This window comes from Phoenix dactylifera, chromosome 1 (assembly GCF_051530095.1).
Source record: "Phoenix dactylifera cultivar Ajwa chromosome 1, Ajwa_hap1_PhDact_Kaust_v1.1, whole genome shotgun sequence".
NCBI classification, from domain to species: domain Eukaryota; kingdom Viridiplantae; phylum Streptophyta; class Magnoliopsida; order Arecales; family Arecaceae; genus Phoenix; species Phoenix dactylifera.
In genome coordinates this window covers 60,426,488-60,546,441 of record NC_143190.1, presented here as the reverse complement: position 1 = coordinate 60,546,441, position 119,954 = coordinate 60,426,488, and the positions used below count along the sequence as shown (strand labels likewise).

The 119,954-nt window shown below is 41.2% G+C and overlaps 6 protein-coding genes, 4 long non-coding RNA genes and 1 pseudogene across 25 annotated transcripts in view; 7 read left to right on the top strand and 4 right to left on the bottom strand.

The window, feature by feature from the left end:
- The first annotated feature begins 9,432 nt into the window (after positions 1-9,432).
- Positions 9,433-10,730, top strand: LOC103715997 (putative membrane-associated kinase regulator 6). Its single transcript, XM_008803814.6, has 2 exons — positions 9,433-10,364; positions 10,502-10,730. The coding sequence occupies exons 1-2, from the start codon at positions 9,518-9,520 to the stop codon at positions 10,555-10,557; spliced, it is 903 nt and encodes a 300-aa protein (XP_008802036.4). The 5' UTR covers positions 9,433-9,517; the 3' UTR covers positions 10,558-10,730.
- A 3,117-nt stretch (positions 10,731-13,847) lies between these two features.
- Positions 13,848-17,535, top strand: LOC120106622 (uncharacterized). Of its 3 annotated transcripts, none has more exons than XR_016397833.1 (5): positions 13,848-14,001; positions 14,126-14,203; positions 14,312-14,374; positions 15,589-15,666; positions 17,152-17,242. It is a non-coding gene; the product is annotated as an uncharacterized LOC120106622 (long non-coding RNA). The 3 variants fall into 3 exon arrangements; XR_016397832.1 differs by lacking the exon at positions 13,848-14,001 and adding an exon at positions 17,404-17,535 and having other exon boundaries at positions 14,112-14,203; positions 17,152-17,229; XR_016397831.1 differs by lacking the exon at positions 13,848-14,001 and having other exon boundaries at positions 14,112-14,203.
- Positions 17,536-18,499: 964 nt separating this feature from the next.
- LOC149768805 (uncharacterized) lies at positions 18,500-20,423 on the top strand. The gene is made up of 3 exons (XM_089928060.1): positions 18,500-19,240; positions 19,271-20,227; positions 20,403-20,423. Exons 1-3 carry the CDS (start codon positions 18,521-18,523, stop codon positions 20,421-20,423), a joined length of 1,698 nt encoding a protein of 565 aa, XP_089784186.1. The 5' UTR covers positions 18,500-18,520.
- On the top strand, positions 19,750-23,001 carry LOC149768803 (kinesin-like protein KIN-14N). 2 transcript variants are annotated; one of them, XM_089926214.1, is made up of 6 exons: positions 19,750-20,859; positions 20,949-20,995; positions 22,028-22,109; positions 22,187-22,291; positions 22,376-22,480; positions 22,602-23,001. In XM_089926214.1, the coding sequence occupies exons 1-6, from the start codon at positions 20,857-20,859 to the stop codon at positions 22,740-22,742; spliced, it is 483 nt and encodes a 160-aa protein (XP_089782340.1). In that variant the 5' UTR covers positions 19,750-20,856; the 3' UTR covers positions 22,743-23,001. The 2 variants fall into 2 exon arrangements, with proteins under 2 accessions (XP_089782340.1, XP_089782341.1); XM_089926215.1 differs by lacking the exons at positions 19,750-20,859; positions 20,949-20,995 and adding an exon at positions 21,297-21,417 and having other exon boundaries at positions 21,539-22,109.
- Positions 21,180-21,394, top strand: LOC149768804 (uncharacterized). The gene is made up of 2 exons (XR_016397834.1): positions 21,180-21,230; positions 21,335-21,394. It is a non-coding gene; the product is annotated as an uncharacterized LOC149768804 (long non-coding RNA).
- A 618-nt stretch (positions 23,002-23,619) lies between the features above and the next one.
- Positions 23,620-33,524, bottom strand: LOC103715998 (S-type anion channel SLAH2-like). 8 transcript variants are annotated; one of them, XM_088708375.2, is made up of 7 exons: positions 30,608-30,784; positions 27,715-27,918; positions 26,905-26,945; positions 26,238-26,792; positions 24,836-25,606; positions 24,405-24,436; positions 23,620-24,293 (listed from the first exon to the last, which is right to left on the bottom strand). In XM_088708375.2, the coding sequence occupies exons 4-7, from the start codon at positions 26,679-26,681 to the stop codon at positions 23,963-23,965; spliced, it is 1,578 nt and encodes a 525-aa protein (XP_088564501.2). In that variant the 5' UTR covers positions 26,682-26,792; positions 26,905-26,945; positions 27,715-27,918; positions 30,608-30,784; the 3' UTR covers positions 23,620-23,962. The 8 variants fall into 8 exon arrangements, with proteins under 8 accessions (XP_088564501.2, XP_088564502.2, XP_017700413.4 ...); XM_088708376.2 differs by lacking the exon at positions 30,608-30,784 and adding an exon at positions 28,763-29,081; XM_017844924.5 differs by lacking the exons at positions 26,905-26,945; positions 30,608-30,784 and adding an exon at positions 33,230-33,524.
- Positions 33,525-38,725: 5,201 nt separating this feature from the next.
- Positions 38,726-39,760, bottom strand: LOC149768802 (uncharacterized). The gene is made up of 2 exons (XR_016397830.1): positions 39,621-39,760; positions 38,726-39,528 (listed from the first exon to the last, which is right to left on the bottom strand). It is a non-coding gene; the product is annotated as an uncharacterized LOC149768802 (long non-coding RNA).
- A 1,318-nt stretch (positions 39,761-41,078) lies between these two features.
- Positions 41,079-45,479, bottom strand: LOC103716030 (S-type anion channel SLAH3-like). Of its 2 annotated transcripts, XM_088708395.2 has the most exons (4): positions 45,338-45,479; positions 41,906-42,676; positions 41,488-41,691; positions 41,079-41,406 (listed from the first exon to the last, which is right to left on the bottom strand). In XM_088708395.2, exons 2-3 carry the CDS (start codon positions 42,599-42,601, stop codon positions 41,623-41,625), a joined length of 765 nt encoding a protein of 254 aa, XP_088564521.1. In that variant the 5' UTR covers positions 42,602-42,676; positions 45,338-45,479; the 3' UTR covers positions 41,079-41,406; positions 41,488-41,622. The 2 variants fall into 2 exon arrangements, with proteins under 2 accessions (XP_088564521.1, XP_088564515.1); XM_088708389.1 differs by lacking the exons at positions 41,079-41,406; positions 41,488-41,691 and having other exon boundaries at positions 41,709-42,676.
- On the bottom strand, positions 45,343-49,148 carry LOC148715453 (uncharacterized; annotated as a pseudogene). The gene is made up of 3 exons (XR_016397829.1): positions 47,800-49,148; positions 45,718-47,260; positions 45,343-45,481 (listed from the first exon to the last, which is right to left on the bottom strand). The product of XR_016397829.1 is annotated as an uncharacterized LOC148715453 (transcript).
- A 17,294-nt stretch (positions 49,149-66,442) lies between these two features.
- Positions 66,443-108,899, top strand: LOC113463754 (uncharacterized). Of its 3 annotated transcripts, XR_016397823.1 has the most exons (7): positions 66,443-66,862; positions 101,037-101,176; positions 101,287-101,649; positions 102,261-102,354; positions 104,281-104,323; positions 104,417-104,517; positions 108,577-108,899. It is a non-coding gene; the product is annotated as an uncharacterized LOC113463754 (long non-coding RNA). The 3 variants fall into 3 exon arrangements; XR_016397822.1 differs by having other exon boundaries at positions 101,037-101,649; XR_005507204.2 differs by lacking the exons at positions 101,037-101,176; positions 101,287-101,649.
- A 10,625-nt stretch (positions 108,900-119,524) lies between these two features.
- Positions 119,525-119,954, top strand: part of LOC103722235 (uncharacterized) — a 13,958-nt gene continuing 13,528 nt past the window's right edge. For both annotated transcript variants that reach the window (XM_008812711.5, XM_008812710.5), the window contains exon 1: positions 119,525-119,954. This exon is cut by the window's right edge and continues 229 nt beyond it. The gene's annotated coding sequence lies outside the window, so the exon portion shown is untranslated.

The following is a 119,954-nucleotide window of genomic DNA, read 5'->3' as shown; positions in this document are numbered from 1 at the left end:
TGGACGGTGGGAGTGTCGCCACGTGGCAGAATGGACGCCATATATTTTTTCTTTTTTACATAGACATCATATGGACCACAACTATGGACAGCAAAAGCTTCGACATCTGTGAAGAGATGTTGGCTTCCCCCCGAGGAGAGTTGCAGGGGTGGATCGGCTGGGCGATGCTGAAGAAAAACTACTTGGATGAGAATCGCCGCGTCCGCCGTCCACGGAATTGACAGATTGGAAAAAGGATCTATTGGGACACGTGTCATAACATGGTTCGTACGAAAGTGTCTTGAGGCAACGAGGTGTTCAGCTGATCGGAGACTAGGTCTTGGGGCCGGAGGGACAGGTTGGCGCCGAGGGCATTGTCGTGCCTTCTGAGCTGGAGCAGAGGTGTCTCTGGCTCTCGAAATCATCAAACCCACTAAGAAACCCTCACACATCGGTCGCATGAGTGGGGTCCGCCGTTGAGTGCGGAATCGGGTGTCTCGACGGGCAGGTCAATGCCCAGGTTAGAACATCTGCTCACGGCCGGATACGCTTGAAGCCTGGGATTCCCCTGATGCTTTGGTACCCACTTGACGTGTGCATAGTAATATTTATGCGGATTCATATCAACCGTTGGATTATCCTTCGGAAACATCTTACTGTCGGTAAGTACGCTGGATTGGAGGGAGAGTCGCAGTGGAATTATTGCCGTAGATTGCGACATCCTTGATGGGCGCGGAGAGAGGAGGAACATGGCAGATATTTTTCTGACCCATATGCGGAACCTACAAAAAAAAAAAAAAAAAACATTTAAACTTTATCAGAAAAGGCACGAATCATTTAAAAAAGCCACTCAGCTGTCCTGCACCGTTCATCATGGAACACATTTTACGGATGCCAATTAAAAAGGAAGCAATAAACTCCACACGCTGAGTGACTTTTTTGAATTATATTTTTGAAATGCTAGAGTTTTTTTTTTTTTTTGAAATGAGAAAGCTTAACTGTAGTTCTTAAAATATAATTAGTTAGATAACCTGCCAATATTTGCTCTGGGGGGTCAATAACTAGTGTGAAACACATGTAATGTGCGTCAAAAAATATAAATTATTATGATCATAAGAGTAATAGCTATAAATCTATAATTTTCCATCACAGTGTCTCAAGTAGAAGTAGGTGCTATAGTTCATCAAGCTAAAATTAGACCTGTGCTCGATATATATAAGAATTGCTTTAAAATCTACTCTTAATGTAAAAGCCAATGAGATGAATGGCAAAGCCATCAACCATATATTTTTTTTTATTTTGCAGCTAAAGGGGTTTCATTTTCGAGAGCTCCTCTGATGGCATTTAGAGTGCCCCTAGTTACCAAATTATGGATTATCTTATTTATAAAGATTTACAATCCATTTATCAAATATTTTTAGAGGTAATTTTCTTCTCACATAATGGCAACTGCATCTGCAGGCAGCACGGGTCCCACGCATTTATAATGAAAGTAATCAAAATGCAAGTTGGTTTTAGCTAGGAAAGGAGCAAGAAATTTTGTTGGTATTTTTGCTTGGACCACCATAAATGTTTCTCACCTCTATAAATTGGTAGGACAGAGTGCCGCCGGATATGGTTAGGAATGCAGATGGATTGGATTATGAATGACCCGACTCAACTTGATTCTTTATTTGGATTCTAATTTTGGACCCAAACCTAATTCAATAGAAGATCGGAATGGTTTAGATCAGATCTACCGCTACAATTTTTGATCCAACAGGTCATTCGGGTCGGATAGGGTCAAGTCCATTTGTAAATCAGACCCAACCCAAAAAAATTCAGATCCGATTCGGATCCGGGTTGGATCGAGTTCGGGGCAACCTATCTATAGTTTTAGAATTTGTTTGCACCCTGCGGGTTGCGGCCCATGAGACCAAATAATTTTACAGATTCGGGTCAGATGGGGTTGGAGCGGGTCGTAGAATTAAAAATCAAAAATTACCTAAATTTCAAATGGATCTAGTTGGATTGGGATCTGCATTCAATAAACCCAAATCTGACCCAAAAAATGAAGCGGGTCCAATTTCAGTACTCGACCCAGCTCCACAGGTCCTCCAAAATGGGTTGGGTGGGTCGGGTTGGCTCGGGTCATGAGTTCATCCGACCCATTTTTAGCCTTAGATAATTTCCACCAAACGTCTTAGTGAAGCATTTATTTTTTCCAAATAGCAAATAAATATGTAATTATCCATCTATATCATCTGCTCGGTGCCGACCACCATTGATGATCTCTTAATGACAATCAGTAGGAAAACAATAGCTTCTTCCACCTTAACAAAATCCCAAAAAACAAAACCGATGGTTGATAACATAAAATTTTGTCTTTGTAATAATAGATATTTGTATGCCTCAGAAACTCATAGGATTTAAATGCTAATCTTGCTTAGACAGTGATCAGCTAGATCAAGAAGCTGCCCTAACCTTACTTAGATGTTTGCTCATTACTTTTCGACATTCGGTATTTGTCTTGTTAGCTAATCACACTCTTATGCATCTCAAACATTCAAAGAGAGGAAAAGGCCTGCTGATTGAGTAGCTTTGAATGGGGCTCATTATACTTCTGCCTGCCACTGGACTTCAACTAGTCATCAGCTACTGATTCCATTGGATGAATTTATACCCGTCTTATATGAGTTGTAAGTTTATTTGTAAGTCCAAAAAAAAATGCTAAAAATCTTTTTTAAACAAGCAATTTTGTTTGAGCATATCTTAGAAGTAGCTTTTTTCATGGAAGATATAGGAGAATACACATGGATGTCAGCATACATAAAAACATGGATGCACCATGCTCAAATAGAGTGAATTGCAACTGAAATAAGTATGATAGATGGGAACAATTCAAAAAATTAATATGCAGTGATTCCTATAAGATTGTATAAAGGAGCTTGCAATAAGGAATTTGTTTTATTTATGATATTTGATCCAATAAAAAAGCCTTTTTGAAAGCACATCAGTTACCAAATTTGGAATTATTATTTACCTACCCACTATGTAATCACATTTAAAATAATTTTGACAAAAATATAATAAATATTTAGTTATTGCCGTTCAATATTTACGAGCACATATATTTAAAATTAACAATTAATTAACTAAAATTTCTTCTTCTAAAAAAATTAACTAGAGATTGTATCCATGAGTCAAGCTCCTGCAGTTTGTGGACATCATATAATTGGTCTACAGCATCTGGCAGACAAAGCTGGGCCAGAGGGGGTCTGGGATTCGGCCCATATTGAAGCAGGCTTGCTGCAAAACTAGTAGTTCTCACCCATGGGCCAACATACCTCTTGCAGTCTTTTTGAAGTCCAAAACAGCCCCCAAAATAGTCCAATCCATTAGATTTTATTTAGAGACATCGAAGAAATCAACGTAGTACTTATTTCTTGCTAAAAAAATTCATTTGCGGTGCTTCAACGTGGTGTTTTTTATCGCCACATACAAATTATCACAATTACTACGTTAACTATGATATTGAGCTCACGAATCTACTATCTTACAAAGTTATGGTTTGATTTGGTCTGACCCGGGATTAAATCATAGCACAATATGTTACCCTAACGTGATACCCATAACTCGGTTCGACCCCCTCAAATATGCGAAACCATACCCTACATGTGGTGCACCACAGGAAAGGAGGGCGATAATCCAAGATGAGCCGCATGATGAATGGAGCTTATAGGAGCGAGAAATCTGAATGGCATGGAGTACTGTTAACGTGGTGCATCTGGTGTAGGATATAATTTCGTCTCAAATATTGTAGCATAAAAACTAAATGGACCTCTCTTGCCATGGCATCTGTTGCTGGAAATTGGACCCGGGGGCGGCCGTCGGCTGAGGAGGAGGAGCTCCGGCGCGAGAATGGCGGGTGGTGGTCCGTCGGCGGGCGGCGTCCTCCAGGAGACCTGCAAAATGCCGGTGGCCGGGGTTTCCGGCGCCAGCCCGCCGATGCTTAAGTCAGAGGGGGGCTTAATTTTGGAGAAGGAGAGGGACTGTATGTAGAAGTCCCAAGCCTCCCCTGGGAGGAAGAAGCTTCCCTTTTTATAGGGAGAGTGGCAGGGTTACCTGTGATGTGACTGGGCGAATTAATGGGTTACCGTCACGATTGGACGTGGGCGTGTGAAGTAATGAGTTGCCGTGAATGGCCCGTTCCCATCATGGGAGGAGATGGCACGTAGCCGGAGCTTGCTTATGACGCGTAGTGCAGTACATTCTTGGGAATGGTGAGGCGTTGACAGTCGTAGCAGGGTATGGTTCCTGATTGATATGTCGTGGCGTGGCCGGCAAGTAAAGCATGGTGCGGTGAGGCTGCTGCAGGGCATGGCCGCAGCATATAGACGACGAGATCGACCTTCTGAGCTCGGCTCGGCCTATGAGCTCGGCTCGGCCTTTTGTGCTCGGCCTTCTGAGCTCGGCAGCCTTCTGTGCTCGGCCTTCTGGTCTCGACCTTCTGAGCTCAGCAGCCTTCTGTGCTCGGCAGCCTTTTGGTCTCGGCCTGCTGTGCTCGGCCTTCTGAGCTCGGCCTTTTGTGCTTGGCCTTCTGAGCTCGGCTCGGCCTTCTGTGCTCGGCAGCCTTCTGGTCTCGGCCTGTTGTGCTCGGCCTTCTGAGCTCGGCCTTCTGTGCTTGGCCTTCTAAGCTCGGCTCGGCCTTCTGAGCTCGGCTCGGCCTATGAGCTCGGCAGCCTTCTGTGCTCGGCCTTCTGAGCTCGGCAGCCTTCTGTGCTTGGCCCTCTGAGCTCGGCTCGGCCTTCTGTCGGATTTGAGTGCTTTAATTGTATTTGTGGGGTGGTCCATTTTTTCCCCCAACAGCATCACAGCACAACATGCTCATTCCTAACCCTCGGAAGAAAGGAGGAAGCTTTGAGACCCCCCCTGTCCACAGCTGAAATCAACGATTACTTTCTAACTCTGCAGCAAGGTTCATGGAATCTCAGGTAAGCCATTTGATTCCTTCTTTTTTTTTCCCTCGTCGTTTTCATTTACCTGTTAATGTTGGAGAGCCGGCTATATTTAAATTTTTGAGTGGAAATTGTTTAAGCTTTCATATACTTTTCTAGTTGAGCTAAGTTATTATACTCTCCTAAGCGACAGGATTCAAAGTTGACGTGGTATGGGCACCATGGTCGCGTTTAAGCATGATAAATTTCCCACAAGCGGTCGAGCCCAGCAGGATATACAACACGGCCAAATGGGCAATTGCGGCAAGATCTAGAGATGGCAGGAACATGTCTCTATCTTCAAAGGCAGTCACACGGATTCAAGTGGTTATCCTAGTCGGCAAGCATTTGTACTGCTCTCCATAGTGGTAATCTTCTTCTCAAAATAATAATAATAAAAAAAAGATAACTTGTTTTAATTGTCATTTGGGGTAAAAATAGAGATGGTTGGCTTGGTTTTCAAGGGTATTTTTGCATCTTGATTAGCGTCATCAAAGATAGGAAAGGAATTTGTCTAACTCCCCGTTCCTCTAATTGGTTATCTACGAAGAAGAACGAAAAAAGAAAAAAAGTTATAGAAATAAAAGATAATTTTATCGACCGTCGTGTTCATCCTCATCCAAATTGAAGCACATCCTCATCCAAATAAAAATCCACATCCCATCAAATCAAATCATATTAGACTTGTAGACTATGGATGGGTATATAGTTTGTAAAGATTCGAGATCTAATCTAAAGAGACTAGCTAGATATTATTTGAATTTTTTGATTGTGTATAAATATGCAATATCTTCATAGGACACAATCTATGTGGGATTAAATGCACGCTCACACACACCTTTTTTTTTTTTTTCCCCCCTCTTTTGCATTCATTTCTTTTGATGTGCTTCTCCATGCAATATTTTATAGTAAAGATAGGAAGCTTAATTCTAAGCCAAAATGCGCAACTATTTGTATGTCAAAAGGATGATTCTTCATCCAATATTACATCCAACCTCGGATATTTGAGATGCAAATTTTTTAGTATGAACTTGTCTAATACTAAAGTAAAAAGAAAGAGGCAGCGAATCAAGGTGGCTGCCGTCCTTCTCTTTACAACCAAATGAAAATCAACAGAAACTTTTTTTTTTAAATTTTTTGCTACAAACAGAAACTCCTTGGAGGGCCCACTTAAAGCTATCTATATGATATCTCATGTTGCTTCTTGACACATCCATATCTCATATAATATTTCCTTTTAATATTATTTTAATAAGGAGAAGCAAGTGTAAGAGCATAGCTCGCATATAATATGGAGAGGTTTTTTGTTTTTCTTCTCTCCTTTTGAGTCATCAAAAGTTTTCTAAACTTAAGATTAGGATATAGTGGTATTTTTAAGGTGCAATCGGAATAAAATATCAAAATACATCTGTTTTGTACTGAGCCTTTCGTGCTAGTGGTTAAGACATTAGCATCAACAATGAGACCATGGGTATAGATTAACTCTATTCTACCCACCAAAATCATTGATATAAATAAATCTAAGCTCTGCTGCTTAGTTTAAGCATATCTCAAGAATCTTGTCCAAAGAAGGTTGTATTTTAAAACAAGCTTTCAATAGACTTATGTGGGAGGCGATGATAGACCTAACATTCCCTTCTTTGTTTCTTTTGATCAATCCAAATAAGCATATCAAGGGCAAACCTTGAATGAATCTTAATAGTTGGAGATGGTTATTGATCTTCCATCATTGATTATTTTTATCCCATCAGAGTGTTTTGGACCTTTATTTTCTTTTTCTTCTTTTTTTTTTTTGGTACGGTGGCTCCTCACACAACATGCATACAAGTACAACCAATAAGTCAAGAAAAAGAAGCCGGCGTAGTGAGTAGGGAATATCCGCATGATTCACCCAGAGGAAACCCCTAAAGTGATGCGCTGCAAAAGAGGCCATCTAGCCAGCTGCAATGTTCATCTCCCAATAAACATGGATGGCCTTGAAGGAGCCACAATCCCTCACAATCCTTTGGATATCATGGAGTAGAAACTGCCTGTCCGTCGCATTGCGTCGGCCTCAAATATCCTCGATCACAGTAGCCAAATCCTCCTCGAGGTGGATCCAATCCACACTCAGAATGTGCCTCGCATAGGAAAAGCCCTCCCACACCGCCCTTAGCTCGGCTCCGATGACAGAGGTGTCATAGATCCGCCGTCCACCGGTCACCACAAGCCTGAAGTGGTGGTCTATGATAATAAAGCCCACTCCCCCCTACTCTCCTCTCTCAACAACACTACCATCAAAATTCACTTTAAGAAAGCTGGGGAGTCGGGGCTCTCAAGAAACAGAGACAAACTTGGTCGACTTTTATTTTCTTTAAGTGAGTATTTCTAAATAAATTCCGGCATTGGCGGTGTGTGTTATTAAGTAAGACAGTATGCGATTTATGACCATTTCACTTATTCATGAAAATTGACCTGCATTTTATAACACACAGAAGCTACATGTCTTGATCATCCTCATTTTTAATTTTATGAGTGAAATGAAGGATTTTTCACATCTTTTTCTTGTTGTCGCTTTCTACGTCCTTCTAAATTAAAAGAATCATCTTATACAATTCCTATATCAAAAGCTTGTTAAAAGTTAGTCTTGTTCATAGAAAAATGCACAGGACACATATTCCATAATGAAAAAAAAATCCTCCTTCCTTTAACCCAAAAATATCTCCTCTAGCATATATTTCTGGAGTCCTTTGATCAATTATTGCCATAGTTCATAAAATGAAACAGGGCAGACTGGTTCCATCTTTTCTTTTCCAGAAAAAAAAAATTGCTATAATGCTGTTATAGCCACCATCTTTGTCACAGTTTATTATCATCCTCATCGTAATAGTAAAAGACCTGCAGCGAATGGTTTAAGATTTTTCAATGGTTTAAATAAACTAAAATATTTAAACGAACAAAAAAGAACATGAAAAAGCAATATAAATAGTTTTCTCAAAGAAAAAGAAAAGAAAAGCAATATAAATAGGATAAGGGAAGCAATAAGTGCACCGCTAAAAATTAAAGCCAAAAGATAATCAACTCAGGGAAATCTAGATTATTAATGACTATTAGATTAGCCGCTGAATATTTGAGTAGTCCAGAATTTTCATTTTTTTTCCGGTGTGCGTATATTTGCATACATAGGATTGGTACTGCAACAATCCAAGATCTTACTAAAAAAAGCTAGTCGGAAGGTATTATTGGGTTCATTATCCCTGTATAAGTACCCAAGATCTATCTATTGCATAGCCGATGTAGGACTAAACACACAGCTACATGGATCTCATATACTCTTCTTATTTAAGCCCTAGCATCCTTGCTAGGCTAAAGACCTAAATCTATGTAAATCCATTCACAAATATCACAAATTCAATTACAAACACCACGATCGGCCCATGGTCAACACCAATGAGCTCGTGCTGCAGTATCTCTTTGTTCATATTAGGGGTGGTAATCGTAGCTGACTTACTAGATACCCGACCTAATCGATCCGAATTGAGCGGGTTTTATCCGACCCGTTGAAACCCCAGGGCGAATATGGGTTCTAAATAAAATACCTAAAAACAGGTTCGGGTCGGGTGTAGGTAATGGGATGCACCATCCCAAACCCGTCTTGATATAAAGATAATGGGTTAGATAGGTAGATAGGAGTATGATGTGAGTGAATTTTATATTCTATAAATTAACAGAATATGAAATGAGGAAATCTTAGTATACCTTGCAAGTTTCATGTTTTGTTAATTCCCAATGTATCTAAGGTATACTAAGGTATATTAATTAAACTATGAAAGGGGGCTAGACCGCTGAGGTATACTAAGTTATACCTTTAGACAGCATAGCTATATTAGGTTCGACTCACATGCTATTTGGATTGCTATGAAAGAGGATATATAAAAAAGTTTCCTTCCACATTTATGCATTTTTATAATATAAAAAAAATACTTGATTTATATAACTTTGTGCTGTGGATTTGTAAGGATGGTCTTGTGTTTAGGTTGAGGAAGAATTCGCTTACAGGTTATTTTTAGAATGTTTGCATGATGTGGAGCAGATATGAGCAAGGGTTTTTAATTGCGGGATGGATAATTGCCCGACTCGACCCATACCCGATTTGTTATTATTTTTAGTCCATATTGGCCAAATTTGCTTTGATATATTTGTAACAACTCAGGACCTGACTCAAGTATACTAGCCAAAAAGTGCTATTAGATTTATTGGTTATGTATAAGTGTACTCAAGTTCTACTCAATACATAACCGATGTGGAACTAAATAAGCACCCATATGAATCCTCATAAATGACTGCCAAAAAGAATGAAAGATGTAGGCCTAGCAAAACAAAAACTCGATTGAATCAAATTGCGTAGATAAATCTAAATTCTAAACCTTGCCCCGAGAGGATTTTCGACATTTGTGTCTAATCATAGGGGCATCATGGTCATTAGACAGATCGACATGCCACAGGATGGCGGCATCTTTGCACCCACCCATCATAGCGTGATATTTCTTCTTTTCTCCCCTCCTATTATCATTCCCGTTCACATGGCACCTCCACCTCCGAACCTTGGAATTGTAGCTCCCATGGAGCCCTTGCAACACCAGCTCTCCATTGACAGCTTCTCCTATAGCTGGTTGCTGAACATTAACTCCTCTTTCGACTCTCTCGACGATGGCCTTCGCTTCTCCCTCGACGCCCAGGATGCCGGCTCGTTCATCGAGATGGACCCCAAGCTGATCTCCATGCGTTGGAAGGCCGACTCCCTTGACTTCGGCTTCAGTCTCCCTAGCTCCCAATCTCCACTCCTCGTTCACGCCGACCAGATCTTCTCTGATGGCCTGCTTCTCCCACGCCACCTCATCACACCACGAAGACGCGAAGTCGCCTCCAACTCCTCTATGAACTCGGTTTTAATAAGATCTTTCTCGCTAGATTCATCCAAGTCACTGCTCTCTGGGAGCAACCGGTTCGGTTCTCGCTACTTCTACGCAGTCCCAAGTAGTCCTGTTTCTTCGAATTCTTCATCACTTTTTGGTCCAGTGCAAGGAGTGCCCACTTCATCATGCTCAAGCTCATCCAAGAGCATGCTCTCGAGAGGCAGCAACAGCAAGCTACATCTCTTGGGGGGCTGCACGAAGCCTTCAAAGAAGTTCATCCAAAGGTACTTGAGTTTTCTAATGCCACTGTACAAGAAGTTCAAGGGACTGCAATTGATCAGGAGGGCAGGCTCTCGAGTGAGCTCGACTCGAGGCTGCGTGGAATCGATCGGAGCATCCCCGAGGACTAGCGAAGCTTTAGCGAGCTTCAAGTCTCGTCATGGCAGGAGAACGTTTGATATGGGAACTGAGAATGCTATAAATGATGCCGTTCTCCATTGCAAAAAATCGATCGGTGAGTCCTTGAGACTGATAGCTTGATAAGATTATGCTTACAAACTTAGAAGCAGTAGTATAATGCATATTTGTTTTTCATTATAGATGGTATTTTGTTTCTTTTTTATTATGAAGTTTGGTTTCTTGTATTGTTAGGGACAGGAGAATCAACAGGAACCATTACAGAAGAAGGCAGCCTAAGTGGATGCTGAGAAAAGAAATATTTCTGCTGAATATCATCTGCTATGTTTGTTTGTTGCTTTTGCTTCCTACCATGTTGGTTCGCTAAAGGCTTTGTAGATGATGAGCTATTGAGAGAACATAGCTTCTTGTTTTTGTTCTTAAGAACATAGTTTCTCAAGTGATGGCAACAGATATCTATCTCTCCCTGTCTCTGTGCTTGGCTATTAATATTTGTGAGTGGACCTTTATAAAAAAAATCCTTACAGAACTGAGAATCTAATGTTACAAAGAATTCCCATACAAAATTCTGTAGTACTCTATTGACAGGCTAGAGTTCAAGGGGGGCTGTAAGGTGTTTTAGATGGTTCCCAAAGGATCCATAGGATGCTCAATGTAGTGAATTCCACATTAAGTTAAGAGTATATAGCGGAAGACCGGATCACAAAACTCTAGCCAACGGTTATGAGATAAGAGACTAAGATCAATAGGATGAATGGCTTAATATGATTTATATCACTGGTGGACAAATTAAATCAGGAATATTTTATATCTATTCTGCTCTTTCTTATTGTGGTTAATGATTCACACATTTTTTTGCTTCTGTCATTTTATGATCATTCATGAGTTATGTATAATGAAGGCTCATCTCGTCGAAATTTTGTGCTTATCTCAATCTATGGTGATGACTAATATTCCTCAAAATGAATACTTTAAGCATGATGATGAGCCAGTTTCCGGTTAATTGTGGGTTGCTTGTCAAGTTTAATGGTATAACTCCATGTTATGTGGACCTTAGGAGGTAAGTCCTTTATTTTCATGTGTGTCATGTTCATGGGTTTTGGGCCCAAGCATTTGGAATGCTCTCTCTGTCTTCAACCATGCATACAGACTGGAAAAGCAGAAGATATATTGCTTCTTTAGCTATCATTGGTTTTAAACTAATCCGAGCTCCTGTCTCATTCTTCAATGTAAGAAAGCAACAAAGATGTTTGATGCCAACCCTGCAGGGCTTGCGAGAGATAACAACCAATAAAGGGAGAAGAAAGAGGCACCAGCTACCAATTCAAAGGAGAAACACAAACAAGTTCACATGCCCGGGGAGAAACATTTCAAATATTAGCTCTTTTCTTGTGAAATAACTCCTTATAGGTTCTTGATGGGATTAAGACAGTGGCTTCAAGTTGTGATGATCATCAATGAAGAAGAATGTATCAAGATATTTTGCTAATAATAATGTGATTTTGCAGAAAAAACCACTCTTTTGATTTTGCCAAAAAAAAAAAAAATCACCTTTTCAAAAAGAATGTAAGCATGCTAGCTTGCATGACAAAACAATTCGTCATAGACCTTGCTGAATTCGTATACCCCTCAATAATGCATATATTTGGTCGTAGATGCACGAGTATTCGCAGCCGAAACATGCATAATACAGTTTAATGCAAATGTTCCTATAACTGTAGCAGCCTAGGATCTCGCCCAAAAAAATTAATTAGAAAGTATTATTTGAGCTCCTCGATCTTGCATAAGTACTCAAAATTTATCCATCACACGGGTAGTCCTCACAATAACCGTCATAAGGATGGAGATAGATACATAATCTAATAAGTTCCAGTATGGATCATTAATAATATTGAGATGCTTTTTAAAAAGATAAAAATAGAGTATTTTGTTTCATAAATTTCCATATTAAAGAAAAGAGAATTCATGATATGTGAACAAAAAAGGCAGAAGGGGGTGATTGGGGAGGGTACTGAAAGGGACCCAACGACATGCGAGGTCTGGATCAGGCTGAGTAATAAGAATCAAGATGTGTGGTCACACTGTCCCAATTTTTCAAAAGAAAAAGTCATTGCCATGTTCTAAATCCAATGTCTGAAGTTGCCGGTTCATTGTCGTCGGCAAATGATGAGAACATTCATTGGGGGGCTTGGCATGAGGTCCACAAACTAGAGGCTGGTAGGAGATGTGGCTGAAGTTGGGAACAAATGGGTCACATGGGAGGGGTAGGAAAAGGGGAGCAAAGAATAAAAGATGTGTCCCTACTCTAAATTCTGCCTCCTAATTTTTCCTTCACCAGTTTGTTCCCTTCCAGCACCTATCCATATTTTCTGTCATACCTTTAAGAATGAGTGGCTTCCTCATGCTGTGAGGATCAAGAGCGCATGTTTCGCGCTCTCTGTTGGGAGTTCAGATCTCAGCATCGCATCTGGAAGTGAGTGTAGTTGTGAGTTTTTATGTCGACCGTCATCCATGTTCTACAAAAGATGGCATTGTGTCATGACATTCAGAAGATCACCAAAATTTGGTATTAATCTGGGATATACTTGAAACATTGGAAGCATGATCCATGTTTAAGACGTTCCTTGCAGATGTTTTAAGAGAACACCTTAAGATACATGCCATCTTCTACGTAATTCTCTAGAGTTGCTGATTGATCATATTAGATCAACTGAGAAGGTAAAGATAAGGTGATTCCACAGCATGTTGAAGTCCTGGTTATGCAAACAAGAAGTCACTAAAGGATCATTAGTAGACTGCGCATATCGACAGATTGCAAGCCTGTAACTAATTGGATGTTGCTCATGTTTTGCATGACAGTCATTTTCATTTTGAGCAAGAGAATAGTAAAGAGGAATTAAGCCTTTGTTGGAACAAACCAGCAAGAGGATTCCATAAATCTTTAGGTTGTCACAAGTCAACAATAAGAGGAATATGTTACATCATACCAAGTGCCGTGCAGCAGCACCCAAGCATACCTAACGTAGCATTCAAAGAAACCCTATGACAAGAATAAGGGGAATATTTTATGTCATACCAAGAGCCGTGCATCAATATCCAAGTAGACCCATTAATTTTAAGGCAATTCTACTCAATGAACGTTGTGAGAATTTTCCTCTTAATTTCAACCCAAGCCATTCATGAAGGCATCAAACAAATTTAAGATCATTCCATTATATTCATGATGGAAATACAATATAAGCCAGTTTTTTGGACAAATTAACTCTCAGAATAAACCGGAAGTCTTGAAAAGGGAATTCAACTAAAGAAGAAATAATGAATGAATTCATGTAATTCCAGCAGATGATACACACTACAGTAAAATAATAAAACGCCGACGCTTATTTGCCGACGCTAGGAAAAAGCGTCGGCAAATTCCGCTCCCGCGCCCCATGTTTCCAACGCTTTGTAGGAGCGTTGGTAATTCGAAGCAATTAACGACGCTTAAAAGCGTCGTCGCGGACCTAACAACCAAACGACGCTTATAAGCGTCGCCGAAGCCCACTTAATACCCAGCGGCCGACCCCGAGCCCGCAAAATTGCCCTAGCCCCCATTCCTCTCAAGCTCATCTTCCTCGTCTCCGGCGCTGCTTTAGCCCCCATTCCTCGTCTCCGGCGCTGCCTTAGCCCCCATTCCTCGTCTCCGGCGCTGCCTCCTCTCCGGCGCGGACCGATCCCAACCCGCTCCGCCGGAGGTATTTTTCTCCTCCTCCCTCCTCTCCCACCGTCTCGCTTGTTCTCCTTCTTCTCCTCCTCCTCTTCTTCGGGTGATCTGGGTTTGTTCTCTCTCCTTTCCGGCGTCGGCCGACCGGCCCCAAGTCCCGATCGATTCAGGCCCGCCTCCGCCCGAGGAGAAAACTTGGATCCAACCCACCGCCTATCTCGGGGTAGAGGAAGGTACGGATTGGAAGTTCGATGTCCTGTTGGAGTTTATATTTTAATTTAATTCAATCCAGCGTTCTTTTAAAGCTAAGATAGGGGCTGAAAACCCTTGGTCTGCCGCAGATCCACATCCTCTCCGTCTCAGCGATCGAAGAGAGTTCGCAGCCATTTTCGGCTCCAGCAATCGTATGCTCTCTCTCTCTCTGCCTTTCTTTTGAGCAAGTGGATATTTATCTTGTTTCATTGTTCTGTACCATTTAGGTATAGGGGTTCATACAAATTATGGGTGTAACAGAGAATGTTCTGTTAGGAAGAACAATGAACAATATCCTGATATTTTTATTAATATTTGGAGGTATAATACCACTTCTGTGCATTGAATTGCAGGGAATTTAGGTTGATTTTTAATTCCTCGGGATTAAAGCACATCTCAGACCATGAGGATTTAGTTTGAAACTTTAGAAGGTTATCAATATGACTCATTTATGTGAATAATTATGGGATTCAATAATGTTACTAGGTATATCAATGATCCTTGATATTCAACTGGTTCTTTACTCTATCATGCCACATACTGTGATATTGCAAAATAAACAAGTATAGGGTTCTGGGAAATACAAACTAGTGATAGCAAAGCTTGTCAGCATCACACTGCATGATGTGCATTACTAAATCGAAAGATGGATTTTAATAACTTTATCTTTGCTCTCCCATACCTGAGTTGCAAGCATCCCCTCTACTATTTCATATGAGCTCTTGCTTCTATTTCTCTGCTCTCTGAAGTTCATTGCATAAACAATTTATTTTGTATATTTATTTAAGCCACTTTTAAGTAAAACTAGTATTATAGCCCTTCATATTGTTGGACTGAATTTGATTGGTAATGATATTTTACTACTAAAGTATCTTTTAATATGATATGTCCGACTTTACTAACATCTTGTTCTAACAGTTCCAACATACTTTCAGGCCTTTAGTTCCCTGTTCTTGCATTTGAATTTTCACCCGTTCCCTCTTTCATTTTCATGCTGCTATTATTATATCCAGTCAACATAAAATATTGTTTCAAGTACAAGATTTTCACAGCGACCTTACTAACTAGAATATGTGTTAAGGTTCAAAATCTTTTATTAACTTTGCCAACTGTTGACTATAGTGCATGACTTCATCGCATGCTTTGGTAATTATATATTCTCTTGTTCATTTGAGTATAGTTATGTGTGCAAGGACCAAGCATCATTAACTTTGCATAAGTTCTTTTGGATCCAAAAGTCCATGCTATTGTGTAAATTGATGATTCATTATATTGGTAAATTGAAAGCTCGTCTTGTTTAAAGAATTAATGTTGCTTCCTTTGTTCAAATTGTTCTCTCTTTTGATTTTCTTTCACTGCACTGCAGGTTCTGCTTACAACACCCACAACTCCAACAGAAAGAGTGAAAGCCATCGTAGAAGCTTCAGAAGGTTTCATATATCTTGTAAGTTGTTCTGTGAAACTGGTTGAAATCATTATGTTGCCCTGTTTAATGGACATTTTTGTGTTAAATTACATAAAATCGTACACCACCAAACCACCATTCACCAAGCACAAGCACCAAACAGGAAAATCTAGAAAAGGCAAATGCAATTTCTTCTACCTTGAAGAGGTTATTTATCTTCTGATATTTCAGGTTAATTGTTGCTGCATCATTAATAGATTTTCTGTTGTTTTTTTCCTCTTTTCTTTGGCCTAATTTTGCTGCAAGGAAACCCATTAATTGTAATTTATTTTAACATTAGCTTATTTTATTGCAGTTTTGGATTGTTCAACTTATGTTTTAGTGCATCACTAGATATCTGCTATAGTGCTTTCCATGTGAAGTCCTCTCAAATCCATATAAGAGAAACTGTTACAACTTGTATGAAGTTTCTATCTGGATCGGTAGACTGGTTCCTCTCTTGACAAGATCAATTTCATGTTGTTTATTGGGCTCAGGCCTACTGACATGGTAGCTTACTTTGCATTTGATTGAAGTCAAACTAGGATTGCTTCGCTCCTTTCCAAGAGGAACTGTATCAAGACTTAGAAGCCAACACTCACAAATTCTGCGTTTGCATCACTCTCCTAACATATAATAGATCACTACTAACATATCATTAACGTAGGTTTTAGTGGATCACTGGGGGCATGCCGCCCCTCCCATAATGGCTACCTACTGGCTGTATGTCCTGCTGATTCCATGATGAACGTGCATTACATTTGGTGGCGGTTTTTTCTGACATATAGAACCACTATTCTGATGCTGTAGGATCCCGTGTAGATCATTAGTAGTCCAGTGCAATTGTGAAATATATGGACCACTCAAGTCCTTATATTTCAAATCTAACAGTCATAATAATGCTGAGGCAATTCCTGTTACAAGATCTTTTCAGCCTTAAGAAACTTTCCTCTTCCCTATTGAGGTGATGACATAGAACCTTCCATCTTCCTCATGTAAATTATTTGAAATTATATAAGCACCATGACCTATTTAATTTTGCCTGATTGGATCATGATCATTCTCAATTTTTTGTGTAATTATTGCTTAGTCATTTGCGCACTGCTGAAGCTTTCAGTCTTTAACTTGCCACCCATGAGACTTCCTCCATGGAAACATTAATTACTTAAAATTTATTTGTTCTATGCTGGTGCGATGCTACCACTGCTCATTAATTATCTTAGTTTAAATCTCCACTTCTTTTTTGATATTCCAAATCATGGTTTTCAGTACTGGTTTGTGTCGGTGTACTGACTCACCAGTAACGAACTGAAACTTGGTATGCCCCCGTATTGAGTGCTGGTACCAAGAACCGGATGTACCGGCAATATACCAGTTGGGCATTGATACAGTACTGAAATCGGTATTGAAAGCTTTGATTCGAATAACTACTACATTAATTTTAACTTTTTTAATTGTTGGATTTGTTATATATTTTTTATATAGGTGAGCTCTGTTGGAGTTACAGGTGCCCGTTCATCAGTTAGTTCACGTGTTCAACATCTCCTACAGGAACTTAAAGAGGTTTGTCACCCTCCTTTCCGTTTCCTTCATTATTGCAAAGCAAACCATCAGTCACTGAAGTGGTCAAATTTAACATTGACATTATTAAATATAGTGTGTGATGTCGAGTACTCTGAGCATGTAACTCAGTATTATTAGCAAATGTTAGTACTAACATGAGTACATATTTTTTAGGTTGGGAAGGATCACGATTTTGTTGTTTGCAAATTTTACTTGACTTGTGTACCAACAGTTATTTCATGGATTCTTCTGGTAAAGCCACATGAATGATTTATGGTTGTCTGGTCAGCCAGCAACTATCCTGTCTGTTAACTGAGGACTCTGTGATAAGATATAGTGGAGTTGAACAGTTGATGACAGGTCTCTGATTGAAGAGGAAAGTTCAATATGTTTGTTTTATCATATTCTAGTGGAAGGTTAATTGCCCTATTACCCTAGGCCAAATTAGTTTTGTTTTAAAACAGTGACCTCTGTGTATAGAATTCTTATGACCTATTCAATCACTCATTTTCTTATTATGCATTAGCCACTCTTTTGTAATGCATGGTACTTGCTTCATAAGTTATTTTACAGTATTGAAATGGGATCCAACTCTGTCCTAGTAAGTCTTCTTTTTTTGTTAAAGATTTGTTTAAAGGTTTTATTGTTTTAGTGTGTCAATGCCCCTTGAGGTTATATTGTGGCTGTTCTCACAGTTTATGGTCTCAAAAAGTTATATACATGTTCATCTTATACTTCAGGATGATGCATCTTATATGCTAATTTTTTAGGACCTACTTGCATGCCTGGCTCCCATGTTTGTGTATTATACTCCACATGGGTGAGAAGGCCCGAATAGAGTGTGCATAGAGGGAGAAGAGCATGGGATCAAGGCCCGCCACCAGTTTTGCAATCATGAGAATTTTGGCTAGTAGAAATCAATTTTGGCCAAAATTAACTTTTATGCATTACTTTGATATAACTTTGATGCATTATGCATTACTTGCCCTTATGCATATTAGATCTTGATTCGTAATATCTTGGATTGGTGCACTTACCCTTATGAGAAATGATAAGATCAACTTTAGGCTCCTATGAAACTACATATGTAAGGTAGGTTTCTTAACAAGCTATGGTTTTGTTTTGAGAATGATTACAGCGCATTATTTTGGTATTTTGAATGTCAGGCAATATATTGTGAGGTTATAGTAAGTGTCACATGCTTTTCTTCATGCAATTTATATGTAGTCCATCCTTCTAATAGTGTTTATCTTTTTTATATGAACTGCAGTTCAATCGGTATTCTAATAGAATGGACAAAAGTTGGATAAATAAGTTAAGATCTAGTGCCGAATATTTGGATGGAGTTCAGAATTTCATTAAGTTTGCCTTTGAGAAATCTAATATGAACGGGAAAATTTTATGTCCATGTCAAAAATGTGTAAACGGTTCTGCTCTTGATCCAAAAATTGTTGAAGAACATTTGATATGGAATGGTTTTCTAAAGGGTTATACTGAATGGGTACTCCATGGAGAGTTCATACCTTCATGTAACCAACCCTCCGATCTAGAAGACACCTTCAATTTTGGATGTAGTGACACGGAACAAAATTCTGTAGAAGAAGATGATATAAGGGGCCTACTTAGAGATGCTCTTGGACATAATATCAGAACTGTAGGAGAAGATGAGCGTGCAGTTATTGATCAGTCCATGCATGTTGAGGAATCTATACATGCTGATGACACAGCTCATTATGATAACTTGGTGAAAGATTGTGATCAAGAACTGTATCCGGGTTGTAAGAATTTTACGAAGATTTCTTTTCTTCTGCATTTATTACATTTGAAATATTTGAATGGGTGGTCCAGCAAGTCTTTTACCATGCTTCTTCAATTATTAAAGGATGCATTTCCGGAAGGTGTTACTCTGCCATCATCTTCATATGAAGCCAAAAAACTGATAAAAAAGTTGGACCTTGGATATGAGAAGATACACAGTTGTCCGAATGACTGCATTTTATATCGTGATGAAAATAGGAACTAAGAGTCGTGCCGAATATGTGGAACTTCACGATGGGGAAAACATAAAGATGACGAGAATGATTCGTTGACTGAAGTGGATGCTGCACCGACTAAGAAAAAACCGGCTAAAATTTTGAGGTATTTTTCTCTTATACCAAGATTGAAAAGGATGTTTGCATCACCGAAGACGGCTTCCTCGATGAGATGGCATGACGAAGGCCGTACAAAGGATGGAATGTTACGACACCCAGCGGATAGTCCCGCATGGAAAGCATTTGATGATAGGCATCCCGAATTTGCTTCTGATGCTCGCAGTGTCAGACTGGGTTTGGCTACTGATGGGTTTAATCCCTTTCGAACTATGAGTTCTACATACAGCACTTGGCCGGTTGTTTTGGTTCCATATAATTTACCACCATGGATGTGTATGAAACAGTCTTCACTCATTTTGTCAATGGTTATTCCAGGTGATAAGGGCCCAGGTAATGATATTGATGTTTTTTTGCAGCCTTTAATAGAGGAATTGAAACAGTTATGGGAGGGTATTGATGCATTTGATGCTTTTGCTGGCCAAAATTTCAAATTGCGTGCAGCTCTTATTTGGACTATCAATGATTTTCCTGCATATGCTAATTTATCTGGTTGGAGCACTAAGGGGCGTACTGCATGTCCTTCTTGTGGAGATTCAACCCATTCGTATTGGTTAAAAAATGGAGGAAAGTTCTATTATATGGGCCATCGTCGGTGGTTAGAAGCAAACCATCCATTTCGATTTCAGAAAGACTTGTTTGATTGTACCATAGAGTTGCGATCTGCCCCTGTTCCACCAACTGGAACTGAAGTCTTCAGACAAATGCATGACACCAATTATATACCGGGTAAGGTCGCCAAATGTTCAAAGAAGAGGGGGAGGGAGCATGTTGGCAGCACAATGAATGAAGGATTAATAGCAGAGGTTGAAGAGGATGCTGACAACTTTTTTGAGGATGAAGACAACGTATATGGTCAGGAAACAATGGCAGCATCTACACAAAAACAACTATGGAAAAAAAAGAGCATTTTCTTTGATTTACCTTATTGGGAGTATAATCTTCTTCGACATAACCTTGATGTGATGCATATAGAGAAGAACGTTTGTGATAACCTGATTGGAACATTGTTAAATCTTGAAGGGAAGACCAAAGATAACTTGAAAGCGCGTCTTGATTTGAAAGATATGGGCATAAGACAAGAGCTTCATCCGACAGAGCTTGCCAATGATAAATTTTATATACCTCCTGCATGTTATACAATGTCTACTCAAGAGAAAGATCTTTTTCTAACAGTTTTGAAAAATTTGAAGGTTCCTGATGGGTACTCAATTTATCAAAATACGATTATGCCAGAACTTTGATAAGTATAGATCTTGGAAAGGACTTTAATTAGTATGTTCTATGTTGACTTGACAGGAACATGGTTTCCAAAATCTTATGTATAACAATTAGTTTGTAGAGTTTGATCGGTTTAAGATAGATAATGCAGATTCGGTCAACCTCAGCCAAAGGAAGAAACACTATCTAGACACTCCACTCCATTTTAGGTCCTAACGGGCTCCAGGGCCAATAGACCGGTCCCATTACTGGTATAATGGTATAACCCTTGCACTATTGACAAGTCTTCTCGCTCTTTTCTCTGCAAATTAGTGACTGACATGGATCATTTGCTGCTACTTGGTACAGGTCCAGCATCCCAGTAATGCTGAGTTAATCCATAGTGGATTTGCAGGGTGAGAATTTTTAACACGTATTACTATTGCTTGATCAATTGAAGTATTGAATTGGCATCATCCAGCTAAAAAACATGCATTTGTTAGTTATAGAAATTTAAGTTGTATGCCATATTTTAGGTGATTAATTTTGTTTAATTTGCTTTATGATCACTTTCTGATTGCAATACAACTTTCTTATATGGTTTACATGGTACTGTTGTGGTAAATGAAGGTGATTCATGTAATGATCGAGGTTAGTGTATGTGCCAGTCTGTATTCAATCTTTGATTTGTAAACCTACTTCACTGATTGACTTCAGTTTTCTAGATGGCCTTTGAATCTGTATTATAGATGCAGGCTAAACTTATGTGTGATTCAAGAATGATAGAGATGTTGCTATAATGTTTGGAATTGTAACCATGGTGCTTCATAATTGAACAGTAAGATGGTCATCCTTTCTTGTGCATGATTCACTTTCCCTGCTAGTTTGACATGCTTGTTGAGTATCCAACTCTCTGATAAAGAGATGCTTATAACACAATTTTCTGGCTTGTTTTGCAGCCGAGTTATTGTTTGCATGTATTCAATGGGCACAACTCCCAGGTGACATCTCTTGATTTTCATCCAAAGAAGACAGATCTCCTCTGCTCTTGTGATGGCAATGGTGAAATTCGGTTATGGAGTGTTAGCCATGTGAACACTTTTTTTTTTGTTGAGTTTGTTTTACATTGAAACTACAATATGACAATTGAAACATATGTATTACTCTGCATGTATTACTCTGCCATTCCAAGAACATCATTAAGTTGTAGGAACTTTTTATGGAAGTTATACTCCAGCCCCTTCCATTGTTAGCCATGTGAATGATTTTTTTTTTGTTTTGTTTGTTTTACGTTGAAACTACAATATGACAATTGAAACATATGTATTACTCTGCATGTATTATACATCCATCTATTTTTGAGTATTTGATTGATCCTACATCTATCTCTTGGTTATGTAATGAAAATAAGTTGAATCCTGAATGAATGTGTTTAATTTGGTGTGCAGGCCTGTGGGTAAGACACAAATGAATGAACAATCCTCAAGTAGTCACTTTGTGTTCACTTTACGGATAACTGGAGTTAATGAGGTGGGCAGGTGTTGGTTATATCACTGATTTAATTAGTTATACCTGCCGATATGTACTGATTGACTACGTATGTCCAGAGCACAGAGCAGCAGGTTCAAGGGGTGTTGAATTTAATTGATCTTGCTGGAAGTGAGCGTCTTGCTAAAAGTGGCTCCACCGGTGACCGCCTCAAAGAAACACAGGTGCTCTTGAACTCTTTATCAATGTCCACTTCTTTCTCAGCTTGTATTTAATGTGGTATTCCTTCTTCCTCTGAGTTATTGCAGGCGATTAACAAAAGTTTATCAGCCTTGAGTGACGTGATCTTTGCTATTGCAAAGAAAGAGGATCATGTGCCTTTCAGGAACTCCAAGCTTACGTATCTTCTGCAGGTAAAGTACTATTTCCCCTGGTAACATATTTGGGATAATTAGATTTTTATCTTCAACTGAGATGTTATAATTGTATAATGACTCCCAACTGCAACTAACCTAATATCCAAATTTGTGTTAGCCTTGCCTTGGTGGAGACTCTAAAACATTAATGTTTGTCAACATCTCCCCGGAATCATCGTCTGTCGGGGAGTCAATTTGCTCTCTTCGTTTTGCTGCAACCTTCGCCAGACCCAGATGCGTCCTTCAGACTCGCGCTTGAGCTATGGTTAAGCAACCTGGCAACTACTGTGCATCCTCTTGCTCCATATGATTACCCGTTGCTGCAGCCGTTATGGCATATTTAATGACTATTAGGCTTCTAACATTGTCTGTCTGTAACCAATACCAAGGAAATGAAATCAATGTTGTGTTGTTGTTGAATTTGTAGAGGGAAGGCATTATGTTGATTGTGGTAATATTCGTATCAAAATTCCTTCTCACTGACGTTATCTCTCTTATAATTGAATCAAATTTTTACATGAACGATTCCAAAATCAATTCAGCTGGAATGGATGAACAGCTTTTCTTTTCTTTCCTTGCAGTCTTTGATCTCCAATGCAGCTATATGGAACTTAAAAAATGGGCATTTATGAACTAATGTATACAGGTTCTGAAAAAGAAGCCAAAGAAGGGCTCAAAGAATTTTGTATACAGGTTTAACATTTGTTTCTACGAATTTGTTAAAAAAAAAAAAAATGCTATTGCCGACGCTTGAAAGCGTCGGCAATAACTCTTCCGGCACAGGTATACCGAAGCACAAAAGCATCGGTAATACAAGAACTACCGACGCTTAAAAGCGTCGGTAATAAACCGACGCATAAAAGCGTCGGAAAAATTGCCTTTGCCGACGCGTTTAAAAGCGTCGGGTTATCTGCCGACGCTGACGAAACGCGTCGGAACGAAAATCTTCCACGCCCACCTGCCCGACGATTTCGTCACGCTTTTGGACGCGTGGGGAGGAAAATTTCCGACGCGTATAAGCGTCGGTAAAAGCTCTGCAAAGCGCCGAAAAAAATTACTTCTTTTGTAGTGACATCATGCGATTAAACCCACACAGCCTTGATGATATCTGATGATAAAGTTGAACTCTTCGATAATAAACAACAAATGAAGCCCATCAATTAAGGACATAGTAGAGAAAGGTTCATACATTGTCTCCATAGACTTAGAGCACATATATTGACTAATTTACCAAACTCATACAATGACTGTAGCCGACTATAAGACTTACTTGAACCAACAAATAAACACAGTTCTTTTATGAACAAATTCTATTCTGTACAGAGTGCTTATGATACTGTCTTCATCTCCACATATCTGCCCATGGTTCATACAACAAAGTAGCAGAACATTTTCTTCGGGTCTTTAATTCACTTGTGGGCCGCAGATGAGGATCTGACATACCATAATGCACCGAAAGTGTAAATAGGCCAAAAAAAGTCAAAGCTCCAGCTCCGGATTGTTTTTGGGAAGAGAGGCTTCTATGTCTTTCATGTCTGAGCTTGCTGATCTCAGATGTGCAAGCTTCTTATTGAACTTTGGTCTCTTCCGTGTGATAGCAATAGAGATGTCATTGGGAAAGAGATCATGGAGGATAAAAGCATGAATAATGGTGAACACCAGAAGAGCTGTTACTGTTAAGGTAGAGATTGCGGAGAGCCCAACAGAAAGTGACCGAGTTAATACATTTGTCACTTCCATTGAGTATCTGATGGTTGCAACTGAAGCACCGGTCATTGGAAAAGTATATGCCCACCACGCCAGTGAGAACCTAATGAAACAAAAGAATGTAAGAAACCATAAAATAGAGAATAGAAGGCCGTAATTAACCAAAGCAATTCTTAATAGCAAGATAGATAGATAGAGAGAGAGAGAGAGATACCTGAAACCTCGGAAAAAATTAATTCGCACCGCCTGCAAATACACAAGATAATAAGCAAAACAGTTAGATAACTATCTTCAAAGAAATCACTACTGATAATTTTGACAAATGCATGGGCTTTCCCATGCACACTTATTAAGAATTATTTGTCTTTTGGACCAATACAACCAAAGCATGCAGCATTGTCTGCTATATAATTCCCAAGCCATGGCCCAGAATCATGGTTAAAGACCACATATTCAGTTTTTAGATAAAGTTAAATGGACATCATTTAAATCCTTTAAAAACTAATGCTGATCTCAATCAGAAGGGATAATGGATGGTCATTCCGTATTAGGGCTTTTATTGCAAATGAACCAACATAGTTCTAAAGGAAAATAGTAATGCACTGACATGCATGAGTCGCTAGGAATGTACAAAGAGAGACTAACCAGAGAAGCATAGAGGAACATGGCGATGAAGTAAGCTATCCTCGACCCATAGTCAAAGTCCCCATTAATCTTTGCCCATGCCATGCAAGCAACACTGGGTGCTGCTACAAATAAGAAAAATACTGGATGAAGATCCTTTGGGAGAGTTTCATTGGTTGGAAGCCTCTGGTACAGGGTTACAAAAAGTACTGTATAGTGAGCTAATCCAACAGCAAAGAAGAAGATAGGCCCTTCTTTAAGTCCCATTGATGCGCCAAGCAATGCACCCACAAAGTTTCCCACGATTGATAAATGATTTGATGGATTTGCCACCTTTGAGAGCCTTCGTTGGCCCCCAGACATCCATTGACCATAAATTTTGAGCTCAAGGCAAAAGATAGGAGCCATACAAACATACCAGAGAGCAGCATGAATGTTAACTGCAACTGATGGTGGCAGACCAAGTACCAAGAAAAGACAGGCTATCCAAGGAGCAAAGAAGAAATTGACACGGATTGGGTGATGGTATTCCCTTCGAACCGTTTCAAAGTAGAAGATGATTTTCAAAGAGTAAATAAGGGATATGGTTGCCATCAGTGCAAGAGAGATGCACCAGAGTATGAAGTTGACAGTCAGGCTTACATGTAGGAAACTCATAGATGGAGATATGGCTAAGGTCTTCCACAAGATAGCTTGGCTGCTTACACCAAGGCACATACCAAAAGAAGAAATTGGGAAGCGAAGAAGAAAAGGCCACTTCTTGTCTTCAGGAAGTACCGACACCTCTGTTGCCTGCAGTAAGTGAAAAGTGATAAACAATGCTGTGATATAATGATATCTAACAACTTCAACATACTAGCATATTGCATTATCATAAAAAATGTTTAGATTTACACATTACGCAGTGCAATATGGTCTCACATAGTCTATAGCAGGGTCCTCTATGCCGGTACCGGGCACCATACCGATTGCCCTGCGGCACGGGCCAGCATCGTGCTATGACGGGTCTGTACCAACACAGAAAACCGTGGGAGAGAGAAAGAGAGAGAGAGAGGGCAAACAGGGAAGGAAGGGACAGGCCAGCGGAGGCTGGCGCTGGTGCGGGTGGCGGAGGCCGCGGCCGAACCTCCGCCGGCTTCCCTCCCCAGCTCACTCTCTTTCTTTTCTTTTCTTTCCTTCTCTTTCTTCTTCTCCGGCAACAGCGTTTCGGTTTTTTTGCTGAAACCATCCCGGTAAGCCGCTCGTACGGCTCGGGACGCTCCGAACCGGGCAATTCAGGACGGTTCCGCCAACCTTGGTCTATATTGATTGTTTTTTGGAAGATATATATTGCTAATGGTGAAATCCTTATACAGATGGAACAGACATCCAATAGAGAAACAATAGAAGCAGCGGTATATGTTATAGCCAAGAGACTGCATACCCTTAAAGTGTCTAATTCAGGCCCTTCTAAGGCATCAAAGTAGCGATCAACTGCAGGCACTGTCTCAGTTTCGGAACTATGGCAATCATTAGCTTCCAGATCTGGTTCCTGTGGCTTTCCACGTAAGTTTGATAATTGCCTTTCAAGCTTTCCAGACCATGTCTTGAAAGAATCAAACCGTTTGTCCCTCTGATTATCATTTCTGGATATCCTCAACTGACTCTCAAATGGATCACTAACTTTTCCCCCTGTTGCCTTGCCATCTGAATTCCCTGTTGGTATGGGTTGAGAATGAAACTTTTCCTGTTTTGGTTGCTGTGAGTTGACAGTATCAGAGTCAGAAGGTTGATTTGGTTGCCCATCAATGGCAGTTGGTCCAGCTTTATCAATGAATATGACTTTTGCAGCTTGTGAAATATGAAGTCCGGAAGGAGAAGCCGGCATGCTGAAAGAAATAGCATGTGGCTGATGGCAGTCAGTTGCTTCAACTGGTGAAGATGGTGGAGGCCCAAAAATAACATTAGCCTGGCCATGAAGCTTAGCAGCTTCCAATCCCTGAAACAAAAGGTATTTTAAACATGAATTGAATGATCCAACCCTTAAACAACTCTATAATTCCACAAGTAAAAGCATTTACAGTTATAAACATGCTCAAAAAAATTCCAACCTTGTATCATATCGGCGCCCATATAATTCCAATGGAAGCAACTTGAGATAAAAGATCAGACATCATGTCAAGCAATTGGTCAGAAAATTTGAGACAGATACTAGTGAACTATTCAAGCTAAACCTCTTGAGAGAGAAATATATGTTACTCTTTTTGTGACAAATCCACAATTACCATCCTTTACCTTCATCTAGACAGAGCAACATGCCTGGAATCAGCAGGTACTCAGATGAAGGCAGTTGTGGAGGTCCTCGCACAATGGCTTACATGATTACTCATCATCAATTATGCATACAGACTACATACCTTCTTATCAAACTTTTGTGTATTTGCATATGCATGTGCATCTACATAGAAAGAAGAAAATATTAAAGTGAAAAAAAAAGAACTTAATTACACAGATTATTCTTGACATGCTGCTGAAGGTCAATGATTCATGAAGCTGGGTTTGAGGATTGATCTAGAAGAATTAGAAATTCAGCAAAGCATCAGAAGGAATTCAGGAAGATGTTAGCGATCAGAAAAGAACACAAGAGAAATGGATACAAAAATAAGGGTGGATTCTATCACCACACGCGGCACGTACACATGCACACAAGGGAAAAAAAAAGGAAAAATTTAAGCCATTCCTTGAAGTATTATAAAAAGTCATGGACACCAAGTGACAATCATAACAGAAGGGAAAGCACATTTTTTCATGCTAAGGAAAAATATCTTCAATGTATTCAAGTAATGGCTTAAGTTTTTCTTTTCCTTTCTTTGGAAATAGAACCTTACGAATCAAAACGCAGAGGAAGACATATAACTTACTTTGCCAACAGTTGGATCTTCTTGAGGACTGGGAAGGGTAACCAACTGAGTTGGATAATTCATCCCACTGCACTCAACACTGTCAAAACCAGCAACTGTTTTGGAGACAATACACTTCAAAAGAGATGGAAGTTCTTCTGGCAAGCCTTGCTTGGTTGAAAGCTGGACTTGACGATCTTTGCTCTCCATTTGGTGCGACAATTCCTATATCATACACACAATTGGAGTTATATGGTGCAGCTCCAACGAGAAAAAGATTGAAACAAAATTTTTTCTTCACTTTTTTCCTTTTATATATAAATTGGAATCGATATTACTAATGATAAGAATATGCAAGAACAACAGGAAATGAACACTATCAAAAACATAATCACTTGGAATTCCGTTCAGATTCGAGTATTATAAATTAAATCAGGTGCGGTTAATTTATTGCGAGAGTTAACTATAAGGTATAAATCATAGAATCTGCACAGTATTCTCTGATTCTATTGCAAATAGGGAAGGAAAATGAAAAATATATATATAAAAAAAACAACCACCTCACATACAGACCTTTCATGATCGAAGATAAACTATGTCCCGTATACCAAACAAGCCCAGAAACATAAAACATCGAAACCACTGGAAGCTATTCATCACATTTATATAGTTTTCCTTTTTAACGCAAATATGAGCATCCATCGCCATTCCAAAAGATTTCATCATTTATTTTCATATAATTTTTTTTTCTTTGCCAGCATGATTCCTTTTTTCCAATTTATATGAAGCTTGTCTACATCTTTAGCCAAAACCAGAAATTTCCCTGCTAGCCGAAGAAGTTTAAATCCATTACCTGCCTCGAGCATGGTTACCAACCTGATTGGGTCTCTACTACCTTTTCCTCTACTGGTTATATCAACCGAACTTTCTATCACCAACACCAAATATTACTTACTAACAACAAACCATAGAAAAAAAAATCAAAACACCGACATCAGTCATTACATTCTGATCTAGGAGAAACAGAGAGATCTTACAACAAACACAAGACAGACCATTAACTAAATACCTGAAATGGTTTCCGTTGTGACGTTATGATAGACAGATAAAATCCTCTTTTGCTCGCACAGCCAAGAGAAGCACAATGAGGGCAACCCGCCTTCTCTTAGACTTAAATAGGAAATATAGCAAGAGAAGATCGAGAGCACATTCATCCCACTCCGCAGCCTAGAAAGGGAAGAAGATAAGGGACGCCAAGACTGACCGTCGTCTGCCGTCGGTCGCAATGTGGAAGGATGTGACTTCCGCGATGAACGGCGATACGGCGGTGAAATCTCCGTCGCCATCGCCGGACTTCCAACCGGTCGCCATCGCTCTACGCTTTCTTGGAGAAGCGGAACTCTTCCTTCTTTTTTTTATTATTATTATACTGGAGGGAGGAGAGCAGGGAATTAAGTATGGGGTGAGAAAAGATAAAAGCCCAGTTCTGGCGCCGTAAATTAAGCGACCTGGGGTGAGCCCTTGGGTCTAGCTCAGGCCCAAGCTCAAGCTCGGTCGGTTCACCACGTAAACAAAATGAGTTCACCCGGATCATGCCGTTCATCAGTAGCTAACATGTATGCCCTTTTTTTTTTGGGAAGAAAAACATGTATGGAGTGTTTCACTCCAACTCTATTAATAAATAAATAATTAAATACTAAATTAAATGTTGTAATATTATAATTAAAATTTATTTTTTTATTTAATTGTACTTTTCTGCATACAAAAGCAGAGGTACACTGTACTTGTCCCATTGAATAGATTCAATCTTATATTCCCCTGTCAATAGCTGAAAGCTTCATTCGACAAGTCTGACGTGATAGTTATACATGTACGTTTTTAAGGAATAAATATAGAAATTAGTTTTATTTATTTATATTTGAGTTTAACCTATGCCAAGAATTTCCCTAATCATTTACTGATCATCCGAGCTGAATTCTTTACTCAAAAATGAAAAAAAAAATATTCATGACAGCTGAATCGAAGGTTGTGTCAAACTCCGGCCGGGGACGCGTTTACAAAGGCTGCGATGTCAGAGGATAAGGGTTGTATCGATTCACCTTCCTTCCGGCGTAACCACCGTTGGATCGCCGACCGCATGGATCTCAAAGCGATCCGAACCTCCGTTTTTACCGTCTGCACAGCTCTTAATGTGCCCAACAGGTGATCCAACGATAAATCCGCGCGAAGGAACGTTGATCCTGCTTTCGCGCGAAAGATACAACCCCAAACCTTTCTGACGAGGCAACCGTGGCCTCTGACAAGACAGCTGGATTTTTTCAATTTGGTGTTTGATATTCCTGAAATTCTTAGGACCACTACGGCCACAGCGAAATTTGACTAAGAAATCTGTCGTTGCCAACCAATAACCCAACACTTTGACTTAAAAGTTAAAGCTACAAAACGATGATCTAACGCACGTGGTACGGAAAAAAGTCTCTCTCTCTCCCTCTCTCTCTTACTTTTTTACCGCGCATCCATCAGCCCCCATCCATCCCAAAACTGCACGGCTTTTGATGCAGCTGGAGAACCAGCTTACCTTCGCCCGCTGGGTGCCCGATACCAGCTTTCGCTTAGGGAGAGAATGATGAATATTACATCAGATCTGCGACGGATCCAGTGGATCAGTCGATAGTCACTCGCCGCATCACCCTTTGTATTTAAATAATTCAAGATCAAACGAAAGGTATCTGTTATCTACGGACTGATCCACCGGACCTCCTCCATGAAATAATTTCTCCGAACCAAGAGGTAGCTAGGTTAGAAGATAAAAAGAAAAAATGAAGCCTTATTCCAAACGGGAGCAGAATAGTGATTCCAAGATCTATGAAATATATCAATGAAGACTTCTGAGAATCAGATCTGCAACTCTTACCTTTTTGACGGAGAATCAGTTCTATTCTCGAATATCCAACGATGTTAGCCTCAGGAATCAGAGCCTTGTGACAAGCTTGTTATTCCTGGGTTCCTCAGGAACCAAGAGACAGAGGATAACACATGGAATGATGGAATAAACGACGAGGATGGAGCCGCCCCTTCGCCTTCGAGACACAACCTATATGCCCTCCCTTGTGTTGCATTTATAAGCAGCCTAGACCATTACGGTTCTTCCACGACGGCCGCAGCACAGGTAAGCAAAATTAATTAAAACCAAATATATGGCTTCTGCTAGATGGACTCCAGCTTATGGAACTCCAGTTGCAACTCTTTCAACGTATCTAATTGCTATTTGTCAAGGCTCAACCTTGAAAAACCTAGCAAGTGGGCCCCTGTTGAGTGTGGACGAGTTGAAGAGTGCCACATCAGTAGAGTTACATGTGAAATCACGAGCTAGAGTTCGACAAGCCTGTTCCTCGAAAAGTTGGGGAGCATGTGCTCCGTTTACTCTCTCCAATCTCCATCAAGATGAATGATATTTGAATTATTAAGATAATCGCCCGATGACATTACAAGATTTTGAACAAATCTACTGAGAGCAGTGATGTGAATGGGACATCCTTGTTTGGCAGCTTCCTTATTACCTTATATATATATGAATAGATTAAGTGGCTTGAGGAAAATATGATACTTTTAAATGAGATATGGCGAAGGTACATTAATTAGCAGTCACTCTTTTAGGGAGAATAGTATTTAATCTTCATCGAGATGAATATATTCATTGTGATTCTTATATTTCCAGAGGTAAAAAGCCAATGCCAACCGTCTGCCTACTTCAAATTCTTTTTTATCTTTTCTAGTGGCACCACCTAATTTCACACCATCTTACTAGTCTAACATGCCAGGAGGCATTGATGACACCTACAGTTTGACGTGAATGAATTTGAGAAGTCATGCACATGCATCTAAGACTTTTTTTTTGGATTGTTCTTATTTGTGAAGCGTTTAAAATTGCACAGATATTTATTCAAAAACATAAAAGGTTATAAACAATAGATGTAGTAATCTTTTTTCAGAAGAAAGTTGGACAATGCCGAAGCACATATGATCATATCAGTAGAAGGATGACGGAAGGGTTACCTAAAGAGATATAGGAAAGAATTAACAAGATATCATTTAAGGGGTTAACACACAACTATTCGTGTAGTGCGAGCTAATACTGCTGCAACAAGATTGTTGCTTTTAATTATTCTACTTGTTCTTTTAGAAATACCTTTAGGGCTCGTTTGGTTCGCGGAAAGTATTTTTCCTCCTAAGAATATGATTCTTGAGAAACAAATTTATAGGAAGAGGATGCCTAGGAAAGTACTTTTGGCATGTTTAGTTGACAATGGGAAAGTGACAAATTTTCAAAGTGCTTATGTTTGGTTGGCCATCCACTTTTCTGGGAAAGTTATGTATAATTCATATTATACCCTTAATAAAAATTAGGTCTTTAATGCCTCTTTAATGCTTATTTAATGCTGAAGGGACTTTTCGGAAAAAAATAAAAATGGAGTGATTTCCGCCTCATGAGAAAGTAACTTTCCTATATTTCTCATGGGAAAGATTTTTCCAAAAAATGTGGGAATCATATTCCCATGGAAATACAACTTTTCCGTCTTTCTCCTTTGAAAACTCCAATCAAACAAGAGACATCTCATTACTTTTCCGTTGACCACACTTTTCTCCCTTTTTTTCAGCGAACCAAACGAGCCCTTAATTTCTCCTTGAGGGTTGCGTGTCAAAACTTCTCGATCACCGCCATGATGCGTTTGCACCACTTATATCCTTTGGTTCCTTAAAGAATTGTTTCATAGACTTCACAAATTGATTTTGGAAGCATACAAGATTAGATAAGAATGGAGCAGAAATTAACTATGGCATCCCTACTTAATATGGAAGACGCAGGTTTTTTGCAAGCTTGCTGTCATCTATTATGTCTTACACTCAATAAGAAGAACATATATGGCATCTTGGAGCGCCATTTTTATAAATATTTGCAGTGTGAGTGTCGAATAGAAGTAGGAAAGCGAAATACACCTGAAAAATGTATATATTTCTTAACTATAAGACAAAGGTTATTGCGTGGGCAAAGCACAACCGTCGAACAATACTCAAGCTACAAGTAAGGATCATTCTTAAATAACTATGTTCTACATATAATATTGAACCTATACCTTCAAAGTTCAAGCACATAGATGAGTAAATTATACAAAAAGGTCACGTCTTATGGTTGGCTTTAGCAGACACATCTTGAGCCGTAGCTTCTTGGACCATCGCCACCACCTTAAACAAAATTTAATCATAAAATAATATGTTGGAGACCCCACCTAACTCAAATACAGGCCGAGGCTAGTGCCGGTCGGATTTGTAGACAGTCACCAATTTATAACCATGGACTATGGTTCTTGATGACACAACTACAGCAAGTGTTGAAGCGCTCTTAATTCAAGATGATATCAAGAAAAAATGGGCAAAACTTATTACGGTTTCAATAAAATACTAAGTTGAACAAAGCAAAAAGGAAGTTACAACGATAGCTACAATATAGTAAGACTTCAAAGGCCAATTCACGTACCATCTGACCTCAGGAAAACTGAAGTTGACCAAGGGTTGCTTCCACAAATCACAGCCTCCTTCGAAATGCCGTAATATGAAAAGAAAGAAAGAAAGAAAGAAAGAAAGAAGAGGACGACAATGGAAGAGAAGAGCGCAATATACGCAAACAGGCAAGCTTAGCTTTCCCACTTGCAGTGCTGATCCAATTGGACTTAGTAGACCCCACCACAAATCGACAAGAACGAGACAGCCTATTCCGTAGGAAAGGATGGGAGGAGATGAGACCAGGAGAAGAGCATGCATGCAAGAGAGCTGGCATCGGAGCCCAAAGACGAGGGGTTTTATAGAGGATAAAGGGAGAAACTGGGTCGAGTCAGATGCCGTATTGGCTTTTCGGTCACATAGCGCAGGCGAGCCAGAGTTGACGTCACAAAGCGAGGCGTGGGTGCGGGTCGAGTCAGATGACCGGCCTATCGACTTCCGTGGCACGGGGATCCAGCTCGGAGTGGCTTAGGTAGATAAAGGCACAGTGACAGGATATGAGTTAGTGTGTGAGATTAGGTCTGAAAACGGGTAAAGGGGACCATAGTGGGCTGCCAATTGCCAGTTGAGTGGGTACTCAATGTATGATACAAGTACAAGCACCTAACTTTCCCCTTTAGCTTTTTAGTACTACTTTTTTGTGTTTTTTACGTTCTCGATGCTTCATGAAGGTCAACGAAGATGCGTGCTTGTGATAAGACCAGCTGACGAGGTGAGATCGTCAAATAATATTTGTTTTAAGGATCTGAAAAATATGTGCTAGTTGTATGTGCTACTTTAAAAAAAAAAATTAAATGATGTGCTCCAGTTAGGTCCTCGTCTTCTTTTTTTTTTTTTTTTAAATGGTCCATCCCTTTTATGATGCTCTTGAGAGCATTGTTGGAAAGAATAGTTATTAATAACAATTTAATAATATAAAATTTTATATTGGTAAAATCACTTCGCAGCTGCATCATTTGTTTATTGCTCCACTATGTGGTATGCTATAGTACATGTCTTCTTTAAATGAGCAATCCAAAGAACTCCATGCTCGGGGGAGTAGGGTTTTTTTTATAAAAAAAAAATTCTTTAGAATTATCCTAGCACTGCTCAGATTAGTCACATTTCAAAATAAATCATCATATAGCTCATGAGCCTATTATTTATCATTAGTTACCATATTCTACTCTATAAAGCAATGCTTGTTTAGGGGATGGAGGGTAGTAATTTCAGATCACTAGCCTTTTCACAAGGGAACTTCTGTGAAGCTTATCTTAATTCTTTAGGAATGGCCGTCTACTTGTGTCTTGATTCGTCATTATTCTTTTAGTTTACTTTTTCTAGTGCCTTACAATATCACAATTTACTTATAGGATCCTACCATCTTCAAATTTGTTAAGAGCTGCAATACATGTGCAAGCAAATCGCAACGTAAATAATTACACATCCAATATAAACCGTCCTAAACTAAGAGCGCTTTCTTATGATAGGAGAAAAAAGTTGTAAAGAAGAAAATGATGATTTCTGTACTGTATGCATATAGTCTAATTAAACTAAAAATTTTGTCCAATTTTCATCACTAGTTTCATTCTACTTGCAATATCCCTAGTACTTTCTTTTTTAAAAAAGAAGGAAATGATCCTGAATAGTATTCTTTCTTTCATCTTGTCATTGAAAGCTTCATCCAGTTGCTTAGAATCATACCAAAAGTATATATTACAAAATGAATTAACCAAGGAATATGAATACAAACACTATCCTGATTATTCTATAATTAAGGTTAATATCGAAAACAAACAATATTGATTAGAGAATAAAAGTATGATATTTCTCAAATAACATTTTTTTGTTATCTAAAATTTCCTATCTCAAATACAACATGCCCAAACTTGATATCTTTATTCAATAAGATCTATTGCTATATTATTAAAAATAAGCTTTTCCTTTTTAAAAAGCTAAAGCACTGCAATGCCCTAATCTCTAAAGCCCATCTTTATCTGCATCTTAAAGTAGGATGCAAGTGGTACATGTAACAAGGGTCCAATAAATACGAATCTCATATACCGCATCAATTGCTATCAAGATGGATTGATTAGTTTGAGTGGGGAGATTAAGTGGTACTGAAAAGCATCACTCACGAGAGTGAAAGAGAGTTAGCCAGCCGTCCCTCTTGGTCCCCAAAGAAATTGAGCTAGATCTTTCGCATGAAAACTACTGTTGGATCACCCATCGAATAAATCTAAAAGCGATACACTCAAAGCGAGCCTCTGGTGACCTAATGGTAGATTCGCTCAGAGATGAAAGGAGAATTCTTCTTTCGTGCGTTGACCTTCCATTCGGAAATGCGTGGCTGAGTGAAGCAGCTCTCAGGCCACTTGTGTCTATCCAAAGACGAAGAGTGTTGCTGGTTAATTAGTTGTCTTCTATTTGGCTTATCATCTCGTAAATTTTTTTTTTTTTAGAAGGAGGTGCTTTAAAAAAAATCAGCTCCCGCATGACCAGCGGAAGTGGAAACCACGTGCCGCATCTCCCTTTCGACATCATTGGTCGTATACGGAGACTGACGGCGGTACCGTCCACTCCACTGCGCCTCGCTTCATCTCTCTCTCTCTCTCTCTCTTTCTTTATTTTTTTATTTTGAGTTTTCTTCAAGATCGCTGACAGCCTCATTGTATTTATTTTATGTATGCTGACGGCCGTCGACGCTTTGCATGCCGTGTACTTTACTCTGCCTCCCACCGCGCCCGCTCGACCGCCGTTAAAATCCAGAGCATCGCCGCAAGGCGATCCGTATAAAGAAGAGGCTGGAAGGATTTCGAAGCTGTTTGGTGATGCCGATAGAATTCCTGATCCCCATGCTTGGATACAGCCTGGAACCCAATTACGGCGAACGACGAAGTAGCCACACATAGGTCAGCAGAGTCAGTAACTAATTACACTCGTTCAATGCATACATACTATTGGCTTCGTGGGTTGACAATTGGCACCTATTAATTAATAAATAAATATTATTTTAATTAACTTAGATCTAATCTCTCCGGTCCTGTATTTGGTGTAGCTATCAAAAATTCATAAAAAAATATTCTTCTAGGCTCTTCTCAATGTATAGCGACTCTATTTGAAGTAATAAACTACAGGATCCAGTCTAATTTGGCTTGATATGCGATTTGATGAATAATTTTTAAAATGATCTCAACACTTAAATTTAGGCATTAGGCTAATTAGCTCAAACCAATAAAATACGTAATTGCTGCCTAATCTTACTTCACAATTGACTTTACTAACTTAACAAAATATACAAACCTAGTCTTTCATGATTTGACAAATAATCTAGCTAATGCAGTGCATTGATTATTATTTAACTTTAATTTAGTAAGAATATTTTCTATACGACAATAGTTGATATTTTATATCTAAGCTTTATTTTTATATTTTAGTACTATTTTTAAATATCTCTTGCATATTTGAGGGCAATATAATTCCCAATGTGGTCTACTCTAATCTTATCAACTATACTTAACAAAATACAAAAACAAATCTTATTACACTTAATCTAATTAACAAAACCAAAGTATTGCTATTATTGGTTAAGCTTTTTCTTACTTTAATTTTGCAAGAATTTCTCCTCTATATGTCAATAATTCAAAATACACCTTTGCCATCTAATTTTCTTTGTTTATATTTTAACATTTAATATTTTTTATTCATTTTGTGCTGTGGGGTTATTTTGTTTATTTATATTAAAATAATTCTTTTTGTTTAGGAATTCTAGCTAATGGAGGCTCGTCTCCTATGTCTCCATTAGGGCTGTTAATGAGCCGAGCTGCTCGGGCTCGGCTCGAGCTCGGCTTGTTTTGACTCAGCTCGGTAAAAGCTCGACTCGGGCTCGGCTCATTAGTCAAACAAGCCCGAGCCGAGCCCAATATGAGGCTTGTTTACACCCGAGCCCGAGCTCGAGCAGCTCACGAGCCCAAATGAGTTCTAGTCTCCCACTGAAAAATCTTATTTCCGCACCATAATTCATAAAAATCTGATCACATAGAGAAAAATAGCCTGTTATCGAGCCCGAGCCCAATTACGAGCCCGAGCTCGGGCTCGTTATGGAGCTCGTAATTGAAACGAGCTTTACGAGCTCAAGCCTGAGCCTTTGCTTTGCCAAGCAAGCCTGAGCTCGAGCCCAATATAGAGCTCGTTACCGAGCCCGAGCCCGAGCCCGAGCTTCTGTGAAACGAGCCGAGCCGAGCTCTTTCAGGCTCGAGCTCGGCTCGGCTCATTAACAGCCCTAGTCTCCATTGTTTTCTCCATAGGGCTCGGGCTCGGGTCGGCTCATTAACAGCCCTAGTCTCCATTGTTTTCTCCATAGGGCCTATCTTTGTCACGAAAGTAGCTATCTTTGTTAAAAAATACCACATATATCAACCATCAGGGATCAAGGTCAATGATCTTACAAAATAGAAAAAAACCTCTCAAAAATTGCAGCTACCTCTTCATTAAGTATCATTTCTAATTTCGTGTTTAATTACTCAAGTATAATAAACCATGTGCTTATTAACATTATTGATCTGTAACCAATTTTTTTGTCAAATGCCTTGAAGATTGATGGTAATAGTTAGTGCTTTCCCCCCTTACCATATCCCTTTACATCTTGATTCTTCTCCACCTAGGCACATGATCTTGCTTCATTCCTTAGAACTGAAAGGGAATCTATAGTGTAATTACCCAAGAAAAGACATATATAGTGCACCATTTTTTTAAAAAGATTTTTAAGAATCATGGTAAGAGCGAAACTAAAACTTCCAAGATCAAAAGATTGATACAAATAGATAACAAATTCTTACCAGTAAGCTATATATTCCGGGAACAAAAGTGAAAACTAATAATTATGTAAAACTATTGATACAGCTGAAAAAAATAGAAGTATCAGCTAGCTACTTAGATTAGTAATTAATATCAAAAGTGGGATCTGGACCAAAGTCATTTACCGAAGACCAAAACTTGAGTCGGGTTTCTTGCCTTATTAGAGCACTCGGCATGGAAGCAATCAGTGTCAGAAGTGATATGTAAATCCACACCTTCTCTCGAAGGCCAAGGCGCGTTAGACCAATGTGCAAGAATGAATTAAGGATTGAAGGTACGTCCATGAGATCAGAGAAAAGGCAGTGCTCCAGCAAAGAAAGAATTCCCGAGTTTGGAAGCATTTGATCTTTAGATTGGAAACTGCTTTAGACGTTGGAACCTTCAGCAACCTAGCTAGGTCAGGCACTTGTCTGCAATGATCTCATGCGCATGTTTTGGAATTCCCACTCTTATAATCGGAGTATGCACATAAATGATCTGATCTAAGAGTTCACTCTTTGGTCTCAGGTCGTTTAGGCATATAGAGTGGGGAAGAGTATCTAAACATCAGAAATCATCGTCGAACTTTATCCTACTGTCACTCTCTCAGTTTACCAACCAAACATAAATCAGAAATGCAGTTTCAATGGATTCATGATTTAAAGACAATAAAGGGCAATTTTTTTTTAATCAATTTACATCTCTGGAGTGGACTGAATATCTAAGGGAATTTCAGGTAATGAACAAACATTGAATAAATTGTTGACTACCCTTGATGATGCATCACTTCCTCAACCAACAAAGCAAAATCTAATGGCTAAGTTGAATTATTCAAAAACAAAAGACAACAAACTCCCACCAAGCAGAGGCATATGGCCGGAATGGGTTCATAAATTTGAACCCGGGAGTAAACTGCGCATAAATTGACTTATGAATCTCATAACCAAATGCTGTACACAACACCTGAACCAACAAAGTGGCATGAGGTACCACATAGAGTGCTTTTTTGCAATCGGTCTTCATCTCCTAATTATCAGCAAATGCTATGGCGAAAGATTGCATGCCACTTTATGATAACCATCCTTCATTGAGCGGAGAACAAGATCTGAACATAGCATGCAAATAGTATATATATATATATATATTGACTCAAACGTTGCGGAGTGTTTCTTGAGATAGCAGCCTCAGTGTCTCTCATATCTGAGCTCACAACTCTCAGGTTTGCCAGATTCTGCTCTTCTGGACGACGGCAATTGAGATGTCATTCATGAATAGGTCATGGAGGACCAAAGCATAAATGATGGTGGAGACGAGCAATTCTGTTGATACGAAGGTAGAGATTCCAGAGGAGTCCAACAGAAATGTCTGGGCTAACACAATGGTTACTTCCACCAAGTAATCAATGATTACAACCGAAGCACCAGTCACTGGGAGAGAATATGCCCATTATGCTCGTGATACCTGCTGAAATAATTAAAAGTAAGAAGCCATAAACAACAGAAAAGAAATAAAAGCAAACAAGAAAAATCATGGAGAAGGAAAGTTATGTAAACCTGAAGCCTTGGAAAAAATTAATCCGCACAGCCTGCAAATACACAGAAAAATGGATGGCAGAGTGAGATGACCTGTTTGAAGAAATGAAAATCCCTCCTGATAATTTGAACAAATGAAACTGAAATTTCCATGCAACCTCCAAAAAAACAATTCGTGACTTGAAAACAAATGGACCAAGGTAAAAGAACAATGTCTGCTAAAAAATTACCAAGCATTTGCTCTCAAATAAATAAATAAATAAATAAAAGCCATTCTTCAGATAAGGGTTAAAAACTCTGAAAATTTGACTTTAATATTCAGATGATCATAATTGATTCGAGTATAACAATGATATCGATCAGTCAGGATAATCTGACGATCAATTTCCTATTTAGTGTAACCATGGAGCTTTAAATAATGAACAAGCCAGAGTGAAAGTTTTATTATAATGCGCCAACTTGCATTAGACACTGGGATGCGGAAAAGAGAGACTTACAAGAGGGACACAGAGGAACAGAGCATTATAGTAAGCCCTCCTTGACGCGTTATAAAGTCCCCAACAAATCCTTGGCCATGCCATGCAAGAAACACTGGGTGCTCCTACTAATAAGAACAATACTGGATGAAGATCCCTAGGAAGTTTCATTTGTAGGAAGTCTTTAGTAAGGTTACAAATAGTACGATAGCCTAACAGCAAAGAAGACATTAGGCCCCTCTTTTAAGTCCCATTGATGCGCTGAGCAATGCATCCCTAAAGTTGGCCATGACGAACAATGGTTTGAAAGATATGCTACCTTTGAAAACCTTCTTTGGCCCCCAGACAACCATCGGCCATAAATTTTGAGCTCAAGGCAAAAAATTAGAGAATAAGGTCATACCAAAGGGCAGCATCAAGGTTTACTGCAACTGATGGTGGCACGCCATCTGCTAAGAAAATGTATGCTATCCAAGGAGCAAACACCATCTGCACACCAACTGATGGTTTCTTTCTTACCTCCTCTGCCCTCCCTTTTTGTGTATGTCCGATGGAGGAGCCTATCTACTACCAGAGAATTAGGGCGTATGGGTTGACTAGAAGTGACTGGCTTGAGTACAGCCTGAACATCGAACGTAAATGCTTCGCACCCGGATAACGTCCTACCTGTCACATCGGTGGGATTTCGATGATCACTAGATCTCTCGATTAGGATGCGACTAACTATGGGGAGCTCCTGATATGCAAGCTTGGCGATTGGCATTCGGCCCGCCTAGTGGCCAGTCCCGATCCACTACGTACTGGTGCCACGGGTTGAACACAGGTTTCCCTCTCTCTCTCTCTCTCTCTCTTAAAATTGCGATACTGATGATAATAATAGTTACAATAGTAATAATAGTAATAACAATAGCAGTAATAATAGTAATAGTAAATCTAATAATACTAGTAAATAATAATAAAGAAGGATGGCTGTGACCAAGACTTGGCATTGTCATGAAAGGAATAAAAAAAAACCTATGGTTTCATTGAAGATATTAATATATATAACCAAAACATGGACTGGAATCCTTTATTATCAAATTAACAAGCATAACCAAAATATCAGGAAGGTATATAAACCCATCGGAAGTTCAGCTGGCACTCGTGGAATTAAGAAGTGTGCTTTCAGAGAAACCGGTTCAGATACTCATCAACAGTAGTGTATTTGACATCAGGATAGAGCTCTGTGGCCTCCACACCAAATGATGGCTCAATCTGAAAGTTTGTCAGGTCCCCCTTGATGAAGACACAGTGGCAGATAGACAGCAAGACATTCAACGGAACAGGAGATTCTGAAAGACGGTAAGCACCTGCGTTAATAGATAAGTTATATAATGATCTTAAACTTAAACCTAGATTAAGTTCCTATGCACCTTGGATCTGCTTCAGAACCACTTCTTCAGGAACATATACCCTCTCAAAGGTCTTGCCAACCTTCTTCTCCCACAGGGAGACTATCTCATTGTGAGATAAGGTGTTGGCAGGCGGTCTAAGATACAGAATCTTGTTCAGTGTTCTTGGGTCATCCACGGCTCTAATGGTGAATGTGCCAATGTCAACTTCATCGACAAAGATTCCTGAAACAAGGGAAATAATGCCAGATATTGCAAATAAAGTTAAATGGACATCATTTAAATCCTTTAAAAACTAATGCTGATCTCAATCAGAAGGGATAATGTATGGTCATTCCGTATTGAGGCTTTTATTGCAAATGAACCAACATGGTTCTAAAGGAAAATAGTAATGCACCGACATGCATGAGTCACTAGGAATGTACAAAGAGAGACTAACCAGAGAAGCATAGAGGAACATGGCGATGAAGTAAGCTATCCTCGACCCATAGTCAAAGTCCCCATGAACATTTGCCCATGCCATGCAAGCAACACTGGGTGCTGCTACAAATAAGAAAAATACTGGATGAAGATCCTTTGGGAGAGTTTCATTGGTTGGAAGCCTCTGGTACACGGTTACTAAAAGTACTGTATAGTGAGCTAATCCAATAGCAAAGAAGAAGATAGGCCCTTCTTTAAGTCCCATTGATGCACCAAGCAATGCACCCACAAAGTTTCCCACGATTGATAAATGATTTGATGGATTTGCCACCTTTGAGAGCCTTCGTTGGCCCCTAGACATCCATCGACCATAAATTTTGAGCTCAAGGCAAAAGATAGGAGCCATAAAAACATACCAGAGAGCAGCATGAATGTTAACTGCAACCGATGGTGGCAGACCAAGTACCAAGAAAAGACAGGCTATCCAAGGAGCAAAGAAGAAATTGACACGGATTGGGCGATGGTATTCCCTTCGAACCGCTTCAAAGTAGAAGATGATTTTCAAAGCGTAAATAAGGGATATGGTTGCCATCAGTGCAAGAGAGATGCACCAGAGTACGAGGTTGACAGTCAGGCTTACATGTAGGAAACTCATAGATGGAGATAGAGCTAAGGTCTTCCACAAGATAGCTTGGCTGCTTACACCAAGGCACATACCAAAACAAGAAATTGGGAAACGAAGAAGGAAAGGCCACTTCTTGTCTTCAGGAAGAACCGACACCTCTGTCGCCTGCGGTAAGTGAAAAGTGATAAATAATGCCGTGATATAATGATAGCTAACAACTTCAACATACTAGCATATTACATTATCTTGAAAAATGTTTAGATTTACACATTATGCGATACAAGATGGTCTCACATAGTCTATAGCAGGGTCTTCTGTGCCAGTACCGGGCACCATACCGATTGCCCGACGGCACGAGACAGTATAGGCTAGCATCGTGCCATGCCGGGCCTGTACCGTCGCAAAGGACTGTGGGAGAGAGAAAAAGAAAGAGAGAGAGATAGCAAATAGGGGAGGAAGGGATAGGCCGGCGGAGGCTGGCGCTGGTGCGGGTGGCGGAGGCTGCGGCCGAACCTCCGCCGGCCTCCCTCCCTCTCCCTCCCCCGCTCACTCTCTTTTTTTTCTTTTCTTTCCTTCTCTTTCTCTTTCTCCAGCAACGGCGTTTTGGTTTTTTTGCCAGAACCGTCCCGGTAAGCCGCCCGTACGGCTCGGGACGCTCCGAACCGGGCGGTTCAGGACGGTTTCTCCGACATTGGTCTATATTGATTGTTTTTTGGAAGATATATATTGCTAATGGTGAAATCCTTATACAGATGGAACAGACATCCAATAGAGAAACAATAGAAGCAGCAGTATATGTTATAGCCAAGAGACTGCATACCCTTAAAGTGTCTAATTCGCCCTTCTAAGGCATCAAAGTAGCGATCACTAGGAAGAGTTTCATTTGTAGGAAGTCTTTAGTAAGGTTACAAATAGTACGATAGCCTAACAGCAAAGAAGACAATAGGCCCCTTTTTAAGTCCCAGATGCACTGAGCAATGCATCCATAAAGTTGGCCATGAAGAACAGTGCTTTGAAAGATTTGCTACCTTTGAAAACCTTCTTTGGCCCCCAGACAACCATCAGCCATAAATTTTGAGCTCAAGGCAAAAAACTGGAGAATAAGGTCATACCAAAGAGCAGCATCAAGGTTTACTGCAACTGATGGTGGCACACCATCTGCTAAGAAAAGGTATGCTATCCAAGGAGCAAACACCATCTGCACACCAACTGATGGTTTCTTTCTTACCTCCTCTGCCCCCCCCCACCTTTTATGTATGTCCGATCGAGGAGCCTATCTACCATCAGAGAATTAGGGCATATGGGTTGACCAGAAATGACTGGCTTGAGTACAGCTTGGACATCGAACGTGAATACTTTACACACGAATAACGTCCTACCTGTCACATCGGTCAGATCTCGATGATCACTAGATCTTCTGATTAGGATGCGACCAACTATGGGGAGCTCCTGATATGCAAGCTCAGCGATATGGTGTTGGGCCCGCCTAGTGGCCAGTCCCGATCCACCACGTATTGGTGTCATGGCGTGTTTTAATTGGTTGGACCTTCTGGTGAGTTGTAATCGGTTTGGAGGCATATCATGTGAAAGTCCACAACAAAAGATCCCATGATTGTAGAGTGTAGAATAATAGAAATGGGTCCCAATGATTATTGAGAGATGAGAGCACATGTGCTTGACTAGGTTGCCCAATACAAATATGAAAAAAGGATCCCATAATTGTATGAGCACATGCATAAAAATTGATTCCAATGATTGTGGAGAGATGACAATGCACATGCTTGACTTAGTTGCCTAATAGGTTAGAAACAATGACTTGATCTTCTTTATTTTATTCCTTAATAAAATATAGTCTCATACAATACAAATTTCATAACTTCTAGGACAGTTAGAAATACAAATCTTATAATCTTAGGAATAGCTATAATATATGTATAATAATGAGAGTCAACAGTAAAAAAATTTCATGATCATAAGAGAGCACAAATATGAAAATGGATCTCAATGATTGTTCATAGTTGTGAAGTGCACAAATATGAAAATAAATCCCAATGATTATGGAGAGATGAGAGTGCACTTACTTGATTAGGTTGCCTAATAAAGATATGGAAAAGAATCCCATAATTGTAAAAAGAACAAGAATTGAAATGGATCCCAATAATTGTAGAGAGATGATAGTGCATATGCTTGACTTGGTCAAATAATATCCCCACTATTTCAAGAACATGGTATATCTATAGTCATGAAAACTATAGAGAAGACCAATACCATAACATGCACATTTGAAGCACATAAAATATCTATTTGTCTACAAAGGTGATGAAAATATGTTTTTCAATCATCAAAACAAACCACCTTCTAATCTATAGCTTCCTCTATATAGCTCTCTTTAAACCATGCTCCTGTATTTAATTTGTCCCATGATATGACCCACACGAACTCTTTAGAATATCTGATGCCCAGCTAATTACGGTTATGCAACTTGATGCACAAAGTAGAACAACATCCTTCAACCTTTGGTGACAAGCCTGCTCCACCAAGATGCCTTTGAAGTACTTGATGCTTATATAGTTAGTTATTGCAACCATAACCTTATCTAGATCGCTACCAAGTAATCTACTTGCACATTTTTATTCTTTAATGGCAATCCTTACAGAAAACCATAATACAATTTTACTTGAAGTTTTGAGCCTCATCCCTACAAGTGCAAAATATAAGGTTATATCAATTTGTCATTTGTGTTTTTAAAAGTTATACTATCTAAAAGGATGCAACTATGTATTGTTTAAGCTTCAGGATAGCAAATGTAGTATAAGAACATAATACCTTTATCGAAAAATTGATGGAATACTTGGCGAATGACGATCCATAAAGCCGATCCCAAATAGTTGGAAAAGGTTGGAGGTTATGGTTATGGTAAATAATTGGTGCAATTCATCAACTCCTGCCAAAGATCCATATCTGCAACACCTGAAGGCCATTTTGAAAAAATATATATGATTTTCCTATCAGAATAAAAGATAAATGTTGAAACATTAGAATGGCACAGCAGAAAAGGAAAAAAGTTGTAAGGTTCCAAATGTACATATACAATATTTACAATGATAACTTCTATAACTACTAGACACTCCCAAAACTATAAGGGGGTCAAATAATTCTCTTAAATACCAAAAACATTAATGATAGATATACATAATCTTTAATACCTGGTGACTGAAGGACTCTCCTTTTTGGCATTCCTTCTGAGAATAAACTTGTAATGTAAGCAACAACACATTGTCATGTGTCATCCCAACTAAGTTTGCAACAAAACAAGAAGTCAAGAGATCACTGAGCTAACTTGGGAATTTTGGATGAAGAACAGAAATCTTGATATGGTTTGTAATTTTCCTGCCACTTTGAAAGCTCTCTTTAAGCACTCGTAAATTTTCTGCTCAGCTGACTGAAACACCATGTTGAATGGCTCAAAATCCAACCTTATGGGGCTTAGATCAAGCATTTGAGGCCCAGATGAAACATGTCCAGAATTTGGATTGCACTTTTTTTCTATAATTCCACAAATGAATGTGTCAAATTTTTCAACTTTATTACGCAGTTTGCAGTTTCGCATCATGTGACCCGTTTGTGCTAGCTCTTCTTTTATGGCATGTGTAGCAATACCACTGGTTCCTCCATTGCAAGTTGATTTATTACCAACTTCTGCAGGTTCATACACGAAAAAAGGCTTCTCACCTTGCTGCTCTTGTGAAGCTCCCCATCCATTTCAATTACCAATATCAACAACAAACATTTCAGGGCAAACATGTTCAAGAATTGATCTGCACTGAAGGGTCAATGGGTCATCATCTTGCTCATCTATTGCATCAGGCCTGTCAATCTGTTGAAGTGCAAGAAGCACTGAAAGCGGTAGCACCGGGCCAACAAGAACCTCCCCAGGAGATGCTTTGCTTGACCACTTCTCACTTCTTATTGAAGGTTTCCCCACAAAAAAAGGTAGCAACCTATTGTGAGGCAAACAGCTAGGAACTTCTAAGAATTCAAAGGAGGAATCACGCTGATTTCCAAATAAATCTGAGTATTTTTTAAAGACCAAAGGTAAAAGATCTGCCCGAACACATGATAATACTCTTCGAGATGCAATTTCAAATATGCTGGTTGGTATGCTGGCATCACTTACAAAATCAGAAATTGAGACATTAGAGAACTTCAAACTGTTGCTAATAAGTTCCTCTATATCATGACTGAGGGAAACTTTGTTAGTTTCCTTATGATTTGAAAGAGAATTCTGCATAACCAAAGCATTAAAAAGATTGCTCTTTATATAGTCATAAAGATAAAATATCTTAAAGAAATTATATCTGTTAAATACTGCATCATCCTCACTCATCCAATATACAATCGAATCCTTGAACTCCAAAGTTTCTGGCTTTTCACCAGATAAGTTCCATGAAGAATCATATCTTTGAATCTCCAACCTACCAGGCAATGTAAGTCTAATTAAAGAAAAGCCTGCAGACTTTGAATGTCTATTCAAGAGATGACTCAGGACAACACAAAAGCCCACAACCACGTCCTTCCTCTGTTGCCATTCAGCACTTTTGGAACCATTCGCCTTATAAAATCTCTCTCTTACAATGTTGTCACCAGAACTAAACGGCCTAGCCGACAGAAAGACGTGAACGAAGATCCCAAGCATAAAGCAAAGAATTACTGAGAGTTCCTTTCTCCTTGAGCCCATAGCAAAACAGATTAAATGTGAAGCCCAATAATCCCACATCGGAAAGACTCGTTTCAGAGCCTGAGCATATAAGGCGGGTGTCTCCAAATCCTGCAGACGCGTTTTAGGAGGAAAACAAAACCGGAGAGGGGTGAAGGACGCTTGCGTGAAGTTCTGAAACCGGACAATATATGGCAGGGGAGCTCCGTGTTCCTCCCTCATGTGGCCCCCACGTGGGCACTAGGTGCCTCACATGCCCCGTGCAGGCGGGGGCGTAACATTTTGGTATTAGAGCCGATGACGGCTCTTGTCCGATGGTGGAAAGGGTGTGAAGCCCAATAATCCCACATCGGAAAGACTCGTTCCAGAACCTGGGCGTATGAGGCGGGTGTCTCCAAATCCTGCAGACGCGTTTTGGGAGGAAAACAAAATCGGGGAGGGGTGAAAGATGCTTGCGTGAAGCCTCAGAACCGGACAATATCTGGCAGAGGAGCCTCGTATTTCCCCCCTCATGTGGCCCTCACGTGGGTACTAGGTGCCTCACGTGCCCCGCGGAGGCGGGGGCGTGACACTAAACTCATTACTCAATAATAAACCTGCCAAGATGGCATATCCCGAGTTCGAGGCCCACTTATACTCATCCTCAGACGGCCTCAATTCTGACAATTTAAACATTGCAACATAAGAAGGGTGCTCGAGACTGTGATCCCATGGCAAGATGGGAAACAATGGTTGCCGTGCATCAAAAAGAAACAACTGGCGTTCAGTCACTACTGATATATGGAAATCATTGAATCCAGCCCAGCAAAAAGCAAGGATTCTGTCATTCTTTTCCAATAAAGGTGCAAGAGAGTAGGAACCAAGCATCTCAATTTTAACCAGCACTTTGTGTTCAGTCTCTTTCTTGAACCTCAGATCAACCATAACAACAGCAGTAGAACAAGCAATAATCAAAATCTCAGGCTGCCCACCATACCCGCAGCTCAACCACTTCCCTGGATCAACGCCTAATGTAACCCTAACCATGCGGCCACGCTTAGAATTAAGATTAAACCAATAAAGATCACCACTTTCTAACAAAGCGACGCTCTCCTCCGGGATATGAGGGCTCCAGCAAGCATGCACCACTGAACTCTTAAACCCTTGCTTCGCCAGAGGAACCAAGAACGGCCTCTCCCGACCAGAATCCGAATTCCTAGTTTCAACCCTAAACCAATTCACGGAGTACAAAGTGGTGGCAATCAAGAAACCCTCGGTAAGGGGTTTACCTGTGGATGCCGAATCGGCCGCCGGCGACCAGGACGACGATGGCGCGGCCGACGCCGAAATCTTCAAGATCCGATGGCAGGGATGCTTGAACCCTTTCTTCTGTCTGAAGACATCCCCATCTCGATCAACCCTAATCTCCGGCGTCGGTCCTTTAAAAGAAAGACCTACGTAACCAATCAAGTCGGCGTTTTTCCCGGTTGGGAAGAAGAGAACCATGGAGGAGCCGTCGCGGCAGCGGAGGGCGTGGAGGTTGTTGGAGGGGATGGGGTCGCCGCCGCCGCAGCCGGACGGGGAGGAGAGGAGGTCGGCGACGAGGGAGTCCTGGGCGGCAGAGGGGAGGAAGCCGGCGGTGGCGGTGCGCCCGAAGAAGGAGCGGACGCCGTCGACGAGGGCAGAGGGGGGAAGAGGGGGAGGGATTTGGAGGGCGAGGGAGCGGGAGGAAAGGAGGAGGAGAGGGGGAGAAGAGGGAAAGAAGAGGAGGGGACGGAGAGGCTTGGAGAAAGCGCCGGAGAGGAGGGTTGGGGCGGCGAAGACGGTGGCGATGGGCCAGAAGGACCGCCAGCCGTCGGAGAAGTCCATGGCCGACCGCCGGTCGTCGGAGAAGTCCACAGCGGAGAGGAGGGTAAAACACTATTCGATGGTCGGGCTGAGAAATAGGGTTTCCGAGGGAAAGGGCCGCACGGCCCATAGATTAAGGCCCTGTTTGGAGGAGCTGTTGGCAGTAGAGCTGTTAGAAGTAAAGCTATTTGAAGCAGAGCTGTTATAAAAAGCTGTTTGCTGTTTGATAACTACATTTCTAAAGTGCTGTGGCACTTTAACATTTGTTTGGTAAACAATTGAGAAAGTATTTTTGTATGACAAAATGACCATAAAGGACATTACTAGTATTATACAATAGTGCATAATAAAATATAATATATATTAATACATAAATATATGATATAGTATAATATTAATGTAATGTAACATAATATTATTATAATATAGTACTATAAAATTATATACTATAAAATAATAATTTAATATAATATTAAATTATTTAACATAACATAATATTATATTATATTATATTTATAGTATAATACTGTTACGGGGGAACTTAGCCACCATGCCCCACGTGACCGGCACGCGCGCCCAGGAAGACTACGGCTGCCCCTTGATCCAGCAATCCGACCTCGGGTCGGATATCTTCGGCTCCGCAGCCCGACCCCGAGTCGGCTGCCCCTTGATCCAGCAATCCGACCTCGGGTCGGATATCTTCGGCTCCGCAGCCCGACCCCGAGTCGGGTGCCCCTTGATCCAGCAATCCGACCTCGGGTCGGATATCTTCGGCTCCGCAGCCCGACCCCGAGTCGGCTGCCCCTTGATCCAGCAATCCGACCCCAAGTCGGCAATCTCTTGACAACAACAGACTGTTCCCCTGAGGCACGCCGCGGCCCCCTGCTCCACTACTCCCTGCAACGGCCGTATCCGGCGCTGCCCCACGATCCCCTGTAACAGCCGTACAAAGCGGAGCTCCACTACGCCCTGCCATGGCCGTACCCGGCGCTGCCCCACGACGCCCTGTAACGACCATGTCAGTGGCAACCCCATCGTGCCACACGATGACCAATCCCCAAAGAAACCCCCCAGCCTGATATATATGCGGCTGGGGGGGAAGGGGAGGGTAAGCAAGATTTTCCAGAGTATTATCTTACCTGCTACCTCTTCTTCTCCTTCGATCTCCCCTAACTTGATCGTCGGAGGGCCCCCACTACCCCGGTGGTGGTGCGAGGCTTGCTTGCAGGTCTCCCGGCGGAAGGCGGAGCGCAACCGAAGTAATTCCAAGGGAACCCCATTCACACCGCTGTGCCAATCGTTCTCGGTTTGGACCCCCAGCAACAGTTGGCGCTAGAGGAAGGGCCCGGATCTCAGAGCGATCGTAATGGCACGGCGAGGTGGTCGTGGAGCTTCCAATGCTCCCGGTCGCGGGGCCTCTCGCGCCTCTGGCCGGGAGGCCGCTGCATCTCCAACACACTCTCAGCAACACTCCACCGCCCCACCGCCCATTCAGACGGTCGAAGCCGCCCAGTTCGACCAGCTAACCCAGCAGGTTCGCACCCTCGCGGAGGCGGTGCAGAATCTGCAGGGTGCAATGTCCCGGGCGCCGCAGCGGGCTCAGGAGCCGCCGCTGCCTGAGCGTTCGCTTGTCCTCCTCAACCCGCGCTCCTTCCTCTCCCATGGGGAGGAGCGCCGGCGCGAGGAGGATTCTCGAGCACGCTCCATTCTGCCGGGACCTTCCCACCGGAGCTGCGCGGGGTACGAGAGGCGGGCCCGGGCGCGTTCCCAGACCCCCCAGTCCTCGAGGAACCCGCGCTCCAGTTGGTCCCCCTCTCGCCGCTCCTTGTCTCCCACCCACCGGTCGCGCTCCCTGGACCGGCGGGTGGACGATCTCCACCGACAACTCCAGGTCTTGAAGGGCCATTCCAAAGATCCCTTCGCCGACTTAGAGATCTCCTTCCAGCCGGCGCTTGCCTCAAGGATCCTGCGGACCCCGAATCCGCCGGGGTTCAAAATGCCGGCGATCGAGCCCTATGACGGGGCGGCGGACCCGCGGGATCACGTCGAGAGTTTCAGGACCCTTATGCTCCTCCACGGAGCATCAGATCCCCTTCTCTGCAAGGCTTTCCCGGCAACCCTCCGTGGCCCGGCGAGGGCGTGGTTCGCCGGGCTGGAGGCTGACTCAATCCGGTCCTTCGACCAGTTCACCCGCCTCTTCATCACTCATTTCGCCGTCAGTAGCCGGCGGCGACTGGTCTCCGACTCCCTCTTTGATGTCCGGCAAAACGAGGGAGAAAGCCTGCGGGATTATCTTACCCGCTTCAACAGGGCTACGCTGGAGGTCCGGAACCTGAGTCAGGAGGTAGCTCTTTCAGCCCTGAAGCGTGGCTTCCGGAAGGGCAGACTCACCTTCTCCCTGGACAAACGCCTGCCGCGGAGCTTCCCAGAGCTGTTGTCCCGGGCGAACCAGTATGCGGACGCCGAGGAGGCGGCCGCCCACCGGAGCAAGGAGGCCGTCGAGATCCCTCCAAAGCTTGGGAAGAAAAGGCGGAAAGAGGCACGCCAGAGGAGGAGCCCGACGCCCCAGCGTCGGCGCAGAAGCCCGTCGCCGGCGAAGAACCACGGCGCCCCACGCCCTCGTTCTCCGCCCCGACGTTTCAACCGGTACACCCCTCTCCTGACTCCCCGGGCCCAGATCCTTATGGAGATCAAGGGGCGGGAGGACCTCCCGGCCCCGAGACAGATGCAGAGGATACCTGGGAAGAGGCCCTCCCGGGCGTACTGTGAGTACCACCGAGACCACGGCCACGACACAGAGGACCGCTTCCAGCTTCGGGACGAGATCGAGGCTCTCATCCGTCGGGGGCGTCTCGGTCGATATGTGAGCGACCGACGTCCCCCCGCAGACCCGCGTCCGGCCGACCCGGCTCCTCCGGAGCCTCGGGAGCAGAATCGACCCGTTGCGGGGGTGATCCACACTATCACTGGGGGCTGCCCCCGGCCCGTGAGAAACGCAGGGGGCTCGACGGAGGCGTCAGGGGCGGCCGTCGCAAAGAGGCAGAGGGTCGGCAATGTAATCACCTTTTGTGATGAGGATGTAAAGGGGGTTCAGACCCCCCACGATGACGCCATGGTGATCTCCCTCACTACGGCAAACTATGATGTAAGGCGTGTTCTTGTGGATAGTGGAAGCTCAGCTGATATCTTGTTTTACGAGGCCTTCCAAAAGATGGGCTTGTCCAGACAATTGTTGCACAAAATATCCACCCCCCTCATAGGATTCACCGGTGACACTGTCCCGGCGGAAGGTGTCGTTGAGCTGCCTGTGACTGCGAGCGTCGCACCCGCAGAAGCCACGGTGCGACTCGGGTTCTTGGTCGTCCGTGTTCCCTCGGCCTACAACGCTATCCTCGGACGACCCGGACTGAACGCCCTTCGCGCGGTGGTCTCTACGTACCACTTGCTCATGCGGTTCCCCACGGCGGTCGGGATCGGAGAGGTCCGAGGCGACCAACCGACCGCACGGCAATGTTTCCTAGCGACCCTCAAAGGGAAGAAGCCCGCAGAAGCCCTAAGCGTCGTTCTCCTTAATTGCATTCTTCGTGCAGGACACTCCGGGCGGCATGTATCCCGCGGCCCACATATCTCCGTACGCGTCCAGGCCGCATCCGCCTCGAAGAACGCGCGTATCGCGGCCGCTTAACTGGCATTCCTCGCAAGCAGCAACTGGCCGGTCCGATTTCCCAGGTAACGCCTCAATTAGCATTTAATGGCCTTCTGGTGTTCCCCAGGCGACGCTTCGAGAGGAGGAGAAACACGATCGCAGCTGGCCACGGAGAAACCCCGTCGAGCGGCAAGTGATAGGGGCGCGACCAACGAGCGGAATTCCCCGAGGCTTGGCCCTCGGATGCCAGGCTAACCCGATGATCATCCCGGGAGCAGACTAGCCTAAAGCCCCGACCGGTCGCCTCGGCTTGCGCCAGCCTTGGCCGACCAACGAGCGGAATTCCCCGAGGCTCGGTCCTCGGATGCCAGGCTAACCCGATGACCATCCCGGGAGCAGACTAGCCTGAAGCTCCGACCGGTCGCCTCGGCTTGCGCCAGCCTTGGCCGACCAACGAGCGGAATTCCCCGAGGCTCGGTCCTCGGATGCCAGGCTAACCCGATGATCATCCCGGGAGCAGACTAGCCTGAAGCCCCGACCGGTCGCCTCGGCTTGCGCCAGCCTTGGCCGACCAACGAGCGGAATTCCCCGAGGCTTGGTCCTCGGATGCCAGGCTAACCCGATGACCATCCCGGGAGCAGACTAGCCTGAAGCCCCGACCGGTCGCCTCGGCTTGTGCCAGCCTTGGCCGACCAACGAGCGGAATTCCCCGAGGCTCGGCTCGGATGCCAAGCTAACCCGATGATCATCCCGGGAGCAGACTAGCCTGAAGCCCCGACCGGTCGCCTCGGCTTGCGCCAGCCTTGGCCGACCAACGAGCGGAATTCCCCGAGGCTCGGCCCTCGGATGCCAGGCTAACCCGATGATCATCCCGGGAGCAGACTAGCCTGAAGCCCCGACCGGTCGCCTCGGCTTGCGCCAGCCTTGGCCGACCAACGAGCGGAATTCCCCGAGGCTCGGCCCTCGGATGCCAGGCTAACCCGATGATCATTCCGGGAGCAGACTAGCCTGAAGCCCCGACCGGTCGCCTCGGCTTGCGCCAGCCTTGGCCGACCAACGAGCGGAATTCCCCGAGGCTCGGCCCTCGGATGCCAGGCTAACCCGATGACCATCCCGGGAGCAGACTAGCCTGAAGCCCCGACCGGTCGCCTCGGCTTGCGCCAGCCTTGGCCGACCAACGAGCGGAATTCCCCAAGGCTCGGCCCTCGGATGCCAGGCTAACCCGATGATCATTCCGGGAGCAGACTAGCCTGAAGCCCCGACCGGTCGCCTCGGCTTGCGCCAGCCTTGGCCGACCAACGAGCGGAATTCCCCGAGGCTCGGCCCTCGGATGCCAGGCTAACCCGATGATCATCCCGGGAGCAGACTAGCCTGAAGCCCCGACCGGTCGCCTCGGCTTGCGCCAGCCTTGGCCGACCAACGAGCGGAATTCCCCGAGGCTCGGTCCTCGGATGCCAGGCTAACCCGATGATCATCCCGGGAGCAGACTAGCCTGAAGCCCCGACCGGTCGCCTCGGCTTGCGCCAGCCTTGGCCGACCAACGAGCGGAATTTCCTGAGGCCTAACCCTCGGATGCCTGGCCTAGCGCCGGAAGAATTTCCTGAGGCCAACCCTCGGATGCCCGGCCTAGCGCCGGAAGAATTTCCTGAGGCCTAACCCTCGGATGCCCGGCCTAGCGCCGGAAGAATTTCCTGAGGCCTAACCCTCGGATGCCTGGCCTAGCGCCGGAAGAATTTCCTGAGGCCTAACCCTCGGATGCCTGGCCTAGCGCCGGAAGAATTTCCTGAGGCCTAACCCTCGGATGCCTGGCCTAGCGCCGGAAGAACTTCAAGAGTCAGCGACGCGAGCAGCCTCAGCCTCCTCCAGGCGCGAATGAAGCTCCTGGTTGCTCGCACGAGTCCCCTCAAAGGCCGACTCCAATTCGGCCAGCTTGGCTTCAAGAGATCGGGTTCGGTTGCGGGCGTTGTCGGCCGACTGCTGGGCCTTCTCCCACCTCTCCCGGAAGTCGGCAGCCTTCCGGGACTGCTTTTCGGCCCGCTCCTCCGCCTTCCTGATCTCGCTTTCGAGACCCGAGGCAACCTTGAGTTGCTCCTGAGCCTCCAACAGTTGCCTCTCGAGGGCGGCGAAGCCGAGTGCCCGCTCTTCGGCCACCTGGAGCCTCGTCTCGAGGTCCCTGGTCGTCCTCCCCGCCGCAGCCCGGCCTCCCTCCTCTACAGCTTTCAATCGGCTCTCGGCCCTCGCCAGAAGCCTCGCCTGTTCCTCGTGGCTCTCCTCCAGGCGGATCATGTATTGGGCGAGCTAAGAGGTAGGAAAAATGAGAGCGTCAAAGGAGGAGCGAACGAACAGTCCGACGGCAACGGCAGCAGCACAAGGGAGAAACTCGAGGATGCCTGTGAAGAGAAAGGCGGACGGGGGAGGGCCCCCGGTTAAATAGGCAGAAAGGCGGGTGACGCCTCGGTGACACCAGAGGACGCCTGGCTACCGAAGGATCGTTCGCGCCCCAAAGGCGAATCGACGCCATTAAGGAAGGATGTCCGCCGAAATCCGCAGACCGCCAAATCAGCGACAACCGCCATACGCCATAAAGAAGGCGGGGAGCTCGGAGCGCGCGCGCCTTTCCGAGGGATGGCGGCAATCTCGAAGCATCACTCCCTTCACCCGTTCCCCTCCTGGTTCCAGGCTCGGAAGTGGGGGGCTACTGTTACGGGGGAACTTAGCCACCATGCCCCACGTGACCGGCACGCGCGCCCAGGAAGACTACGGCTGCCCCTTGATCCAGCAATCCGACCTCGGGTCGGATATCTTCGGCTCCGCAGCCCGACCCCGAGTCGGCTGCCCCTTGATCCAGCAATCCGACCTCGGGTCGGATATCTTCGGCTCCGCAGCCCGACCCCGAGTCGGGTGCCCCTTGATCCAGCAATCCGACCTCGGGTCGGATATCTTCGGCTCCGCAGCCCGACCCCGAGTCGACTGCCCCTTGATCCAGCAATCCGACCCCAAGTCGGCAATCTCTTGACAACAACAGACTGTTCCCCTGAGGCACGCCGCGGCCCCCTGCTCCACTACTCCCTGCAACGGCCGTATCCGGCGCTGCCCCACGATCCCCTGTAACAGCCGTACAAAGCGGAGCTCCACTACGCCCTGCCATGGCCGTACCCGGCGCTGCCCCACGACGCCCTGTAACGACCATGTCAGTGGCAACCCCATCGTGCCACACGATGACCAATCCCCAAAGAAACCCCCCAGCCTGATATATATGCGGCTGGGGGGGAAGGGGAGGGTAAGCAAGATTTTCCAGAGTATTATCTTACCTGCTACCTCTTCTTCTCCTTCGATCTCCCCTAACTTGATCGTCGGAGGGCCCCCACTACCCCGGTGGTGGTGCGAGGCTTGCTTGCAGGTCTCCCGGCGGAAGGCGGAGCGCAACCGAAGTAATTCCAAGGGAACCCCATTCACACCGCTGTGCCAATCGTTCTCGGTTTGGACCCCCAGCAACAGTTGGCGCTAGAGGAAGGGCCCGGATCTCAGAGCGATCGTAATGGCACGGCGAGGTGGTCGTGGAGCTTCCAATGCTCCCGGTCGCGGGGCCTCTCGCGCCTCTGGCCGGGAGGCCGCTGCATCTCCAACACACTCTCAGCAACACTCCACCGCCCCACCGCCCATTCAGACGGTCGAAGCCGCCCAGTTCGACCAGCTAACCCAGCAGGTTCGCACCCTCGCGGAGGCGGTGCAGAATCTGCAGGGTGCAATGTCCCGGGCGCCGCAGCGGGCTCAGGAGCCGCCGCTGCCTGAGCGTTCGCCTGTCCTCCTCAACCCGCGCTCCTTCCTCTCCCATGGGGAGGAGCGCCGGCGCGAGGAGGATTCTCGAGCACGCTCCATTCTGCCGGGACCTTCCCACCGGAGCTGCGCGGGGTACGAGAGGCGGGCCCGGGCGCGTTCCCAGACCCCCCAGTCCTCGAGGAACCCGCGCTCCAGTTGGTCCCCCTCTCGCCGCTCCTTGTCTCCCACCCACCGGTCGCGCTCCCTGGACCGGCGGGTGGACGATCTCCACCGACAACTCCAGGTCCTGAAGGGCCATTCCAAAGATCCCTTCGCCGACTTAGAGATCTCCTTCCAGCCGGCGCTTGCCTCAAGGATCCTGCGGACCCCGAATCCGCCGGGGTTCAAAATGCCGGCGATCGAGCCCTATGACGGGGCGGCGGACCCGCGGGATCACGTCGAGAGTTTCAGGACCCTTATGCTCCTCCACGGAGCATCAGATCCCCTTCTCTGCAAGGCTTTCCCGGCAACCCTCCGTGGCCCGGCGAGGGCGTGGTTCGCCGGGCTGGAGGCTGACTCAATCCGGTCCTTCGACCAGTTCACCCGCCTCTTCATCACTCATTTCGCCGTCAGTAGCCGGCGGCGACTGGTCTCCGACTCCCTCTTTGATGTCCGGCAAAACGAGGGAGAAAGCCTGCGGGATTATCTTACCCGCTTCAACAGGGCTACGCTGGAGGTCCGGAACCTGAGTCAGGAGGTAGCTCTTTCAGCCCTGAAGCGTGGCTTCCGGAAGGGCAGACTCACCTTCTCCCTGGACAAACGCCTGCCGCGGAGCTTCCCAGAGCTGTTGTCCCGGGTGAACCAGTATGCGGACGCCGAGGAGGCGGCCGCCCACCGGAGCAAGGAGGCCGTCGAGATCCCTCCAAAGCTTGGGAAGAAAAGGCGGAAAGAGGCACGCCAGAGGAGGAGCCCGACGCCCCAGCGTCGGCGCAGAAGCCCGTCGCCGGCGAAGAACCACGGCGCCCCACGCCCTCGTTCTCCGCCCCGACGTTTCAACCGGTACACCCCTCTCCTGACTCCCCGGGCCCAGATCCTTATGGAGATCAAGGGGCGGGAGGACCTCCCGGCCCCGAGACAGATGCAGAGGATACCTGGGAAGAGGCCCTCCCGGGCGTACTGTGAGTACCACCGAGACCACGGCCACGACACAGAGGACCGCTTCCAGCTTCGGGACGAGATCGAGGCTCTCATCCGTCGGGGGCGTCTCGGTCGATATGTGAGCGACCGACGTCCCCCCGCAGACCCGCGTCCGGCCGACCCGGCTCCTCCGGAGCCTCGGGAGCAGAATCGACCCGTTGCGGGGGTGATCCACACTATCACTGGGGGCTGCCCCCGGCCCGTGAGAAACGCAGGGGGCTCGACGGAGGCGTCAGGGGCGGCCGTCGCAAAGAGGCAGAGGGTCGGCAATGTAATCACCTTTTGTGATGAGGATGTAAAGGGGGTTCAGACCCCCCACGATGACGCCATGGTGATCTCCCTCACTACGGCAAACTATGATGTAAGGCGTGTTCTTGTGGATAGTGGAAGCTCAGCTGATATCTTGTTTTACGAGGCCTTCCAAAAGATGGGCTTGTCCAGACAATTGTTGCACAAAATATCCACCCCCCTCATAGGATTCACCGGTGACACTGTCCCGGCGGAAGGTGTCGTTGAGCTGCCTGTGACTGCGAGCGTCGCACCCGCAGAAGCCACGGTGCGACTCGGGTTCTTGGTCGTCCGTGTTCCCTCGGCCTACAACGCTATCCTCGGACGACCCGGACTGAACGCCCTTCGCGCGGTGGTCTCTACGTACCACTTGCTCATGCGGTTCCCCACGGCGGTCGGGATCGGAGAGGTCCGAGGCGACCAACCGACCGCACGGCAATGTTTCCTAGCGACCCTCAAAGGGAAGAAGCCCGCAGAAGCCCTAAGCGTCGTTCTCCTTAATTGCATTCTTCGTGCAGGACACTCCGGGCGGCATGTATCCCGCGGCCCACATATCTCCGTACGCGTCCAGGCCGCATCCGCCTCGAAGAACGCGCGTATCGCGGCCGCTTAACTGGCATTCCTCGCAAGCAGCAACTGGCCGGTCCGATTTCCCAGGTAACGCCTCAATTAGCATTTAATGGCCTTCTGGTGTTCCCCAGGCGACGCTTCGAGAGGAGGAGAAACACGATCGCAGCTGGCCACGGAGAAACCCCGTCGAGCGGCAAGTGATAGGGGCGCGACCAACGAGCGGAATTCCCCGAGGCTTGGCCCTCGGATGCCAGGCTAACCCGATGATCATCCCGGGAGCAGACTAGCCTAAAGCCCCGACCGGTCGCCTCGGCTTGCGCCAGCCTTGGCCGACCAACGAGCGGAATTCCCCGAGGCTCGGTCCTCGGATGCCAGGCTAACCCGATGACCATCCCGGGAGCAGACTAGCCTGAAGCTCCGACCGGTCGCCTCGGCTTGCGCCAGCCTTGGCCGACCAACGAGCGGAATTCCCCGAGGCTCGGTCCTCGGATGCCAGGCTAACCCGATGATCATCCCGGGAGCAGACTAGCCTGAAGCCCCGACCGGTCGCCTCGGCTTGCGCCAGCCTTGGCCGACCAACGAGCGGAATTCCCCGAGGCTTGGTCCTCGGATGCCAGGCTAACCCGATGACCATCCCGGGAGCAGACTAGCCTGAAGCCCCGACCGGTCGCCTCGGCTTGCGCCAGCCTTGGCCGACCAACGAGCGGAATTCCCCGAGGCTCGGCTCGGATGCCAAGCTAACCCGATGATCATCCCGGGAGCAGACTAGCCTGAAGCCCCGACCGGTCGCCTCGGCTTGCGCCAGCCTTGGCCGACCAACGAGCGGAATTCCCCGAGGCTCGGCCCTCGGATGCCAGGCTAACCCGATGATCATCCCGGGAGCAGACTAGCCTGAAGCCCCGACCGGTCGCCTCGGCTTGCGCCAGCCTTGGCCGACCAACGAGCGGAATTCCCCGAGGCTCGGCCCTCGGATGCCAGGCTAACCCGATGATCATTCCGGGAGCAGACTAGCCTGAAGCCCCGACCGGTCGCCTCGGCTTGCGCCAGCCTTGGCCGACCAACGAGCGGAATTCCCCGAGGCTCGGCCCTCGGATGCCAGGCTAACCCGATGACCATCCCGGGAGCAGACTAGCCTGAAGCCCCGACCGGTCGCCTCGGCTTGCGCCAGCCTTGGCCGACCAACGAGCGGAATTCCCCAAGGCTCGGCCCTCGGATGCCAGGCTAACCCGATGATCATTCCGGGAGCAGACTAGCCTGAAGCCCCGACCGGTCGCCTCGGCTTGCGCCAGCCTTGGCCGACCAACGAGCGGAATTCCCCGAGGCTCGGCCCTCGGATGCCAGGCTAACCCGATGATCATCCCGGGAGCAGACTAGCCTGAAGCCCCGACCGGTCGCCTCGGCTTGCGCCAGCCTTGGCCGACCAACGAGCGGAATTCCCCGAGGCTCGGTCCTCGGATGCCAGGCTAACCCGATGATCATCCCGGGAGCAGACTAGCCTGAAGCCCCGACCGGTCGCCTCGGCTTGCGCCAGCCTTGGCCGACCAACGAGCGGAATTTCCTGAGGCCTAACCCTCGGATGCCTGGCCTAGCGCCGGAAGAATTTCCTGAGGCCAACCCTCGGATGCCCGGCCTAGCGCCGGAAGAATTTCCTGAGGCCTAACCCTCGGATGCCCGGCCTAGCGCCGGAAGAATTTCCTGAGGCCTAACCCTCGGATGCCTGGCCTAGCGCCGGAAGAATTTCCTGAGGCCTAACCCTCGGATGCCTGGCCTAGCGCCGGAAGAATTTCCTGAGGCCTAACCCTCGGATGCCTGGCCTAGCGCCGGAAGAACTTCAAGAGTCAGCGACGCGAGCAGCCTCAGCCTCCTCCAGGCGCGAATGAAGCTCCTGGTTGCTCGCACGAGTCCCCTCAAAGGCCGACTCCAATTCGGCCAGCTTGGCTTCAAGAGATCGGGTTCGGTTGCGGGCGTTGTCGGCCGACTGCTGGGCCTTCTCCCACCTCTCCCGGAAGTCGGCAGCCTTCCGGGACTGCTTTTCGGCCCGCTCCTCCGCCTTCCTGATCTCGCTTTCGAGACCCGAGGCAACCTTGAGTTGCTCCTGAGCCTCCAACAGTTGCCTCTCGAGGGCGGCGAAGCCGAGTGCCCGCTCTTCGGCCACCTGGAGCCTCGTCTCGAGGTCCCTGGTCGTCCTCCCCGCCGCAGCCCGGCCTCCCTCCTCTACAGCTTTCAATCGGCTCTCGGCCCTCGCCAGAAGCCTCGCCTGTTCTCGTGGCTCTCCTCCAGGCGGATCATGTATTGGGCGAGCTAAGAGGTAGGAAAAATGAGAGCGTCAAAGGAGGAGCGAACGAACAGTCCGACGGCAACGGCAGCAGCACAAGGGAGAAACTCGAGGATGCCTGTGAAGAGAAAGGCGGACGGGGGAGGGCCCCCGGTTAAATAGGCAGAAAGGCGGGTGACGCCTCGGTGACACCAGAGGACGCCTGGCTACCGAAGGATCGTTCGCGCCCCAAAGGCGAATCGACGCCATTAAGGAAGGATGTCCGCCGAAATCCGCAGACCGCCAAATCAGCGACAACCGCCATACGCCATAAAGAAGGCGGGGAGCTCGGAGCGCGCGCGCCTTTCCGAGGGATGGCGGCAATCTCGAAGCATCACTCCCTTCACCCGTTCCCCTCCTGGTTCCAGGCTCGGAAGTGGGGGGCTACTGTTACGGGGGAACTTAGCCACCATGCCCCACGTGACCGGCACGCGCGCCCAGGAAGACTACGGCTGCCCCTTGATCCAGCAATCCGACCTCGGGTCGGATATCTTCGGCTCCGCAGCCCGACCCCGAGTCGGCTGCCCCTTGATCCAGCAATCCGACCTCGGGTCGGATATCTTCGGCTCCGCAGCCCGACCCCGAGTCGACTGCCCCTTGATCCAGCAATCCGACCCCAAGTCGGCAATCTCTTGACAACAACAGACTGTTCCCCTGAGGCACGCCGCGGCCCCCTGCTCCACTACTCCCTGCAACGGCCGTATCCGGCGCTGCCCCACGATCCCCTGTAACAGCCGTACAAAGCGGAGCTCCACTACGCCCTGCCATGGCCGTACTCGGTGCTGCCCCACGACGCCCTGTAACGACCATGTCAGTGGCAACCCCATCGTGCCACACGATGACCAATCCCCAAAGAAACCCCCCAGCCTGATATATATGCGGCTGGGGGGGAAGGGGAGGGTAAGCAAGATTTTCCAGAGTATTATCTTACCTGCTACCTCTTCTTCTCCTTCGATCTCCCCTAACTTGATCGTCGGAGGGCCCCCACTACCCCGGTGGTGGTGCGAGGCTTGCTTGCAGGTCTCCCGGCGGAAGGCGGAGCGCAACCGAAGTAATTCCAAGGGAACCCCATTCACACCGCTGTGCCAATCGTTCTCGGTTTGGACTCCCAGCAACAAATACAATAATAAATGTATAAAATATTATAATTATTAGTATAAATTAATTTTTTACTCTTTTGATGACCATTTATTTCTCTAACAAATTTTCTAACTAGGTAAAAAAATTGGTTAAATAATTACTAATATTTTTTATTTATTTATTTATTTATTTATTATTTTATTTCATTGAAATATATTTATTTATTATTTTATTTATTTATTTATTCGTTCATTTATATACATATTTATTTATTTAGTTTTTTTTTTTTTTTCGGCGGCATTGAGGAGAAGGAGATAGAGAGGGAGAGAGAGAGGGGGGGATGGTGAGAGAGAAAGAGGCGGTGCGATTGAGATTTTTGGGAGGAAAAAGAATGGGGGTATTTTGGTCAAAAATACAGCTTCCCGACAAAGCTGAAAACAGCGTTTTCGGAAAGCTCCAAAATTGAACTTCTGCCAAAAAGCTGTTTTCAGCTTCCCGCAAAAGCTGAAACAGCTTCTTGGAAATTTTACCAAACACACTTTTTTACCTAAAAGTACTTTTGGAGGGCCAGAAAGTGCTTTTTGGCCCTCCAAAAGCTCCCCCAAACAAGGCCTAAACTTTTAGGCTATTGTGTTGATGCGGACGTATCCTGAAACTATGTGCCAACCAGGAACATGGAAGCCGCGATTTAACGTCCATGAGATGGGAAATTTGTTCTTTAGAAATAGCTTGGACATGTCCTCTATTCATCAGCCACCTTTGCCCCCAAACTAAATAATTACTAGTATTTCCTCTGTTATAATGCAGATTACGAGATGTAGAACTCATGCATCTCCAACCATAACTTTTTACCGCCATCCTAAACAACCAGTTCTCTTTATTATTAAGTCTAATATATTAGCTAACTGTGGAACTTAATTTTGTATTACTTTGACCTAGCTTATTTGGTCAAATTTAATCAAAAATTAAATTATTTTTTCACACTCAGTCTATTAAATTCTAGCGAAGTTTTGGTCGAAACGTGAAGGAGGTTTTTTTTGGATAAAAATTTCAACAAGGAAATTATAGAAAAGATGGTGATGGAGGGGGGGTATTAAGTGCAATGTTAAGATCAAATGCATTGAAAGTTAGGGCATGTGTCGGTGTCATTTGTTATTTTTCGTCATTCAGAAATAAGATGATAATTTGTTGCAACAATTCTATTGAAGGAAAACCCTAAGTAGAGGTGGAATCTATCCGCTACGAGTTGGAATACCTTTTTGGAAAATAAATCAAAAAGTTTACAAAATTTCTGCTATCTTTATTGAGAATTTGAGTAAGGGTATTAAAGTTATATATTGTGGTTGGGCTTCTATTGCCACTAAAATGATTACTCATAAGTTAGTATGTCGTGTATGCCTAAATTGTCCATTTTCTTTATTGACTATAGTTCTTGGCCTCATTTTCTCAATGAAACAAGGTGGGGAACCCATTTCCTCTCTCAAAAAAATAATATCAAAGATATAGGAATTGGTGGTAGTTTAATTAATTATTGAACTCAAAGATGAATCTATTAGCTTTAAGTTATGCATGACTACTAAAGTATATTACATGGAGACCGGAAAAAAAAAGGATTGCATCTCATACTTGGGACACTGTATGTTTGCCTCAATAAAAAGTATCTCAGTATATAATCATTGCAAACAAGACAACAAACTTTATGTGCAAACTGCAACTTAGGTGACACTTAATCCAGACTTTTTATGGGCAACATTGGTGAGTGCTAAATTCAAATCAATAGGTCTTGGCAATTTGATATTAAGCGAGCTAGTTCTTCTGTTACATGGAAGAGAAATTGTCTCCATGCATCTAAAATTCAAAATAACTAAGAAAAACTTGGTTAGTTTTCTTATAAATTGAAAGAGAATTTTGCAGTGCCAATGCATTAAAAAGATTGTTGTTCATATAGTCATAAAGATACAATAATTTTAAAAAATTACATTTGTTAAGTACTCGTCTTCAAGTAAGTTCCATGATGAATGGTATCTTTTTAATCTTCAACCAGTCAGAATGTAGCACTAATTAAAAAAAACAAAGAAAAAGATAAATAAAGATCACAAGCATAAAGCAAAGGCATGAGGTCATTATATACACATACATAAGTATATCTACATATATACTTAAATATATACTTAGATACATACATACACATCTTCTATATGTATATAGATAAGTAGATAGATAGATAGATATAGATAACTAGACTTTGCTACCTTTTGAGCGCTTTTGAGAGCATTCGGCTCAAAATATTTCTAGTTGAAATCAATATAAGTTCTCCAAAAATAAAAAATGACACAGTTGGTCATGATTTATAATATATAAAAAGGCTAAGCCAGGTGTCTTTAAGAGATCCTTGGTTGATTTCTACTAAACAAGCTTTGGAGCTAAATGTCGAATTTTTTGACTAGACTACCATTGACCCTCCCTTCAAGATTATCAACAAAAGAACATGATTAAAAAGTTAGACATAATCTATTTGCCGCTCTATTTGATCCTTATCATCTATTTCTCATCCACACAATTTCTTCTAAACATCTCAAACTAATTGGACTGTATTTTTTTTAAAAAATTATTCTATCAATTCACCTTATCTAAATCGTAAACCAATGAACTCTTTTTTAAAATTTAAAAATAAACAAAGAATTGAAACTCTTTAACTAATCCATGCATTTTATATTTCTTATCCTAAAAGTTTGAACTCTTTTCTGTTACTTTAAGTTTTAACTTGCATTCCACATATCCAATGCTAGAATACATGCATACTTATATATACATACATACATATATACATAAGTATTGATTGTTGTAATTATTTCCGGCTAGTAAAAATAATAAAATTGTGAAGCACCAATTTTTAGAAAATCCGACAAAGAGAGAGGATGTATATTTTGTTAATAATTTATAAAAATAAAAAAATTTAATGGGTAAGTTATAAATGTCCGGCAATAAATGAATTACTTCAATCAATTTTTATTACAATCTTGCATGAGAATTGTTAGTTCAATAAAATTAATATTTATATTTTGTCATTATTATATCTTCTTCCTCTTCTCTAAAATTTTTGGACTAGAGAGAGCTATTTTTGTTTCATGGTTCTTCTTCTAGTCAAAAAAGGCAAGGATCAAAATTTTTTGATGAACTAACGTTGTTTGACATGAGGTATTGATTTCCTCCAATATCTTACAAAGCAGGCTGTTGAATTAAACAATAAAAAATATTGAACTAAGTTGATGTGATGATAATTTTGTGATAGTACTGGAATAAGTAAAATAGGTTAAAGATTAGGTAAATATGGAAACATGGATAAATAAATATTATGAATGGAGTAAGTTCTTCAACATTAATATGGAGTCATTCTTTTCCCATTAGTGTACAAATCTTACTCATTAAAGTGGTGTTTCCTAATCATCTAAGTGGTGTGAATATGCATTTAGACAAAAAATGATAAGAAAATATGTCCAACTATTATAAAAATAAGTTTATTTATAAAATATGATATAGTAAAAAGTTATAATTAGTGTATTCTCAAAAACAAAAATCAAAAAGTATAAATAACAAGGATTTTTTTTCAAAAAATAAATAAGAAGCTTAATTTTTAGAAACCAAAAGATTTGTCATTTAGAAGGACAACTGAGGCAATATATTAAATGCAAGATGAAAAACATTGGTTAGTCTATGTATCGTATTGGATGATATCTTGGGATTTATTGGTCTATATTGGTTGAGATAACAAAAATCGAGATATCTTATGCTATATGAGAGGGTGGTAATAAAAATTGAGATCATAACTGTGATCTAAACCTTCAAAAGAATAGCCATCGATATGATTATTTCGAAACACATCTTTCCATAAACTTTAGTTCATCATCCATCATGACTAAACTTTATTTTATCTAATACCAAGACAATGACAAACTTTTGACTATCTCTTGAATATTGCTACAAAATTCTAGAAAGAAAACTCCTACATGATTACCAAAGTTAGGCTATATTCCAACAATAATTGAGTTTTATTTTAATGACTCATGATCAATAATAAAGGTTTTTCATACAAAAAATAAAATTAATATATAGTACATATAAGAAAACACGAAATGTTGTGAGAAGAGGTATAATGTATAACAATGATGCAACTTTTTTAATTGAATTTTGACATACAAATATGAAGATATTTGATATCAGACTAGAAGAAATACTTTCACCAGTATAGTAGTAGTGGACCATATATGTAGTTCGTGCATGAGAAATTTGGTATTAAGATGCGTGGTACGGATTATATGAATGGTTTTGTTAGCTTAGTGGAATTTTCTATAATCTGTCTTATATTTGTCACTATTCCATTCATATCATATTTAGTCATTTTCTACTACAAATGATAAAAAATATTTTAATTTTTAATAATAAATTTAAAGAATTAATATTAGGAACATTAGCACAAATATTTATACGTAAAAAATATAAAGCACCCCACGTCCCGCACCGCCGACAAGAAAACCTCCGAGATGAAGAAAAGAAGAACCCCTCGCACTTCTCGCTTTTGCTTTCTTTTCTGGTTCCCGGAAGTCGAAATCCGTCGAAAAAGGGGAGATTGGTTCTTGGGCGGATATTTGTATGCCAGAGCGGGAAGAGGGGGGAGGATTTCCGGAGAAACGGCGACATTTCTCCATAGGAATCGGAGTTCCGGAGGGAGGAGGAGATGGAGCAGAAGCATATACTCATGTCGGTCCTGGGGCTGGGGCTCGGCGTCGGGGTGGGGCTTGGGCTGGCCTCCGGCCAAACCGTCGGCAAATGGGCTGCGCCGGCGAGCTCCTCCGCCGGCGAGACGGCGGAGAACGTCGAGAAGGAGCTCATGAGGATGGTCGTGGATGGGAGGGAGAGCAAGGTTACCTTCGATGAGTTCCCTTATTACCTCAGGTAAAGTCTTTTCTTTTCTTTTTAATTTCTTTAACCGTTCTTGATTTTTTTTTCGCCCGAGAAAAACCCGTTCTTGATTCTTTTCCGCCTCAAGATTCCGTCAATCTAATGGTACGTTTATTGGTGTTAAAATAGTAATTGCGTCACGAGGGCCTCGGGAAAGGAAACATTCTTGATTCCCTGATGCCTTTAATGACTTCTGTTCTTGAACTCTGATCATGTTCAGAATATTTTGTTTTGAAATGCTATCTTTTTGAAATATTCTGCTAATCATCCGTGATTTTTTTCATTTTTCTAATCTATCTTGAACCGGAAGCTCTGTCCTGCGTCTGAAACTTGTCTCCGGTGTTGGAAATTAATATATTTCCTGATTTAGGGAGTACAGTTCATACCCCATGTCTTATTCAGAAGAGCAACAGCAATTGGAATATTAAATTCTACTCATGCGCTCTCGATCCATTTCTGCCTTTTTTTTCTTTTTCTTTTTTGCATTTGTTCGTTTGTTTGTTTTGTCAGAATGAGGCTGGAATTATGTACATATCTATGCTCTTCATAACCCCATTACTGTAAGGCAGATCAAGGAATATGTTATGCTGGAGGTCTGATGGAAGTAGTATGGTTGTGGATATTAAATTTAGTAATACATAACATGTAATGTCCGGGCCCAATACTAACTGGGCCCAATACTTTGAGGCCCAGTTTAAGAATATTTGGGCCAGATTGTTAGTGGGTCGTATTGGGGCCACGACCGATCCATAAATAGTTAAAGCTTCCATAAAAGCTAGACTAAGTACCATGGATGGCAGCCTATGGAGGGCTCCATAGGCTGCCACCTCATGCCTGAGGGCTGAATTGACGGGGCCTTTGCTGGCCAGTAGAGAGAATACCAGCTGTTGGGCCCTTAACCATGCAAAATGGGAGCCCGCCACCTCTCATCCTCGTTTAAAGGATAAACCCAGCTGGCCTGAGTAAAGGGGGCAGCTGGAGGCTTCTGGAGCAAGGGGGAAGGAGAGGGTGCCACCTCTCCAAGGGGTCACTTTCTAAGCAGTGTTATTTAAACCCTCAAGCTTCTTAACTTAGGATTACTATACCCTCTTATTTCTTAAGTCCTCTGGAGTACTGTACCAGAGAAGCTGACCCCTCGAGCTGGAGGTTGAAGGAGCTCTAAAGCCCTAGGAGAGGATGGAGGGATTTTTGTAAAGGGTGTACTGCTCGACTGCAGCTAACCTAGAGCAAGGTAAGACCTAATTTACTTAAGTAAATAGGTTTAAATTTTTAAATTTATAAAAGGGGAGGAGACGGAGGGCTGCAGGGGAAGAGGAAGAGAACAAGGCTGCAGGAGCAGAAGGCCGAAAGTTCGGCCGGAGCGGCTAGGGTTCCGGTGGAAACGGAAAAGAAAGAGAGAGAGAGACCGGAAGAGAGAGAGAGACCGGAAGAGAGAGGGGAGCGGGAGACGAAGAGGCGGAAGCCTTTGGAAGGTCGGAGAAAATCCTCTAAGCGGGTCCGGCCTAACGGGTAGGATTCGGGTTCGGGTTCCGAACCCATTAGGCTTAATAAATGGTAATTTGGGTTTAGCCAATTTGACTAAACCCGAGCCCAATTAGTTTGGGCTGAATCCAACTGAACCCAAATTCCCAAACTGTGCTAGCTCTAATTTGGGCCAAGCACTTACTCAATTAGGTCCGAACCCAATTTAAGTTAAATCAATTTATTGGGCTCATTAAACTTGAACCCAAGCCCTATCCGATTGGGCTGTTTGGGTGAACCCAAACTGTGAATTAAGTTGAATTTAAACCCAACTGAACGCAATTGAGTTGGGTCCGAGCCCAATTAAGTTATGTTGGTCTCAGCAGACCCAATTAATTATAAATAAGGCCCAGTTCAAGCCTAATTCAACTGATAGAAGGCCAAACTGACCTCGGGCTGACCCTGACTCAGGCCCAAATGAGCCACATTGATCGTAAACCAAATTAAACCCAATTAAACTTGGGATTAAGCCTATTGACCAAGTCAGAAGACCAAATTGGCTAGAAAAGGCTGGACTCAATCATGAACCAGACCCAATCCTTTAATTAAAAATCCAATTTACCCAATTTGAAGCCTTTGGGGCACGGTTTAAAACCAGATTGAGTCCACATGGGTTAATTGGGTTTTTAATTAAAGGATTGGGCCTGGTTCATGATTAAGTTCAGCCTTTTCTAGCCAATTTGGTCTTCTGATTTGGTCAATAGGCTTAATCCCAAGTTTAATTGGGTTTAATTTGGTTTAGGATCAATGTGGCTCATTTGGGCCTGAGTCAGGGTTAGCCCAAGGTCAATTTGGCCTTCTGTCAGTTGAATTGGGCTTGAACCGGGCCTTATTTATAATTAATTGGGTCTGCTGAGACCAACATAACTTAATTGGGTTTGGACCCAGCTCAATTGGATTTAAATTCAACTCAATTCACAATTTGGGTTCGCCCAAACAGGCCAATCGAATAGGGCTTGGGTTTAGGTTTAATGAGCCCAATAAATTGACTTAACTTAAATTGGGTTCGGACCCAATTGAGTTTGTGCTTGGCCTAAATTAGAGCTAGCTCAGTTTGGGAATTTGGGTTCACTTGAATTCAACCCAAATTGATTGGGCTCGGGTTTAGTCAAATTGGCTAAACCCAAATTACTATTTATTAGGCTTAATGGGTTTCGACCCCAAATCCGAATCCGACCCGTTAGGCCGGACCCGCTTAGAGGATTTTCTCCGGTGTTCCAGAGGCTTCCGCCTCTTTGTCTCCCACTCCCCTTTCTCTTCCGGTCTCTCTCTCTCTTTCTTCTCCGTTTCCACCGGAACCCTAGCCGCTCCGGCTGAACTTTCGGCCTTCTCCTTCTCCAGCTTCGTTCTCTTCCTCTTCCCTTGCAGCCCTCCGTCTCCACCTTTTATAAATTTAAAAATTTAAACCTATTTACCTAAGTAAATTAGGTCTTACCTTGCTCTGGGTTAGCTGCAGCCGAGCAGTACACCCTTCACAAAAATCCCTCCTTCCTCTTCTAGGGCTTCAGAACTCCTTCAACCTCCAGCTCGAGGGGTCAGCTTCTCTTATACAGTACTCTAGAAGGCTTAAGAAATAAGAGGGTATAGTAATCCTAAGTTAAGAAGCTTGAGGGTTTAAATAACACTGCTTAGGAAGTGACCCCTTGGAGAGGTGGCACCCTCTCCTTCCCCCTTGCTCCGGGAGCCTCCAGCTGCCCCCTTTCTTCAAGCTAGCTGGGTTTATCCTTTAAATGAGGATGAGAGGTGGCAGGCTCCCATTTTGCATGGTTAAGGGCCCAACAGCTGGCCTTCTCTCTATTGGCCAGGTGGGGCCCCGTCAATTCAACCCTCATGCATGAGGCGGCAGCCCTCCATGGGCTGCCATCCATGGGCTACCATCTATGGGCCCAATACAGCCCACTAACAACCTGGCCCAAATACCCTTAATTTGGGCCTCAAAGTATTAGGCCCGGACATTACATTCTCTCCCCCTTAAATAAATTTCGTCTCCAAAATTAAACATACCTCAAATGGACCGATGTAGCGAGGACTTAACTTGCCATGTCGTCCGAATCGGGTAACACCCTTCGAAGGAAAAATTTTTTAGGAAGACAAAGTTTTCCTCCAAAAATTTCAGTTTCCATAGCTCAGCAGGAGCCATCTGATAAGGAGCCTTAGAAATAGGTCCCACTCCTGGTGCAAGATCGATGGCGAATTCGATCTCTCAATCAGGAGGTAATCCCAGTAATTCATTAGGAAAAACATCCGAGTATTCCCTTGACTACTAAAATATCTTCTAGTTTGATCTCTTCTCAGGTACCCGTTACACAGGCCAGATAAACCGTACACCCCTTTCTTAGTGCCTTTCCGGCTTTCAAAGCGGAAATAAAATGTTGTGTTATATTGAAGGGGTGTGTCGCCCTAAAAGAAGAACTTTTGTTCTCCGGGCATCCGGAATACCACTCTTCTATTGTAACAGTCAATATGGGCGTGGTACTAAGACATCCAGTCCATGCCCAGAATGATGTCAAAGTCTTGCATGTCAAGCTATATAAGATTTGTCTTTAATTCTCTTTTCCCTAACCGAATTATGCAGTTCTTGTATTCAATGTCAACGATTACCGTTTTCTGAAGGGGTGTAGCAGCATGCGGTGGTTCTTCTAATTTCTCAGGTGCGCAGTGTAATTATCTAGAAAAACTAACTGACATAAAGAAATGCGTAGAACCAGAATCAAACAGAATAGAGGCATCAACCGAGTTGACTAGTAATGTACCTGTCACCCCCTGATCGCTGGCACTGGCGTCCTGGTGGGTCAGTGCGAAGACTTGGGGGTTGTTCCTCGGCCTCTGGTCCTCAGGTACAGAAGGTCTGGGCTCATTCCTTCTCTAACTCGGACAGTTACGTGCCATATGTCCTACCTGCCCACAATTAAAATATGTCCCAACTTTGTTCAAACAGGGCCCACTGTGGAATTTGCGACAGTTAGGACACAACCCGTTTTGCCTCTTCTGAACTTAGGCTCTTTAAAGCTTCTCGGCCTGCTACTCTGGCCTTGATCTGACCTGGATTTGTTTAGGTCAGTCCTTTCTCTGTCAGACCCTCTTAAGTCAGCCTCAACCTTCAAGACTCGATCCAACACATCTCTATAACTGGTGAACATGTGGGAGGATGTCCGAGACCTAATCCTGTACCTTAGGCCTTGCTCAAATCGATTGGCCTTACTTCTTTCATTATCCATGAATTGGGGACAGAATCGGCCCAGCTCGTTGAATTTGTCAGTATACTCCAAAACAATCATATTTTCAGACTGGGTCAGTGCTAGAAACTTATTTTGCTTCGTCTGCCTGATGGAGTCCGGAAAGTACTGAGTATAGAATAACCTTTTGAAGTCCCTGTAGGTCATTCCATTGACGGCATATGCCGTCTCCATAGCTGATCACCAAAATTCGGCATTTCCCTTTAGCATAGGGATAGCCAATCTAACCTTCACTTTTTCGGAAAGCTGGAGTGCTTGAAACATCTTTTCCATTTTCCTAATCCAAAATCCAGCTGCCATGGGGTCTGGTCCACCATCAAACATCGGTGGGTTCAGCCTGTGGAATCTTTCATAGTAAGCATCCGCCGGTTGTATAGCAGCCATCTGTATCTGCTGCTGTTGTTGGAGCAGCTGTGCCATCAATTGATATACTCCAGCCAGGTCTGCGTGGCCTGCTACAGAGCACGGAGTATCTTGAGAAACCGACTGGTAGCTAGGATCTAGGAAGGGTGCTCTCAATTCTCTTTCATCTTCCATGTTCCTTATAGCTACCTAGCAATCAAAAGTTTAGGATGAGACTAAAATAAATTGCTTTCTTCGACTAATGTATTATGACAATCTTAATATATTATGATAAGCCGGCGTGAGAACTGACCTTTCCGGCGATCGTATGAACAATGTCGTCCGCTTTTATGAGTTTCCATTGATCTCTCCGAAGAAGTTGCGGAAGCTATTTATGAATGAGCATTGCTATCTGATTCCTACAAAAGAGATAAGGGAAGCTCACTTTTGTCAAATGGGGCTCTTAACTACCCATTACCCCAGATTTTTACGGTTATATTCTTGTTAAACCTAGAGCTCTGATACCACAATTACCATATCAACTTGCATGCATAATACTTTAAACTCTGCAAGCAAGTTCATAGAATGTTGAACTGAGGAATTATATAATAAATAAATAGGGAATAATGTGATCTCTATGATATTGTTTTAGGTGATTGAGGATTTGTCACTTGAACTTGAGAAATTTGGAAAGCGAATTTCAGCAAGTAACCTGTTCTAATCTTATTACATTTAAGGATATGTATGTAAATAACTTGCTCTAATCTTATTATGGTTCATGTGAGTATCATGTTTATGAAGATTTTAAAGTGTTATTCATGTATATACTTCATGTATGGGTATATTATGAAAAGTAAGTAATCTGTCTTAATCTTATAGTTTATGAATTATGTACGTGAGTAGCCTGCTTTAGTCTTATAGTTTATGGGCATGCATACATCATGTTTATGCAGATTTTAAAGTATTATTCATGTAATTTGGATTGTGTATGAGATGGATTATGATACTATAATTGCACTTAATATAGTAATTATGGTATAAGCATAAGATGTGATGATGAATGGCATCTAGTTATGTGTACTACTTGCAAGAGGTACTACTTATAGACTCTTGATGCTACGGGCCGAATGTAACTGAGCTCGCCCCGCCAGTGGCCGATTATGATTTCGCCGTAGCATCAGAGAGTGTACTGTTTGCAAGAAGTACTATGTATGGACTCTTAGATGCTACAGGCTGAATGCAACTGAGCTCGCCCCGTGATGGCGGACAACTGTAGGAGAAGAGGAGGAGGAAGAAGAAGGGAGGGAGAAGGAAGAAGAGGTTATAGAGACACAGGAAGAAAAGAAGAGGAGGAGGAAGAAGAACAAGAAGGAGACTAAGATTTTTTCATTCAATCATCCATTGCCTCATACATGAGAGGGGTGGTCTTTATATAGAACTTACATCTTGACCAAATCAATCAATTGACACTGACTAAATTTGGACCCTTACATCAATTAATCCCTTACCAACATTGGTCCACTAAATTGACCCAATTACATAAACCCAATTGACTAGTCTAATAACAAAACAACTGACCAAATTGATTTGACTAAGACAAAAGCAAATAATGCAATAAAAAAAAATGACTCGGATTTAAATGGACCCAATCCGGGTCTGATTCAATCCGGGGGCTCAGGATCATCTGAATGAAGGGCTCTGACGTCCCTATCAACTCTTTTCGGATGGAAAAAGAGTACAGGTCTGGCTAGCTGTTATTCTGCTCTAGGAGATCGAGGTCAAAGCGCTGCAACTGGGCTTTGAAAATCCACGTTACATCAGACATTGGTCTACCTTTCCACCGAACAAGGGAACATTGATAACCACCATTCCTGGTTGACATAACCTGCTTATCCAATATATATTCTATTTGTTCTCTGCGTGCATGAAATTTGGAAGGTGGTGGCTCAACAGCAGGTAATAGGCCAGGGTGATCAACATGGGCAGGTATATCAACAAAGGGGTCAGAAAGCATGAATGTTGTCTTTTTGTATGGGACTAAATCTTTAATATTAAATGCCGCACTAATCCCATAGTCATCAGGAAGTTCCATAACATATGCATTCGAACTGATTTTCTTTAAGACTTTGAACGGTTCCGCACTACAAGCTTGCAATTTCTTGAACGTTCCCGAAGAAAGTCGTTCAAGCCTAATTCTTATCACGACGTAACCTCTTTCACTTAACTTTTTATAACATCTGTGTAAATTAGCAAAGAATTTATATTTTAAGTTATTAAAGTGAATGTAATTGTTGATTTCTTGATGCAATGAATATGGATGTGATGCAAATGATTGTGCAAACTCAAAGATTCTATATTGATGAGACATGGAAAATAGGTCTATGGGTTGTCTATGTTTGTAATCATGCACCACTTCGAATGGACTCACGCCTATGGACTTGTTAACCGAACTATTATAGCAAACTCAACTGTCGGTAACATTAAATTTCAGATCCTAGCATATGCATTCGGGTTGAGCCTATGATGTGGAAGGTTGGGCAGAGATGCTCCAGAAACTAGATCAATTGCGTGTTGGATATCACGCATCGGAGAAAGCGCATCCGGAAGATCATTAGGGACTACAGAATAAAACTCCTCTAGAAGGAAACTACTACAGGAGAATGTTCAAGGTTGGACTCCGCATTGGTATCTCTAGCCACAAGTGCCAACTCAGTGACTGGCTTTCAATATCTTTCACTACCTCTTCCACAGTAGTGATGTGAAGTGGCTTGATTGTACTTAGATCAATAGTCTCCCTTTGGGAATCATTTTGGACAAAGTCTAATCCTGTGGGTTCGTCTTCAAAGTCTTCTACACAGTCTTCTATATTTGATTCATAGACTTCTTCGACATATTCGGTCTCTTGGGTCCTAGCTTCTGGTTCAGTAATCAGGTAAGTCTTGGCAGGGCATTGGGACGCAATGTGGCCGGACTTTTGGCATCAGAAGCATTGGGTTTGGCTTTGAGAAGGAGGGTTGAAACCTAATATTCTTTTTTTCTTACCAGTTGAAGGATTCGAGACAGGCATCGGGAAGGTCGTAGTCGGTGCTTAGGTTGGGCCGGGCTGATTAGGAGGATTGAAAAGCGGTCTAGGTTATGGAAGATAATTTTGGTTAGGTCGGGCTCCTTGGGTTAGTGGTCGAGAGTCGATGGGCCTCACCACAGGTAGTCTTAAGAAACTATCTACATCTTGAGCCAATTGGTATGCTTGGTTAAGAGTGTTAATATCTCGGAGGAGTAGTTCTTTCTGGATCTCCTCGCGGAGTCCTACCCGAAACCTAGAGAGGGTAAGAGTCTTCTCTTCTATTACACCGCACCTCATATAAAACTTCTCAAATCGTGCGATGAATCAGCAACCGTCGATGTCCCTTGAGTTAACTTCTGCCACCTATCCATAAGGTGTTGTCGGTACGAAAATGACAGATACTTCTCATTTAGTTTTTCTTTCATATCCTTTCATGTAGTTATTGTTAGAAGTATGCCCTAGAAGCCAACGTGGCTGACGCATATTTGTAATCCGGGGCATAAATTTGTAATTTGACACTTATTAATAAATAAGATTGGGCAATTTATTTTTCATTCATGTATGTGTCCATGAATCGTCCAAAAAATTAATAGATGATAACACATATTCTCAAGGAGTTGAGAATTTGAGGCATGTGTCATTAAGGATTAATTTCTAAATGATCTTGATCGATGGATCCATCACGAGGGACGGTGATTGATTCGCTGAGATTAGTGCACAAATCACTTAGTCAGATTGAAGAGTCTCGAGTCTACGATGTAGAGACACTGGAGTGATTATGCAAGTACTTGTTAGAGAACAAGGTACTGAGCGTGCCCAAAGATAGTAGTCACATGGATGTTTATCCACTCGTCAGTGACTACTTATGCTGCAGTTGTATGACTGATCCTTTGACCTGCGATGCCTCAGCTATTTACTGTGAGGTTGCTGTAGTTTGACGAGCATGTGAACTTGGGCCCTAACCATTCGGGTTCTTGTAGTGCGGATTGGCTACAGTAGGTTCATTTTTGGAATAGGGTTGCATCTAGATGAGATCTATCGACCTTGATAGATTAGGAGTGATCCTATGTGATTTATGAGACTGAGTTCGATAAATTTCTGGCCAGGTATTTTTGGAAAAAGAGTTTTCCATATCTCGAACTGGAAGTCGTATAAATTTGACATATGACGGACGGTGGGGTTTGACGAGATATCCAGAATCTCCATCACATCGGGATCCATGATAGAGGGACTGTATCATACGCTAACGCACCTAAAAGTTTAGACATTTCATTCTGCTGGGTTGCCACCACATACTGCTAGGTGTCATTAGTGGATTGTGAGACTCGAAGGCATTCACTTGGTGATTAGTGAATTCTGAGAGTAGAAGTGAAATCGTTTTAGTTCACTGAAAAGAGTTTCAGTGATATTGAGATGGAGATCTCAATATGTCTCACTACCAGTCAGAATAGAACCTACGGGATCACACACATATAGGATTTAATTAGTCAGACTACCATAATTGTGATCTGGAATCACAATAGAAATCAATCATCAATATGATTGGTGATTGAATTAACTCACTAAGTGTTAGTGAGTTAATGGAAGAAGAATTAAGTGGAATTGATTGCAATTGGATTGCAATTGGGCTGATTTAATGAGCCAAATCAAATTGGGTTCGACCCAAATTGATTTGGGTTCATGATTGGGTCAATTTGATTAAACCAGGGTTTGTGCGGCTTTTAAAGACCACATGTCGTCGTAGGATGAATATGACTTAAGTCGTGTTCACACTATGCGGACTTTAAGGTCCACATGGCGTCGTAGGATGCATGCTCCCAAATCAATTAATTCTCCTAATGAGATTAGGAATCCTAATGTGATTAGAAAATTAATCAATTGATTAAGTGGACACATGTCATGCATCTATGAGCACAAGGATTGAACACTTGGCATTAATCTAAGGGTGGGTTATAGTCCCATACTCCTAATAAGATTAGGAGAAGCCCTAAACCTAATCTATAAAAAGGTAGCAAGGGAGACATTATGAAAAAATTCTCTTCTCTTCCTCTCCACGCCTTCCTTTCTCTTTTCTTCTTCCTTCCCACGGCAGCAAGAGGCTTCCCCTCTTCTTCCCACAGCAGCAAGGGAGATCAAGTTCATCTTCTTCCAAGTGTTGGAAAGAAAGAAAGAAGAAGAACCTACTAAAAGATCAATTTGCCCAAGGAAAGAAGGAGTTCTTTCCTTCACGCCCAAGCCCCTTCTTCCTCCTCCACGGCAGCAAAGGGGTCCTCTGCATCCTCTTCTTCCACGACATCAAGGCAAGGAAGATCCACGCGCAAAGGTTCCTCCTTCCTCTTCCTCCGTTGCGAGTAAGGTTGAAGAAGAAAGGATTCTTCAAGGAGGTCAGTTGCAGATTTTTCTTCCAATATTATGATAGTCATGAGAGGTTTTTGCAAAGACCTAGCACTCTGGTAAGACCTTATCTCAGATGATTAGATCCTCGTGTGGATACCTGTAGGGGCCGGACACGTGTACGGCTTAACCAGGAACCTAGAAAGATCATGAGGCTACGGTGTTCTACACCTGCAGAATTTTTGAAGATAAGATCTTCAAATCTACAACTTCTGATTTTTATTTCAGTTTTATAAATCTTAATCAACCATCCTCATATCCTAATCTTCCCTCCCTAATGAGTTCAAAGATCTTCTGGATTTGGATCTAGAAATTTTTTTGAATTATACGATTCGAGGCGCGTTCATATGATGAACGACGTCCCGTTCGAATTCCGCTGCGAACATCGCATCGAACGGGGCGTATGTCAAAGGTGGTTACTTAATTAGGACCTTACGCTCTGAGTAAGGGGAGCCTCCCACCTGCTTACCTGGCCAATTGATCGATTACCTCCTATGGAAAGCTCAAAGTTGAAATCACTAAGATTTGATTACCCAATATTAAGTCGATTGGTTTTCCACTGTAATAGAGTTGCTAAGATCTTTCCGGCGTTGATTAGTCTCGGCTGGATACAATAGGCTAGTTGCATCGGGGGATTGGACCTCTCTATTAACATGAGATGTTGTGGGGTAAGGATGGGGTTGGGCTCCAATAACTGTTAGGTGAGGACCCAATCATAGCTTTATTTTCGCAGGATATACGGTGGGTCTAACTTAACCAAGGAACGGGTCCAATAACTGCTAGGTGAGGTCCTTATGACTTGAAGATCATGTTAGCTCAATATGCTTACGAAGCCTTGTACAAGAGTTGTACACTCATCGTCTATGTGTCTCCAATAACTATTAGGAGAGGTGACATGTAGATTGGTGGGACCGCAACACCCCACTCGAAATCCTAAGTCGCAGGTTTCCGTATCTTTACCAGGGGAGTGTGAGAGATCCGAGAAATAGTTGGAGGATTTGATCTAATTTTGTTTTAAAAGTCCCTAAAATAAATTAATGTCAAATACAAATTTCTAATTAGAATTTTTACTCTCTGCAGATGTCAATGGCTTCCAATCCGATAGTTCAAATTCTAGATAACAATGGGTTTACCGGATTAAACTATAAAGATTGGCTCCGCAACTTGAAGATTGTCTTGAGTTGCGAAAAGATAGCTTATGTCCTTGACCATGAACTCCCGGTGTTACCAGCCCGTGCAACTAATGAGCAGCGTGAGATGCATGCAAAATGGTTGGATGACGACAATAAGGTTAGGTGCTACATTTTGGCATCCATGTCCAACGAATTGCAATGCCAGCATGAGAGCTTGAAGACTGCTAAGGACATACTTGATCACCTACAAAAGTTGTATGGTGAACAGAGTTGCGCAGCGAGGTTTGAAGTGTCCAAGCGACTCTTCAAAACCAAGATGCGCGATGGGCAGTCCGTCCATGAACATGTTTTGACTACGATCAAGAATCTTGAGGAGCTTGAGAAACTTGGCATGACCATGCACAAGGATTTGCAAACGAATTTGATCCTACAATCGTTGCCATCTTCATATGGGCAGTTTATTGTAAACTACCATATGAATAAAATTGAATGCACCAAGCTTGAATTGTTGAATATATTTGTAACAACGGAAGGAGCCTTGAAAGGTTCAAGGGGCACAGTTCTCGCTGCTGAGCTAGCTTCTACTTCCAAGAGAAAGTCTACTGGAAAGAAAAAGAAGCCTGCGAAGAAGCAGAAGACCGAAAAAAAGCCGAAGAAGGAAGTTCCTAAGAAGAAGGCCGAACCCAAAGAAAAATGTTTCCATTGCAATGAAGACGGCCATTGGAAGAGGAACTGTCCTATCTACATGGGAAACATAAAGAGCAAGAAGGGTGACACGCCTTCTGAAGGTATGTCTAATATGCTCATTATTGAAACTAATCTAACGGTTTCTTCTATTTCCAGTTGGGTTATAGACTCTGGTTCTAGTGTTCACTTGTGCACTATCATGCAGGGTCTAAAGAAAAGTAGAAGGCTTACGGAAGGTGCGGTAACCCTACGGGTTGGCAATGGAGCGAGAGTTGCTGCTGTTGCTGTGGGCACATTCCCTTTGCATTTACCGTCAGAATTTAGTTTGATACTTAGAGGTTGTTATTTTGTACCAGTGCTAGCAGAAATCTGATTTCTTTATCTTGTCTAGCATAGGAACATTATGAATTCAATTTCAATAAAGAATATGTTTCCATTTATTTGCGAAATAAACTGTTTGGACGTGGTTTTATGATTGACGGTCTCTATCATTTACATATGGATGTATTTGTGAACGTGTCTGAGCATACGGTGAGTACCATAGGATCTAAAAGATTTAGAGATGAGATAAATCAAAAGTATTTGTGGCACCTCATACTTGGTCATATAGGAGAAGACAGAATTATCAAATTGGAGAAACATGGCCTTTTGAGTTCATTGACTTCTGAGTCATATCCGATTTGTGAATCCTGCCGTCAAGAAAAAATGACCAAATTACCTTTTGTAGGATACGGAGAGAGGTTCACTGAAATACTTGCCCTAGTACACACTGATGTGTGTGGCCCATTCGATGTGTAGGCTAGGGGTCAATTTTTCTACTTTATTACTTTTACCGATGATTTCTCACGGTATGGTTATGTCTATCTTATGAGACATAAATCTGAAGCATTTGAAAGGTTCAAAAAATTCAGATTTGAAGTAGAAAAACAGACAGAAAAATTCATTAAGGTTCTTCGATCAGATCGAGGAGGAGAATACCTTAGTGGAGAGTTTCGCGATTATCTCAAACAAAATAGTGTAGTTTCACAATGGACACCTCCTGGAACACCTCAACTCAACGGAGTGTCAGAAAGGAGGAATCGGACCCTATTGGATATGGTCAGGTCCATGATGAGCTTCACTGACTTACCCTTATTCTTGTGGGGAGATGCCCTACTTACAACTATCTACATATTGAATAGAGTTCCTTCAAGTCCGTTTCTACCACACCGTATAAGATATGGCATAGTAAGAAACCAAGTCTTGGTTATCTCAAGATTTGGGGATGTCCGGCCCAAGTCAAACGACAACAGGTGGACAAGTTAGAGTCTAGGACAATTGGTGCTCGTTTCATTAGATATCCTAAAGAGTCGTTAGGATACAATTTTTACATTCCAGAAGATCACAAAGTGTTTGTGAGCTGACATGCCATCTTCTTGGAAAAACAGTTTATCCTTGATAAAGGCAGTGGAAAAAAAATTGAGCTCGAAGAGAAAGTCTCTGAAGAGCAACGAGCAATTGAGCGTAGTGAACCTATTCACATTGAGCCATTACATGAACAACCTCGTTCACTTCGTAGATCCAGTAGGATCTCCCATCCTCCTGAAAGATACTTAGGTATGCTTACAGAGGAAATAGAGGAAGAGTTCCTAATGGGAGAAAGAGATCATAGTGATAATCCCAAGACCTACAACGAAGTGATGTTAGACATCGACTCCGAAAAATGGATGGATGCGATGAAGTCAGAAATAGACTTCATGCATTCCAACCAGTATGGACCTTAGTAGATCCGCCTGAAGGTATAGTACCTGTTGGGTGTAAATGGATCTATAAAAGAAAAATAGGTTCGGATGGAAAGGTAGAGATCTATAAGGCAAGGTTGGTGGCAAAATATTATAGTCAGCGTGAAGGCATTAACTATCAGGATACCTTTTCATCGGTAGCAATGCTGAAGTCCATTCGAACGTTGCTTGCTGTTGCCCAAGGTGACAACCCAAGAGGGGGGTGAATTGGGTTTTCTAAAAATTATGTTCCCTAATTTTTACTTTGAATAGAATGCAGCGGAATAATAGGATGTTATTTACTTAAGCTCTAGGCAATTACAAGTAAAGCAGTGGAAGATTAAGCTAGAGCAATTATACTATGGCTTTAGGGTGCAATTGATCTAAAATTAACTTATAGTTGTATGATCAATCTTAATCTATGTGTATGGTAAGAATGGAGTGGAAGCTAAGCAAATCACTTATAACTCTATAGAAAACAAAGCTAGAGATATTACACAATCAAGCATGAATGGAAGGCATGAAATACAAGAGATAAGGCATCACAAACATAAAGATGTATAGTGGTTCGGTGCACCCCAGCACCTACATCCACTCCCCAAGACCTCTTGGAAATTTCACTATAATCCTTTAGATTACAGTCGGTTGTTTTACAAGCTCATAACCCAACTTGTTGTTTTGCGAGATCACAACGAACTCGGTCGGTTTTCACAGGCTCACCGACTAGAACCAACCGATTGTTTTCACGGGCTCACAATCCAACCCAGTTGGTTTTTCCAAAGGCTCACCAACCACAACCTTACAATGATTGTTTTCCGGGTTCACAATCAACCCAGTTGGTTTTCCCCAAAGGCTCACCAACCACAACCTTACAACGTTGGTTTTTCCCTTTGGCTCACCAACAAACCTTAACCCCTTGATTCAATCCCTTGATTGAATCAAGTTACAAGATATTAGAACAAGAGTTTAAATCAAATACAAGCTTCTCAAATAAGCAAATATAGCAAATGTAAATAAGTAAAGAAAAGAGAAGAAGCCCTCAAACTAATTTGTAGATGGAGGAACTCGGCTTCTTCTTCACTTGCCCCTCTTCTGATTTTGCACGAAGTAGAGGATCTCCGAGGCAGCACACGGATGGAGAGGAAGCTTTGGGATTCACTTGGATGCTCTTCTTCTCTCTATTTTACTTTGAATGGCCCTTTTGTGCTTATGGGAGATTTTCCTTGTAATCTCTTTGAAATCTCTTTCTTAAATGTTTTCTCCCACTTCCATACCCTCTTCCCTAGCTCTCCTCTTGATTTTATAGCTTTAGAGGGAGTGGAAACAAAAATCTAGCCGTTAGAGACAAAAATAGAGCCGTTGGAATCAAGAAAAAACTAGCTGTTATGCCTCCCAGCGTGCTGGAGTCGACTCGGCAGAAGTAGGAGTCGACTCGGCTGAAACAGGAGTCGACCTGTGAATAGTAGTCTGCCGGCACTGTAGCTGGGAGTCGACTCCGTACTGTAGCGCTGAAGTTGGAGTCGACTCGAGATCACTGTAGCGCTGAAAATCAACTCTTTGTCTTTTTGTTTGTTCTCAGTCGGAGTCGACTCGTAGAGTATCGGAGTCGACTCGAGCACTGTTTCTTGAAACTCTAGAGTGCCAGAGTCGACTCTAAACTTCCCAGAGTCGACTCGAGGACTATTTTTTTGAATCTTTCTTTGAATTTGCTCCTCCAACTCAAATCCTTTGAACTTGAAACTTGGGCCATTAAATTGTAGCTTTCTTCTAACCTTTCTTGAGAGCTTTTGAGGCCTTCTTGTATTTTTCAACTTGCTATGTTCCTTGCAAAATAAATTATCTTTTCTTCTTGCAACACAAACATTAGTAATTATACTTCAAGGTTTTGTGATCATCAAAATCAATCTTTAACTCAATCTTTGGGTCATCAGTCTCCCCCTTTTTGATGATGACAAAACTTGTAGTATGTGCAATAAAATATATTGTGTTCTAGGACTAATGCATAGCTAAGTTGCATGAAGTAGAAAACATATATATTTAAAATATACTTCATGATAATGCTTTAGATTTAATCAGCGTAATACAATCAACATATTTCAATTTAAGCTGATTTGTATTCAATTCAAAACATAAAGCATTATGAGCATATACTTAGATATTTCTCCCCCTTTTTGACAACATTAAAAAGGTTGCAAGATAATGAAACATTAAGCACAAAGATAAGAATACTCAAATATTTCTTTTTCTTTTTGTACTCTGATTTGTAAGTCAAATTATTGCAAGAATATGAATCATATAACTTAAGGCAATAATGTTAGAAAAAGATAAATGAGCATAGATCAGAGCCATTTTGGATAATTTCAGAGCAAATTATGATGAGAGCACATCTAATGTGATTCCAAGGATAGTTTTCAACTCAAGTGTAGATGGAATCTTTCTTAAGTTAAATCAAGAAGTACCACAAATGATATTCAAGGAAAGCACGAATGGAAATCTAACCTCTCTTCAATAATAAGTATGAAAGCTTGTTCATTTAAGATCTTTTGCCCAATATATTAAGTATTTTATCCACATGAGAGCAATTTAATTAATTTTCAGAGTATAAGATCAAAACTTATATACTTGAAAAACATATCATCATGTTGGATCATTAATTCTTAATGACTTCAAGGTTCTTTTATGATAATAAGAGCATTGGGGCACAAATACCAAAATATGGATCCATGCAATTTTTGATACATCTTAGAGCTCTTTTAAAGATTTTCTTTTATTCCTTTAGAAAATAAGCACAATTTGGTACATATAATAATGAATTGGCATAAAAATTGAAGTTCTAAAGAACAAGCCAATAAGAACTCATTAGTAAATTCCAAAAATAGGTTTTCTAAGAGATACTCAAGAACATTCAACACATTATTCTCTCCTTTTGTCATTAAGTTAGAGGCTCTTAAGATCAACTGTTTGAATTGCAATTTGGTTCATGATTTATGCATAAGATATATTAACCAAATAACAAGCCTCAAGGTGTATCATAAAGATTTTCAGATTTAAATTTCAGATGATACATATTGGAGAGTATTAGGATCACTTTTTATTTAGTATTCTTTCTCTCTCCTTTAGTTATAGATTTATGCGATTAAGTTCCATAAGACCTCTCCTTCTGAAATTTTCTTTTTCCCCCTCAATTGATCATTCCATTTAAGAGTTTAGAATTTGAAGATAATGTTCAATAAAATTGTCAATCTCAAAAAAAATATATTTTCTATAAGTTTTAGCGTATTTTCATAAGACTCAAGGTTTGAGATAAGACAACCTTTATAGAACTCATCTCAAGGTATAAACTTATAATTAAAGCAAGTCTTGCAATATAAGGAGGTTCATCAAAATCAATCCATAAAATTCAAGGTATGCATCAAATTAAAGTAACTTTAGGATAAGATACTGAATATCTAAAGCTCCCCCTCAAAAGATGCATTCTTCTTTAATCATTTTTTTTTTTTTGTTGAATTTCAGATTTTAATGATAAACGTGAATAAAACTGAAACTTTATGATATCAAGAATGTAGAGTGATCTAGAATTATTCAAAATTTATAGCAATCACTCTTTTTAATCCTTCAAGAACAAGTTATGCTTTCTCTTAATTTTTGAGAAAATGTACTGAAATATTAATCAGAAAATGATTCATTTGAAGCTCAAATTCTTTCAAAAGCATTTACATTTTCTTTCTTTTAAGAATCATTTGAGTGAGCTGAAAAGTTTCTAGACTTAAGATCATTCACTCTCTTAATAATATATATATATATATATATATATATATATATATATATATATTGATGGAAGTATTTAATAATGTAGGAGAGAAAAACATATAGATGATCATTGAAGTATATATATTTATAGAGCTCAATTTCTTAATCATAGTTTTTCAGCAATGTATACATGAAGCACAATAAATCCTTTTTTAATATCAAAATAAAATCATATATTTAAAAATATTTGTTTGCAATTAAGATCATTGAAAGACACATCATTTAGACCAATATTAGTACACTTTAAAGATAAGAGATGATATATTTCGGATGCGTATCGGAGCAATCAACCAAGGCATCAAAATTAATTCTGTTTTTCTTACATTAAGAATTTATTTAGAAATCATATTGAGTTTAAGCTTTTATACAAAATCAGATTCTGAATTACATAAGAATTTTCAATAGAGGCTTTCAAAATCATAATTTGAGATATGTATCTTCCACATTGTAGCTCATCTTAAATCATTACGATTGAAAACACATATTTCAAGCATATAAGCGCATATTCAGAATATTTGTATTTATGTTGAGTTTTGGTATGAATTAGAACATTATATACCAAAATTAGGCAAGTTGAAAGATAAAACAAAATCAATTCATTTTGCCTAAATAGAGATATACTTCTCTTCTCCTTTTTACAAATTTATTCAACTTTCAGATTTCAAAAATGATTGTGAACGACAAATCTAAAATTTCTTTTCAATAATACCATAAAATAACTTCATACAGTATTTCAAACATTCAATCAAATTATCCAAGCATGGAACATTACAAAATATTGAGAATCCATAATTCAGAACATCATGCCATATGCAAAATGTATCATGTGTTAAGTCATGCATTAAAATATTAAGAAAAAGCATGTCAAGGATCAAAATCAATTCTTTTCAAATAAACTCCCCCTATTTAAATATAATTTTGCACTGATTTCATCCTTAAAATGTGTTTTCAAGTGATTAAAAATTTGACTTGATTCTTCTTATATACTTTTATTTACTTTGTCTTTCATTTTTACTTTCTTATGCTCTATACTCTATTTGCTCCCTATCCGGTGGAGTTGGAAGGGGCACGAGGTACTACCACTAGCCTCCCTCTTGTGCCGTCCCTAATATACCCTACACCGAATAGTTGGGTCAAATAGTGCCGGGTACTACCACTAGCCTCTCCATTGGCACCATCCCTATGATGAGCAATATAGAAAATTTATAAAGTTCACTTCAAACTCTCCCTGTTTAAGTGTAATTAATTACGAATTTTATCCCTTCCAGATGTGCCGAATATTTTATGCTTGTTTTGCTTTTCCTTAAGATTGGAGTATTTGCCTTTACTTAGATTTTACTTCTCTTGAATAATATCCATTTTCTTTTCTTTATCTCTCTCTCATTTTGTTATTCTCAAGTAGTTTACATGAAAGAGCAGAATAAAGAAATAATCTTATGTATCATATAGATGTATATCATGCAAACAACATTTTCATTGTGCTCAAGGATTCATAACTTCTCACAAGTTATTTTAAATCAAAATTTTAAGCATTTACTTGTGTATTTCATGGTCATGATATAGGCAAAGAAATATTTTAGTTTGAGCAAACCATGAAACAATTTCTAAAAGCATAAGTCAATTAATGCATATATAGACATGATATCTAGAAATTAATATTTAAAAAATTTAATCATGCCACAATAAGATTTAAGTTATTGACTTTGCTTAGCTAATTTATGAGAGAGGTATCTAAAATTACCGATTCATTCTGCATTCTTCAAGTCAAATACCTACTAGATTTCTTATGTATGAACTTTTGGCTGAAGAAGGTCCTCTCTCTTGTTTGCATGTGAATGTTTATTGTATCTTACATGGAGATATCCTTCAAGTTGAAATCTCTCATTTTCTTGCTCAAGATCCTGCATTATTAACAAAATTCTTCTCTTTCTTGAAGGAAAGTCATCAGTTTCTTCAAGATACAAACCATTCATCCTACATATTTTTAACTAAATGACTCAATATAAGATATGACAATAGTTGAATATTGAGTCACTTTACTCAAGAGATTGCCTAAGTATAAGCAAGCACATATCACTTGAACTAAAGAGATAGTTTCATTAACCAAGATGGTTCAAGGACAAGCATGTGAGGCACTAGGAAGATTTATCAAGGTTAAATCAGTTTCTTATTTTCTAAATCAATTTAGTTTAGATTTTATTTGCTTAAGATAATTATCAACAAGACATGCTAGCTAAGTTTTAATCAACTTATCTTAAACAGTTGTTTCTATCAAAATTCAGATTATGATTTATTTGTTATCAATAAAATACAATTCATGAAATCTTTCACAAGGTCACATAATGAGCATACAATCTGGTCTACTAGCTGTATGATAAAATAATTGTTCTATCATGCTTCAATACAGCTTTAAAACAATAGATCTACTTTGCTCATCCTTTTCAAATTCTACAAGATGGGATCATAGACATACCTTCTTCATGCCAATCTTCTATGAGAGTTTTCTTGTGGACTAACTTTGGTCAATGAAGATCCCCTTTCTTGTTTGGCTTAATTTGGAGTTCGAGAGAAAATGTTAATTCATTCATCATACATATTTCAAACTCACCTTGCATGAGCTTAGTAAAATCTTCATATAAATCATTAGTAGAACCAAGAATGATGTCATCAATGTATACTTTGAGCAAGTAAGATATCACAAATTCTTCTTTTTGATGCAAAGATTTATCACTATTACTTTCTATCAAAAGGTTGCTTAAGCTTTTATATCATGCTTTTGATGCTTGTTTCAAATCATATATTGCTTTATCATATTTGTAATGAGTGTTTTCAAATATGGTGGTTATTTAACATATATCTTCTTTAATAAAGTAAGCACATAGGAGTCCATTCTACACACTCATTTGATAGAATATAAAACTCATAAAGCAAGTAAATGATAATGGTGATCTTTACTTCTAATCATACAAGAATCTCATCAAGATCTATTTCATCTTTTCTTGATTTAGTCTTTTAGTAGTCATCAATTTTTCTTCATTAAGTGCATTTCTGAAAAACTCAATTTGGTTCTAATTATTAACATGTTTTCAGATTGTTATATGTAAAAGATTAACCATATACATATATAATTTGATTTTAGTATCTTGATAATAAATCATTAGTCTCATAAAGAATAAAATGACTTGATATTTCTGCAACTAAAATCTTTTCATTGAATATTCTATATGCATTGCTTGATGAATGATATCCAAGGATAGACATATCTCTATCAGATTTGGCATTATTTTCATAAGAACATATCAAGCATAACATGTACGACTGAAAAATATGAAAGATATGCAATAGTTTATTTTCTATTTTTCAGAAGATCAAAAGGAGTTTTCATCAAAAATAGATATAATAGAAATCATATGTATGACAAGCAGTGATGATAGCTTTTAACAAAAATCATTTAAGTAGACTATCATACACCATTGTCTTTTTCATTTCTTCAAGAGTTCCATTAACACTATTTTACTTATGGTGTCCTTAGTGCTGAAATAATTGGATTTAATATTATTTTCTGTATAAACTTTATCAGGATTTTGGTTTTCAACACTGTGCCTTGAACTCTTTATCTTCACAGTTTGGAAACCTTTTTCATTTGAAATACTTTTACAAGATTTAGCCAATACAGAAAATACTTTAATTTTATTTGCCAAGAACAAATCCAATATAAGCTTTTGAAAACTTAGTGATGGAAATAACATCTTTAGATTTAGAAATTGATTCTTGTTTGTTTTCTTAGTTAGCATGCATAGCAAATTTTGACCTTTCAGAAGATAATCTAAGTAAGTCAATGACAAGGTCTTTTGAGATTAAGTACATACTAGCATGAGTTGATTTTATATGCCAAGGATGGTTTCTTTAATCTTGGTATTCATAGTGCATATATTCAAAATCACACCAAGTACACATTATCATATCTATGATCAATAATCAATAATACCATGGATAAAAACTCTCAATCAAGCATATAGAGAATTCATAGAGTTATTCTTAATAAATTGATTAATCATTTAGCAACTTATCCAATAGTGAGTAAAGTATACTATAAAATGAAATGATTTGATTATATTTCCAAAAGTATTTTCTATATCACAAAATTGATCAATACTTGCAATTCATATCAAATACTAAAGCAAAAATAATGATGAGATGCAAGGATTATTGATTTCATTATTATTATTTTTGTTAATTACTTTTCATAAGTATATTTTAAGTTTCTTTTGTTCCATGGGTATCTTGGCACACCTATGTCTACATCCTCATATTTTCATTTTGGGTACCCAAGCTTGCTTGGGTCCTTGAGAGCTAGGACATATGGTTCCTTTTGGAACCCAAATCTGTTTAATAGTAATAACTTTACCATTTGATTTAATTGTGTTAGAACGATGGAAAAAGTTGTTATGCCCATTCTTTTCATGTTTGAAATAAGTTATCTTATTTAATGGTTTGCTTGATGAATTGATAACCTTTTTCTCTAGAGATTTATTGTTAAGTAAAGGAGTCAAGCCAAGTTTTGATTTATCATAAGCAACATATTGGCTTTCAAACATCATTTTTAATCGTTCTGAACTTACGTTGAATTTGTTAATAAAAGATTTTAATTGATTAATTTCTTTACTTAAGTTTTGATTTTCTTTAATTAAACTCTGATTTTTTTGAATCAATTGTTCTAAATTTAATCTTAAGCTTTTATTTTCAGAATTTAGTTTATCTTGTATCTCATCACTAGAATTTCTTTCTTTTAAAATTTTTAGATTTAGTTTCTTAAGATTTTTATTCTTTATAGCTAATTTTCTACATTCACCATACAAATCATGAAAAGCATTTAATAATTCATCATAAGGGAATTCTTCTTGAGAATCATTTGATGTAAAAGTAGATTCAGATTTTACCTTATCTTCTTGTGCCATAAAGCACAAGTTAGTTACCTTTTGTAGTTTTTTGGAGCTGAACTGCCTCGGAGTCGACTCGGATCGTTTTGGAGTCGACTCGGCTGACTTGGGAGTCGACTCTAGAGCGCTTGGAGTCGACTCGGCTCTCAGAGTCCCCGAAGTTGGTTCTTTGCCTTTTAGTCTTGCTTTCTTCTGAGAGTCGACTCGGACGTAACTAGGAGTCGACTCGCCAAACTTCGGAGTCGACTCGTAACCTTCTGGAGTCGACTCGGTTGCAAGGTCTGAAATACATCGTTCTGTCTTTCTTCTGTTACCCTTAGGAGTCGACTCGAAAACGTCGGGAGTCGACTCGGCAACCATCGGAGTCGATTCGAACCTTTCTGGAGTCGACTCGCTGACAGGGTCTGAAAATCTGAGTCTCTGCCTTTCAGACTGTTTTCCTCTAGGAGTCGACTCGGACAAACTGGGAGTCGACTCGGCTGATAAGGGAGATTTTGCAGTTTCACTGTTAGTATGTAATTGAAGCACATGTGAGCTAATCTGAGATTTATCATAAATATTTTTTAAAGTATCCCAGATTTCTTTAGCAGATAAGCATGCAGAAATCTTATTAAATATAGTTTCATGGATAGCACAATATAGTATGTTCATAGCATTGTCATTCAATTGTGCTAAGTCTTTTTCATTAACAGTTTGAGAGAGTGTGTGAAGGTCATTTATTATGATATTCCATAAATAATAGTTTTGTGATTGAATAAAAATGCGCATGCGTGCTTTCCAATATGTGTAGTCTATGCCATTAAATAGTGGAGGTCTATCAATTAATTATCCCTCTTCTAGAAAACTATCTATTTGAGTTGTCATGATCTTTGGCTCTGGATCGTGAGATCAACAATTAACTTTAGAGCACCTGCTCTGATACCACTTGTTGCCCAAGGTGACAACCCAAGAGGGGGGGTGAATTGGGTTTTCTAAAAATTATGTTCCCTAATTTTTACTTTGAATAGAATGCAGCGGAATAATAGGATGTTATTTACTTAAGCTCTAGGCAATTACAAGTAAAGCAGTGGAAGATTAAGCTAGAGCAATTATACTATGGCTTTAGGGTGCAATTGATCTAAAATTAACTTATAGTTGTATGATCAATCTTAATCTATGTGTATGGTAAGAATGGAGTGGAAGCTAAGCAAATCACTTATAACTCTATAGAAAACAAAGCTAGAGATATTACACAATCAAGCATGAATGGAAGGCATGAAATACAAGAGATAAGGCATCACAAACACAAAGATGTATAGTGGTTCGGTGCACCCCAGCACCTACATCCACTCCCCAAGACCTCTTGGGAATTTCACTATAATCCTTTAGATTACAGTCGGTTGTTTTACAAGCTCACAACCCAACTTGTTGTTTTGCGAGATCACAACGAACTCGGTCGGTTTTCACAGGCTCACCGACTAGAACCAACCGATTGTTTTCACGGGCTCACAATCCAACCCAGTTGGTTTTTCCAAAGGCTCACCAACCACAACCTTACAATGATTGTTTTCCGGGTTCACAATCAACCCAGTTGGTTTTCCCCAAAGGCTCACCAACCACAACCTTACAACGTTGGTTTTTCCCTTTGGCTCACCAACAAACCTTAACCCCTTGATTCAATCCCTTGATTGAATCAAGTTACAAGATATTAGAACAAGAGTTTAAATCAAATACAAGCTTCTCAAATAAGCAAATATAGCAAATGTAAATAAGTAAAGAAAAGAGAAGAAGCCCTCAAACTAATTTGTAGATGGAGGAACTCGGCTTCTTCTTCACTTGCCCCTCTTCTGATTTTGCACGAAGTAGAGGATCTCCGAGGCAGCACACGGATGGAGAGGAAGCTTTGGGATTCACTTGGATGCTCTTCTTCTCTCTATTTTACTTTGAATGGCCCTTTTGTGCTTATGGAAGATTTTCCTTGTAATCTCTTTGAAATCTCTTTCCTAAATGTTTTCTCCCACTTCCATACCCTCTTCCCTAGCTCTCCTCTTGATTTTATAGCTTTAGAGGGAGTGGAAACAAAAATCTAGCCGTTAGAGACAAAAATAGAGCCGTTGGAATCAAGAAAAAACTAGCCATTATGCCTCCCAGCGTGCTGGAGTCGACTCGGCAGAAGTAGGAGTCGACTCGGCTGAAACAGGAGTCGACCTGTGAATAGTAGTCTGCCGGCACTGTAGCTGGGAGTCGACTCCGTACTGTAGCGCTGAAGTTGGAGTCGACTCGAGATCACTGTAGCGCTGAAAATCAACTCTTTGTCTTTTTGTTTGTTCTCAGTTGGAGTCGACTCGTAGAGTATCGGAGTCGACTCGAGCACTGTTTCTTGAAACTCTAGAGTGCCAGAGTCGACTCTAAACTTCCCGGAGTCGACTCGAGGACTATTTTTTTGAATCTTTCTTTGAATTTGCTCCTCCAACTCAAATCCTTTGAACTTGAAACTTGGGCCATTAAATTGTAGCTTTCTTCTAACCTTTCTTGAGAGCTTTTGAGGCCTTCTTGTATTTTTCAACTTGCTATGTTCCTTGCAAAATAAATTATCTTTTCTTCTTGCAACACAAACATTAGTAATTATACTTCAAGGTTTTGTGATCATCAAAATCAATCTTTAACTCAATCTTTGGGTCATCACTTGCCATTGCAGCTTATCATGATTATGAGATATGACAGATGGATGTAAAAACTGCATTCCTTAATGGATATCTTGAGGAAGATATCTATATGGAACAGCCTCAGTGTTTTACTTCCAGTGATGGTGATTACAAGGTTTGCAAGCTGCAAAGATCCATTTATGGACTAAAGCAAGCATTTCGGAGTTGGAACACTCGTTTCGCTGATGTGATCAAATTGTTTGATTTCATCAAGAACGAAGAGGAACCATGTGTGTACAAAAAGGTCAGTGGGAGGGATATAGTATTCCTCGTATTGTATGTGGATGATATACTCCTGATTGGGAATGATATTTCCATGCTCACATCGGTCAAATTATGGTTGTCTAAGAAGTTCTCCATGAAAGACCTAGGTGAAGCATCTTATATTTTGGGGATTAAGGTCTATAGAGATAGATCTAAGAGGATGCTTGGCCTATCACAGAAAATGTACATAGAGGAACTGTTGAAGAGGTTCAGCATGGATAAGAGGGGATTGTTACCCCTAAGACATGGGATAAATCTCTCCAAAAAGATGTGCCCCAAAACATCTGAAGAGATTCAGCGCATGAGTAGGATCCCTTATGCATCGGCAATAGAGAGCCTCATGTATGCCACGCTATGTACTCGACCTGATATAGCACATGCTATGAGTGTCACGAGCAGATATCAGTCAAATCCAGGCGAGGAGCACTGGATAGCTGTGAAAAATATTCTTAAGTACTTGAGAAAGACTAAGGATATGTTTTTGGTCTTTGGGGGAGGCACAGAATTAAAGGTAGAAAGATATACTGATTCAAACTTTATGACTGACCCTGATGATAGAAAGTCTATATCAGGATATGTATTCTTATGCAATGGAGGATCGGTAAATTGGAAGAGTTTCAAGCAACCGATTATTGCAGATTCTACCATGGAAGCAGAGTACATTGCTGCATCAGATACTGCGAAGGAAGCATTCTGGTACAAGAAGTTTGTTGAAGAGCTAGGAGTCATATCATCAGATGCCATAATCCTTTTCTGCGACAACAACGGCGCCATAGCACTGGCTAAGGAGCCGAGGTCTCACCAGAAGTCCAAGCACATGAGCGGTGTTTTCATCTCATTTGAGACTACCTCGAAAAGAAGTATGTAGAGGTGCAGAGAGTAGACTCCACTGATAATGTAGCGGACCCATTCACTAAGCAGCTGAGTCAGAAGAAATTAGAAGTCCATCTTGAGAAAATGAAACTTAAATACATGTCTGATTGGCTTTAGTGCAAGTGGAAGATTGTTAGAAGTATGCCCTAAAAGCCAACGTGGCTGACGCATATTTGTAATCCGGAGCATAAATTTGTAATTTGACACTTATTAATAAATAAAATTGGGTAATTTATTTTTCATTCATGTATGTGTCCATGAATCGTCCAAAAAATTAATAGATGATGACACATATTCTCAAGAAGTTGAGAATTTGAGGCATGTGTCATTAAGGATTAATTTCTAAATGCTCCTGATCGATGGATCCATTACGAGGGACGGTGATCGATTCGCTGAGATTAGTGCACAGATCACTTAGTTAGATGGACGAGTCTCGAATCTACGGTGTAGAGACACTGGAGTGATTATGCGAGTACTTGTTAGAGAACAAGGTACTGTGCGTAACCAAAGATAGTAGTCACATGGATGTTTATCCACTCATCAGTAACTACTTATGCTGCAGTTGTATGACTGATCCTTTGACCTGCAATGCCTCAGCTATTCACTGTGAAGTTGCTGTAGTTTGACGAGCATGTGAACTTGGGCCCTAGCCATTCGGATTCTTGTAGTGCAGATTGGCTACAGTAGGTTCATTTTTGGAATAGGGTTGCATCTAGATGGGATTTATCGACCTTGATAGATTAGGAGTGATCCTATGTGATTTATGAGACTGAGTTCGATAAATTCCTGGCCATGTATTTTGGAAAAAGAGTTTTTCATATCTCGAACTGGAAGTCGTATAAATTTGACATATGACGGACGATTGGGTTTGACGAGATATCCATAACCTCCGTTACGTCGGGATCCATGATAGAGGGACTGTATCATACGCTAACTGCACCTAAAGGTTCAGACATTTTATTCTGCTAGGTTGCCACCACATACTGCTAGGTGTCACTAGTGGATTGTGAGACTCGAAGGCATTCACTTGGTAATCAGTGAACCCTGAGAGTAGAACTGAAATCGTTTCAGTCCACTAAAAGGAGTTTCAGTGATATTGAGATGGAGATCTCAATATGTCTCACTACCAGTCAGAATAGAACCTACGGAGTCACACACATAGAGGATTTAATTAGTCAGACTACCATAATTGTGATTTGGAATCACAATAGAAATCAATCATCAATATGATTGGTGATTGAATTAACCCACTAAGTGTTAGTGAGTTAATGGAAGAAGAATTAAGTGGAATTGATTGCAATTGGATTTCAATTGGGCTGATTTAATGATCCAAATCAAATTGGGTTCGACCCAAATTGATTTGGATTCATAATTGGGTCAATTTGATTAAACCAGGGTTTGTGCGGATTTTAAAGACCACATGTCGTCGTAGGATGAATATGACTTAAGTCATGTTCACACTATGCGGATTTTAAAGTCCATATGGCGTCGTAGGATGCATGCTCCCAAATCAATTAATTCTCCTAATGAGCTAATGTGATTAGAAAATTAATCAATTAATTAAATGGACACATGTCATGTATCTATGAGCACAAGGATTGGACACTTGGCATTAATCTAAGGGTGGGTTATAGTTCCATACTCCTAATAAGATTAGGAGAAGCCCTAAACCCAATCTATAAAAGGGTAGCAAGGGAGACATTATGAAAAAATTCTCTCCTTTTCCTCTCCACGCCTTTCTTTCTCTTTTCTTCTCCCTTCCCATGGCAGCAAGTGGCTTCCCCTCTTCTTCCCACGACAGCAAGGGAGATCAAGTTTATCTTCTTCCAAGTGTTGGAAAGAAAGAAAGAACCTACTAAAAGATCAATTTGCCCAAGGAAAGGAGTTCTTTCCTTCACGCCGAAGCCCCTTCTTCCTCCTCCACGGCAGCAAAGGGGTCCTCTGCATCCTCGTCTTCCACGACATCAAGGCAAGGAAGATCCATGCACAAAGGTTCCACCTTCCTCTTCCTCCGTTGCGAGTAAGGTTGAAGAAGAAAGGGTTCTTCTTCAAGGAGGTCAGTTGCAGATTTTTCTTCCAATATTATGATAGTCATGAGAGGTTTTTGTAAGGAGCTAGCACTCCGGTAAGACCTTATCTCAGATGATTAGATCCTCGTGTGGATACCTGTAGAGGTCGGACACGTGTGCGGCTTAACCAGGAACATGCAAAGATCATCAGGCTACGGTGTTCTATACCTGCAGAATTTTTGAAGATGAGATTTTCAAATCTACAACTTCTGATTTTTATTTCAGTTTTATAAATCTTAATCAATCCTTCTCATATCCTAATCTTCCCTCCCTAATGAGTTCAAAGATCTTCTGAATTTGGATCTAGAAAATTTTTTGAATTCTACGATCCGAGGCGCGTTCATAAGATGAACGACGTTCCGTTCGAATTCCGCTGCGAACGTCGCATCGAACGGGGCGTATCTCAGCAGTTATACGAGAAAGCCTTTGGATCTAATGCATATGTTCAATATTATGCCAGTACCAGTGAGCTTGCCCAATAAGCTTCATTTTGGCAAATCACACTTTTCTATCGTCAGTCATCTCATTTCACTCAAAGTAATTGTCCATGGTGGCTCTCCAATCGAGATACACGCCTGGCTCGAGTTGACCAGCAAAGGTAGGGGCCTCTACTCTTACGGTACGCAGCAGCCTCTCATTTAGATCGTGTTGTTAATCGAGAGGTGTTGGTTCTTAGAGGGATGGGGAAGGACTATAGGTGGTGCGGCCAAACCGATTTTAGGTTGGGCTGCAATGGGGGTGGTGGTTTAGAGGTCTTAGAATTTCGCATGAGCTCACGGATCTCTTGTTTGAATTCCTCGTTTCTAGCCTGCATGGCATTGAACTGTTCCATGAGAGATCTCAAAACGTCGGAATTCATGGTAGCTACAGGGGTTTTAGGTTGATTGAAATAGTATTCCCTATCACTACGGGCTAGCATGCAATGACGACACTAGGTGATGATGTGAAATGCAGTGTCACTAATTAAATCTTAATAAATATGATGTAGGACCAAATTTGTTGCAGGACAACCTACTAATGCAATCTATTATGATTTCAAAGATCAGCAAGTTTTCACAAGAATAACTTAAAGTTTAACTGTTGTTGATTTTTACTTCGGTTATTCAGATTTTAGGATTAAGATTATTCAATTTAAGAAATTAGATTGCAATCAAGTAGTACAGTTGTTCTGATCCTAAAGTAATCTGATTGAATAATGTTGAGAAACGTTTTGTTACTAGGGTGTGCTAATTTAATATTGAGATTTAATGGATAATAGAACGGGTTCGGAAGTGAAAGGTTTAATGTTCAGAATTTTGATAGCAATATAAGTTTTCAAAATGTGGATATCATGCAAGAGAACTAGAATATAATTAAATGAACAAGTCCAAAAAAAGTGGAAACCTATCACTTGTCGTGAAGTAGACGACCAGAATGTGTGCTCGTAGGCTGGAGGCGGGCTTGAGTGCAGCCTCAATAACTTGGTGGACGACATGCCTGCTGATTGGGCTTGGGCCTGTAGAGGGATCAAGCCTGGGACAAGATTGGATCCCATAAGCGGCCTCAGGTCTGAGACAGCAGGGGCTCGTGACAGAAAATGAAAGGGGGCGGGGAAAAGAAGGTGATGGTGTGAAGTGTGAGAGGGGTTTTGGGAGGGGCAGCCGACGGTGAGGGAGATGAAGGGTGGGGTATGCGGTGGCCGGCGACGTCAGTCGGTGGGCGTCGACGGAAGGAGGCGAGCGGCGGTGCTTAGGCGGGGCGAGGACGGCGGGTGTGCCTTGGGTGAGATGCAGCCGGAGGAAGGTGGTGGGCGTCGGCGAAGGCGAAGCGGCGCGGAGGCGGTATGACGTGGCAGCGAGGCGGAGGTGGCGGTGTTGCGGCGATGGTGGTGCATTGAGGTGGGGCAGCATTGTGTGCGAGCGGAGGCGAAAACTGCAAGGCGGCGAGGGGGGTGCAGCACGAGAGGTGGGGTGGCGACGGATCTCGACGGTGGCGGGGAGGCAAGGCTGGAGGGGCGACGGCTGCGGCGACTAGGGTGGAGCGGCACTTCACGGGCGGCGGCGACGGCGGGCGAACAGAGGTAGAAGACGAACAGAGGTAAGGGTTTCTTTTTCCTCTTTTTTTTTACCCTTTATGGGTTTGAGTTATCGAGTTCGAGTTTTCGGGCGCAACCGCTCCGATACCCGTACATCCCGCACGTGCAACTCACGTGCACTGCTCCTTTTTTTTTGTTAGACCCTGGTTACCGGATCGTGGGTTAACGGGTGGGCTCTTACCCATTAATTTGCCTTTCTTCAACCTCCTGATGGATTCGGGAGGGTGCTCCAACCCCTACGGCGGCGACTGCGGGCGGAGCTCCGAGGCTGTGGTGGACGGCGATCACGGCCCCGACAGACGGCGGCTTCCGGCGGTGCGTCACAGGGCACAGTGGCCGGCGGGATCTTCTGCGGCTACGGGGCGTGGCTCCGTAGCCTGCGATGAGGGGCGGCGGCTGGTCACAGCGGCGGCCGAAGATGGCTTCCGAGGGTGAAGGGTGGAAGTGGTGGCTGCGAACGTGGTGGAGGCAAGCGGGATGAGGACGGCAATTGGTGGGATGATCTGCGGAAGGGGCTTTTCCCTTTTTTTTTTTGTGAAGCCGAGGGGCTGTTTCTCTTTTTTTCTGGTGGGAGAACCGAGAGAGAGAGGGAGGTTCAGATGCGGACGGGTGGCGATCCGGGCCTTCACAGACTTAGCGGTGGTGTCGGGGAGGCGGAAGCGGTGGGGGTAGCTTTGCAGCGGGGCCGAAGGTGGGGGCGGTGGTGGATTCAAGCGGCAGCAGTAGCAGATGTGGAAAAAAAATGGGGATGGTCCGTCCAAAAACAGGATCTCGGGGCTTTGGCAACAGAGGCAAAGCCGAGGCTCTGATATTAAGCTGATGGCGGACAACAGCAGGAGAAGAGGAGAGGGAGGAAGAAGAAGGGAGGGAGAAGGAAGAAGAGGTTATAGAGATGCAGGAAGAAAAGAAGAGGAGGAAGAAGAAGAAAAACAGGAAGGAGACTAGGGTTTTTCCATTCAATCATCCATTGCCTCATACATGAGAGGGGTGGTCTTTACATAGACCTTACATCTGGACCAAATCAAGTAATCAATTGATCAAATCAATCAATTGACACTAACTAAATTTGGACTTTTACATCAATTAATCCCTTACCAACATTGGTCCACTAAATTGACCCAATTACATAAACCCAATTGACTAGTCTAATAACAAAACAACTGACCAAATTGACTTGACTAAGACAAAAGCAAATGATGCAATAAAAGAAAATGACTCGGACTCAAATGGACCCAATTCGGGTCTGACTCAATCCGGGGGCTCAGGATCATCTGAATGAAGGGTTCTGATGTCCCCATCACCCCCCAATGGCCGTACAATAACTGAGCTCGCCCCGCCAGTGGCCGATAATGACTTTACCGTAGCATCAGAGAGTGTAAATCACGACATGCGTGGATACGATTTTACGTGGTATTTTCATAACAATACTTGTTGATACAAACACCGATTTACCAGCCCAGTATGAATATTTTATTATGAAAAGTTGTTATTTGATGCATATGTTGGCTTCTCAAACCCAATTACATAAAATGTTTAGTATTGTAATTGATCTGGTAAGATTATGTAGGATTACTTACTGAGTTGTGTAGCTCATACCAGTTATTTATGTTGGCTTTTCCCCCACATTGCAACTTGTATCTAGCATAAAGAGAAGCAATTCAGATCAGAATTTCCTTGTTTTACCATAGTTTTGAAATTTTGTTGTGGTCTAAATTAGCTAACTAATTCAGCTCTATCTACTTTTGGCCTTTTACCCAAAGGAAAAAAACAAGGTGAATTGCAACTCAGCAAATGATATCATTTATTTATGATATCCAAATGAGTAATGTGGACAGACTGAGAGGTAGCTTTCTAACTGAGGCACCTGAGTTTGAACTCTAAGAACACTTTTTATATACTTAGCTTATTTCAAACTTCAAACAACTTAACTGAGACATTAATAACTAGTATACTTTGACCCATAAGCTCCTGGCTTAGTAATTTTTCTGTTGCCAATCCACATCTTACAGAACAAACTGGTTAGTAAAAAAGGTTTCCTATGAGCATAATTAGTGGTTTTCTACCAAGTTCTTATCCAAAGAAAACGAAAGAAAAAGAAAAGAAAAGAAAAGTTTGCTAAAAAGGCATTCTGTTTTGAGCATTGTGATTCTCTCTTGGTTAATGCTGGTGATGATGATCCTCCCTTGATATATTGGCTTCGGTAACCGAATATTGGTTGCAACATGCCCCATCGCCTGACATATGAGTTCATATTAAATACTCAATGATGTAATTATACAACCAATTTTGCCTTCACCTTAATGCTTGTATGTCACAGGGAGAGTTGCTTGCCATGTCCTATGGTTAGTCTCATGTCTCTTAGCATCTATATCAGATCTTACAGTTGAACTTAGTTATATGGAAGGATAAATGACTAAGGCATTATCGAGACAATCATATGCATGATCCATAATTTTTTTTTCATTTTCATATAATTGAAATCAGTGATTGCTTAAGAATATACTGGAAAAGTATTGATGTAATCATGTAACTGTATTGAGAATGAGGGAGAAGATATAAGATGACTTGGGTGGGAGTTGAAGCTTCATTTGATTGGAAATCAGGATAGGGGCAGAAAGAATAAGGATATGAAATATTGACATGAAGGACAGCATGAGCCTAAGCTTTAGAAATTGACCCCTAAAGATAAGTTGAAGCTTGCTAATATGGCTGCACTCATATTCATTTTTTCCCTCAAATATTTTTTGGTGAACTTTTTTGATTTTTTTTAATTGAATAGAATCTTCTATATTGTCTCTAACATAGAATAATTTCCAGTTGTGTTCTGATTCTCTCACTCTCTCACACTTGCTCACTTCCTTTTTTTAAGAATCCAATACAGAACGCCTAAAACATTTCTTTTACCATTGTGGAAATTGAAACTTGTAACTTACAAGTATCTTGTAATTTTTTTAAGTTCAGATTATGTGCTCTGGCTATCTCTTTCTTATTGATTTTTTTTTTTTTTTTGCCTTTTGATCCCACTTACAACAAATTCAAATCCAATTATGAGGGCCTAAAAGTACTTGAATCTACTAGCATTAGGTGATATGTTCGTGTGATAGAATTTCACCTTTGTCTTTTCTTTAAAAAGACCCAGAATTCTTTATTTTTTCTATTTTTTGATATATATCTAATATCACTTGATTTGCATTCTGAACGTTAACTTCTGAGTTATATGACAAACCATTTACTACATTTTCAATCTGCAGATAGGTCTTAATGATACAATTTTTGTATTTTGTAATACTTTTGTTCTGTTTATTCTGATGGCTTAGCCTTGATGTTGATGACAACGACCAAACCTGAGCTGTACTGACAAGTGCAGCCGTTGTTCACCTCAAGCAACCGGACTTGTCCAAGTAAGCTCGAGACCATTCTCCTGCAGGTCAAGTCATTTTGCGGTCAGGCGCTGCAGGTAGTTTATGTGCAACAAAGTCATTATTTGGTCAGCATTGAAGTATATCGCATTTCTTCCTCGAAATCAAAGCCTATAATGGCTTACCTATACTATTCTGCTATTCCAAGGATCAGCGGCAATAGGTCAAGTAAGCAACTTGAAAAGCCAAAACGGTCTATGCACAAAACAAGCCTAACTCTGCGATTTGACTACCCGACCACTTCCAAAAACAGGTAGGAATTCTTAAAAAAGAGATATGTGGCCATCTAATCTAAACCATTGGTATGAAAATACAGAATCCAATCTCTGACTCCTAGATAAAGAGGAAGGAGTCGTATTGAGAAGTTGTTCAGTCGACCATCCCACTCATTTGATAGGCAGCCATGGGCCGGCATATGGGATCGAGAAGTACAGGCATCTGGGTCCGAGGTGGGAGATGCAGCTGGCGATGGACTTTCCAATCTCAGATGCTTCAGGCAGTTCCTTAAAGTGTATATGCCTATTCATATGCTTAGGCTAATTCTAGAGATCTTTTTTTTAAGAGCTGTACCAACAAATGCTTGCCAAGGCGCTAGCCCATTCCTTTGAGGCCAAATTGTTGTTGCTAGATGTTTCTGACTTCTGACTCAATATCAATAGATACAACCACAGTCCTCTTTGATTCTACATATTTATGATTTTAACATTATCATTGGGCATTTGGTTACATATTCAGAGCAAATATGGCAGTTCCAACAAAGATTCCATAAGAATTCTAAATTTCAACAACTTATAGTCAAGTAGATCTATGTTTTGATCTGGAAGAAAATTTAGGAACTTAAACATTTTTGTCACTCTACAATTGTTTGTTTTTCTTCCGCCCTCTCCCTCTTTAGAAGACAAAAGACATGAAGAGATGTGCTATTATTATTCTTATATTGTTTCTTCTTGTAGATAGTGCATATATATTTCCCTAGCCATCTGTACATTTCTAGAACTATAATGACTTATTTACTCTGCTTTAGGATCATTCATTTTACATTTTCTAGAATCAAGCTTTTCTGGAGAGTTCATTTAATCACATTATGATATATCCTCACTTGGTGCATTTATTTTGATGCAGTTATTTTAAAGATCTATATCTGAGGCAACTTTGGAGAGAATGTATAGTTTACTTGGATTTCTTTTGATCCTTCCGCAGGAGGAGGAACCTAAAGGTATTGATGTAGGAATGTATACTACAAACTCCAAGGACCCTATGTACATGAGTTGGTGTTGTTTTCATATGGCTAAGAGAATGTTTTTTATTTCTCTTCTTGCTCTTTCATGATATGATACATCTTCGTCAGGCTGATAATTTTCCTATAATTCAATTTGCTGATGATTCAAGAAAACCTTGAGTACTAGCCATATGTGTCTACACTAAAATTTTGACCAAAGAATTTGAGGAGGAAAACAATAGTGCCCACTCCCCTCCCCCCTTTACAATTACTGATCTGACTATAGAGTTTCTGACATCAGATGGCTTTATTTATTTTTTATTCAAGAAATATTGGAGATAATAGTTTACTCTATTTCTGGAGGGCCATTGAGTTTAACAGACTGCAGACCAATAGATATGACCAATGGCTCTGTAGAAATCTAGTGAAGGTTTTTGCCAAAAAAAATGAGAAAAATAACGAAGAATTTTCTTTTAATTTGCAAAGTGTCTTTGCACGGTTTGTTGGTAATAGCTGCTCATGAAGCATGTCAAGCGCATAATCTCAGATTTATCTGAAAACTATCTGTAAAAACATTAATAGGGTGTCTTAAAGTGTTTAGATGACTGACTAGTTAACATGGAATGAAATTTGTGCTAAGTGGAAGAAGTTCATTAATGATTTTTCTTGTCATTTTAATTCTTTATTCTATAAATGGTTTATATTTTATTTCATTTAAGAACGTTAAAGTTGATAATTAGGTGGGTGTGAATCAGCATTTTGGTGGTTCGCACTTTCAATGTGCTGGTAGACAGAAATAATGTTGTAAAGGATTTGGTGATGGATAGGGTGAATTGGCAGCTTGCTTATTAGAAAGCTTATGGGATCCATGAAGGTGTTTTTTGATAAGAGTATAAGCGAAATTGTAGGATTTATGTACAGGGTAAGTGAAAGAAGAAAGGGAAGAGAGAACGTGAATAACAGCATGTTACACTGAATACTCAAATCATGTGTCATACCTTACAAACTTAAGCCAGAGAAATTGATTAAAATAACTCCTATCCTATCCCACATGTCATAGTACTCTATAAGCAAGTGCACTAATGTCTATTATGCTATATTTTCTAATTGATGCCCCCCCTTATGAATAAATCTTTATTGCCAACTCTTTCTTCAATGAAATAACAATGATTTTTAATGTGTTGGTCATTTCCAGCTGAACCAATTTATAAGCTACACCGATGGCAGCCTCATTACAACTTTCTTGGTCCCCATGCTTGATACCTAGCCTACAAAGGAAAATCTTTAGCTATAGCAACTAGCATGCTCTATCAAAAAAAAAAGAAACAAATGTTATTGTGCAAATAAATATAGGGGTTGGATAAACAGCTCTGTATCAGTTTTGCCTATGAAATAATTGTTTCTTAGAGCCTTTTTTTCCTTTTGCATTTCATTACTCAATTTTATTATTACTAATATTATTATTATTGTTATTGTTATTGTTGTTTTGGTCTAATGTGAGGATTTAGATCTTGTATGACTTCTGCACATTTTATCTAAAGAAAAGAAAATCTGGAGTATCTAAGATTAAGGTATTTGATGGATTTATCTGTATTTTTACATCTCAGTCATCTTTCGCCCATCAGTTTTTACATTTCACAAATGCCTCCCAAATGGATCCAATCTCTAAAATTAAGCATTTGCCTAGAGCACAAGTGATATTCAGGTTTTTTGTCTTTTTGTCTCTTATCACGCTAGTTGTAGTTGAACTAATTATCTTTACTTCACTGTCATCATTTTAGTTTCTCTATATCATGAAGAATTTAGTGTAATTGTTTTCGCCATATTGTATTCACTTCTCATTTTTCATCTTGTCAAATTATGACTTTTCCCTCCATGTTTTGCTTTCTTTTTATTAATTCTAACTTCTAAGAGTCATTGCAGGATCATTGCATAGGCAAAGCAGCTGTGTAGGCTTAAGGCCAAGGTATAAAGTTTAAGACTTGCTAAGTTGTTGGTGACATCCTACAAGGGCAACTTTCTTACTGTTTTTATTTCTTTGTGCCCTCTGTATTTTCAGGAGATCAGATAGCAATAGCAGCATGTCCAAGCTTTATAAAAATGCATCCATCTCAGCTGATATGAATGGCCTCACATCACAATATGCTCCTGTAAATCCAGGTTATTGCACTTTGTATTTGTAGGATAATGAAAGCAAAGCTAATTTACATACTTGATATGGTTATTAATTTTCATTTTCCAATCGTATTAAAAAAACTTTCAAATTGTCGACATTGTTTTCAAATCTTTTTGGATGCACTAAGGTGAATTTTGGATCTATTTTTGCATTGCTCGTTGCATAATGATCAGGGCTAATTTTTGCTAGCACCTCACCAGCATAGGATAGCTGTAACCGTCTACATATAAAGACAGACATGATTAACTATTTTATTTCTCACTGATTATTTATCAATTTACTTCATCAGATGCCCTACTTTTCTTTGGTAGCTCTATATTTGGAGAAATAAACATTTCTTACAAAAGAACAAAGCTTTCCTTTATAAAGAAACGATATCCTCCAACCTGTGATCTTTGCAACTCTATATTCTTCACTGTCTGTAATGCACCTTCAACAAAGTCTAAGAAAAGATAAATTACTCGGCCTATTTCACAGTTAAGGATGTCCATATTTTTCGGAGAAGTGACGGCTTCAATCCAAAGAGGACCTGTCAATTTGCAGCTTTTGACAAGCCTTCTCAGCTTGGCTGCTTGTTATTTCCTCAGTTCTTTCATTGATAACATCTTCTTTACAAACAACTTTTTCATCATTTTATGAACTCTTCCTTTAAGATATTAGAATTTTTCTGTGTGGTTTCCAAAGAGTTGGATTGATCTGCATGTGACTCTTTTAGTTTACAAGGCAAATTCGAGAAAATGGATTTTTAGAATTGGTTTTCTTGTTTTTGATACTCCCCTGCTTTGTAATATCATAGTTTCTTCTGTCACCAGGGTTTGCATGGCGCCTTCCTCCTTTCTTCAGGCCTCAAAGTGCCGCATAAAAGCCATGTTATAACGTACACATGGTTTTACTTTGACTTTTATCAGTGCACCTCCCTAATTTCCATCCAGATCAACAGTCTTTCAGCCTTGGACATGAAAGGATATGCTTTCCACCTTGCCTTCATGAATGACTTCTTGACCATACCATCAATACCATCACAGAGCAGTATGCCAATCTTGAAAGGAACATGAGACTACTCTGTGATGGGGATGAGTGTGTCGTTGGCCCATGCAATAATGTCGGAGTATAAAGTGTTGTGTGAGTTACAAAACTTACTCCCACAGCATCTTGAAAGAAACATGACGCTGCTTTGTGATGGGGATGATTGTGTCATTGTCCCACGCAATAAAGTAGGAGCATAAACTTAAGTTGACTTACCTGCCGCAACTAATTAAGAAAGGTATTCTTCAATAACTGTAGGCATCCGTCAGCTTCTTTCCCTCATCCATGTTGCCAATTAACTTGTGCAAGTAATTTAAGGATATTATCATGCTGCCTGTCCATAGACTTGCTGTATAAACTGGTGATGTGCTTGGGATACTGTAAACCCAACTCAACCTTCTTATATCAAATTGACGTAGGATAGGATAGAGAAAAAAGATCTTTTTGGTTTGATGGATAATTAGATATGGCAATAAGAATCGATGTCATGTAAGGGATGCTGAAATTCATAATTTGATTTGCTTTCATGTTTTAGTTGATGCATCGGGATGGTTTTCTAATAGACATTTTAGTGTAGATATGTTGGAGTTCTGCTGGGGTTTATGGATCGGCAGTTTGAATGAAGTGTTTATGAGGATCATTGACAGGTCATACGAACTTAGTTTAAAATTGAATTATGGAGGTGGACATAGGGCAAGATAAATAGAAGAGTACGTCATGATGATGTTAGGAGTTGGGTGTTCCACTCTGATGATGATTTTTTTGATGGTTTAAAATTAAGGAAACTGGGAATTTTGAAGTATCAAATTTATGAGAAGATGATAACTTTGCCGGATGATGACCAACAAGCACGGGGGGGAATTCTCATCTGGAATTAAAAAAATTCATCACTTTCATGAATGAAGTCATCATCATGGAAGAAAGAAGCAAAAAATATCTCGAGTTTTATTTCAAATTAAGTTTATGGTACATCGGGGAGACAACTGTTTTATAGATCTGTACGGGGTTCTTTGTGATCTCGGACAGAGGAAAGGAAGGGAAAAATTCTCTCAAGGAGACCAGTAACAGGTCCTATTAAAACTCAAAAGGGAGTTTGACCAGTTAGCCCCTTGAATGACTAATTAACACAAGAAATAAAGGCTTGGACAGCTGAATACAAAAGAAATTCACTAAGCAATATTTAAGAATTGTCCTCATAATCATATTTGCTTAAATATAAACCAAACTATGTAATCTTAGACATGTGAAGCTACTCAAACAATATAAGATAACCCAATATAGGCCAATAGGATGCCCCAATGGATCAGGTGCAATACTGTTTTCCAAGCCTTTGACTTAATTGAGTTGTGGCAGTTATTGTTGGGAAGATGCTAGATATGATGACGCTCTGAAAGGCAAACATGATTAAGAGGGGTAATCTTCTTCTCATATTCATCATCTTCGGCTTTGGTATTGGCCTAGCTTACAATTTTGTTTTAACGAGGAGATGCATACATAACATGTTAATGTCATCAAATTATTCAACAAGTAGTATTTAAACGAAGATTAATTGATGCAGTGGAGATGGTTTTCATGACCGTAAATGTCAAACTACCTGCATAATCTTTTGTCTTAACTGTTTTATTGGCCATTTATTTGGAATATGTGATAATTAGAGAATGGTATTTTTCGATCAGTTTCTCATGGCTTATCTAATTTCTCAGTTTCTCTCAACACACTAGAAGTTGGCCTTTTGATGAAAAGATTCTTCTACAACCACTTTACAAGTATTTGTTTTACCCTATCCTATTATTTTCTATTGTCTTATCCAAGGTCTGCGGAATCGTCCCGAACCATCCAGTTCGGGGCGTCCCGGGCCGTACCGGCGACAGACTGGGATGGTTCCGGCATTGAAACCAAGATGCCGTCACCGGAGGGGGAGAAGGAGAAGAAAAAAGGGAAAGAGAGAGAGAGCGGGAAGGGAGAGAGAGGAAAAGAAAGGAAGAGAGGTGGAAGCCGGGTAGCCTCCGCACGGAGGAGGCGAAGGCTAGGGAGACGCGGAGGCGGGGTCTTTTTATTTTTGCATTTTTTAAGTTGAAGTCCGCAAACCCATTGCCGACTTCACTTAATTTTTTTAATTTTAAAAAAATAATGTAGAGATTATCAAAAGAAATGTGAAAAGCTTTATAAACTTTAAAACCGGAAAAGTAGAAAGTAATGTTAGATATTATTAAGTTTGATTTAGTAATTAGTAATTCTGCTATGAACTGATGCTTGCCATGCCCATCTGCTTAGCAACTACGGGTTTCGAGTTCGAGAAGTGGGTGGTCCATTCCCAAGTATTCCAACTTACATAATTAGTGTGGAGTGGGTTTCACTTTCTCTCAAAAACAACAGAAAAATAATTAGCGATTCTGACTTTATTAATTTGTTAGTTTGTGTGGTTTTGCAACCACTACGTGCTTTCTTTTTTTTTTTTTTAAAAAAAAAAAAAAAAAAAAAAACTGTTCTTTCTTGATCATAATGATTTTCTGCAGTATCCCCCCCCCCACTTCCAGCCCTCTTTGCTTCTGCTGTAGCCATCTTCTGTTATCCCTTCTTCAGCCTGGATGTTAGAATAAATGAAAAATTCACATCGTCCTTCGGAAAGCCATTCAAGTATTATAAATGCTTTAAGACTTAAACTTGCATCTAAGTTTCTTCTATAAAGCAGTGAAATGGCCCAAATGGCTTTGTTTGCTGATTTAGAGTTGCCAGTGCCAATTTGTGACTCAAATGTGTACATTGCCATTATAGCAGAAATATCTAGAATTACAGGGCAATAATCTTAGTACCCAATTATGCAAACCAGTTGATTACTCTTAAAATTGTGCTTGTTTGCAGCATGTGGGTTTCCTCATATACCTTGAAACATATTTTTATCAGAATGGTTTTAATAATTTACTTGTTTGCTTGTGATCTATATAACTGTACCATCTTCAAATTTTAAGTGTGTGAGAGCTTTTCCATTTTTTTTTATTATATTTTTTCATTGTCAGCCTACAATGCAACAAAGTGCTGATGATGGTGGTTGACTTAAAAGAGCAGGATTGATGCAGCCGAGATGGTGATGATGAAGTCGAGGATGAGGATAAGGATAGGTTATCTATGAAATGGAAGTTATGGATATTTCTCATTACCTGAGTATGTAGATTACTTGTATCATACATGTAGTATGCTTCTTATGTTAACTGTTGCTTTCTCTTAGCTTTTCTTCCATAGCTAAACCAACTGGCATATAATGTCGTGTTGGTTGAAGTTCAAATTCAAATTCACGTAATTTATATGGTTGGGGAATGAGAAGATTCCTTTGCTTTGTTAATCATCATGTTACAGCAAATATATTGGAGCACTGAACAGGCATGCCAAACTCTTATTAAAAACATAAAATCAATTGACAAATGATTCGATAACATAAGTACTATGGGCAGTTCGTTGCTTCATTTATCTAATCTGCTGGAAAAACCTATACAAACCCACCAAATCTCATTGGACAAAACAAAATTCAGCAACTTAACATTAAACATAGGATAATGGATATTTGGAGAAAAATCAAGGTGTTTCTCTAGCACATACTATAGGAAAAAAAAAGAAAGGAAGAAAGAAAAAAGAATCAAATTCTTGTATACATGCCATCAAAATTTAAACGCCCACTCCCTATTTTTCTTTTTTTTAAATAGAAAAAAGGGTAAAACTCTTCCCCCTGGAAGTTGCATATTTTAGATCAATTTTGTTTCCTTTGAAAAGGATACCTCTTCTGATTTTTCAGCTAGTGAAACACCACCAAAGTCATTCATTAAAGAACAGAAACATCGGGAGCGGCCAAAATATACATAGAAATGAAGGATTTTTAGACTGAAGACAGACAACATGATTAGAATTAAGCAAGAAACCAATCAGAAAGGAATCTTCAATGAACAGGGTAAGAGGGTTGTTACCTCAAACAGATAGAATTACGTGATAGTAAAACATAATTACGTGACAGTTAAATTACCTCATGCAAGGATGATGATGGTTAAAAATAGAAAAACAAAATTACGCAATAGTAAAATTTGTGATGATGCTTCGTATAAGGACAATGAAAGAAAAGTGGGTGTTGGACGGTAGGGACAACAACAGAGAGTAGCAGTAGGGGTAAGAGGGTGTAAGACCATTGGAGGAAGGAGAGCATGGGAGAAAGCCTGAATATAATGGAATTAAAAAATGTCATATGGAAAAAAATTTTTAACTCATAACAATGATCATAGTGGGGAAGATTTTAAGACCTTTGAAGTAAAGGAATTCAATAATCTGGACAAAAAAAAAGCTCAAGGGCGAAGATATAAACTCTCACCAAGCACAAATTCCATCCATCCCAATTTGGAATCCAAGTAATATGCTGTCATACATGGGTCTGCCCTTGATTGCGGCCATCACACATCTCCGCGGACCAGCCGTGCTCTGTGATTTCTTGCTGCACGACTAAATTCTCAGTTTTATAGAACAAAAATTCCCATGTAGATTAAAACTTAGCTGGCCAATGTGACAGCACGTTCCTTTTGGGCTTAGCTATTTCATGTGGATGTAATGTGGAAGAGCAATTTAAGGTCCACTGGGCCTGGAAGTTTGTTCTTGGAAATGGCTTGGGACATGTCCTGTATCCATTCGTCTCTCTTTGAACCCAAACTCTAAATAATTACAGGTTTTAGTGTTATCTTTGCTATTATAATGCAAATTATAAGATGCAGAACTCATGCATCTCCAACCATAGTTTTTTACAGAATGACCTGTTCTCATTATTATTAAGTCGGCAAGTGTCAAATATTAGAATTTATGATGCAATAGGAAAGGGTTTAGCTAGCTGTGGACCTGAATTTTGTATTACTTTGGCTTAGTCCATTTGGTCAAACTTAACAAAAAATTAAATATATTTTTTTTCAACCAATTATCTGACATTTACAATGGGCAAATAGCCCCAAAACATAATATGGGTAATGCATGGATGACCCGTTCATGAAACCCAAGCCATTCAATAATATTTTAATAATATTTCTATGCTCACTAATGTCTTCGTAATATTATTTTTGACTAAACTTTTAAATCTCGGCAGGATGAAGAGCATTCCGGCTGCCCCATTCTTTTCCTATGAAAAACCTTGATTGTGATAGGGTTGGGGCTTTGAAACCCATCCATACTAGAAGAGAAGAAGTGGTAAGAAAGGAAAGAAAACTTGATTGTGAGTTGGGGTTGAAAAAAAACTTGATTGTGAGTTGGGGCTCCGAAATCTATGTATGCAGGAAGAGAAGTAGATGCAAGAAAGAAAGTAATAAAAGATGAAGAAAAGAAAAATATGAAAAGAAAGAAGAACAAGAAAAAAAAAAGAAAAGAAAGGAAGATAGAAAGGAAGGGAGAAAGGAAAGAAAAGAAGAAGAGAGAGATGGAGAATATTTGTCGGGATACATGAGCGAAACTGCCACCGAGATGGGGTGTGTTTTATGGAGAAACTGGGACATCCCCATCCCACAAAATTTAAAACTTTACTTGAATCCTCCTGATACTATGATGATGTACTAAATTCTCCATTACTGACTTCCGCACAATGGATGTTTTTTAATACAAATGCCCAAAAAGATTTTAAACCTTCTACAGCTTGGTCAAATGAGCATAATTGTACTCCAATGCATGCCAAATTTGATTTAGAAGTGATAAAAAGGCTGACAATGACAGAGCACAATAAAAGTCAATAAAGGACAAATTAGGTAACAAATATCATAATTAGTTCCAGATTTATTCCTTAAGCTAGCTGTAGTTTTCAACGCATTATATAAAATGATTTCTTATTCAAGAACCAGCCAAAAGTTGGGAGACTGTTCACGAATGGCCATAGCATGAGAGAAAGTGTCGGCAAAGATCCCCACCATGTCTAATTAAATATAAGTAATATTTAGCCATTGTTGGCTATCAAATTGAAGTATAAAAAATATTTTGTCAGTGTTGGTTATCAAACTCCAGAGACCTTAATTAGAAGCCCATTACCAATTGTTGGTTGGAGCTATTTAAATCAAGTTTTCAGCAATTAATCTGTGTACATGATAGATCTAATTTTAAGCTAGCAAGCATATGGCAACCAGGTGCACTGTCCAAGCTAGGGACAAACTTTGCAACTCTCTTTTGGTGGTCTCTTGGTGACTGGCTAGCAAACTAGAAACTCACTCCCAAGATCATGTATGGCTCTCTCTAACTGGGCTAAGTGTTTATTAAAAACTATGTGTGTGTTGTACCCAATATATATATATATATATATATATATATATATATATATATATATATGTGCAATATGTAATGCTTCCTTTCATCTCACTATCATAGGTTTTCCTTGAACTTCCCTTTTTCTCTCCCCACTTGTTCTTAGCTTTTCAAAAGAGTAACGCTGTGGGGCGTCTTTTGGTGCATGTAAAAAGCTTTTTTAGCTCCCTTATCACATGAGGGGACTAGTGCAATTGTAGGTGGTCGAATGCAAGTTAAGCAGGGTCAGTATTAATTTTATGGGTCCAAAAGATTTTCGGCAAAGCGGCTAGCAACGGTCCTCTCACACCATATAGAATATTAAATTGAGCATTGGATCAAGTGGTGCACTCAAGACAATAATGGAGAAAGTCTACTTCCACTTTGTCTTGTGATTTGCTTTTGAATTTGGTCCACAATAATCTAAAATTTGGTTGGAATTCGATCTTAGTTTGTGATGCTAAGAGCAAAAGTCAAAAAGGCATGGCTAAATGACAACAAATACCAACATTCGAGCTGGACAGCTAATGAATCCTATTCCGAATATTATATGTGAAACTGAATTTGATAAAAAAAATTTCTCACGTAAGCATTCCCCTAATGAATTTTGTTGATTTTTTTTATCTTCTCATAAAAATAAGTTCCAAATTTTAGGGACACAAAAAGGTATTCTGAGCGTGCAGAAGTTTCATTGGTTAGCGGTGACATTGCAAAGTCCAAATGGAATTAGCTAGTACAATCTGGTTAATCTAAAATTAGCTAATATAGTTGTTCTATGGAATTAAAGAAAAGCCTTCTTGAGAAGAACTCAATAAGGCGCTATTGCGCTTTTGTTGGCTATCTGCGCCATTTGAGGAAATGGAACATATTCAAAACCTTTCAAAATGTTAATCTTGATCCACAATTTCATCAAAGTGCTTGCTGAATTCCTTAACTTCTGATAAAATATCATTCAAATATTAGAAATAAATAAAGCATTTTCACTACACTGGCATGTTCTTGATATGATATTTCTTCTAGTTGTGATAATAGTAGATCTCATTGCTTAACTGTTGCATGAGATGCTAGAAATCAAAACTAGTTGTCAATGCAAAAATAAACATAAGCATTGTCATCGGGTACTCTTTATATAATTAAAGTTCTAAGGTGCGACACGTATGCTAGATTTCTAGAATTTTTTAACAATTAAAAATTATTGTTATTTAGATATTTTTATACAGTAAATGCAAAGAAAAAATGGTTTTTCTTTTTTTTAAAAGAAAATATATATATTTTTGAACCCTCCAAGTTTTAACAAATCACACTTGAACCCTAAAAATTAAACAATTTGCAATCAAGACCATTAAATTATTTTTATGTATTAATATGATCTAAGAGCAGACCTTGGCATAACACTAAAATTACTCTAATATGATCTAGAAATGTCATATGTTTGAAATCAGAAAACAACATTTTCGCACATGGAGATAAGAATGCATATATCCGATCCTCTCAAAACCCCATGACGGTAGGAGCCACGTATCTCGTATGCTTGGATGCCTCTACTTTCGTACAAGTCTTTCTCACAAACACATGCCAAACTATGGTAACCCTTCGCCTCTGCTTATAAGATACTGTCTTCGCATGCATACTGAATCATAATGTCCAGTGAATTCGCACCTTGAACTAGCCATGTTGTTCAAGGCTACTTGGCTAGCACTAGATGATGACCTAATGATCATCATCGATAGTACCTTGTGCTGGCCTAGATCATGGCAAGGATCATAAGATTCGATACCTAATCCTTATGCTGGCCTGGATCCGCCACTTGTCAAGTTGGTATATGTCCAAGGTGGCTAGAAAGGAGATCCCACTTAAAGCAAAATACGTTGTTGGCAAATTTCTTTGAATCTCCCTTAGCTTTAGCTGCTGGCCGCTCCTTTTTGAAAATTTGGTACATGGCATGAGAAAAACCAGGCAAAAGTAAGTCAGAAAAGTGGGTGCACCAAAAGCTATAGTGGCAATGCGTGTATCGCATATCTTATTGTCATTATATGAGGCAAAAGGTTTGCCTCCCTCGGAGGGAGGCAGGTCATGTGAACATAAAAGCTTAAGAAAACTCTTTAGTATCTCTTGTAACCTATTGGATGCCTTCAAGATCCTTTCCAAGCTCCCAACTTTCCATTGATGGGAGACTTGGGAGCTTGGCTGTCCTAGCCACCCCAACTTTAACAGAAGATTAGTAGAAGGTGCCATGGAGTGGCCAAAACATTGGGCGAACAGCCTCCAAAATGTAGGACCAACATGCCATTCACACGTTAGAGTAGTCAGTCTCTTGATGGGGACTGCACTCTTGCTCTCGCCTTTGCTTGCGAGGAAACCATTGCACCCAGCTAATTTACTCGTTTCGTGAATACATTTGCATGTCCACGTACGTGCATGCCAAAACATGGGAGCCAGTGAGCAAGCTAGTGATATTATAGAATTGATTGTGCCAAAAGGGTTCGGTAGCGTTGCTACACTTGGCTAGAAAATAGCCGGGTATTGGTCTGCAGCAGCCAATGACAGGAATTTTTTGATGGAAAATGAGCAGTTAGTAGACAAAATGCCATCCTTAATTGCTTTATATATATAAGAATATAGATGAAGGTTCGATACGAGGGAGCTTGTAAAAAGTTTGATGGCTCATGTCGACGTTAATGGTTTTTTTTTGGGTATACAAGAGAGGTTATGACGTGGTATCCTTAATTGCGTACTTTTTCTCCAATTAACATCTCTTTTAACACAACTGATCTCTTGATCAAACTACCATGCCTCTAGATTTTCTTTTTTTTAGAAAAAAAAGGATACATTATTTTCATTCTACTGTACTCCTACAGCAGGCCTTACAAAATTATGGGTTGAACAAGGTGAAAAGCTCTCTCAAACTTGTTTCCGGAAGAATTTTTTTTTACCAAAATATTTTTTCTAAAAAGCTGATTCCTATAAATATGATATTTGAAAAAAAAGATTTTGGCATATTTAGTCGACCATGAAAAAATGGTACATTTTAGAGTAGCTTATGTTTGGTTGAGCATCTACTTTCATAAAAGTTGTGTAAAATATCTATTATACCCTTAATAAATGGAAATATCTTAATCATGAATTTTGATGGCTTAAGAGTAGTTTTGAAAAAAAAGATCCTAATTCTCAACTGGCGAAAAAGTAACTTTTCTATGTCCCTCGTAGATTTTTTTATTTATAAAATATAGCATCTTATTGTTATAAGAATGCTACTTTTTTTCTCTCTCTCTTTTGAAAATTCCAACAAAACAAGAGATTTTTTTTTGTTTTTCTATTAACTATTCTTTCTTTCTTTGTTTTTCCACGAACTAAATGAGTCCTACACTAGGGCTCCTTCTATATGCAAGCAAGGATCGACGTAATTTGCACAATTTTTTGTCAAACACGACACCAGGTTAATTATGAAGCAGCCAACTACCAGTTGTTGGCCTGATGAACTTTTTCTGTGCGCAAAGTGGGCACCTCAAAGTATTTTCCTTTCACCTATATCATACCTTATGTTCCTTGAATCCTAAAGCTATAGTTATTTGTATGTTCATACCATATCCTGTATGTATGTTTTTGACACACGATTTGCTCTGATTAAATAGTTGGGCATTAACTTTGGCCATTGTCTACTTGTTTGCGAGCAGACTTCCAGCACTTTGCGGAGAGCTTTTTTGAGCTTTTATTTCACTACTTTTTCCCTTGACTTTATCAAAACTCAAAAAGGCAATTAAAGAACATCTTTTTATATTTCTATGCAATATGCCTTTTTTTTCCTTCCCATTCATTTCCTGTTACCTTTTATAATGCATCTAAACGGCTGTTGAGATTTTTCAAAGTCCACCATAGCTATGTCTGCACCACTCAAGTAAGATTTCTTAATCTAAAAGTATTAAAAGGAATCACTTTAGTCGTATTTTAGTGGCAAGGGAAGGTTCTCCAAATCATTATATTAATAGCATGTCTTCGCCTTTATCTTTGTCGTCGTAGTTGTTGTTGTTTTATCATCAAACTTATGGTTTTTATCTCCAAATCATTATGATTACTGTATTTGCTAGAATTATCTCTCAAACAAATAACAAACAATAACATTAAAATTAAGTACGAATTCATCGACCTCCGATTCCAGCAATAATTGTTTGAAACTGTTCTCAAGCCTTCATGTTAAATTGAGAAATTAATAAGGCTAAATGCTTGCGCAAAATGAAGAAGATGTGAGATTTAAGCTCATGGCTTCAATTGGAGAATGAGTACACATTGGTATTAATCCGGGCACCATGTATAGCAAGTAACAATGTTTTTTTTTTACTTCTTCCTTTCTTTCTTTTTCTTTTTTTTTCTTTTTAACTTGCAATTCATACCGACGAGTACAAATGCATCTAATAAAATCAAAAAACAAAATATCTCAAAGTGTCCGAGGCAGCTCCTCATCTCCAGCCCATAAGGTACTATCTGCATGGCTGGCCGCATAAGCGGCCACCTAGTCCACGGCCCCATTAGCTTCTCGGAATACATGCTTAGCCGAAAAGGCTCATCCATCCTTCATCATTGTCCCGATATCTCGGAATAATAGGTGGTCGCAACCAGTACCCCTTGAACCCTCTGGATCTAACTGATAATCGTCGCCGAGTCATCCTTCAGAATAACTGAGCTGGCTCGTAACTCTTGTCGGGCATGACGAAAGCCCGCCTAGACAGCTTTCAACTCCGTACTGGAAACCAAGATGTCGAATAGCTGGCAGCCTCCTGCAACTATGATTCTAGCGTTCGGATCTTTAATAACAAAATCTGCGCTTCCTCTCGAATCTCCGTCCGAGATATGTCAAAGTCGGCTTCGAGAAAGCTCGGAGATGGGAAATAACAATGGCAATAACAATGCCTTGAAATGACAAAGAATCTTACATATGGCAATAACACTAGAAGAGTTTTAAATGACAATTTAGTTTTATCCGAGAGAGAGGGAGAGGGAGAAAAAGAATCTCTGTCGCTCTCTCGGTCCCCGGACTCGGAAAAGAAAGGGGCCCACGGCGGCGCCCCAGGTCTTCCCCCCACTGCATCTCGGGTATGGCCTATGGGACCCACTTGATGCGTTGCAGCTGTAAATTCGTTAGGGACCACTCCTGGTTCCCACGTGCCTTCCATTGCGACGTGGGGCCGACACTCGCTGACTCGGCTTTCGGAACGGCCGGCGGCTGCCGACGTGGTGGCCACCAATAGCTGCTGCAACTTCGTGACACGTGTAAAGTCGTTAGAACCGAAAGACAACGTCCACATGTCAAGGATGGAACACCTACGTAAAGGCTTCATACATGAAAAACCTAATACTATAAAAGTCGTCAAGGGTTCCCGGATTTTTTTTTTTTTTTTTTTTTTTGAGTATTGCCACATCCTCTTGGCACTTGGCAAAATTATTATAACAAGGAAAGGGAATAAAATTTTAACTGATAAATACTAACTTTGGCGAACAGTAGCAAAGAAACACGCTACGTAAGTATTTTGCTCGGGAAAAAAAAATCAAGCTTAAATTTTCTAAATTTTGTATCATAGTCATGTAGAGAGGTTTTTCAGCTTCAACAAATGATCATATAGTACATGAGCTGTATATTTGACAAATATGGCTTGGCTTAAGAATCATTTCTTTTTTTGGTAAAATATTATTTCTTATTTTCACTATATATTATTTAATATCTGCTAGTGTACTACAAATTAATTAATCATTGCTTCTTATTCAAAACTTTCTCTCATGCAATATTAGATATATACTTTACTAATAGTAAAGTATATCTTGATTGTTAAGGCTCATTTTAATATAAAAGCAATGCGGCAAGTAAATCAAAAGGTATGGCTAAATATAAATATATGAAAAGGTTTTCTATTTTTTACTTTTGGAAATATTCTCTTTAAGATTTGTTAATAATATAATATATTTTCATAATTTATCCTTCACATCAAATTAGATGGCATGTTTTTTTTCTTAAAAACAAAAGGAACAAAGATGAAAACAATAAATACCACATATTAAAATGTTCACATGAAACTAAGTTGGGCATCATTGACCAGTACAAATACTATTATTTTTTATTATCCATGGCATATGAATGTTATAAGAACTAATTTTAAGATGTATGGATCCCAAGTAATATAGCATTTTTTGTGCATGGGCGACACATATGTTATGCATATATCACAAGATAATTTCTGGTTAAAATAAAGTTATACTTTATTATGCATATACAAAACCACTTTTATTTTTTGTTAGTGAACTGCATACATAATATGTCTTGGGGACATTAGATAATTATCTAATTACTATCAATTTAGATACATCGAGTGAATTGACAACAACTTGCCAGTTTGCACTCATCCAGCAAATTTTATTGAGAAATGCTAATAATATCTCGAAAAACATGCCAAGATAATTCTTTATGGTCAATTAGGATTTCTTTTAATTATTTCAAGTGAATTTGAAAGTTCAGTTATTTTCCCACAATAATCAAGATTTCTTTTAATAATTCACGATCAGTAATAAAAGATTTTTCATATAAAAATAAAGTTAGCATATAATATACATTACAAAAGCACAAGATGTTGTGAGAAGATATTAATAAACGTAGCTAGAATTCTCTAAAACCCCTCCTATCTAAGTCACCATTCCATCAACATATTATATTTAATCCTTTTTCTAATATAAATAATTAAGGATTATTTTAATTTTGTAACAACAATTTCAAAAAAAAAAAAATGGTAACATTTCAAAAATTAATATTAGAAAACAAAATTAGTACAGTTTTTTTTAATGCTTATTTTGTTTATGGAATCAATGACAACTCTATGTGCAACCCCCTTCCACGCATCACCGATCTCTCGAATCTACATGGTAAGAGACACTTTTCTATGCACCAACAATGAACAGGCAGCCCATACTATCGCTCATTAGAAGGCATTGTAGGGTGATGTGATTACAGGCCAAACTGATAAGGGCGGATTAACGTTCAAACTCCCAATCAAACCTTTGGAAGCAAACGTAGCACGGGAACACAGCAACGTAGATTGATGTGATTCCAGGCCATGGAGCCATGCTAGGTTTCCCATTCCACGTGGCATTGGCATACCGGCTTATCAAGATCCTAGAGAGAGGCTCGACCATAGTGATTAATTGGATGCGGAAGAAGAGAGAAAAAAGGATGCCAGTCTCCTGCGGTGCGACATCAGGCTAATGCTGAGAAATTGCAGCGCCTTCTAAATAGTGCACGTGTACTGAAAGACGAACAAGACTGCCGATTGAATTGCATCTTACGCTGCGCAGCATTCTGAAGAAGTACTTTGGCCACATTGGAGGCTCTTTCCTCGCATCTGAGCTAAGTTTTAGTCTCTAATTTTATTGATAGGTCCTACATTGGAGCAGGATGAGTAACTGTTGTGCTAAAAAATATATATATTAAGGAAAAAAGATTGTGCGAATTCAAAGTTGCCACGTAGGAGAGAGCTAACGGGGGCAAATAGCTGGCGCTCGGCAGCGCTGGATAACCCAGGTTACTTAGGCCAACGTCCAAAACACGTCAAAAGTCGCCCGGGACACGTCAAATCCGCGCTAACTCTAGACGACGCCGTTCCGCTCGCCGTTTGCGACAAAAGAAGCTTGATAGGAGGAACAAACGAACGAAACCAAAAACTAAAAGGCGAGGTCACTGGAAAGGAACTTAAGGACTGCAGGCACCGACCGACTTCCCTGCTTCCCTCCTCTCTCTTTTCGCTTCTCCCCCGTAAGTCCTTTTCCGGCCGCCAGCTCTCACACCTCCCTTTCCGGCTACTTTCTAGAACTCGAATTCCACCAGAGCCGCATCTATATATATGTAGAGCACCCCACGTCCCGCACCACCGACAAGAAAACCTCCGAGAAGAAGAAAAGAAAAACCCGTCGCACTTCTCGCTTTCGCTTTCTTTTCCGATTCCCGGAAGTCGAAATCCGTCGAAAACCGGAAGGGGTGATTGGTTCTTGGGTGGATATTTGTATGTCAGAGCGTGGAGACGGGGGGAGGATTTCCGGAGAAACGGCGATATTTCTCCATAGGAATCGGAGTTCCGGA

Bases quoted from the DNA above. Each gene is read 5' to 3' on its own strand.
- LOC103715997 (XM_008803814.6), top strand. From the start codon at position 9,518: ATGGCACCTCCACCTCCGAACCTTGGAATTGTAGCTCCCATGGAGCCC. The intron at 10,365-10,501 runs GTGAGTCCTTGA...TTGTATTGTTAG, and splicing joins CCATTGCAAAAAATCGATCG to GGACAGGAGAATCAACAGGA.
- LOC149768805 (XM_089928060.1), top strand. From the start codon at position 18,521: ATGGACAAAAGTTGGATAAATAAGTTAAGATCTAGTGCCGAATATTTG. The intron at 19,241-19,270 runs AATAGGAACTAA...TGCCGAATATGT, and splicing joins GCATTTTATATCGTGATGAA to GGAACTTCACGATGGGGAAA. The intron at 20,228-20,402 runs GTATATGGTCAG...TAAATCTTGAAG, and splicing joins TTTTTGAGGATGAAGACAAC to GGAAGACCAAAGATAACTTG.
- LOC149768803 (XM_089926214.1), top strand. The intron at 22,110-22,186 runs GTGGGCAGGTGT...ACGTATGTCCAG, and splicing joins GGATAACTGGAGTTAATGAG to AGCACAGAGCAGCAGGTTCA. The intron at 22,292-22,375 runs GTGCTCTTGAAC...GAGTTATTGCAG, and splicing joins ACCGCCTCAAAGAAACACAG to GCGATTAACAAAAGTTTATC.
- LOC103715998 (XM_017844924.5), bottom strand. The intron at 26,793-27,714 runs GTAAGTTATATG...CTTTTGTTTCAG, and splicing joins AAGATCCAACTGTTGGCAAA to GGATTGGAAGCTGCTAAGCT. The intron at 25,607-26,237 runs GTATGCAGTCTC...CACTTACTGCAG, and splicing joins CTGAATTAGACACTTTAAGG to GCAACAGAGGTGTCGGTACT.
- LOC103716030 (XM_088708389.1), bottom strand. From the start codon at position 42,601: ATGTGCCTTGGTGTAAGCAGCCAAGCTATCTTGTGGAAGACCTTAGCT.